Source organism: Sander lucioperca, chromosome 22, assembly GCF_008315115.2.
Source record: "Sander lucioperca isolate FBNREF2018 chromosome 22, SLUC_FBN_1.2, whole genome shotgun sequence".
Taxonomy (NCBI): domain Eukaryota; kingdom Metazoa; phylum Chordata; class Actinopteri; order Perciformes; family Percidae; genus Sander; species Sander lucioperca.
In genome coordinates, this window is record NC_050194.1 from 6464727 (window position 1) to 6594883 (window position 130157).

The 130157-nt window shown below is 41.0% G+C and overlaps 8 protein-coding genes and 1 non-coding gene across 19 annotated transcripts in view; 4 read left to right on the forward strand and 5 right to left on the reverse strand.

The window, feature by feature from the left end:
• Positions 1 to 11001: 11001 nt before the first annotated feature.
• On the forward strand, positions 11002 to 23774 carry cdc42ep1a (CDC42 effector protein (Rho GTPase binding) 1a). 2 transcript variants are annotated; one of them, XM_035997221.1, is made up of 4 exons: positions 11002 to 11188; positions 16855 to 16965; positions 19172 to 20178; positions 21640 to 23774. In XM_035997221.1, the coding sequence occupies exons 3-4, from the start codon at positions 19698 to 19700 to the stop codon at positions 22359 to 22361; spliced, it is 1203 nt and encodes a 400-aa protein (XP_035853114.1). In that variant the 5' UTR covers positions 11002 to 11188; positions 16855 to 16965; positions 19172 to 19697; the 3' UTR covers positions 22362 to 23774. The 2 variants fall into 2 exon arrangements, with proteins under 2 accessions (XP_035853114.1, XP_035853115.1); XM_035997222.1 differs by having other exon boundaries at positions 11021 to 11188; positions 19172 to 20169.
• Positions 23775 to 24347: 573 nt separating this feature from the next.
• sh3bp1 (SH3-domain binding protein 1) lies at positions 24348 to 40276 on the reverse strand. Its single transcript, XM_031297947.2, has 18 exons — positions 39793 to 40276; positions 35628 to 35670; positions 35034 to 35138; positions 34867 to 34943; positions 34249 to 34360; positions 33293 to 33369; positions 33091 to 33178; positions 32886 to 32954; positions 32499 to 32589; positions 32267 to 32403; positions 31277 to 31388; positions 30828 to 30909; positions 30661 to 30741; positions 29255 to 29368; positions 28697 to 28794; positions 27323 to 27485; positions 26750 to 27099; positions 24348 to 24613 (listed from the first exon to the last, which is right to left on the reverse strand). The coding sequence occupies exons 1-18, from the start codon at positions 39840 to 39842 to the stop codon at positions 24348 to 24350; spliced, it is 2115 nt and encodes a 704-aa protein (XP_031153807.1). The 5' UTR covers positions 39843 to 40276.
• Positions 40277 to 43776: 3500 nt separating this feature from the next.
• pdap1a (pdgfa associated protein 1a) lies at positions 43777 to 51493 on the reverse strand. Its single transcript, XM_031297963.2, has 6 exons — positions 51274 to 51493; positions 50041 to 50123; positions 47518 to 47592; positions 47063 to 47184; positions 46760 to 46911; positions 43777 to 45059 (listed from the first exon to the last, which is right to left on the reverse strand). Exons 1-6 carry the CDS (start codon positions 51284 to 51286, stop codon positions 45031 to 45033), a joined length of 474 nt encoding a protein of 157 aa, XP_031153823.1. The 5' UTR covers positions 51287 to 51493; the 3' UTR covers positions 43777 to 45030.
• A 1064-nt stretch (positions 51494 to 52557) lies between these two features.
• cby1 (chibby homolog 1 (Drosophila)) lies at positions 52558 to 57336 on the reverse strand. 3 transcript variants are annotated; one of them, XM_031297964.2, is made up of 5 exons: positions 57169 to 57336; positions 55992 to 56090; positions 55611 to 55716; positions 55402 to 55514; positions 52558 to 53248 (listed from the first exon to the last, which is right to left on the reverse strand). In XM_031297964.2, exons 1-5 carry the CDS (start codon positions 57199 to 57201, stop codon positions 53168 to 53170), a joined length of 432 nt encoding a protein of 143 aa, XP_031153824.1. In that variant the 5' UTR covers positions 57202 to 57336; the 3' UTR covers positions 52558 to 53167. The 3 variants fall into 3 exon arrangements, with proteins under 3 accessions (XP_031153824.1, XP_031153825.1, XP_031153826.1); XM_031297965.2 differs by lacking the exon at positions 57169 to 57336 and adding an exon at positions 56343 to 56460; XM_031297966.2 differs by lacking the exon at positions 57169 to 57336 and adding an exon at positions 56257 to 56457.
• On the forward strand, positions 56888 to 56960 carry trnar-ccu. Its single transcript has one exon. It is a non-coding gene; the product is annotated as a tRNA-Arg (tRNA).
• On the forward strand, positions 56906 to 68239 carry LOC116048743 (phospholipase B-like 1). Of its 2 annotated transcripts, none has more exons than XR_004104728.2 (11): positions 56906 to 57169; positions 57700 to 57922; positions 58393 to 58476; positions 58943 to 59084; positions 59212 to 59358; positions 59825 to 59969; positions 61516 to 61716; positions 66198 to 66338; positions 66456 to 66645; positions 66748 to 66854; positions 67620 to 68239. XR_004104728.2 is itself a non-coding variant. In XM_031297948.2 (11 exons), exons 1-11 carry the CDS (start codon positions 57103 to 57105, stop codon positions 67791 to 67793), a joined length of 1617 nt encoding a protein of 538 aa, XP_031153808.1. In that variant the 5' UTR covers positions 56906 to 57102; the 3' UTR covers positions 67794 to 68239. The 2 variants fall into 2 exon arrangements, 1 of the variants encoding a protein (XP_031153808.1); XM_031297948.2 differs by having other exon boundaries at positions 66456 to 66641.
• Positions 68240 to 72191: 3952 nt separating this feature from the next.
• On the forward strand, positions 72192 to 91109 carry kctd17 (potassium channel tetramerization domain containing 17). 7 transcript variants are annotated; one of them, XM_031297954.2, is made up of 7 exons: positions 72192 to 72628; positions 85130 to 85238; positions 86017 to 86108; positions 86787 to 86930; positions 88510 to 88635; positions 89178 to 89313; positions 90922 to 91109. In XM_031297954.2, exons 1-6 carry the CDS (start codon positions 72284 to 72286, stop codon positions 89271 to 89273), a joined length of 912 nt encoding a protein of 303 aa, XP_031153814.1. In that variant the 5' UTR covers positions 72192 to 72283; the 3' UTR covers positions 89274 to 89313; positions 90922 to 91109. The 7 variants fall into 7 exon arrangements, with proteins under 7 accessions (XP_031153814.1, XP_031153813.1, XP_031153817.1 ...); XM_031297953.2 differs by having other exon boundaries at positions 72193 to 72628; positions 86784 to 86930; XM_031297956.2 differs by having other exon boundaries at positions 72194 to 72628; positions 86787 to 86882.
• A 5458-nt stretch (positions 91110 to 96567) lies between these two features.
• si:ch73-139e5.4 (heat-stable enterotoxin receptor) lies at positions 96568 to 121519 on the reverse strand. The gene is made up of 27 exons (XM_031297945.2): positions 121009 to 121519; positions 115885 to 115997; positions 115509 to 115576; positions 114626 to 114841; positions 114315 to 114436; positions 113767 to 113869; positions 112499 to 112613; positions 112132 to 112273; positions 110990 to 111072; positions 110693 to 110807; positions 108768 to 108849; positions 108192 to 108294; positions 104655 to 104714; positions 104481 to 104552; positions 104261 to 104365; positions 104000 to 104086; positions 101204 to 101336; positions 100810 to 100947; positions 100486 to 100562; positions 100301 to 100392; positions 99981 to 100139; positions 98713 to 98905; positions 98444 to 98618; positions 98069 to 98167; positions 97770 to 97864; positions 97517 to 97593; positions 96568 to 96965 (listed from the first exon to the last, which is right to left on the reverse strand). Exons 1-27 carry the CDS (start codon positions 121226 to 121228, stop codon positions 96752 to 96754), a joined length of 3258 nt encoding a protein of 1085 aa, XP_031153805.1. The 5' UTR covers positions 121229 to 121519; the 3' UTR covers positions 96568 to 96751.
• A 4083-nt stretch (positions 121520 to 125602) lies between these two features.
• csdc2a (cold shock domain containing C2, RNA binding a) overlaps positions 125603 to 130157 on the reverse strand; it is a 6464-nt gene continuing 1909 nt past the window's right edge. The window contains exons 2-4 of the mRNA XM_031297959.2: positions 128298 to 128660; positions 128011 to 128133; positions 125603 to 127660 (exon numbers count right to left, since the gene is read on the reverse strand). Of these exons, the coding sequence (XP_031153819.1) occupies positions 127498 to 127660; positions 128011 to 128133; positions 128298 to 128491 (480 nt within the window). The 5' untranslated portion in view covers positions 128492 to 128660 and the 3' untranslated portion in view covers positions 125603 to 127497. The remainder of the gene's footprint in view (positions 127661 to 128010; positions 128134 to 128297; positions 128661 to 130157) is intronic.

Genomic DNA, 130157 nt, shown 5'->3' on the forward strand with positions numbered 1-130157 from the left:
TGTCTGCCTCAGTGTCCAAAACTCACACAAAGGACACTGGGCCACTTAAAAGCACTGTTGGATTTTTTTAAACTTTTTTTTTCTACCTTAATATTGAGAAGAAATCATGGCTGCCTTTGTTTTTTATGTCTCAGCATGCATATTTTTCATGGTATGCTGAATGCTATTTTAGCATAAGTCATGCATGTTTATGAAGTAGCGGCAACATAATAAAACACAACTATTCCTGTAAGTACGCACATTATAACAGCACATAACTCTCTAATGTTGCTGCACAATTTGAGAGGGAGACTTTCCCCTCACACCATTACTTACAATTTCAGAGGGCTGTTGTTGATTACCTGAAACTGTCTCTGGTCTCAAATGAAAATACATTACAGTTTACTGACTGGCTCAGCAATCATTTTCTTTGAAAATTACTTTGGTAATTGGTTGAGTTTCTTGGGCTTGTGCTGCTGGAAATGGTTTCAGCGTATCTGGCAGGCGTTTGCACTGTGTGAAAGTCGTTTCCTGGAAAGACATCCCCACGTTCTGTCTGTGAAATATTCATCCTGTTTTAGCACACCACCTCACTCCCTTCACACTTTCCTCCTCTTCTCCTCAGGCCTCCCTCATCCTCTCTGCTTTTCTGCAGCCCAACTTCCTCTCCTTCCCCCCTTTTCCTCCTCCATCCCTTTGTCAACTTTTGAGATCTCACTTTGACATAAGATGCTTTCTATCTATCTATCTATCTATCTATCATCAGCTTACATGTAATTTGCTAGCTAGCTACAGCTGATAAAATCTGCAAATTCAGCCAACCAAATCGACGATAGTCGACTAGAAATGAGGCGTTTTGTATACTTCTGTCTGAAAACAATAAAGACCCATTGTTTCAAAAATAACCACGAATTACAAGCAGTTAATGTGCCACTGTTATTATTGCAAACTGCATGAGAGAACGGAAATGTGCCATGAGAGAACAAAAAGTGTGAGAGAAGTAAATAGACAGACAGACAAATTTAGACAAATAGATGGCTGGCTTTTCAATGTTTCCAGCACATCTGATAGCTAGATATTGTTCTAAAAGCGCATAGAAGAAGACATAATAAAGAAACAGCATTGTACTGGTACTGCAGTAGAGCTAGTTAGTCCTTATGATACGGATCCTACTCTTATCAGACTGTTATTTCATTCTAACATAACCCTGTTTGGCTGCAGACAGGGGTTATTTGTGTCTTTTTGTCCATATGTTCAAACTGTATTTTCTACATTTATCATTACAAGAGAAAATGCTTTTAGGATGAGGGTTAACCAATGTGGTGTTGGGCTATTTTGGCTGGGATTGCTAAAGTGTTAAACTTCCCCAAATCCAATAAAGAGAAGAACATGGCATCCTGGAACGGCTTCCACGCAGTGGGGAAATACTCAACCATGCATGTGCTAGTTGGGAACTGGCCTATTTTTAAAGGGCACCTGTAACTCCACAAAATAACATGGTATGAAATGCTCCTTGGCCTATCACTGAGTTGGATTATTACTGAAGCTAGTAAGCTAATTAGCTGGACATGCTAACGTCCAGCTAATCAGCTTCTTACACTTTTTGGTTTTGAAAGGTGATTTAAAAAAAAGACACAATCCTCCACTACAGCACTTCATAATCGTAAATCCAAAGCTTGACTGGCCTGCTGTTCCTGGTTACGGTTGCCAAGCTATGATCGGACAATCATTGTTCAGGGGAGGAGTTTAACAAACTGCATATTTCATAAATATCCATGAGTAACAATTCTGCTTTCATTGCTCAAAGTATAAAAGGAAGAAAAAAAATCCCCTTGTTTCTGAGGAAACTGCTGTGATTCATGCCGGTAGATGCATCACACAACATTATTTGCATATTCCAGCTGACAAAGATTATAGTTAAATCTACTCTCTTCCAGACACCACTAGGAAGGACTCACCGAGGCAACAAGCCGCAGACAAATTGGTTGAGGCCAGAGAAGTAGCTTTGACACTCTCAGACACAAAGTAAATCACAGTGAGGGGTCAACAAGCCCGTCCGACTATGACACATCGTCACACACCTACTCATCAATGTGTTTTTTACCATCATCACTACTACTGGTGGCCACAGGGAAAGGATTTAACACTGAAAACAGCCTGCGGGTCAGTGTGTCAGTGCTCTTACACCCCCCTCTTCTCTCTCTCTCTCTCTCTCTCTCTCTCTCTCTCTCTCTCTCTCTCTCTCTCTCTCTCTCTCTCTCTCTCTCTCTCTCCTCTCTCTCTCTCTCTCTCTCTCTCTCTCTCTCTCTCTCTCTCTCTCTCTCTCTCTCTCTCTCTCTCTCTCTCTCTCTCTCTCTCTCTCTCTCTTTCCCTCTGGTTAGATATAATTACCCCTTCATCATGCTCCAGAAAGCAAAACAGTGATCTGTATCTCCATATAGGAATGGTGGCCTAGTCTATACACAGATGCTGTATTGTGTATTTATGTGTGTGCGTGTGTGTGTGTTTGTGTGTTTGTGTGTGTTTAACTATATTTGTGGGGTCCAAAAACTGGGAGTCGGGTATACTTGTGGGGTCCCGACAGCTTTGTAGGGCCAAAATGCTGGACCCCACAAGTTTAAAGGGCTGTTTGAGGGTTAAGACTTGGTTGTGGGATTAGGGTTAGAATTACGTTAAGGTTAGGGTAAGGGGCTAGGGAATGCATTATGTCAATGACAGGTCCCCACAAAGATAGTGCCACAAACCTGTGTGTGTGTGTGTGTGTGTGTGTGTGTGTGTGTGTGTGTGTGTGTGTGTGTGTGTGTGTGTGTGTGTGTGTGTGTGTGTGTGTGTGTGTGTGTGTGTGTGTGCGCGCATTGGGATATAAAAAGAAGCATTTATCACCAGCAGGTTGCACATAGAAGTGGGTGTCTTTTTTTTCCGTGTGTGTTTTCACGAAATAAACAACAATTATTAATAACAATTATTTTGCTGGCAGACAAACACGCAACACAACTGCAAGTCTGCAGATGACACAAGGAAAAGCGTGTGAACCAAAAAACCAAGGAGTATTTTGGATGTCTTATGATGTTTATCTCACCACAGAACACAACATTCTGGACTCCCATTACACAAACACACACACGCATCTTTGTCATCAGAAAAATGTCAGGTCATCTCACTGAAAAAAAGCTTTTCCAAACAACTCAGCGATAAGCAAATGCCAAATTGAGTATGTTTTGCCACAGAGTCACTGGAGTGTATGTTGCATGTGACTCTCAAAGGGACTTAACACAGGCTGCTCAGACACACAAGAACTGGTTTTCGGTTCTCCCCTCGTGTGTTAATCAGAGAAGAGTGATGAAAGTTCGTGACAGAAAATAAACAGCATAATCAAATGTTTGAGGGGAATTTAAAGACTCTATATGGTCAAACTGGTTGTACTAGCAGGGACATAAGGTCAAACATAAAGGTGAGAGGGCGTCAAAACTCACATATCTGGGAATCACCAAGTTTCACGTGAGAGATGTAGAAGTCGTGAGAGAGTTGGGAGGGAAAAAAAGAGCAGCGTAGAGAAAGAAAAATGAAAAACAGAGGGAGAGATCGTGAAAAAGCACTAAATTTGTAATCTTGCCTCCCTTCGGAGACCCAGCTCTGAACGGCATCCAAAAACTTGCGAGCTTTTTTGAACAAATAGCTGACATGCCTCAGAACAGAGGTTGTTTATCTTGGGATGGAGAGAAGGGGTGAGAGAAGAGGGATGCAAGGAAAGCCTGGGAGAGAGAGGAGGGGGAAAAACAGGAACATTGAGATGGATAGGAGGATTTGAGATTGTGCAAAAGGAATAAAAGGGAGGCATAAGAAAGACGAATGAAAAACAAATGACAGTTTCGGCAGAAATAATATGTTTCACAGTAAAAAAGACGTGAGCAGCCTAAAAATCAAAAAAACCCACAGGGACAAACAGAGATTGAATGTAAGAATAAATCAACTGGCGTGTGAAGTCAAGACACGTCAAACATACGAGTCACAGAGATTAGATTTAGTTTTGGTTTAGAAAGATGTGAGAGGAATGGACGACACCGAGGAGTCTGCAGGATAAATTAATTACATGATGCTAAAGTATCAGCCTCCCCGCAAGTCTACAATTGTACAAAACGCTATTTTTTACTTGTAAAATCTTCAAATGGTTTGCAGGCTGAAGTGCTGAAATGAATGTTGATAGCACATCAGCTACGATAACAGCGTTCAAAAGGCATGAAGAACAACAGACATATTTCAACAAAAGAAAATATACGCCAGTGTAACAACAGGACTGTGCACCATTTGCTAGAGAAACACTTTAAATATAGACCTATAACCAAGGCAACCTTAAAAGCAACGTTTAAAAGTTATGAATCAGGCATTGTGACATTTTTAGAGCACAAAGTTAGATTGAGTCCATCAGTGAACCAAGGCCAAAAAAAGCACAAGAAAGGAAAACAATATCTCTATGTCTTTGCAAGTTGCAGAAAGGAAAACAAAATCTAAATCTATCTATCTGGAAGTTGCACTTGACATCTACATGAAGGAAGTAAATGAAAAAGGTGGAACTTTTCAGACTGATTTCAATAAGTGGCGTATGTATTACACGCCAATTCGTATGCCATTTTGGCGTGTTATCAAGACGCATAATCGCTTTTTAACGTGTTTATCAACGCTGTTTGGCCTCCATTGACTTACATTACCTTGCGATCGCGTGTCAATTTACGCCAAGTTCTCCCGAGAAAAGAACAGTAGCGAGTAGTATGAAAGCCCGAAAATCCACATAAGGAGGTTGGTCGGGGTGGTGGATGGGTCAGACAACACAGGACTTTCACCCAGGAGACCGGAGACCAGGGATTCTTGTCCCGCGTGTCATGTTTCCTAAACCCAACTGTTCTATTGTTCGTTTCCTAAACCCAACCGTGCCGTTGTTGTCCCGCATCCCTTTGTTGTTTTCCTAAACCCAACCGTCCCGTTCTTCTTCTCCTAAACCCAACCTGCCCACTGAATACGCCATAGACATACACGCCCGCTGTATCCAGCATAGACATACACGCGGATAGCTCAAAATGCGTACAGATAGCATGCCACTTGGCTTTAGAAAGTGGCGTGTATGTTTACGCGAAGTCATGATGTCACGATGAACTTTTAGATACTGTAGCTTAAACCTTGTGGCCACTTGGGTATACAGCACAACTAGATACAAACACTTCAACAAAATTCCACCTTGTAAAGTTGTTATGGCTTGCATGTAAGCAAACAGTTGGAAATGATTATCCCTATGGGACAATAAAGAATCAATCTATCTATCTATCTATCTATCTATCTATCTATCTATCTATCTATCTATTCAAATAGAGTTGTGTTTTTGGCCACCTGATGAATGTAAGTTCAATATTAACTTGGCTTTAGGCTCTATTTTGGTCTTCACCAACTCCTGAAGGAAGTATCTGGCTTTTTAGCTGCTAAATGTTCCACTTTTCTCACCAGCTTTTTTTTTTTTTTTGCTGAAAACAGCTGCCTGTTGCTAGAAAAGGGCACTGATGAGAGTGGTGAGACTGAACCAAATCAGTAAAATTGCGGGCCACAAAACCAAACAATCCCAGTGTGTGTGGGATTGAATTAAAATAGGAACAGTATCCATGTTTATGGTATTGAAGGAACATGTCACACCGACAGTACAACGGTGTGGCTGATCAATGTGTTTCTAATAGTTTTTGGACAACAATGGAGGTTTTCCAATCGTTAAGGGGAATACTGTACGATATACCAGAAGGAGGGTCTGGCTAGTCCACACAGCATTCCGAGATAGGAGAAAAACGTGCTCTGGTTTATTGGCATTTCTTTAAACCGATCACAATCGTCTTGGGCGGCGCTAAGCACCGGATGGAGCCGCGGTGCTGCTACAAAATAGCCTCGGGAAGGAACTTGATTTGGTGGAACGTGTACGTTCAAAAGTTGTTTTAGTTGTGCAACAGAAAACTCAGATTGGACAGATAGTCTAGCTAGCTGTCTGGATTTACCCTGCAGAGATCTGAGGAGCAGTTAACCATAGTCCTCATAAATCCACCAGAGTTTAAAATGCTTAAAAAGAAAGGTAACGGATATACGGTCTAAATGAGTGAAATCCGGCGGAATTTCTGTCGGCAACGGAGAAATCCCGGAAGTGGAACGTCGTGGATATAGACTAAGCAAGAAATAATGTAAATCAGTACATGAATGTGATTTTTTTTGTAAGAAAAAGAGCTTGTTGATTCTGACTGGAAACTGGATGGCAACTGTTTTTGGCCACCTGAACCAAAATGGCAGGAAATTAGGTCAGCAAATGCAAAATGAATGTCACCTAGTGAATCTGCTGAAAGCACGGTGAAGCCTGGCTGCTGGCGGTGTTAAATGAATGTCTGTTGGAGCTGCAGTGAAGGCGGAGCGGGCGTGCCAGCCCTTCATGCCCGATAAGTGTGGGCATAGGTGGCAGCTGGAGACAAGACAGAGCAAATACAGACATGCTGCTTGACACACATGGGCATGGAATGCACACACACACACACACACACACACACACACACACACACACACACACACACACACACACACACACACACACACACACACATTTTGTTACCATATCAAACACACACGTTTCAAATGACTTAATTCAGTTTGAACCAGTTACACACTGCTGTTGCTAACCTAAAACACTTTTAGCAATTCTACTTCTTAGTGATTAGAGTACTGTAAATGAAGTACACAGAGAAAGTGCAAATATACAATAAGCTCACCAAACACTACACAAGACCAATGCTGCAGACTGAGGAAAATACAATTAATTTCTCTCCATATACCCAAATCAGTCAACATGTCAACATGGAGAATCCCAACAACAACATGTCCCAGTGTTCATGATACAGTACTACAGTAGTGTGTATAACACTGTTAGCTCAGCAAACAACAGACAAACATAAAATACTGTATCCAGTACAGGTTACAATTACAGTAAAACAACAAACAAACAAAACAAAAGATCTGAAAAAAACTGAAAATACAGTACAGAAAATACTAGACTTACCTGCTGCATTTTTATAGTGCTTACAGTTTTTTCCAATTGCTAAAACACAATTTTGCAAACTAGGCTGGTTTTAACAAAATACTTAACACAATTCACAAAACCACACACCCAAACAAAATACAAAATACCTCATATATCCTACAAAAGGAAGCACTGCAACCAAACCTACATATAGCATTATCAAAATCTAACTTTTGCACCAAATGGCACACACTTCATTCATATTGCCAGATTTTTGTCTAACCAACTACACACTGTTGGGCATAATGAAAGGCACTTCATCTTTAGTATTCTTTGCCATAATACTAAAATAGTTCAAATTGTAGAAAATTCTTCAGATTGTTCACATGCACAGAAATATTTGCAGATACACACAATGCTGTTGAAACATGTTTGAAACACATGTTTTTTTTCACCAAACAAGTCAGTGCAACATATGCACAGCAGATATATTTACATTGGACTGAACAAAAATATGCTCACAAAAAACAGTAAACTGATAAAGAAAATGTGTAGAAAAAATGTGCAGAAAAAATACATAGAAAAAAAAAGAAAGGTGCTCACCTGTGGTCTTTTCATAGTGCTTACCTCCTGATTGAAGTGGTAACAATTAACCATTCAGGTGTTTGGCCAGGTGGCACATGTAGGTATTGGCCAATTAGCTCATGTAGTGTCATTTTGAATGGCAGTGTTTTGAAATGGCAAACATGTGACTTTATGTCAGATTGTTGTGTCTTATGCAGAGAACCGTGTTCAGTGCATTTAAAACGTGCCATTTTGCCATATTGCAAAATGTGTGTAAAGCAGAAAATGTGTTTAAACTTTTGGAGACTTGAGAAGAGGTTTTGCTCTCTGTGTGTCAGTTTAAATAATTGTACCATGCATGTCATTTTGGTGTGTTAGCAATTGGAAAAAACTGTAAACCTGATTGGTGTGTCTACGATTACTGTAAACAATCATGTATTTGGTCACCTGATGGCTGTGTTTCACAGATCGGCTCATAGTTGTGGTAATTTGACAGTCAGTGCTTTGGAATTGCAAGGAAGTGACATCATGATATACTTCTGTGTCTAATGTATACAAGTGTGTTTAGTGTTTTGCAAAAAGTGTGAGGCTGACATTGTGCTTATAGTGGTGCACATCTGGGCCAACATTTTGCTCCTTGAGTGTAAGGTTTTGATAATTGTGTAATACTTTTGATTTCGGTGTGTAAGCAATCGGCAAAAAACTGTAAACATCCAAGGACATCCAATCTAACAAACTACAAATCACCTGATGCTCTAATGATAAGGTTGATTGAATAATTAATTTAGTAATACTGAATACAACAAGTAAACACGTTTCACTTGTTTTTGTCCAATCATAGCCATTTTGTAAATGCTAAAACAGACAAACAACACGGATAATTCCCCCAAAGTTTCATCAAAGTGCAATCAGTGTGAGAAGGAATGAACAGATGGACAATGTGGAGACCGGGAGGTACACCTACTGATTGAACATGTTCTGGTTCAAATTTAGTAATACATACGTGCTCTGAGCCAATCAGAAAGAAGAATAGTGGATTTAGTCTCAAACTTCCTGTACAAAGACTGTGGATATTTAAAAAATGCAACAACTACAAACTGAACCACTCAAACAGTAAACGTAAAACAGTAAACAAAGGACAAAGTATGGTGAGGTAAGGAAGGGTGTTGTCTGAAACTGAACGATGGCCGCTTTCAGGATTGTGTGTGATTGTGTTTGCTTCCGCCTGCCTGCCTACGTGTGAGCTCATAAGTGTGTGTTTGTGTGTGTGGTATACCAGGGGTGTGGGGGGGGAAGTAGTAGCACTATGAGGTGGCATGTGGCTGTGGTGTTATGGGTGGTGGTGTACGCTGGCAGACTTACAGGCCACCTCGGAGCTTTAACGACAGACAGACCGACCTGTTAGAAGCCTTTGAGGGCAGCGTGAGGATGCTTCTGTTCCTGTTGATAAGGCACTGTTTCCTGTTGGACAGGTCAGCGTGGGACTGCTCACATGTGCACTTTATGGGACTACAACTTGGACGGCTGTTGTTCTCTGAGTGTTGGATGAAGCTTCACAGCAGTCAGTTAATTTAACTGAAGTTTAAAGCTGAACCTGCCGAGATATTAAAAGTAAAACTCTACTTACTTGATCATCATAAACCTCAGAGTGAGTCTGCAATTGATGAAAATCAACATATCCCTGTAATGGCAATGCTATAGCCTACTGTAGATTTACTGTTTGCTTAAATGAAATGTAGTCTGAATACATGATATCTGAATTATTTAGATACCCTGTGGACACTTAAGAGCAAAATACAAAGTGGATCATAAACAGCAGTTTATGAGCCATTGGTCCAGTGACTCACTAGAGTCACCTTTAGTTGAATTTTCACGAACATGAGCCAACTGTCATTTTTTTAATTTTTTTTTTTACAGGATTTCAGTTTTCAAACAGTTAGGCTACATGTAGTCTCGCTTTGCCAGACCCTCCTCCAAAGCGCGCTGAAGGAGGTTCTGGCTACTCCACATAGCATTCTGGGATGGGAGGAAAACATGCTCTGGTTTAGTGGCATTTCTTTAAACCAATCAGAATCCTCATGGGCGGCGCTAAACTCCGCAAAGAGCCGCTGCTAAATAGTCGTGCGAGAGAAAACTCAGATTGGACAGATAGTCTAGCTAGCTGTCTCAATTTACCCTGCAGAGATCTGAGGAGCAGTCAACAATAGTCCTCATAAATCCACCGAATTTAAAATTCCAACACAAAGAAAGCGGAAGGAAACTGAAAATACATGCATCCGGCGGAATTTCCTTCAGCACCGGAGCAATCCCGGAAGTGGAACGTCAAGGATATAGACTAGGCTACATGAAACATTGACAACATATAAATCTGCCCATAGTGCAGTTTTAGCTTCCACTGTGAGGTTTTCAAATCACAAAAGCTAGGCTACATAACCACTACCATATTGGTAGCTATAATTTTATACGTGAGATTAAAATAATATACATTTTGGGAAATAATTATTTGTTTTTCTTGCAGAGAGGCGATGGAGAAGAACGATACTACTTTCATATCTGTCCATTAAAAATTAAGCTGAAACCAGGCGATGATAAGCTTAGCTTTAGCATAGCATAAAGACAGGAGGAAACAGCTAACTTGGCTCTGTTTGAAGGTAAACAAATCTACTGACCATCACCTCTTAAGAAATATTACAGCAGAGGCTATTCCCCTTCAGTTTTTGTACAGATTAAACAAACGACATTAACATCATTAGTTAGTTTTAGAAGTGCTTAAAGGCAGACCCAGGCTAGCTGTTTCCTTGTTTCCAGTTAAGCTAACTGTCTCCTGGCTGTAGTTTCATAACTGTACAAAGATGAGAGTGATACCAATCTTTTTGTGTAACTCTTGGCAAGAAAGAGACAAAGTGCATTTCCCAATTCGTCAAACTATTCCTCTAAAAAGTAGCCTAGGTACAACTGCTCATATTACTACCGTTGTTTATCTTAAAAGCTACTGTTCCCTTTGCGTTAGTTTAAGGCACATAAGCTCTAAGTAAAAGACAGTCATTGTTAGATTTAAATTATGTCACATTGACATGTGGTTATTGGATATTAAGGCAAGCTGAGTCATCATGAAACAATTTCATAATTATGTTTCCCTCTAGCTAGAAGTCAGCTGATTAAGTCTGATGATGAGCACTTGAAGAGTTGGTTGGCTCACTCTCTTGTTAAAAGTGTATTCTCATCCTCCTCGTCTTTTTAAGGAACCTAAAAAAAAGTGCACATTTGATTAAGAGGTAAAAAGCACTGCTTAATTTGTTTACTTATTGCTTCAAATCGTGTTGACAAGCCAATTGGCATGTTTTAGAGAGACATCAAATTGAAGTGTCAACCTTGATGAGGCAGTGTGGGCGCTCCCGGTGTGGCTCTCTGATGGTTTCATTGGCAGGCTATTTGATCCACAGCCCGCCCCTTTCCTCCGCGCTGCGCCGCTCAGCACACCCGGCGCACCAGCGGGACAGTCCGGCTGCACCACCGGCTCCCTCGGACCACACCAACCGAAAATACATTTGTAATGGAAAGATAATTAAACCGGAGTTAAGCAGTCTCCTGTTCCTCGTGTCGCAGTTTCCTTGGGTGAGTTTATATTCAATTTTGACGTAAAATCACTCCATAAAGTTCTCAGATAGACACTCAATGAGTCTGTAATAGGCTAGGCTACTCAGTAATAAGTCAATGGTGACTTTTATAGGCGCTATTTTAAGTTATATTGTATATCATATTCATTTAGAGACTTTGAGTGAGCTTGCAGCAAGTACACTAAATCTGTAGTGACCTTTCGGTGCATACTGAGAAGTGTAAGTAATTTCATCAATGTGGGTAAATATCCTATAATATTCCTATAACATTTGTATAACATTCCTACCAGTTTTTTTCACCTGTGATATTTGTATTATATCCTCGGCTACTTACCATTGTTTGGAGAGGAAATAACTGACTCAATTGTCTGTTGATATAGCCTGATTGTTTGCTGCATATTTTGGGATTAATTATTAGCCATGTCGTTTTTTTCTATTACTGAATAGATGAATCAATAGGTCCCCTGGGAGAGAAAAAAAATGCCTCCTGCTGAGCAGAGAAAAAAGGCAAACATATTAGGTTTAGTTTTCAGATAAGGTAACATTAGGACTTGTAAAAATGTTGACTGAAACCAAGCTGTTATCAGACCATGTCAGTGGTCACACTGTACTGTCGGTGTGTAAGTTGTTTTAGTGTTGCAAGTGTCTCATATGTCTGACATGAAACTCAATCCGCCCTGTAACTTGTTTATACTCAGTCAGCCGCAGTATATTCTTGGTCAGAATAAACTCTGCCTGCCAGTGCTTCAATGTGTTTTTATCACTCTGCCTTGTAATTACAGCAGTTACATGACACAACTCATTAATTCTCATACATGTCACTGAAATGACAGAGATATACTACTACTCTGATTTAACGGAACATGATGGGGTGAAGTTGGTGGCATTGAGGTGTTTTAGTTATGGAGACAAACAGGCAGCGCAGTGTTGGATTATTACAAGTTGGGGGCAGTGGCCTTCTGACCCCTACAACCTGCCGGCAAGCCATGACGGAGGACACCATGTGAAATAGCACACACACACACACACACACACACACACACACACAGCCATTGATTGAAGAGCTTGTTGGCCCGCTAAAGCCCGCCAATAATGATCATACACAGTGGTGATCAATCAAAAGCCAGCCTGCTTCAGTGATAACAACACAGAATCCAATAAACAACAAGCACTGATGAACTCAGTCCACTTGGACACTGTGTAACTTTTTCATGGCTCTGTAAATCCCCTCAGGCTCTCCAGCACAGGCATACACAGTATATCTTCCTTAAGTACATGCTTTGATATTTCCATGTCGGCCTTCTGTATGCACTCAGCTCAGCCAGCAGCAGATGATTAACACATGTATGTAGTATGTTTCCTGTACATCCCCCTCATATGATTTACACTAATGATACGCTACTTGATGAAGTAAATGAGTGCAGACATTCCCTGTGGTTTTCCTTTTTTCTCTATTTTTTTTAATTTATTTTTTTATACCTGAGTTCAACATTCCTCTGAGGGGGGACCCTTTGTGAACTTTGGGTGTCATTGACGCAACCTACCAGGAAGGGGTTAGTTGCAGAGGTGCGAACTCAGAATCTGGCTGCTGTGTTTGTTTTCACACTGCAGGGTTCCCTTGATTTTTCTTTTTCTTTTGCCACACATGACAATGTTGGGAAAACGGCTCCATCATGGTCTGCTGTCACCAAATGGTTACAACATCTAACCACGGGATCCAAACCCCCGAGTAAAAGGATTCACCACGTTTTTTTTATAAACTGATACGTCAACAGCCAACTGGTCACTGCTGTCAGCTGCACGGAGGGAAATGTGGGCAAACTCTTCCAAATGTCAGTAAACAAAGTTAGTTATCATAGTTTAAAAATACTATTTAGCAACTCACTTTAGATATTTTAGGATGGAGGAACAGATTTTAGTGGACTGCGTGGGTGAAAAAAGAGGATATTTTTGACCGAGCCACCATGACGATTTAGTTTGAAAAACAGGGATAGGTACAGGTCTGTTTGTTGATTGGCTGCAGTCCAAAATGGAACTGCATGTGAACTTTTCAGAGTATGATCGATGTGGATGGTTGTAAAGTTTCCCCAGCGCTGGCTATCTGTTCTCCCTGAAACATATGAAACTTACCACACAATATTACAATATTTTGTGCTGTCAGCGAAGAACATCGACAACAAAATCAGTGGGCTCGAGGCTTCATGTTGAGAAATAGTAGCATTATGTTGCTCTTGCAACATTTCTGAGGCCAATATCGATACTGATATCAATATTTAAGAGTAAAGAAATATCAGCTGATATCCCTTTTTTTTTAACAGAAACACGTATCACTCTCATGTCTGTTTGGTAAATATGAAGCTACACGCCAGGAGATGGTTAGCTTAGCCCAAAGAATAGAAACGGGGAAACAGTTAGCCTGACTCTGTTCAAAACTAACAAAATCTGTCTAAAGAAAAAAAAAATAGCACATATTGTCCTGCAAGCACATCTTAAGCTCACTAATTAACCCATTATATGTTGTTTCCAATTGTTTCCAGCCTTTGTGCTAAGCTAACCAGCTGCTGGCTCTCGTCATATTTATTATAGAGACATGAGAGTAGCATCTATTTTCTCAATAACTCTTTGCAATCAAAAGCAACTGAGCGTATTTTATAAAATGTAAAAATAGTCCAGACTTGTGACCATGATACAGACCAAGAAAAAAATAAACTTGCCAGTGCTCTCTGGTGGACAAACTATGTAATGGTGACACTGTTTCTAAATGCTCTTAAACATATCGTTGACATTCTGTAAAATAATATCAATATACTGTACTGTATTGTACGTGATAAGATAAAATGGGCCGATTCTATCAGTCATGTACAATGTCTGCAGTGTCTCTGTGCTCTCATCACTTAACAGGTAAACTGACCCTTTTAAAACTTTCTTTAAAGACCTGTAAAATCCAAAGAAGAGAGAGGGAATGTGGGTGTTTGAGTAGAAGAAAGGGAGGAGGAAAGAATAAAGTTTCAGTACGAGCACGGAAGAGATATAAACTGAAAGAGAGAGGCAACAAAGAGGGAAAATTGGGACTGCCAGTTCCAGCAGATGCAGGAAGCAGAGAGCCTCGGAGAGTATGGATATTTGTTGAAGCATGAAAAAGTTTTCTTGGCCGAGGAGGAAGTGTAGCCGTGTTTTGCTTGGATTCAGACTGAGCATGGACGGCGAAAATAGGAACATAATTGAAAGTCAAAGAGTGAGCCTTAGAAATGTGGCCTTATCTTGTATGTTTGTTCACCTGGTTAGCGGGGTTAGTGAGTGAAGGTCATGAGAAGCCAGGCAGAGAGAAGGGAGGGGAAACACATCACAAATCCATCGCTGATTTTAAGTTTTAAGACAAACTATAGCAGAGTAAACATTTTTGAGTTAAAATCATCAAAAAAAGAGATTGTTTGTGTGTGTGTGTGTGTGTGTGTGTGTGGGCCCAACAGCTGTTTCAGACTCCCTAAGTCAGTCAAGACCCTCAAAGAGAGGCAGAACAGAAGAAAAGAGGAATTGAAGAAAAAGAAATAGGAAGGAGCAGAGGAAAGAGGAGGAATCTGGGACCAGAGAAAAATAAGAGGAAGGAGTGTAAAGTGAGTAGAAAAGGAAGGAAAGAGAAGACAAAAGAAGGAGAGACAATTAAAGAGAAGACAAAGGACATAGAAGGCAAGAATGGAAAAGAAATGAGAGGGAACGATCTGAGAGAAGCAAAAAGAGAAAGAAAAAGGGAGGAAAGAGGAGATGAGAGAGTGAAAAGAGGGGAAAAAAATGATGATTCAGACCGAAATGTGGTTTCAATCAGCGCCGAGGTTGAGAAGAAGGATGTTTGATGGTCGTAATCGAGAGAGAGAGACTTCACCGACCGATGCTCTGCTCAGGAACGTGTTCGTACGTGCACACACCATACAACACACACGGCTCCTATTAGACTGTGGTTACTCTGGTTTATATCCAGCAAAGCCACCTCAAGCAAATACTGTACATAGTGACATGGAAATATTTTATGGGCCCGTCTGTTATGTATGAACGCACCGAAATCCCCTGTATGGTGAGTTGCCCAAAGAAAGCAACTCAAAGCTGCAGCAGAAGGTTTCATGTAAAAAATGCCTTTTATCACAAAGTGGGGCTGTAACAGAACGTTTTCCCATCAACAGTGATTAAGTCTGGTCTACTGATGTCTTGTTGCAAAGATTTCTGGGTAATTCCGTTTTTCTCTCACAACCTTTGAAGATACCTTTTCAGATTTGTCTGTGAAAACGCCTCAGGCTCTTGTTTTTGGGTTAAAAACATGAAAACATTTAAAATGTCTTGGTGAAACGTGAAACCATGCAGTGGTTGATATAAGCATTAAAGACCCCAAACAAGATATATTTTGACCAGTGTGAAAAGTCACAAGAGTACAAGACCAAAGGCATGATAACCAGAGACGATTCTATATCGACACTTTTCATTTACAGTATAGTTCTTGTGCCGCCGGAGGTTCCGCCGGATGTCCCTCATTTTCAGCCGGATGTCCCTCACCTGCCGCTTTTTTTGTGTTGGCATTTTAAACTCTGGTGGATTCGGGAAACATCCTCTGATCTAGAACCGACAATCAAATTATATTTATCTTTTAATTCCAGAGCTTGCCTCCCTACGTGCACCAAAACAAGTTCCTTCCCCGAGGCTATTTTGCAGAGGCACCGTTGCTCTGCCTGGCGCTTAGTGCCGCCCAAGACGATTGTGATTGGTTTAAAGAAATGCCAATAAACCAGAGCACGTTTCTCTCCTATACTGGAATGCTGTGTGGACTAGCCAGACCCTCCTCCACAGCGCTGTGGAGGAAGGTCTTGCAATGTGAGACTAACCGGAGACTTAAGCCAGCTAGCAGCTTTATGCGGTGCTTTGAGTGAGCGCAATGCTAATGGAAGCATGCTAACATGCTCACAATGTCATTGGATCTGATGATGGTGCTAGAGAAAAAACAAACGATCAGGATAATTACTACCATTCATCCTGTGGTTAAAATGAATGTGAACCGAATTTCATGGCAATCCATCCAATAGTTGTCGAGACATTTGAGTGAAAACAACAAATGTCAACGTCATAGTGGCGCTACAGGAGAAGTCAGGAGATCACCAAAAAAAGCAACTAAAGTTATACATTATTTAAATTATAAGGAAAAGAAACAGAGATCAGATGGGTGTCAGTGGTCATCAGTGATGCTTATTAGTGATGCTAATATCAAAGATGACCAATCTGATTATACTGTATGTGTTCCTACACTGATCAGATCCATTCTCTGAAATCTTACTGGCTCTTTTATATCTTGGACTTTATTTGTCTTCCTCAGCATGTTTCTTTTCTCTTCTCTCACGTTCCTCTATTGTTCTTTCCTCCTCCACTTACATCTCAATCCCCTCGTTTCCTCTCCTCATCTGACCTTTTCTCTTCTTCTCAATTCTCTCAGCATCCATTACTGTCATCTCTATTTCTGCCCCGTTTTGCCATCCTCCCCCTTCACTCCTTTTTGTGAAAATGGAACTTTAAATCTTTTTTTCATCCCCTGCTTCCTTCCATCACTTCTCACCCCGCCTCGCTTCAGTTTGAATAGACTCTCTCCCTGCCTCAAACTCATTCTGTATTTTATTTCCTTTCTGGCAGGAATCAGAACCAACGGAGTAGCCGGCCAGGGTGGTAGCAGCCAGGACTTGCCCAAAAGAGGCGCCCTGTTGGGGGTAACGGCGGAGATGAAGGATTAGAGGATAATCCAGGGTACGTCCAAGTCCCTCCTGTCGAGAGGTCCCTTATTCTTTTCTGATATCTAAGACGCAGGCAGGCAGGCAGGCAGGCAGGCAGGCTGCTATTGGGATTAAAGCGTTAAACTTATTACCTTTTTAAAGAATCAAAATATTGGGGGTTTTCTGTCCTTATGGTGGTTTTCAAGCCATTTCATCTGAGGCCTGAGGGCGCTGACTGCTGTATTTGTATAACTCAGAAAACAGAGGAGCAAGTGCAAAGAAGGATCAGTTAGAGGAGGGAAGGGGAGTTCAGCAGGATAGAAGCATACGTGAAGATAAAATGAGCTTTGCCCGGAGGATCCAGATACATAAAAAGGAGTTAGAGGGAGCGACCCCCCCGCCCCTCGAGCTGTGGTCAAAGGTCTTTAACAAGATTACAGGCAAAGACAAAACACCATGGTTTTCCGTAAGCACACAGCCAAAGTAATTAATGGCCCCATGTGTATTCTTGTAATACTGTAGGTTATCAATTAGACTGAGGTTTTTCTTGTTTAACCTTATAAGAAGACAAACCATTTACTTGGAAGAGCATAGAGCCATTGTGTCTGTGGCCGCTGTCACTTGGGAGTTGGCCTGTTGCTTTAGCGCCGTTCATGGGAACATGCACAAGGTCCCTGCAGGCTCACACCATCTTAGATTGAACATCACACCTCGGTACTGTGGTCCCTGGCGTCCCTTTGTGAGCCTTGATATGGCTCTGCTCAGTGCTGGTATGTGCCGTGTTTCCTCCCTCTCCGCTCCCAGATGCCCCTCTTAAAACGCCAGCCAGGGGAAGTGGAGCGGATGGCCTGGGACTGCGGTCAGCAGCAAATTAGAAGGGCTGCCTTGGACCTGACGCAATCCCCATCTCTTGAACCATAGCAGCTCATTAATGAAGCCAGACGGGGCTGTGCATGCGTGGGAGGCCCGCCGACATTTAGCTGCTGCAGTGGAAAGCTTTTAAAGAGAACCAGAGGTCCTTTTCAGGGCTGCCTTATGCTATCAAAATATTTTAGAATTGGATATCCATTACTCTGCTGGCAAAGAACAACACATGAGAAAAAGCCAATTTTTGTCTGCCTTCATTACAGACTTACAGACTGACGGAGGTAGGAGCTCCAAAAACTGACAAAAGGCAGTCAAAGGCTGCCAATCAAGTACAAAATAACTGAATGCATCAATTAGTAATAATATTAGTCAAATAATTCAGTGTACCAAGAAATATAAAGCTTTAACCTCTAATCAGTTGGTAAAAAATATAGAAGGTGCAATGATGCAGCATATAATAATATTATGGAGACAGAAATATGGTGTCTGAGAGTGCTAATTTACGCTAGCCAGCCTACGTTGTTAGCGTTAGCTTGTTGGCCAAAATGCTTTATCTATTGTTACGAGAGTTTATACATTAATGCTACAGAAGTATATATGGCTTATTAACATTACCCGCACAAAGGTTAGCTTCAGCTAAGTAGTTAGCTGAAAAGGCTGGTGCTCATTGTATTTCACTCATAGCTTTCAGTTAAGCTAGCTAGCCACACAGATCTATCCTAAACACACACAGACAATTAAAAAAAATGTTAATAGAAATAGTTGGATGAGGAAAATAGAGAATAGATAAATGACCAAAATATAGGAAAAATAAAAAGTTAAAAGAGTAAAATACTCTGTAGACAGGCAGTCTAGCAGTATAGCCAAGTAGCAGCAGAGATGTTCTTATCAGGACATTTTCATTATCTCTTCCTTCCTCGCTAAGCATACTTTGCCTGTTTATAAACAAATCTAAGCCCATTGAATGAGGGCTGCTGTTCGGCTTTTGAAAAGCATGATAAGACTTTTCAGCGAAATGTAAAATGAACTTTGTGTAACCTTCAGTCAGACAAAATGGAAGCAGGAATTCCCTGAAAGTCCACCCATTTTATGGACAAAAGGCAGACTTCGTGTTTGTTGCACAGAGGAGTGACTGTGGTCTAAAATTAGATGGTTCCAGACCAGTGGACCTTTGGAATCCTAAAAACCTGCAGAAAGCCAGATCTAGTGTACATACAGTATTCAGAATAGGAAAGCACAGTGGTCTCAGAATCTCATCCAACGCAGAATAAACTGCAAAAGTCATATGTTTCTCTCAACATCCCTCTAAATCAAATACATCCCTGTCTACATTTTAAAGATAGATGTTTTCCCCCTGTTTTTACTCTCCATAGATGGTTCCGTGGTGCAACCACACAACCATTTGCAGCTGGACTCCGACCTATTTCTGAGCTGATGTCGACAAAGCCAAAGCCCAAGGCAAGCGGGGGAAACCAGGCGACCTGACCACACTCCAACTGGCCCGGCAGCTTCCAGGAACACAACTGCGCAGTGTTCTTCTCAATTTATGACCGTTTAATTCACCCAGCTATGCATAACAACGAGCTACAAAGAGTGGGACAGAGTTTGGCCTGCACATGATAAACAGAGATAATATTCCAGTGAAGTATTTGGCGCTGCAGGCCGGTAGTCCAACTTTTCAGAAATTACACGGTTTCAAGATCTTGGAATAACCTTTCAGATGACTTTTTAGGTCCGTACTTTGGACAGCTCAACTGTAACTGATTCTGGCATAAATCTAAGAAGAGAAACATTGAACTTTGCCTCCTCAGTTTTGCCATTCAGTGGGATTAAAGGCAATTCCAGACATTGTTTAAGATTGATTTTCAAGAAATATTAAGCCGTTCACCTCTTGTGACCATGAATCTTCAGGAAAAGCTGTCAGGCCTCAAAGGTCTGGTCTCACACTCCCACAGCAAGCGTCGCTTTAAAGGCGACCTCACGCTGGACATGATCAGCCCTCCTCTGGGTGACTTTCGCCACACCATGCACGTGGGCCGTGGCGGCGATGTGTTCGGGGACACCTCCTTCCTTAGCAACCATGGCGGCACAGCCAATGGGAACAACTGGGAAACGGATTCTATCTCCTCCCCTGACAACAAAATCGGAGCGTTCTTCTCCAGGACGATCCGTCAAATCCGAAGGGGGTCTGACAACCGACCCACAGGAGGACCCAAGGATCTGTCGCCGCCGCCTCCCGTCGTTTCACCCATCATCAAGAACGCCATCTCCCTCCCCAGGCTGGATGTGGATATGCCTAATGGGAGTCCCACTGCTAAAGTGCTCTTCCCCAGTTCTCAAAGCACACCAGAGGAGAAGAAAAGCTCCTATGGTGATTATGGTGATTTTCTTTTTTTTATTAAAGCTGCTTTGATCAATACTTTTACATAAACAATGGAATAAACAGGGGTAATAAAAGGGGTAGTAAAGGGGGTCGTTAAAGTGACGAAACCACAGATAATTATTACCCAAACTTTCCCTCAGGTCTTGACAGTTTTTTTTCCAGCATCTTTAAGTTGGATGCAGCGGGCAGCTGTTTTCAGCAAAAAATGCTCAAATAAACCCACTGTAAGCTACCTGCACATACGAGCGGGAAAATAACATTACTGTTGTTACACAAGATGCAGTGGTCTACTGAGGCTTCTGTTTATGCGAAAATGTGTCGTTTACAATGAATTTCTAGTGTTAAAATTGATTGGGTTGAAAGAAGCTGTTGCTCTTTAATTCTGAGGGACTAACACCAACAGTGTCTTGGATCGCTGAAAAAGTCCAATATATCTTTACTGGAAATTTCTTGACATGATGTCATGTCATCAATTTTTTTGCTCAGTCTTTCGAGGATTAAGAAAAATGCACCATCAAATCCCCCAAAAATGGCCCCTAAGATTAAACGTAGATGTTTCTTTTAAATGATATGGTCCTGTTGCTGAGCTAGGTGAAACACAAAGGTCAAACGAGTTAATCGGTGTGAACTGAAAACTGCAGAGAAGTGGTAACCATCTGAAGAGCTGCAGTGAAACTCATCCATCAGTTCTACCCAGTAATCGAGACAGATTTTCCCCAGATGTCCTTATGAATCACCTTGGCTCATAATCAGCACAGCTCGCACTGATAACACACAGAGATCCAGACAGAGCTGGCAACAAGCTGTCTGAGAGGCTCACATTAACACCACACTCATGGCTCATACTGTCTCACCTCCCCTGTGTGTGTGTCTGTGTGTGTGGATTTACAAGTTTGTGTGCGCTGACATTTTTATCTAAAATCTTCAACAAAAAACCACAATTCACAGCGTACTTTCGTAGTGATATCTGGAGCTACTTTACTCTCCAGGAATTATGCATTATGACACATGGATGGTAGAGTGTGCAGGTTTTCACCCAACCAAATCCTCCATGAGCTGGTTTCACCGATTACTCCTTTCTTGCTCTCTGGTTAAAGGGTGTTAATCTGTGAAATCAGACGCTGTTTTCTTTGGTTGGTATAAACCTCCAGACTCTCAGGCCCTTTGCGGCTGGCATTAAGAGGTGCGGTGGTAATTTTAGCCGTTTGGGTCATGAAGGCGGCAGTGTGCGAGCGTGTGACTCGTTAAGTGATCTGGCAGTGTAGGGCAGATGATTCACTGTTTACACAGCAGAACAACTCAGCACTTTTTGCAGGCCGGGGTTTACTGGCTTGTCATCGTCAGGCAGGATGTTCTCCGATGGGTTTACATCGCCCCCTGTTGGATGATAAACCATGTGAAGCGTGTGACTGGATTATACAAAATACCTCATGCTGAATTTCGTTGTCTTCTCCTCAGGTCTGGAGTCTGGTTTCGTCACTCTGCCTCGTCTCTCTCGCTCTGAGCGCCAGCAGCCTTCCATCTCCCTCCCCACGTCCTGCTCCCCTAACATCCACCGCGGCTCTCTGACCGACCCTACCGACGCCATCTTATCCACCTGCTCCGCCTCCATTGTGACCTCTGACCCCAAACCTACCTACACCGCCTACTCTGACTCCCTTCCCTCCCTCACCTCCTTGGACACCTTTACCTTTGACCTCGGGCCCTCCCTCATGAGCGAGGTGTTCGGCCTGATCGATGGCCACCCGGAGGAGCATGGCAACGCCTGGGAGGGAGAGGAGGCGGGGTCAGCGTGTGGGTTGACCAATGAGGGATCAGAGATGGACTCGGCTACTATCTCATACGTGGATTCCCTGCTGAGGGAGGACTGCGGGGGCAGGAAGAGCCCGCATGGGGCCGAATGGGAGGAGGAGGAAGGGATGGAGGTGAACGGAGTCGGGCTTTCTGTTAAAGTAGCTGATGTGGTGATGGGGTCTCCTGAACGAGTGCGCTTTGGGATGGGGATGGAGAGTGAGCGGTTCCAGAGTGCTACAGATGTGCTCGCACGCCACTACGGCGTCAGCCACTTAAAGGGACAGAGCAGGATGGAGGTTGCCGATTCAATGATGATGATCATCAGCCAGCCCAAGAACAAAATGTCCTACAGTTACATGGATGACGAGGATGAAATTAAAGTCTGAGCTGAGATGTTTTGACTCTCTGATGTATGATTTATCTCTAATTTCCAATCAAATCAATCATCTGAAAAAAAAAAAAAAGAATTGTGATCAACGAGGCCGGCTCTTTTGACAGGATGACCATGAAAACTACAATCTGTTATCCCCGTTATTTGATTCTTTACTTTTATACAATCATGCTTCAAGGATATACAGTTTTGATGCCAAAAAACTGTTGCTGAATGTATCTAAAGGGAGTGAAAGACTTGACGCTGCACGTTTCCAAGCCCTACACAGAGAAGAAGTGTTTGTTTTTTTTTTCAAAATGTCAGGACTTAAAAGGGACTGAAAAAAAGAGGGGGTGTGGCAAGAGAGGATGTGCCAGAGAATGTAGTTAAGATCGTCTCAAAGGAAACACAGACATGACACAATGTAGACACTACAAAGCCTGTCATTCACTTTATACTTTTCACACTTCCTCACATTCTAGGGTGGAAAGATTCGCTGTGCTAGTCCCTTCGGTCACTAATGAGAGAGGAAGGGGGATTAGAAAAATTGGATTTAATCTTATTACAACCATTGGGCCTCCCTACAATCTCCTGTCAACTCATTTCACTCAGGAATACACTACCAGAACACCAAAGGAAGGGAAATAAGAAATCTAGAATCTCAGGCCTCATTAGATAAACCACATAAACACAAACATCTCAGTTATTAAACTACATGGACTGAAGGAAAATGACAAGTCATACTGGTATTTGCTAGTCGCAACTAAACCTGACCCATATAATTGCTCACTGTATGCTGCAGATCTTCTATATAGAGACTCCGTGCACCTTTTGTGATTATGAAGTCCGACTCCTGTATTGCTTTTCAATTGTCATTTATATGTTCTTTTATACAACTGTACATGAAGATATTAACTGACCTCCTATAAATATGTTCTTAGAGTATGAGCACCTGCAGTACATAGTGCAATTCACTTCCATATGCTGCAGTCAATACCAATGATATATTATGATGATATAAATTGACAATAAAGATGTTTCTAATTAGGTTGAATATGCATTTATTTACATAGTTTAATGATTAAAGTTGGATTAAAGAAATATTCCACACACAAAAATCTGAATGTAGACCTGAAAAGTGGTTATAAAACATTTTACATTAAACCTCAGTTCATAATCAAAGTTCATAAAATAATGTTCCCCATACTTAAATGGCTCACATGAATACTATTATTTTGTATATTTATGGGAAAATCCATCCTAAAAACACCACAAAAAGTAGGATTCAGTTATTATTATTAGCTATTATTTTGACCAGAAAGACTTTAATTTTTAGAATTACTTTGCATTCTGGGAAATATAGGACATTACACATCAGTAACTGAAGAATAAATAAATGAAGCTGGTTACAAAAACGTTGTTAGACCAAAAAAAAAAAAAAAGAAGTGAATTAAGCTGCAACACTTGAAAGGAAGATATCGGACAGCACAGATTGACATTATCTAGTAAACGAGGCAGGTGTGAAAGCGCCCTTAGTTGTGCAACAGAAAACTTGGACAGATAGTCTAGCTAGCTGTCTGGATTTACCCTGCAGAGATCTGAGGAGCAGTTAACCATAGTCCACCGGAGTTTAGAATTACAACACAAAGAAAGCAAAGGTAACGGACATCCGGCCGAAAACAGTGACATCCGGTGTAATTTCTGGCGGTACCGGAGCAATCCCGGAGGTGGAACGTCGTGGATATAGACTAGACAATGTCAAAAACCGTGCATGTTTAAATAGGAACTTAACAGCAGGCTGAAAAGCAGTGTTTTTGCTGCCCTCTCTGGTTGAACGATTCAAGCCTGTTTGACCTCTCACCACAGCCAGCGTCAGTGATAGGTGTGGTTGGGTGTGGTCATTTGTTGCACCTATAACCACACCCAACAAAAGGTAAAAAGTGAAACCACTGGAGGTCGGCAAAAGCAAGATTTTCAGCTGTGTTAAGTTTTCTCACTGTGCTTAAGAAGGAATCTCTTTTGCCTGTGATGGTGGAGGAAGCGGTGGAGGGCACTTTGGGGCTCTGAGTCCAGGCTTTTTCAGAGGAGGCTTTTTGAGGCCGGCCAACTGAGCTCGGGGCGCGGGTGTCGGCTGGATCGGTGTGTCCACAGCTGCCGGGGTGGATGTAGGAGGAGCCTGGAGCTTGGGAGGTGGTGGGGGTTTGGAGTACTGAACTGTCAACTGCTCGTTAGCTTGGCCAGCTTTGGTCAGGTTGAAAGATCTTTTGGCTGTAGCATGAGAAAAGGAAGACAGTGGGATTATAAGGAAGGCGCCTTGAGAGCGATCAGATAAAAAAAAAAGGGTTGTGATGCAAGATGGTCATCTATAATACATGTTATCTGTGAAACTGAGGAGGAAGATGCACCCCTAAAAAGACAAAAGATATTTTAAAAAAGAAAAATTTCACTGCTGTCCACTGCCCGGTACTGATGCTGTAAATGTTCAATATTAAATCACTGCATTATTAGTAGAGATGTTCCGATACTGCCTAAAACGCTGGTATCGGTATCGGGAAGTACTGGAGTTCATGCACCGATCCGATACCACGTAAGAAAGCCCTAAAGAAAATCTACATTAAAGTAGTTTATTTATGTTCTTTTTCCGTTATAACGGATTGTCAAACTGGATAATAACAGAAAGTTCTGTGGCATTCATTGTTTGTGTTTTTTCATGTTTCATAAAGAGTTTAACCTGAGCCAGGCCGACAACAAAGATATAGAAATCATATCACATCCATACAGGGATAGTAGTATACAGTTGTTAAAACATAATAAAATATATGACACACTGGTATCGGATCGGTACTCGGTATTGGCCAATACGCAAGTTCAGGTATCGGAATCCGTATCGGGAAGCAAAAAATGGTATCGGGCCATCTCTAATTATTAGATGCTTGTAGTTAAAGTTGGACTATGCAGCTTTTGACCAAATAAATAACATTAGTTTTCTCTCAAAAAACAACAACATTGAGTTCATAAGCAATTAAAGACCCCCTCACTTAATTGTACTGTATATACTCAGGGATTTTGCTGCTGTAGCCTAACTTGGTCTGGTATGACTATAACTATTGCTGTGTAACTTGACATAGTTTGCTGACTCATCGACTCGTCTTGACGTTTTAGCATTGCATTATTTTAGTGTGATTATCCCCGTACTTGTCACACGTGGCCTCAGGTGCAGCTGTTTATGGGGCTTACATAATTTCACTTTAGACTAACGTGATGAAACAATATGCAACTATTAGATGCAGCCCATTTGACATAAAACTCAAAATACCTCAACAACGAAAAAAATAATTCAATTAATTCAAATGAATTGGATCTTGGATTGCCAGTTTTAGGTGCTTATCAGTGTTTAGACAAACCGCTATGCTGTTTTCAAGTTCAAGGAAGGAAGTCTTAACATTTGTCTGACTGGCTGCTGCTAAAGAGTGCTGATTTCAAATTCTACTTTGTTTTGAAAAAAAATCAATCCTGGAAGAAAACTATACTCAAATTTGAAGAACGTGACGTTTTGTAGTCAGACATATAACATATAATAATAACATATTATTATTATATAACATAAAAAAGTATTTCAGCCTCCACCACTAAGTGAAGCACATACAAATGTGAGAAATTATGCATTACCCTAGAGGTTTATAGTTTGGTCAGTGGTGTCAGACTTCCTTTTTCCTGTATACTTACTGGTTGTTACAACAAGAGCAGTACATTTTTTTTCTTTCTCTGTCAGCTTGACCTAACTAGCCCTCACTTTGAGTTAGTGAGAGGAAAGTGATAGCGGTAAACAATCTGCACAGGACGTTAAAAAAGGAAAACAGACATAAACTATGAGACATGCTTGTGCCCTCAGCCCAAAAACAACTGAATGAATGAATGAAGGGGCTGCTGCTTCTGTAGGGAAATATGTTTTAGGCCATCTAACCAATTCGACACATACTTCCCAACCTGTGAAAACAGTTGAAATGTCTTCTGTGGCTCTGAAAGGAGCTTTCTAAAATCTGAGAAAATAACCCTGATTATGTCATAGTGATGTCATCAGGGTTATGTCAGCTTGGGTTTAAGACTTTTAACTTTTAACAGAAAGCCTGTGATGTGAGTTTGAGGTGTTAAGTTAAGAGGATTAACAAAAGACACTCTTGATTTGCATTATGGGAAATGTAGGATCCAGTGATTTTGGAGCTTGACCCCGTACTAGGAACTAAAATTTTTAACATCTCAGCTTCTGTTGTTTTAATTTGGACCATTCTTTTACAAATATGTCTCTTCTTAGTAACGGAAGATCAATGCTAAAAACGCCAGGAGTACTTTGTGTGACCGAACAAGTCAACATCTAAGGTTAGCCATTGGGCACATTGGACTTACGTTTATAAGGTGATGTGATCTTCACCAAAGCTCTCGGAGAGTCTGGAGGAGCCTCCAAAATTGGCTCCAGCAGGCCTTGATCCGAGCACTGCTTCTGGGTGGGACTCCTGATCTGACCTGGGGTTGGCGCCAATCCCGTTGCTTTAGGAAGTGCTGAGGAGCTACAGGCAGCGGAAGAGTTGGAGACCACGGTGGGGCTGGGACCGAGGGAGAATGAGCTGCTGGATGTTGCGCTTTGATGGGTTGGTGCCGCTGTGTCAGCTACCGGGCTGGCCCATGTGGAGGTGCCACTGCGACTCACAGAGCCAGATTTCACCAGGAAGAAGCCACCACTGTCCTGAGAGGTTGTGCTGATGGAAAGAAACACCCAAATGTTCACGTTTTGTTTGTAAAAAAAAAAAAATAATAATAATACAGAAAGGCGCTCTAACTATTTGAAACCATTACCTCTTGCTGCCATTTGGAGCCACTAGTGTGCGAACCTAGAGCAGCTTGTCATAATGTCATTACCTAGGTGCGTTATGATTGTGCTGTCATCACAATGACGATTTGATGCTGCACCGTTGGTGATACCTGTTTGTCTTTGAGAGAGGGAGGTGATGAGAGGAGCAGGAGGAGGCTGTGGATGAAGAGGAGACTGTTCTGCTCACTTTCTCCTTTTCTGAGATCAGAGACTGGGCAACTGGCTGCGACACATCCGCGACCTCTGGATGGTCTGGGATCTCAAAGGATACAGCTAAACCAAAACAAAACAAAGTCAAATGTATGAGTGCTACAGCAAATAGACAACATTTTTATTTAAAGAACAATTAGGCCATTTGTTTCCTTTTGGCCATCTTTCTCATTGGTAATAATATCATAATTGCACTCAGTTAGGTTATTGCCGAGATCTGACAACACTAACCTAGACGTCCACGCGAGAGAAATGGGAAGCGGTCAAACGGCCAGGCAGGTTCGAAACAAACCCACATGTAAGCTAAATGTATTTGGAAAAGTAAAATTACAATCCAACATGCCTGTTATAAACATTTATCAGAGTTTACAGACAGACTTCTTGGTTCAACTATGTCTTGTTGTGCAATGAGTGTGCTAATTTTCCGTTGCACCTCCTAATACTATACAATAATAATTGTTCAGATTAGCAGTTTCCAGAGAGGGTGCATGCAGCCCCCTGGGGTGAGTTGAGGACATGCCAAGGGTGTCGCAAGATTTGTTCTTTTTTTATTTTTTTATTTTTATTGTATATTGTAGTAATGTTTCACAACATAAAACAATGAGGCAACATTTACATTACATTAATATTATGTTTTTAAACATGGAATATTAGTTCTTTCTTTTTTTAAGATGTTTTTTGGCATTCTTAGGCCTTTATTTGACAGGACAGCTTAGACTTGAAAGGGGAGAGAGAGGGGGGAATGACAAGCAGCAAAGGGTCGCAGGTCGGAATTGAACCCGCCGCCGCTGCGGCGAGGACCGAGCCTCTGTACATGATGCGCTTGCTCTACCACGTGAGCTACCCAGGCGCCCCATGGAATATTACTTCTATTCCTTGTGCTTGTATGGTACTTACTCCTAAATAAATATGGGTTTAAATAAGGTACCATGAAGTAATTACCATGAACCGAGGCCCTCTTTAAGGTTAATCCGGCCCTGTTGTTTACAAATTGTTGGATCGTCTAACTTGATCTTAGATCTTAGCGATGACTTGGACTCCGACCTGCGGTCCTTTGCTGCATGTCATTCCCCTCTTTCTCTCCCCTTTCATGTCTTCAGCTGTCCTATCAAAATAAAGGCTGAAAATGCCCAAAAAAATAATCTTAAAAAAAAGAAAGTACAATGTTTTAAAAAAAAAAAAAAAAGGCCAAAACTACCAAAATAAAATTCAAGTTGTAATAAACCATAATCACACTTTAAAGACTAAATGCTCACACATCAGTGTTTGTATACCTTCGGGGAAGAGGCTGGAGCTGTACTGAATAAGAGGCTCAATGACCATCACCACTTGGACTGAAGAAGCTGCCGCCATGTCAAACAGAGCCGCTTCCCTACAGAGGCAGAGAGGTAGAGAGGAAAGGCTCAGACTGCAGAATATGGCGACACTAACTTTTTCTTTACGGTTAGAGAAAAAAGTTATTTTAATTCAACCATGGTGTCATTCAAGTAAAAAAAAAAATTCCATTGAGGTCTAACCACTGAGAGCATTTTGACCGCCAGACTGATGTAGGCCTACTTCATGCTATTAATACACACCATAAAAAAAATCATCACTGCAATGACAGTATTAGCCAATCATCTGTCGTGTTTTATTTGTTAACAGGGCGCTGCTGTTCCGTTTTATGCCACCAGCAAGTCTTGTTGATGTTGAAATATGTCACCGATGCTCATCTCTTCATATTAAGACACAAAGATGATGAAAGAGGAAGAGCAGGAAATATGGGCTGAACATGTGTGAATGGAGTACTGTAATAGTACATGCAGGGTAAAGACAAACAGGTCACTACGCACCCTTCAGCTCGTGGCCAGAGCAGGTTGGGCCCCAGGACGATGGCAATGTTACTGGGTGTCATTTTGTTTACAGCCTGCTGCTCAGACAGCAGAGACAAGAACTGGACCAGGTACCTGACAGGGAGAGAGAGGGAAAAAACAAGTAGTAAAGGGAAGAAATCAAAGAGCAGTATAAAGCTGGTTAAAAATGATTTGAAAAGGTTGTAGTCCAGTGGGTTAAACAGTGTTACAGTAACACTTATGGTGCCCTATGGTGCACAGAATGAAACTTAAATGACAAATGAATGCAATCAGGTGAGAACTAAAAATATCCAAATATGCTTTTCAGGTTTTAACCTCTAGTATACCGCCATACTTGCAGCTCTGTGAGGCTGTACTTAGGGACTCTGTACACATTTTCATAATGAGTTTATGGTCTCAATTGTTAGATATGAGTCTTCTGTTACAGAATGACTTTCATTTTGTAAAATCCTTGTCTCATTTCGAGTAAAATAGACAATAAAGCAGGGTATTGACAAGTCGCTATGCGGCAAAGTGTCAATCCGAATAGAGGCTTAGCAATCCATGGCACGGTGTACATTTAAACAGAGACTGTTCAGAAAGATATATACAGTATGTGATAGATAAGATATATATGTCATAGAGCATATTGATTTAAATTGCTGTGAACTTGTTTTTGGATGTAGTCTGTGTTTTCATCTTTGAACTGTGATTCTTTCACGATGCGTTTTCAGTTAATGAAAGCTAATTGTAACAATTTGGTCGCCTAAAAATATCTTGTTCAGCGTAAGAGGTCAGCTGTTCATTTATTCCAGTAAGTACATTTAGTTTTTCTAGCCAAAATAGCATCCCAATTACTATTACGGCTGCACCTTGCTAACCATACTAGCTAACTAGCGCAAGCGTTAGCTGGTAATTTAGCGTTCAGCTTAAAGCTTCTCCACAGCTCCACCCTTTCATCCAAATATGGTCACTTCTGGCTCCACAAAACCAAGATGGCGACAGCCAAAATGGCAAATTCAAGGCTTCAAAACGGTGGTCCACAAACCAATGGGCGACGTTACGGTGGCTAAGTCCACTCATTTTATACAGTTTAAGCTTTACCGTGTTCTAAGTGTAGTGTGTTAGCATGCTTGCATTAGCTAATTACAGTTGACGGTAAGCTTCATTCTCTGAGAGTCCACAAATGTTGAAATATTTAAGTCTGGACCAAAAGGTCGAACGACCGGCAGAGCGACATTATTATCCATAAAAATGCATAAAGTTTAAGTTGAATATAAGGATGGTCCTTCTTTGTTTCTGAAATGCTGACCCTTTCAGATACATATTGCCCAACAGCAGTGACATGCAAATGTATGACTGCCAGAGATACACAGAGACATTTGATCATGTGGTTCTGTACACACCTGAGGTTGTTGTAGTTCTCAGGCGGCAGTTTCCTCAGTAGTACTCGGAACTGCTCCAGCTTCTCTGTCAGCTCTTTTTCCCTGTGAAGAAAGAGATCCAACTCAAGAAACAGACTTGAAACCAGAGTAGAAGTAAAAAAAATATATAGTGTAGATATTATACACACCCTGCTGCTTTAAACCAGTCATTGTAGAGTTCAAAGGTCATTAGAGGTTCGGGAAGTTCTCGCAGGTAACTCTTCAAAGCTCCTGTCACATTCAGAGATAAATCATCACACTTGCATTGAAACAAGCTGAGATAATATGCTAACTTAATTACCGCCCACTTTTTGTGGTGATATAATAGTAGATATAATATATATATAGTCATGATGATATTATGATGATGTTTTCTCTCACTGTTCTCTCGCTGTCATGAAAGCTTTTATAATACTGTTCTAAAAATTCTCTAGCACTCAGGAAATTATGTATTTTACATTACTGGAAGCCGCAACAGGGGCTGTATTTGGACTAAACAGAAGAGGAAATGGGCACTTAGAATGAGCGGCGAAAGTCACGTTGGCAAGGAAGAGTGCTCTCCACAGAAACTCTAACTGGAAAGCGGACACATCCTTACCAGCTACAGCATGAGGGTCCATGCTGAAATCACTATGGTCGACCGCTTCTTGATCCAAACAAGACTTCAACCTCTTTACCACTGAGGCAGCGGCCGCCAGACGAAACAGACCCTGAGGGGCGAGGAGGAAGAGAAACAAGTTGTTGTTACATGTGAGCGCTGAAGATAGGAGCAGGGCTGCAGTCAAGACCAGCCATGCCCAGAGCAGTGCTTGTCACAAACATTTAACAGCCCCTTAACGGCCTGCAAAAGATTACATTTGCTACATAGAGAAATACACATGAATATAAATGTAATATAAAATATCTGCACATCCTTCATATTCTTGAAACAGAGATGCTACATGGGCCATTTCCTCCACTGATTATATAACAAATGACTCAAGACAACTTGATTAAAGAGGTTCTAGTGTTTATTAAACTCAATCTTCTATGAGTAGCTCAGTCCGTGGGGACTTTGCTTGTGAAGTAGAAGGTCGCAGGTTCAAGTCCCCTGCATGGACCAAGTAGAGAAAGTGGATTGGTAGCTGAAGAGGTCCCAGTGTGCCTCTGGGCTCCTGGTCATTGGGATCATGTTCACATGATTGAGTTAGCATTTACTTCAAAGCACCAAGGTGTCAGTACAGCTTCACTGAGGTGCTAGCACAGGCCTTTAATCTTGTTTTCACACAAGAAATTACAATGTAATTACAATGTAATTACAATGTAACGATAACGCCCAGTCCCATACATTTAAATGTGTGTTTATATATAAACGTTTAAGGATCATAAACCTGCTGCTTTCTACAGCTGAAAACAGTTTACAGTGCCAAGGAGAAAATAAATTGAGCATCAACAAAACTACACATTTCTAAAGGGAATAAGTCATCAGCATCCAGCAGTACCTGAGAATGAGAACAGTCTAATTCAAAATACACAAAGAAACAAAACATGCATGCTGGGATGATGCTTAGGTGCATAGCTTTGTGAGGAATTGAACTAAAAGCCCTACCTCCTCAGTCATGCCCGTTTTCAACAGCATGTGAATACACTCCTCGATGGGCGCAGCGATTTCTCTGTTGCTTCGAGACAGATGAGAGAGCAGAGGCTCCCCGTAGACCTTCTGTTTAGAGAGGTTTAGCGGAGGCCCTGCGGAATCAGATAAGCACCAGAGGAAATAAGAACACACGTAGAAATATCGCAGTGACAGTGTTGCAAATAAGCTAGTGCAAACAAACTTTCACCTTTTTGACTGTGATTCTCTTTGAGCTCGCTGATGTTTTTGTCCAGGAATTCGTGGGAATGTTTGTGATATTCTGCTTGCAGCTCGAGAAGCTATGGTCGGAGAAACAGGAGAGGTGCCATTTTAAAGATTAAAGAGGATTTTTGGGGGGCATTTTAGGCCTTTAATTCACAGGACAGATGAAGACATGAAAGGGGAGAGAGAAGGGAAACGACATGCAGCAAAGGGCCGCAGGTCGGAGTTGAACCCACTGCCTCTGCGTCGATGAGTAAACCTCTATATATGCGCACTTGCTCTACCAACTGAGCTAACCCGGCCATGGGAGAGGTGTACTTTTGATTACACACCTTAGACAAAGAAAGAACAAGCCATGACAACCGCAACTCACACGGATGAAGTAGTTAGCGTAGTCATCTTCTTTAGTTGCAAAGTGATACAGATCTGCAGAGTACTGGTCCTACAGAGACAAGAGAAACAAAGAGGTCAGAGGTCGAGACTACTGTGCTGATTCCACAGAGTTGGCGGAGGAGCACACTGCAGCAGGGGTGCATGCTTGCTGCGGCCCAGGTGGTTGTAAGAGAAAACACTGGTACCTTGATACTCTCCAACCTCCTCCAAGCTTCTTCCAGTTCCTCCCTGAGCCCATCCTGCTTAGCCTGGGGACCAGTGCTGGCTTGGCTCCTGACCCCCCCCCCCCACACACACACACACACACACACACACACACACACACAAATGAGTTGTCGGTGGATAAACTGTAACACACATAGCCCTGACTGTGGCTGTGTAACTCACCTGGTTCTTGCGTTGTTCCAGTCTGTAGTGAGCTTTGCAAACTGTTTCTTGTTCTTGAGAATCTCTGGTAAATCATCCTAGAAGGGGAAAAAAAACATTTGAAAGAGCTATTGAATATCATTTCTTTCATATTTTGCTATTTTATTTTCATTCAGCTGCAGGTAGTTTGTCCTTTCATTTATTATGGCAATATAAAAAATGAACATCGTAATAAGACACGTGCATACAGTATATACACTTCTAGATGAATACATACTGAGGATGGACAAAATAACACAAACACCCAACAATACAATGTTATGCAATACAAAAGCATCTTAAAAAAAAAGGTCCCATAGTATGCTCATTTTCAGGTTCATACTTGTATTTGGGGTTTCTACTACATGTTTACATGCTTTCATGTTCAAAAACACTTTATTTTTCTCATACTGTCTGTCTGAGGATACCTGTATTTATCCTCTGTCTGAAACGCTCCGCTCTGCCTGTTTAACCCTCCCTCCCAAAAAGCCCAGTCTGCTCTGAATGGCTTGCAAGAAAACTTGCAAAAAAAGTTCTCAAGCTGTGTGTGGAGATACTAAGATTGGGGTTGGTATATAACGAGCCTGCATGTGACATAGGGAAGGGGAGCCAAGTCTGAATGGCTTGTTAAATACCATGTTTTCTGATCTAGGCAGCCCACAAAAAAGAGACTGGGTTGTCTTCTTTCACTCTTTGTAAATAGTAGGCACTCCAGATACCCAGATGTACATGTGCACAAGTACTGAAAAAGTGAGTTTCCCATAATATGTCTGCTTTAAACATTTCTCTATTCCCAAATCCCTCAGTTTATGTTCTGGCATGTATTTACAGCTGTGGTCAAACCTGCATGTACACACAGGCTGGCTCACATGAAGCACGCCAATCAGAAGTATTCTTTTAGTTTCTGTTCAACGACACGCAGAACAAGCCATTCTCACCTCACTGAGCTTGTTGAGTGGCTCCAGAACGTCTTTCTCCACTTTCATTTCAAAGTCTGCCAGCATGCTGGCCAGCATCTTCTCCATGAAACAGCACATCTCCAATACCCTCCTGTCGCACACACACACACACACACACACACACACACACACACACGCACGGTCAACTCTTGTCTTGCAATTTATAATTTTTTTCAGATGGATGTCAGAACTAAAAACTATGTTATGTGAGAGATCTGTGTTTAATATCTCTCAAATATGAGGGGAAAAAACAGTAAACACAAAGAGAGAGAAGAGCTTGCAACAAGAACTACATATTCTGAACCAGAATGGATCTCCCTCAGGACTAAAAAAAAAAAACAACTGAAACATTATCATACAGAGTAAGTGACATGTAACTCACATAGCTACTCTTATCAGAGCCTAAAAACTATAAATAAAAAACATGAATAGAATTCCAGTCACAAGCTGTAGACTGTGTGGGATCCTCTTTCTTTTTCATCCAGAACTGAAAACCACCATACTAAAGTCATGAGGTTTTCACATGACAGCAGTCAACGCGGCTATCAGTCAAGAGTTCAGGTAAAGAGCATGGAGGGAGGGGTGGATAATGGTCACCTGATAGAGGACTCTGCATCAAAGTCTTTGAGGCTCTCTGCCATGCTGACGGACAGCAGCATCAAGGGGAGCTTTTTCTGTGGACACAGAAGCAGACTAACACCTCAGCAACCAGTCAAATGTTTACAGACCTGTCCTCATGGATGCAATAGTTTTACCAGTTGTACCATTCGTTTTTCAGCGTCCAGGCCTGTCTGACTCTGCATGCAGCCCAGCAGCTTCTTGTGAAGGACCTGAGCCGCCTTCTTGGCCGGTTCCACCCGCTGCTCCACCTTCATTCAGTCAGACACGCACACGCACACGCACACGCACACACACACACACACACACACACACACACACACACACACACACACACACACACACACACACACACAGTAACGCTTTGTGCTGTGTTAACCTGCAGCAAAGCTTGTGAACGTGTTAGCGTCTGATGTTTCCTGTCCTTTTTCGACACAAACTTGTGTTTCAAAAAATGCATGTGGTGGTGATTAGTCATATGTGTTTAATGTGTGTGTTTTAAGTTGGTATGGGGCTCAGTGGCCCTGGTGATCATGACTTAGCAAAAAAAAACAGTAATAATGATTGATGTCTGAAAACAAGTTCAACTGAGTTCAGGTGGGTGCTTATTCTAAAGTTTGAATTAAAACAGTATACAGCTAAAGCTATAAAGTAATCATGTGTTGATAAGAAGTAATTCGTAGTAGAATTATAAAGTAGGGATGCTGTAGGGATGAAACGGAATTTTCTCTTTTCCTCACCAAAACCAGGTCCTCGTGTAGAAGTTCAGTGGCATCTTGTGACCTGCAGAAGTGCATGTTGTGTTGGTTAGTGAATATGCAGGCAAACAACCCTGTTGTCAAAACCAGTGGCAAAAACAACTTTGATACGTGAATATCCTTTTACTTCCCGGAAAGAAAGTGAATAAGCATATCTCCCACAATGTCAAACTATTTGTTTAATCTCTATCATGACTGTTAAAAGTCATTTATGAAGCAAAAATGCCAACCGTTTGCTGCTTCTCAAATGTGAGGATTTGCAGTAACACTTTAAGGTGTCTACATAAGAGTGACATGACACTGTCGTGACACTGTCATGACACATGAGCCCTAACCCTGACTTGTCATGACAAAAACCGAATGACACTTAATGACAGAAGCGTTACGTCATAAACGTTTATGACTTGTTTATAATGTTTATGACACGTTCATGACAGTGTCATGTCACTCTTACGTAGAGACCTTCAAGTTAAGTGTAACCGGATTAGCTGCTTTTGCTCTCTCTTATAGCGTTGTGAATTACATATCTTTGGTTTTTGGACTGTTGGACAAAACACATTTGAGGATGCCATCTTAGAATCGCAAACTTCACTAATAGAGTGTTTCTTAAAGGGACAGTTCACCCCAAAATCAAAAATACATACTTATATCCTCTTACCTGTAGTGCTATTTATCAGTCTAGATTGTTTTGGTGTGAGTAGCCCAGTGTTGGAGGTATCAGCTGTAGAGGTGTCTGCCTTCTCTCCAATATAATAGAACTAGAGGGCACTTGGCTTGTGGTGACCCGGTTACTCAAGATAATCCACAGACCTGGCTGTGAGCAGTTTCATGTAGGAACTATTTTTCTACTTACAACAGCCGCCAGAAAGAAGTGTACTCATGGACGAGAGGCTCTTGGTCCAACATTGCTAGCTTGTGGAGATTAGTTTATAGATAACCGATACTGGTAGCTCACCTGAGCTAGCTAACACTACAGCTGAGCCGAGGAAGACGGGTATAATGTTTTCATCTTGCGCTGAAGATGATAAGGAGACATTGCTTCTGTGTCTCAAATGTATTTGGCATTTTGAGCACCACAAGCCGAGCGCCCTCTAGTTCCATTATATTGGAGGCAGACATCTCTATGGCCAATATCTCCAACACTGGGCTACTCACACCAAAACAATCTAGATTGATAAATAGCACTACAGGTAAGAGGAAAAATATGTATTTGTGATTTTGGGGCGCTGTGTGAATTGTTCCTTTAAGGAGTCACAGAAGTTTTAAGACAGAACGGTGTGATTTGAAGCTTTCTCTGATGATAATGAGAACACTTTGACTCATGATCATATTTAAAATTAACTTAAAGGTGCAGTAGCCTTATAAAACTAACTTTCTGTCATAATTATTTGCTGAAACTGATCCTATGTTCCAGTTGAACTACATGAAGCAGGTCATATAAAAAAAATCTGGCTCCTCTGGTACCACCTACAGCCTGTAGTGAGATTTGCAAAAATCCACCGCTCCCTGTTCAGATGCACCAATCAGGGCCAGGGGGGGGTGTCTAACTGCGTGTCAATCACTGCTCATGCACGCGCATTCATTCTCCCTTGTGGGGGGAGGGGCTTAGGAGACCGTTTTGGGCTTTAGCAGAAAGGGGGGGAGAGGGACTGAGAAGTTGTCAATGTTCAAATTCTTTGGCTAAGTCCTGGATCTTCACAATCCTACCTACAGCACCTTTAAAACGGAATGCACAAAGAAATAAAGTGATAAAAAAGTTGCAAGTGTAAATTAGCTTTTAAAGAATAACAACTATATATTTCACACTAAGTGTGAATGGTTTCTATGTTATACGTTTTACTTGAAACACAATTAAATGAATGTGCTGCACTCATGTGTTGGAGGAAGAGTCTGAGATACAGGAAGTACGCCTCTTCTCCTCTGAGCTCTCAATATATCTGCCGGCTGACAAGTTAGAAAATGTTTAGACCTGACAGACAAATCCATGATCACATGAATCCAGCGATCTAAACCTGGAGCGTAAAGGGCTGCTGCTGGGGCTTTAGTTCAGTACCAGCTCTGTGCAGAGGGAGGAGCAGACACACCGTTTCTGCTGCGACACCCAGACGTTTAAAAAAAGGAGGGAAGGAGATGGACAGAGAGGTGAAACAAGCCTTCTCTGCAGATTTGAGAACACAAATCTTGTGTGTATCACACCCAAAAGGAAATCCAACCCAGTTCGCAAAGAGGTCAGATGAGCTTCACGCACCTCCACGGTGTTGTTTCTTATTTCCTCCAGCAAACACCTCACATTTCAAAACACAAAGAGGAGAATTCCCCAATGTGTTTGAACCACACACGCCAGTTCCTTTTTTTGCTTTTTCATCTCTCGCTCTCATTTCAACTTTTCCTTTTGGGGCTGAAAAAAAAACATGTAACTATACACACAGAGTAAAATTACATCAGAGCACGTGAGCAGACGTGTATGTATGCTTAAAGAAAAAAGAACGTTTGTGTCTGTGTGGAGGTGTGTATGTCTACACCAAGAGTTGTTCACTGCTGATATCATGGCGGTTATACTCCCTGACCAAAGTGACATTAAGAATTATTTGTATCGGAACCTATATATTGTTACACTTTGGGGTATTCAACTTAAACAAAACTGCTCTATTCGTACATAATGTATTCTTATAGTTACTGTACATGTAAATACTTTAGTGTGTGCATGTGTTTTATTTTTGTGCATGTGTTTATCTCATCAAAGGTCACAGCGTCAGTAGAACTGGAGGAAGCGCTGCTGTGGTAGGTGAAGCCCACGTTGCTCTGCTGCAGATGCACGCGGTGTAGGTTTATTATTAAGTGCGCCAGAGGCAGAGGCAGCACGGTCACACACGCACACACACACACACACACACACACACACACACACCCCTTTACCCCTGCTGCATGCATGTTTGTACCAAGAAAACCAGACAGGGTGTAGCTCAGTCAGTCACTCACACGCACAGATAGAAACTCTCTAGAGGAGAGGTATTTAGCACATGAAAACAAAGTGACACCTACTTGATGGTGGGATTGCTGAAATGTAAAAAAAAAAAATAAGTTGCAAGAAAGAATTTTTTATTGTGTCAAAGTTTTGTTTCTTCCCAGTGAGATGCCACAATGGCATAAACATCACCAACTGCTTTTTGGTAGACCACTGCCTTCAGGATGTCTTGCCAACATATACCGCCAACTCGACTCAGTTTGTCCCTCTGTCTATAACGCCTGAAAGGACCTGTGTGTGTGTGTGTGTGTGTGTGGGTGGGTGGTGGGGGGGGGGTGGTTTCCCTCAAACCCCAAACAGCATGATTCACTTTCAAGAGGAACCAGCAACTGTGTCATTCCAGTTTTACACACTTTTTCAACACTGGGTTCGCAACAAAACGAGAACATGGAAACCAAAGGAGAATTCAACATTTCCTCAAAGCAGACTATTACGCTGAAATGAAAACCTTTCTAGTATGACGGCAGGTATAACAGGGGCTCCCACGGGCTTTGTGAAAGTCCTTAAAAGTTCATGGATATGCGGAAAAATTAAATGAAACGTAAAAGTTCTTTATATCTGAAATGATCCATCCTAAGATTCACATTTAGAATCCTGACAAGGTGTAGATTCACAGCAGCAGCAGCAGCTTTAAAGTGAAACAATGAGCCAGCAAGTGACAGTTATGGGAAGAGGGTAAATGATAAGAAAGTCTAACTGTTGTATAAGTGGAGAAGAGTGAAGGCAGTCAAACGGTCGGTTTTACAGCAATATCTTTCTAAAGTCTGATGACATGAGTCACTGTAATAAGCTACTGGTCATTCCAGACCAAGTGTTCTGCCTTGAACAAGGGTGCATTTTACTGCTTATAAATTCAACTTTTTCATGTATAAGACGAAGATTGTGTTTCTTTCTTCATTAAAAGGTTACACGGTGATGCTTTAAAACACAAAGAGAAATTGCAATCAATCAAACCATGATTTCAAAATCCTATCCTACACCAAAACATGCAACTTTAGGGATCTTAAAAGCTCGAGTTCTGTGTACATGCGAGTGTGAGAGCCTTGATGTCCATCATACAGTTTCAATCCAACATATTCCACACGACTCAGAAGAGAGATATATTAGATTTAAAGCACTTACTTGGCCGCAGAGCCAAACTGCATGAGGATGCTCAGGGACTGGCGCAGCATGCTGGCAGTGGAGTCTGACCAGCTTCTCTACCCGACCTTCTCAGTCCTGCTCAGCCCCGCGAGGTATCCTGCTCCAGTCGTCCAGCTGCGCTACTTCATCAGGGGAAAGAAGGTACACGCAGGTCGCCTCTTTGGTTGTTTGTTGTTTTAGTGCGTTTATGTGTGTGTGTGTTTTGGCAGTTTTCGTTCTCCTTTCAGGAGTGTGCTCTAAAGCTACATCGAACACAAGTCAGTGAATGAGGAAGTTGCACTGAAGTGTCAGCTGTGAGGGGGAAGAGAGATTTTCTTTCAGATTTGACTGTCACACTATGATTTTAAACTCAGCCAATACAGACATTCCACTGCGATGCATTCACACGGGAGAATAAGTGATTTGTGTTTACGGTGTTAACCCTGAGATTATAAAAGGCATAATGGCAGAACATTGGTTTTCATTCAGTTTTTCAGCCAAAAAAGTACTTTATCCTCCAACTTTGTGAGGGTAGGGTAAATCTATATGTCGTATTTCTGGATGGAAATAAAACATTTGCAGATTTGCATCCCATTAGAATGATGCTTACACTTCCTCAGGCTGTCCTCAGGCTGTGGTTAGTATGTACTTCTGTAACTGCTATCTATAAGTGCTAGAGTTAAACGGATGTAAAAAGGCCAAAAAGAGGAAACTATTATTGCTGCTGCTGGCGGTAGCAATACATAATGTTTTTTTATTATGTTTATTTAAATGTGGCTCTTCCCAAGCCTTTTTGTTGAACTTAGGCCTATATATATATATGATTTGAGCTATGTGACATGGCGCTTTATCTAGTCTCGCATTGCCAGACCTTCCTCCACCACGGCACTGCTGAGGAGGGTCTGGCTAGTCCACACAGCATTCCGGGATGGGAGAAATACGTGCTCTGGTTTATTGGCATTTCTTTAAACCAATTACAATCGTCATGGGCGGTGCTAAGCGCCGGATGGAGCAACGGTGCCTCTGCAAAATAGCCTTGGGAAGGAACTTGTTTTGGTTGAATATGTGTACGTTAAAAGGTTGTTTTAGTCCTGCAACAGAAAACTCAGATTGGCCAGTCCTCAAAAATCGACCGGAGTTTAAAATTACAACACAAAGAAAGCGGAAGGTAACGGACATCCAGGCGAAAAGAGTGACATCCGGTGGAATTTCCGGCAGAACGAGAGCAATCCTGAAAGTGGAACGTGGTGGATATAGACTACGCTTTATCCTGCTGGAAGCAGCCATTAGAAGATGGGATGGACATGGTCAACAATAATATTTAGGTAGGCTGTGGCGTTTTAAACTATGCTCAATTGGTACTGAGGGGCCATGCTCTCATGTTGTTTACGCCAAATTCTGAGCCTAACGTGAATGTTGCAGTACAAATCGAGACTCATCAGACCAGTAAATGTTTGTCCAATCCGTTCAGAGATGCTCTAGTGAGTACCCTGGTTGTAACGAGTGGTTACTTGAGTTACTGTTGCCTTTCTATCCGCTCAAACCACTCTGGCCATTCTGCTCTGCAAACTCAACAAGGTATTTTTGACAAGAGAACTGCCATCACTGGATATTTTTTTTTTTTTTTTTTAGACCATTCTCTGTAAACCCAAGAGATGGTTGTGTTAGGCACCAACAACCATGCCACATTCAGTCACTTCAATCACTTTTCTTCTCCATTCTGATGCTATTTGAAGTTCAGCAGATCATCTTGACCATAGATGCCTCTCATGTCACTTAAATTGCCTGCTCGACTCCTCCACTTGCCTCCCTTCCTCACGTCTTAGTCCCTCCCACCGAGGAGGCACGGGAAAGATGCAAGAAAATGATCGGAGAGAGGAAACAAGCAAATGTGTTTTAGAGAGATGAGACGTCCTTTTTCCTCTGAAGCGTCACATGAATACGTCAGTTGTTTGGGCGGAGTTAGCAGCTCCTTCAGCTGCACGGCTTCCGGTAAGGCTGCTCTTGTGTATCCTCGCCTATAGCTCCTCGATGATCCCACCTCGATGCTCGCTCCTCGGGGCAGAAATAAGAGCTTTGAGACGGCCTTCACAGAGGAGGGACAGAAGAACAACTTCCGGTTCAGCCGAGGAGCTATCAAATGACATGAGATGCAGCTCATGTCTACATGTCTAAATGCATTGAGCAGCTGCCACGTGATTGGCTAATTACATAGCGTTAACGAGCAGTTTAACAAGTGGAACTTAGTGTCCAGTGAGTATTTGATACATACTTTGATTTGCCAGATCTGTACAGATTCATTTTGACAAAAAGCCTTGTTAAATGTTCAAGTTTCGGTGTATAATAAAGTTAAACAAACAGGATGTGATATAACTGCAATTTCAACCCTAAAACATTTTAGTGAACAGTACAGCCCGAGTCATGGCTCTGCAGATGTATGAGCTATTAATCTTTACGAGTGCTTCTGCGGCTAGTTGGATTGTGGTAAAATGGCATCCAAATGTAATTCTATTGCATTGCTGAACATGGCAGTGCATCAAGAGCTGCACACAGATGTTCGGGTGGAGGTTGTAACCCTGGTGAGATGCTGCAGTCTAGTGGTTGCAACAGCAAAATGCACCGAGCTAACAACAATGGCCTGCCCTGTCTGGCGTCTTTAAGTTGTTTTTGGATCTGACAGTGTCCAGGGTTCAACGTTAAGGTTTTTATTTTTATTTTTCTCAATTGCAGTCAATTTTAATTGGTACAACACAATTTTTTCATTTTTCACTAGTGTTTATCAAATAATTCTGAAGACGTTCCTTTGAAAAATGATCCACTTTTCTCTGCCTTCGACTCAAAACGTCGCAAACCATTGTAGTTGTTTTATCGACATCTTCTACTGCCACCAAAGAAATTTCCTTCCAGGACACTTGAAACACTCTTTCGCTTTAGCTCGTACGCATCCATCATCATCTTATTTTTCAACAAGACAGCCACCAGTCGCACACCAATAGCATCAATTTAATCTCACATTGCCAGACCTTCCTCCACAGCGTTGCGCAGGAGGGTCTGGCTAATCCACACAGCATTCCTGGATGGGAGAAAAACGTGCTCCGATTTATTGAAATTTCTTTAAACCAATCACAATTGTCTTGGGGCGGTGCTAAGCGCCGGACGGAGCCGCTGCAAAATAGCCTCAGGGAAGGAACTTGTTTTGGTGGAACGTGTACCTTACCTAGCTGTCTGGATTTACCCTGCAGAGATCTGAGGAGCAGTTAACCATAGTCCTCAGAAATCCACCGGAGATTAAAATGCCAACACAAAGAAAGAGGAAGGTAACGGTCATCCGGACAAAATGAGGGACAGCCGGCGAAATTTCCGGCGGCACCTGAACAATCCCGGAAATAAAACATTGTCGATATAGACTAGCGTCAACTCAATTCTTGATTGGCCACCGGGACATTCAGATCAAATCGTTCAACAAGCATTCTACGACGTGGGCAAGGGGAGGGGAGAACGATAGCGTAATTTATGATATGATTATGATGGAACGGGCAAGTGGGTTGTTGCGTTTACTTGACCCTGGGAATCCTTACTGTTGGACCCTGGTGTCAAACAACTCTGGAGGTTAAAAATACACAACAGAATGAATCAGAAGAACTACACATTCTGGCTGCTTCAAGCAAATAACTAAAAAAAACATTTGAATATACAAACACAACAGTCACTTATTAATGAATTTATTTTTAAAAATGACTTCAAATACATGATGGAAAAAAAACCTGAATATAATTTTACGCTGTGGCTACACTTCTCACACCTTGGGGTTTCAATGGTTTGTTCTTTAATCTAGCTATAGGGATCACTGTTTTCCTGATCAAGGCATTTCCAAACCCCCCCCACATACAGAGTTACCAGTTCATCATGTAGACCTGTGCAGTCTAAACAATACAAAAGCCCTACAAGTAAATCCTCTTTGTAAAGTGTATATAATGTGTTTTATGTTTACGCTGTCAGAGATAAGCTGTCTGTGGTCAGTTTGGAGACCGTTATTAGTGGTGCCTATGTAAAGGACTGCATTAGCTTTTAAGTGTACCTAATAAACAACTCAACGTAGGTTCGTTGTAGGCCTTTTATTACAGGAGGAAGACAGTGAACTGGTCTTGTGTAAACTTTGTAAAAGGCAACAAAAGACACAATCCGTCCTATAGAACCACAGAGGACCCCATCAGAAACAGGGCAAGGCCACAGTTACTGAGGCAGGTTTGAGACAATGCTTTCCAGCACTGATGTCCAACAACTTAAAAATGCTTATTCTAGGCAACTCAAGTAATATTCCAGGTGCTTTGAGCAAAGGATTACAAAACGCATTCTGAAACACTTTTGAACTGACAGCAATAAGAGGATTCAAGTGAGCAACGTGTCAATTTAGGGGGGAAAAGATCCATGAAAAAGCAAAAGAAACTAAAGATGTTGTACTTTCTAGACGTTTTGAGGGCAGCTAATTCTTCCCACGGTGAATTTCCTATTGAAAAAAAAAAAAAAAAAAGGAGGTCAAAACATGGCAAAACCAACACCGGAACAAAAAGAAGCTGGCCGAGAATGCAGAATAGTCATGTTTGGATGATGGAAGTGGGGGGGGGTGGAACTCATATCTTTAGAAAATTATACCAATGTCTTGTGCAACATATCCACAAATACTATAACTACATTGTATAATTCCTATATATCAGTTTATCCTCTGAAGTGTTCTTTTTCTCCATCTGTCACTGATTTGCCTTCTTACAAAAAAAAACAGGCGAGATGGAAGGAAAAGCCCCATGCACGCTCACTGTAATTCCTGTTCAGTCGTTAAGTAAACTTGTATTAGGTGACCTTGTAAAAATGTGTGAATCAAACGGAATGGAAATAACTTCAGCAGCTTCAGAATTAAAACCCTGGTGGGCGGGGAGGAGTAAAGAGGCAGTGAAGCACTTGGTAAACCTGCGATTGTCTCCTCGCGAGGAAGAAAACTAGAGGCATCCCAAATGTTGCATTCCTTTTTATCTCACTTTGATCCACCCGTTTTCCCCCGTCCTGACCACCTGTTAAGGAGGACCCACGCCCCTCTGATTTGAAATGAGGGACAGGAGTTCAGGAGCACTCCTGATCCGACGCCGTTGGTATTGGTCCCACTCCCCGTTCTCCACCTCCAGATCTCCTGCTCTCTCCATCCCTCCGAGACTGAAGTGCGTGTTGAAGCCTTCAGGTGGAGGACTAACGCTTTGCTTTGGAGTCTTCAGCATCTTTAAAATAAAAAATAAAAAAATCAGATGGAAAAAAATAAGAAGCAACATAGAGAATTGTGTAAAGCTGCGTTCCAAATCACATACCTTTTCTTTGTGCTCTTAGTGCGTACTGCAGCTGCCCTTATAAAGTACGTACTGTTGCATGCAGTAAGCGTACAATTGGGACATGCTACTTTGATATACACAGGGTTCATACCCATTTTAACCAATACTTTTCCATGGCGTTTTGGCAAATTTCCGTGACTATGTATTCCTGAAAATGTCAGTCGACATTATACAATAAGAATAAAAATCTGTGTTAAAGTTTACTCTCAGAGGTTTAACAATAAAATGAATGATTTATGAATTTATGTGGTTCATAGCAGGATTTGTAATATCGCGCCCCGAATAGAACGTTGAGGTTAGGACGACGTGAAATACATTTATGAATCACATATTATGCTGCGTTAAAAAAAAAATTCCATGACTTTTCCAAAACTTTCTGGGTCTTTTTATGTTTCCAAAACCTTTCCAGGTCTGGAATTTGCATTTTTTAAATTCCATAACTTTTCCAGGTTTTTTCAAAACGTATGAACCCTGTATACAACACTGAGTACGTTTACATGCACACCAAAATTCCACTATTATTCCGAATGTGACAATATTCCGAATTTGATACAGGTCATGTGAACAGCACATTCTGGTTGGATATTCCGAATAAGGCCTTTTTCCAAATATAGCATTTTCCGATTAAGACGTGGGATATTCCGGTATTATTCGGGTTTTAGAGGCATTCTTTGCACATGTATACAGCGCATTTGGAATATGCATCTCAATCTGAGTTTTTAACTGCCTGTTTACGGCTACGGTCAGCTGTGTGCGTTGCTATGGTTTCTGTAAACAAACCAACCAGCCAACGGTTTGCAAGACTGCAGACCCGATAAGGAGAAACACAGCTACTTTTATAAACATTATCAAAGACCTGGACATCAACAGGTTTTTGGATATTCGTACACATCGCTACGCCGACCTTTTCGAGGAGCTGGTTGAAGGAATGAAAGAGGGACGCTGTGGTCGCACGGTCCAACAAGTCCTCCACCGCTGCTAAACTTTGAACAAATTGTATTTTGCACGGCTATATGTAAACGTGAACGTTAGTGGCATATTCACTTTCATCAGCCATGTAAACAGCTCAGTCGGAATATCGTCTTTTTCAGAATAAGGGCAAAAAATTGAATATTATGTGCATGTAAACGTAGTCAGTGTGCCTTGAACTTTGACCCTCTTGCTCATATATGCTACGCAGACGATTGTGTGTCAGAATAACCAGAAAAGCATGCTGGCTTGCATACAGCAAGCGACCAGATGCTGTAGGACATCCTGGATTTTTTGGCACACTACATTTGACAAAATGTATTGGGACTTAACTAAAAACACATTTAACTAAACACTAAACTAAATTAATGTGCATGTTCTGGCCTGGGGACCTGACTGTGTGTACACAGTAGATGTATGAACAAATCTTACAAATCCCCAAGCTGAACTGAGAATAAGAAATCATTAGTCAGACGTGATTATTGCCGATGTGTGTACAGATGAGTTCTGAGCTTAAATGCAAATGTTTAAACCGAACTGAGGGAAAATCTGCTTAATTTCCACCTCTAGCACACAAAGGCTGTAGCTTTACAGAACTGTTGTAAATTGTTGTGTCCTCTCACCTTTCCTGAGTTCGTCTCTCTTCTTGGCAGCATCCTCCCTCTGTTTCTTGATGATGGCCAGTCTGGCCAGGTCGGCCCTGGCCTGGTCAGTCTTCCCCTCAAGATGGAGCTTCATGTAGCGCTCCTTTGATTTCTGCTTCTCGATCTCCTCTCTGGGAAAAAGAACAGGAGGGCACACACATACGCTTAAGGAATACTCAACCAAACTAAAAAGCCTGGTGCCAGCAACAAATATATCATTTCAGGAGCTAAACAAAACACAATAGCACAAATACAAACATTCCTTTCCTGAGTGACACCTACCTCTCCCGGCGAGACAGCTCTCTGGGAGCACTGACGTCTAATTCAGTCACCTTCTTGCTCTTCTGAGACACACGGTTGGGATTCTCAATCTCTATAAGGCCCTCCACCCCACTCCTCTTCCTCTGTGTGCAAAAACAAAAAAAAATTGTAAGATCAGTGAGGCGTGTAAACGTGTTTGTCTACAGTGGCAACTAACACTCAACCATTGTTTGGGTGCAGTTTTGTCCTTCAAAAAACACATTTCCAGACACATTTGATCGTTCACGGTGTACTTTCTAATTCCCTCTGATGCCAAAAGTCAACAGTGTTACATAAGGATACTGGAAGCAAGTTACAAATGAGTTAAGCTGAATACATTTCAGCAAGGCCAAACACTAAACATTAGGTGTGGTATCAGTCCTTCAACCCCACCAAGTTCTAGGCCAAGCCAACATTATAACCCCGCTCTCACTCACCTCGGTATCGTCGTCACTGCTGCTCTCTTCCTCAGAATCGGCAGAGTCCACCTTCTCTGCACCAGGATTTTCGTCCTGTAAACATACACATTTAATCAAGCCAGACCTGGGGGCTGTTTCACAAAAGCAGAATTTATAAATCCAGGATAACCGATAAAGCGAGACTTGACCTGGTCTAATCTGTGCAGCGACCAGGTCGAGCCAGGCGGAGGAGGAGCGACCAGGTCGAGCCAGGCGGCGGTAATTCGGATAGATGCGCGTTCACGGCTTTCCTTAAAGCAGCCATATTATGCTCATTTTCAGGTTCATAATTGTATTTTAAGGTTGTACCAGAATAGGTTTACATGGTTTAATTTTCAAAAAAACATATTTTTGTTGTATTGCAGTGCTCTCTCTCACTGCTGCAGATCCTCTTTTCAGCTGGTCTCTGTTTTAGCTACAGAGTGAGACCTCTTTTCTTCTTCTTCTGTACTATCTTTGATTACACTGCACATGCCCAGTAGCTCAGATGTAGATCATGTCAGCTAGCTAGCTCCATAGACAGTAAAAGAAAGGCTGTTTCTACAACTTCGGTCAGTTACAAGGCAGGATTAGCTGGGAGACTTCTAAATGAGGGCGCACATGTAAGTAGTTCTTTTGTAGATTATGGTGAACTTGTGTGTGTTGTAGCAGTGCTTTGCTATTGAGAACGAGGTAGCATGCTAGCGTTAGCATTAGCATGCTAACGAGCTAATGGTTGCGGTTAGCCTGCTCGTTTCGGCTTGTGACGTCACAAGCCGTGCCGATTTTGAACAGCTCACCCAGAGACTGAAGGCAGGACACATTCAGAAACTGTATCTCACTCTAAACAGCATGGATGGATTTTTTTCAAAGTTTGTATGTGTGTGGAAGCACCAGAGACACAAAAGAACACCCCAAATCCCAGAAAAAGTGATTTTTTCATAATATGGGCACTTTAACAGGCCGCGAGGTCGATCAGATTTACTGATGCTACAATAGAGAATACGCATTGTACATACTTTACACAGAGTGAGCAGCAGCTTCTTGTGGAAGTATGATAACGTGAAACACTATTTGTAAAAAAAAGAAACACGGGCGCTGTAATGAAACAGCAAGAAAAAGAGTGGCAGACGACCGCGGACCGACTGAATGCGTAAGTAGCCTAAATACATACATTAGCTGACCACTGCTCTGAACTGAAACCGTCATAATCATACCATTCAAGGAGTTAGGCTACTAATCATTTGCACAAATTAACAGTTGTACTCTTTGCCTTCAAAGTGAGCAGAAGATAATGTTACTCAGGAAATTTACCATGAAGATCAATTACAACAACGCTAGAATATGATGCGCAAATATCTCTTTCACTCTGTTTCTCCCTCTCTCTCATGGGCTAAAATATAAATTACCCAAGTCATATTAACTTCCACTGCTCGCTTTTAATTGCAAATGACAAGTGACTCATTGAATGGTTTCAGTTAAGAGCAGTAGTTCATAAATGTATATTTTTAGACTATCATCTACCATGCTTTTCACGTTTTTTTTTTTTTTGTTGTTGTTGTTTTTTTTTATAGAGGACGAGTTTCCTTCTTTACATATTATATGCTTTGCTCCCTCGTATATATGGAGATAGAAAAGAAAGACACTGAAGAAATTGGACTCTAAGATCTAGAAACTATAAATATAATTAAGTGATGAATATAATGCACACTGATGAATACACTATGTTGTAGTCATGTTTACAGTTATTTCCCCCCAGCAAAATATTAAGTCAAAAACCACTGGGGTGTCCTCTCCCTGTTACATGAATGTAGCCTACACTATATAGTTACTGGTCCAGTGAACTAAGACTATAATTAAGGAGGATTGTACAATTAGGATAGGTTTTTATAATTGTACAATCCTCTCAAATTATAGTCCCAGTTTACTGGACAACACAAATTGTGTGCTAAGAATGCCAATTTATTGAATCCTTTGTTAAATACAAAAAAAAAATATCAACCAAAAATAATTTAAGCTCCACTATAGAAACACACATGTAGAGCCATTTATATATTGCCCTTAGTAACTGACTTCATTTAAAAACACAAATATAATATATGCACCAAACTTCTAACAATATGAACAGCAGTCTTCATACAGAAATATAACCGTTAACAATGACTGTCACATGAATAATTATGGTCACAACTTTAAATAATAACAGTACTTAAATGAACAGCAATATACACATGTATTTTCATGCAGGCTGATAACAATACGGTAATACCACTGCTGAGTGAACAGAAAAGGCTCCAGGATGAATAAATCCTGGCTGTTAGCCTGGTCGGGAGCAGGCTAACTGTAAAGAATACATCTCCATGGTAACTTAGATGCCTCTGCTTTTGTGAAACCGAGTCGAGGCTAAAAGTGAGCCAGGATAACTGGGAAATCCCGGCTTAATCCCTTATCTTTTTGTTTTGTGAAATTTAGCCCTCTGGTTTGAAAGGAACTCCATGTCTGCCACAAAGATCTTTCACTTACCAACTCTTTCTGTGCCTTCATCTGTCGGTCTATCTCCTCAGGGTTGCTGAACTGCTTCCCCCTGCCCTTGTGGCCTCTTTTCCCTGTAACACAGTTGTAAGAGTTGTTACTGCCAAATCAACTGTATCCAACTGTTTTTGAAGTTTGTCCGTTCTACAAGTTGTCAACAGTGGTCAATCACAAAGAGGATGGAATCGTTTTCAGTACAGGGACATATTTGCATTCACGTTACATCCACTCAACAACAGTAACAACTTTACAAAGTAATGCTTTCCCCCAGGCGCTGTATACATTATGTGTCCACTGCTCCTAATGCTTAGAATGGGTTAAATGAAAAGATCGAATTTCACGACATTGTACTGTTAGTTGTGTGTGACGATTAAGAATAACGGGTTTTTGTTTTTAACGTGATTAAATATGTGAGTAGTGAATGAATACTGTGTTGGTGACGCTGTTTGTGGATAGTGAGAGGACCGGACTAGACACTATGACCATTTCGTCATTCAAGACTTTGCGATGGTGCAATATTAGCTAGATCATGTGGCGCAGCAGGTGTTGCTGTTTTTATGTACACCCGTTACTAACCAGGTCTGGATGATAAGATCCCGATACAGTTTAGACCTGTTATTAGAATTCTACATTGAAGTTCTAATGCTTTTTGCAAAGTGTGAATAGGGACAGCGACAGTGTGTCTGTGTGGTGCGAGAGCAGTCACACATGACGTACACCGAGGGCCAGCTACCTTCACGGAAAATGGCATGGCTAGTTGAGTGTTATGACGACATGACAGCAAAAACAGCCAGATACATAGCTAGTGAATACTTTAACAAAATACTTATGAACGAACCTGATGATAGTGATAACAGCTATCTACCAGGAATTCAAATAAATGTTTACGTAAAGCGGTCTAACGTTAACGTTCCTGTTGTGCACATGGTGCTGACGGTTAAAGTTGAACAAAAATGGCCAGATATCGAACCATTCAAACCGTTCAGATTCTGAAATTACCAACAGGTGTTCGTGTGAAGGTATTAATTATTCACTATTGGTACATTGTGTATCTTTCCTGAATCGCTCATACCCGCAAATACACTGTGCTAACCGGTTAGCATGCTAAAAGCTAAGCATGTGAGAGTTCAACGGGAATTTACACTACTGTAGCTAACAATTCGCTAGCTAGAATTAGCTTGCTAAACATTAGCATGTTACATTTATTTGAATATTAACACTTACCGCCCCGTGGCATTATTAAAAGTGATGTGTATATAGATCAAGTCCGCTACTATATCGCGAAATAATCTGACAGTAGTACAAACAAAGCCGGCGGTTTAAAGTGCTGAAAAAAAGCACAGAAACTACTTCGTCTCTCCCGCTGTCGGAAGCACAACCGCAAACGCTGCAATAACTCACGATATCATGCGCCTGCGCAGTTAGGACCATTCAACCAATCGCTGCACTGCGCATTTGACTGACATGTATATCCACCAATTACCTTCTTCTTCTTATTCCATCAATTTCTTCATTTTGTTTCAACTATCCAGATTAAGTCGAGTGCTAGATTAACACCAATTAAAAGAGAGTAAAACTAATTTATAAAAGGCCGTACCTTTCATTGACATGAACCCATTTTAGATTTTGAATACACAATATTATCAATTCTCAGTTCTACTCTAAAATAAATTCTAATATAAATACATGTTTACACAAAGAAATTGAAATTCCAAAGTACATTTCACAAGGGACAGAGATATGATAATTACATCATAGTATACTCAGCAAAAAAAGAAACGTCCTCTCACTTTCAACTGCTTTCATTTTCAGCCAACTTAACATTGCACTGCAGTACTTAATGCAGCTGGTGGCCACACCAGATACTGACTGTGACTTTTGATTTTGACCATCTTTTGTTCAGGGACACATTTTTCCATTTCTGTTAGTCACATGTCTGTGAAATGTTGTTCAGTTTAGTTCTTAGTAGTTGAATTTTTTTATGTTCATACAAAGTTTTACGCATGTTAAGTTGGCTGAAAATAAAAGCAGTTAAAAGTGAGAGGACATTTATTTATTTTTTTGCTGAGTTTATATTACGTGTAGTACAAATATTACTAGTGTTGCAGAAGATCAACACACCAGATTTTCTATTCTGGTTGGTATGAAATTAATACTAAGTAGATACATTACGTGATCATGATCTCGTAATGATGATCTAGGATTTTAACCATTAACAGAAAAACTTTGCTCAAGGGCCACTTACTGAGTTGCAAGTAAAAGCTCTGCAAAAGCTAGTAAGTCGACCTTGAGATAAGATTTTTGTCAAACTCCTGTTCCCAAAGTCAAGAATAAATTTAGAACTAGAATTACTAGGATTATTTATGGCAACGTTACTGCACACAGTCTGCGGAACTCAGATTTATCCTTGTCTTCTTTTGAATGTGTCAGTAGTTATGGCTCAACAAAGTAGCAGTCCGATTAGTGGTTACAGTAATATTCTAAATAATGTGAATAAAAAAAAATGCACACTCTGTGATTAATTTAATTTGAAACTGAATAGAAAATACACTAAATACAAAAAATCTTGAAAATGTCAGCCAACACTTGCCAGATTTACAGATGTAAAAGATGTAGAAATGATGCTGTGTATTGAACAAAGACGTCCACGGTTGTTTCAGATTTACAGTTACAAATGCAGGACAGAACAAATAAAAGTAGTCACTAAATCAGATCAAGGGGTACCTGGGGCACGTTCAAACCTGACAATACATAGCAAAACATTTATTTAAACTGAAATGGTGGTGCGTTTGACACCCTGCCGCGTGCACAAGTGCACTGCATTTTTATTACCACAAGTTTACATACACGTCTCTGCTGATTGGGAAACACCCACCAAACGAGAGAAAACATACCTCAGAGCTTGGTGTGCACCGTTGCAAGGAAACGGTGCACCGGATTAAACGTGCCCCTGCTTTTCCAAATAAACAAGCAGGGCCGAGACCCTATGTTTTTTAATTATGTGAAAACTTACTTATGAGCAAAAAAAAACAACTAAAAACAAAGTACCACTTTTTTTATATCAACAAACTTCAAACTGAGAATGAAGAAGATTTCCTATGATGAAGGCATCAGATTGTCATTTCTTCCTTCGATGTTGACTCTTTATATCCTCCACTTCTTTCTCTATCATGTGGTACTCTACGGTAGTCTCTGTCAACTAGAAGGGAAAGATTAAATATCAGTTATTTAACAGATTTGGTAAGAAACTAAATAACCATTGAACTGGTAATTAAGTGCACAATTCAAATGTATGAAGCAAGCTTTTATAACAAATACAAGCAGTGTTTAGACCTGTGCTTAACCTATGTTGCAAGCATGGTGATGGAGCCTAACGCCGCCTTCACACTGGCAGTTGAAATCAGCTCCGTAATACGCAATACGCCCCCAGCGGACGTCGTACTACACCGTTGAAAAGCTTCGGAAGCGACTCACAAAAATGGCAGAGAGACTAGAACGACTTATAAGTGTCTGAATGTACGATTCTCTATGACCTCTCTTATACAGATATAAATAGAAAGGCTGCTGCGTGGAGAAAAGTTGCCCAGGACGTTGACATGTCACGTCGGTTAAATGTGATATAGCAGTATAATGTCAATAGTTAAATGTGATATAGCGGTATAATGTCAATAGTTCGATGTCTGATGCTAGCTAACTAATTAGCATTAGCAGGTTTGTTTATCAGTACTATAGCAACGCTGGAATTGTCGGATAGGAACCGTCCGTAGCCTTTCGCAAGAGTTCAATTTTTTGAACGCATCCAGATGACCAACTGACACAATTTTTTTCGCACCGCACTCGTTCGGACCCATTCGCATGCAGTCTGCGAAATGAATGACTTCCGGTCGTTTCGAAGCCGTATCGGAGCTGATTTCAACTGCCAGTGTGAAGGCAGCGTAAGGGTGATAATAGGCATTTTCGGAACAGTTCTGGGGACTGCCTAAAAGGAACTGCCCACTGTGGAGGTTTACCGAGAACGACATACCTTCAAGGGTTTATTTTCGGTTTTGCATTCCCTTCCAGCAATAGGAACGCTAAAGTGAAGTAAGCAGGCCAAGTTGGTCCGCCTCACTCCACGCCACTGGCAGACAGTTAGCTAGCTAGCTTGTCCGTCTGCGGAGCTGGCTAGTTAGCTATAGATACCGTCTGCTGCCCTACCGGCAAAGTAAGCGGCGGGAAGTGAGGCGGAGCGACCGACTACTGCTGGCCATTAGCCTGCTGTTTGGCTTATTTTCAGTAACTTGGGTAACAAGAAAGTATCAAAATCAGAATCAGAAAAGGGTTTATTGCCACAGTAAGTTACACCTACGTGGAATTTGTCTTGGTGAATGGTGCATACCTACACAAACATATTAAACACAAATAAGAAATAAACAAACACAGAAACAAATAGCAAAATAGCTGTTTACCATAGCTGAATGGGTTAAGTGCAGAATGCAAAAATATATATAGTATGTGCAATGGGCAGATGTACAGTATAGTCCAGGATGAAGGTTAGTGCACTAGGGATGGGGGTAGTAGAGTCAATGTCGGTGGGGGTCCGGGGGCCTTGTTGATGAGGCTGACTGCAGAGGGGAAGAAACTGTTTTTATGGCGTGAGGTTTTGGTCCTGATGGACCGCAGGGGAGGGGTTCAAACAGTTTGTGTCCGGGTTGAGAGGGATCAGCTACAATTTTTCCCGCCTCAGCGTCCTGGGAGACGTACAGGTCCTTAGTATGGTGGAATTAGCAGGCTAGCAAGCTAACTAGCTGACTGCTGGCTAGTTAGCTAACGCTAGCTAATTCCGTCATACTTGCTACACTATGTTGTGACAAGAGTGTGTAGATCAAGCATTAAGTTGTTAAATTGTAATCTTTTAGCAGCTGGCTATTTAGCTAGTGGTTAAAATGGCTGTTGCCTGGTGCTGCATCGGCTCATGTGATCAATCAATCATCGACGTACACTCATGTCTGAACCAATAACTATACAAATTTCCTCTTGTGCTGGGAGAAATCCTGCTTTGAAGTAGGAGCTAAAAAAGGCCCTCAAAACAGCTTTCTAAGAACAACAATCATTTGTAGTTCAAGCGGTGCGGACACAATAAAAAGGGGGGGGTATTAGAATACATTGAGATTCTGGTCGTTGTGAAACGTTCCTCTGGTCCGAAAATGCCCAATATCATTTGTCCATTTATACATGAAAAACATAGGTTTATCCAAAGTCACTGCATCTGTCTAAAAGAGATTTGAGGATGAGGCAAAAATAAACTTTCATTTTGCATCTTTAATGCAATTGAGAATGTAAGGGCATTATCAAAGCTACTAGAGTTCTTACCATGTCCAGAAGGACTTCAATCTTAAGTTTCAGGAGATTGTTCTCTTCCTCCAGCTGTACATTTCTTTTCTTAAGCCGCTGCAATTCCCTACCAGACGCATTCCCACCAGATTCTGGTTCAACAAAGACAGAGAAATATGTTTTGGCCATTCAGAGACCAACAGTGATTGATCACCATGGGAAGGTTCTCAGTAGTTCAAACTCATTACCTGATATCCACTGTCCATCTTCAAATTTCCAACTCTGACCGCCAAGGTTCATTGCAGGAGGTCCATACTCAAGACCTAGCTCAATTTCTCTTGTTGAACGATCCAACTAAAAGAGATTCAGGGGTAAAAAAGGAAAAAGAAAACAATAGATCAGTCTGCATGCACACCAAATAAACAGTAACTCACACAATGTTGAGCTGCAGCCCCTTTTTCACAACTACACCTCAGCTGTCTCAAAATAATTTGCTTTTGTTTATCTCTCTTTGTATATCCTCTTTAAGTGACCAGTATAGATAAAATAAGGAATCCATGAGAGATACGGGTGTTGGCTTGACCTTTAGCAATGATGTTGCCAAATAAAAGTAAGTTCTCTAAACTCACCGTGTGAAGGCTGGACAGAGATGCAGATTTGCGAGGTGGAATCTTCTTCGGACTAAATGTGTTCCCAAAGAGCGGCATCTTGAGTGATTTCTTAAGGTCCTTTATAAAAGATGGTACACCAATGGGAGCATTAGTATTTTATAGGTAGCAGTATCACGTAGCCACAGTAACTGTGTTTAGCGTTGCTCATAGCTATATATAAGATCGTAGCTAATGGTACATTACCGAGCTAATGCTAGGTGGCTAACACGCTAGCTACTCATACCTGACATTTTATTGAAACGTGTCAACTGCCTCACAGGTGGGTTAGTAGATGTTTTGTCACCAACAATGTGAATCTTATATATTTACCTCCATACAGACTATCTATTTAAATTCTTAATGTGGTGGTTTAAACTATTTCTCTCCAAACAAAGCCATACTTGCTGCTGCTACTGCGCAAGTATGAAGGTTCCATTTGGGTAAAATAGACAACACTCTGAAATATTGCATACGGCTTTAATATAAAGCAATTGGAAGGGATATGCCAACACCAGCAAGTTTACGACATATAAAATGTAACTCGGCGCTTGAATCTTGTACGTTGGACCTTGTATGTATATTTGAAAAGTCAAAGTCGCATAAGAATAACCTAATATACCCCTATTTGTAGGAGATAATGGAACCATCCGCGAGACGTAAGCGCATCACCATGGTGATCGCGTCACCCGGCCTTTCCAATAATTTTGTATACTTGTGCACAGTTTGTGTATTTAGAGAAAGCAATGAAAAAATATTGTTTCAGAAACTTAGCTTGTCAAAGCTGAGGTTTTAAACGATACAAATACACCACAATTAAAACCGAATTGCATGCATTGCTGATACAAATAACTGTGACCCCGCCCTTCTTTCATACTGCCCCAGTGGCCTAATGGATAAGGCACTGGCCTCCTAAGCCAGGGATTGTGGGTTCGAGTCCCATCTGGGGTGATTGCTTTTGCTTTTAATAAATACTTTTGCTTTTGATGAATAACTATTACGAGAATGAGGAAAAATGTTTCAAGCAATTAAAATTACCAGCATCCGAAAAACAGCGCTTCATCGGCTCTTGAGATAAAATCAGCTGACAGACATGGAGAAACAGAGCATCAAACTGTGCGTATTGCTGAGCACTTTGGCTGCATCAGTGCAAACTTACCGTAAGTAACGTTTCCGCAGCGTATTCAAACATAAAGGAAACTTATTTTAAATCCGATATAACTAAATTAAACCTACTATTGAAAAAAGGCTGTTTGTTTATGTAGAAATCGCGTATGACAAACGGATACAGTTCATGCTGGCACCCAATGTTATATAATGCAACCTTAGTTATATTCTGCTTGTCACTATACCATTCTAATTGACATATTATTATTTAAATTGTAGTTGTTTTTTATGAATGTATATATCTTATTTCATACATTCTATGTTTACTGGGAGAAAACCTTGTACAAACTTAACTATACAATAAATTGGATTTAGTTTCAAATACAAATAGTAGGCTACATTATTATCTAACCCTTGTGGTAGTCTTTAAAGAGCAACATATAATAATATGTACTATTTTTAGATTATTTATAAGCTGTATTTTCCTAATGGTTCATTCTATTGGTGTCATGACATTATGTTACATAATGTGTGTTATCTAACCTCAACCCCTGTAACCCTGTCCACCCTCCTATAATGGTAGAGCTCCAAGAGGCCACTGTGTACTGGGATGCTGCCCAGAAAAGTGTGATCCTAAAGGAGGGGGTGATGGAGACAGAGGGGGGAGCCTATGGTTACTTCAATGACACTCTGCTCCTCTCTGGATGGGGCGTCTTGGAGATCTGCGCAGGTCATGGAGGAATCACACAGGAAGATGAGACCACCTTCTTCCTAGCTGGGTACCTGGAAGGTTATCTCACTGCTGGGTGAGTGTTGCAGGTCTTGTAGTGAACTGCAAATACACATAATTTGTATGAAATATGTAGTTTTCTATCAATGGACAAAATCACCTAAATACATTGTCAATTCAAGCCTGTGCTCTAGATATTGAATCAGAATCAGAAAATTCAACAAAATATATTCTTTTCAAGGGCATGCTCATAGATAAACATGTCATAAACATGTCATCCCCCATAATGATGAAGCATCATTTCAGTGATCAGTCTCCATAGGTTAATGCCTGTGGGCATCTCAGATGTTGAATATGTGTAAATATTAGAAAAATACTCATAATCAAAAAAACAAACGAAAAAGAAGGCCTGTAAAAAATATAGTAGCTGTTGTACATTTTCATAAAATGTAACACAAATGCCAATTGTATGTATAAAGCTGAAATATGTTTACTGCACATTGTTTTACATCATTGGATTACATCCCCTGAATTCTTTCTCTGCAGACAGATGTTCAGTCATTACTCCAACATGTACCCTCAACTCCTAAAGGATGAGACGGTTTTGAATCCCCTGAAAAGGTTTTTAAGGTACAGTCTCATCTGTTCACGTTCAGAGCTTACACTGCGATTAAACCAGAAATTGGTCTAATAATGGCTTTATCATGTCTTTATCATGTCTACTCTTACTGCTCCAGAGGTTCCTCTCTTTAGCTACAGAGAAACAATAAAACCTGCAAGCAAGGAGAGTTTAATTATTCTGAGTTTTCATGAAGAGCTATCATGTCTAATGCTTTTTCAGAGGCCTTTTCGCCTGACTAAATAGGTTTCTTGGTTGGCAAGATATTGATTGATGAAATATTGTCAGATTCACCAGTATTGCCAAAACACTAGTCTATGCTAAATGCAAAAATGACATTTGTGCATGCAGTGCTTGTCGTAATTAAGAATTTAGATGCACAGCAAAATCAGGCAGCAGATTTGAGAAGCAGCCAAATGCACTAATTAGTGAAAGAAACAGCCCAAAGTGGCTCTCAGCTTTCTGAATGTTCCACAGCCAGCAGGACCAGTGGGCCAGAGAGCAGGTGAGACTGAGGAGATACAGCGAGCCCTTGTGGCAGCATCTGGGACTGATCCTGGCCCAGATGGACGGACTCCACGCTGGAGCTGCACAGTGGGCCAAAAGCAAACGCAGAGAGGTGTGTCAATGTGTGTGTGTGTGTGTGTGTGTGTGTGTGTGTGTGTGTGTGTGTGTGTTGGCGAGATGGTGAGAGAGTTGTCACAGTATCATCTCATTCATCTCTGCCACTTCCAATTTCCTCCCAGCCTCTCTCAGCATTCGCCTTGCAGTTTCTGAATGGTGTTGGCGACCTCCTGGACCTCGTCCCAGCTCTGACGCCCCGCTCCAACTCCTCCACAGGGGCCGGCACTTTCAGGATGCCAGGAATGGGCCACTGCACTGCTCTCATCAAGGTAAGGCCAAGCTCATTTGGCTTGAGCTGAAAGGAGAAAATTTGGGAAGCCTCAACGCCTAATTCGATTTATTGTGGGTCCTTGTGCATGGGGTTTTCTCTTCTGGAGTGTGTGAGTGCGAAAGGCCATTGGGAGGAGGATATTTTCTCTTTCACTCACGCTCATTTCGGCAAAACAAAGTGCAAATGGAATGAGGACACTGAGTGAGTGCTGTCAGAAATACTATATCATTTGGTTTGAATTAATAAGATATCATTTCTTCTTATCTCATTTGATTACAGGGACCTTAATGTTGTTATTATGTTAACATTTTCTAATTAGCACTAAACACAAAGTACAGCTGATGGGAATGTCATTCGTTCGGCAGGTATTTGGTCATAAACCAAAGTATTGGACAAATTAATTTAAGAGTGACCTAACCAGTCCATTGTTTTAACCCTCTCTGTCTCCCTCCTCTGTATCCAAGGTGCTGCCAGGCTTTGAGAACCTGCTTTTTGGCCACTCTAGCTGGTATACGTATGCAGCCACCATGCGTATCTATAAACACTGGGACTTCAGGGTGTCTGACACACACACCGCCACTGGAAAGATGTCGTTCAGCAGTTACCCTGGTACACACACACACTCGCACAAAGTACGGTATCACACAACTGCACAGGACTACATATATTGTAATAGATCATCAGACGACATGGCATAAGTTAAGTGTTTTCTGAGTACATGACCTGCATTTTGAACAGTAGAGTTTGTCAACCAACAGTGCAGCAAAGCAGTTATCTTGTAAAAGCTCTGAATTGTGCTTGTACACTGACATCAAGGACTTTATACCAAATCCTCAATGTACATTCTCTACTGAAAGTAATTCTTCTGCTAAGCACACAGCTTAGTCAGTGACATCCACCTGCAGTGTGTGTACAAAACAGAGCCGTGATGAAATCTATCCCTTCATTGTCGAGTCAGAGGAGGTGGAATAATTTTGTGGGCAAAGATTTGCCAAGTGGTCCAGGCCATAAAAATCCTCTTACAGGCTCCATTGCTATCAGAACACAAGTGGTTTTAATGCACTATTTTTAGAGGCCGGCAGGCCAAGGATATCATTTCACCATGTTAAAACGAGGAGATGAAATACACCCCTACCACTGGAGGTGATGTGTGACCCTTGCAGCCTTCCTAAACTGCTTTCTCTCTGACAATGTGAAACACTTAGCACACACAGCAGGACAGGGCCAACGGAACAAGAACAGATGCAATACAAATACTTTATGTAGAGGTGGAAGTGAGGGTAGTGGAAATATTCCTCTGCCTATGATTTACATTATTGATAACAGCAGCAGTACTGTAAATGTATTATTAAAGGTCCTATGTTATGCTCATATTCAGGTTCATACTTGTATTTTGGATTTCTATAACATGTTTAAATGCTTTTAGTGTAAAAAAACCACATTATTTTTCTAATACTGTCTGTCTGAATATATCTGTATTCACCTTCTGTCGGAAGTGCTCCGTTTTAGTGCCTGTTTCTATAAGAACCTCTCCAGAAAAAGCCCAGTCTGCTCTGATTGGTCAGCGTTTTCCGGGTCATCTGCGCTCTGGGAGTCTCCGCACCGTCATTGCAAGCGGGGAATGACTGTAACGGCACTGTAGCAGCACTTTTTATATATATTATATATTTGTGACATCACAACTGTACGGAAGTCCTGACGGCTCGTTTAAAGGCACCGTCTCTGAGTACTCTGTGGATTGAGCGTTTTGATTCACAGTATTTATATAGCACCTCGACCTGCTTTATAATCTAAAAAGAAATCTCACTTTTTACAATATAGGACCTTTAATAGTACCAGCATCAGAATTAGTACTAATAGAAGTAGTAGTAATGGTAATATAATGGTAGTAGCATGAATATTAAAAGAAGTATTTATTCTTCCTGTATGTAGTAAAAGTAATATACAGTAAATATACACTTGTTAGCGGTAAACTGCTAGCCTGGCTAAAACTTTTTAAATTTTAAGTTGCTGGTAGACACCTACATGCAAGCTGTACGTTGTAGCTGAGGATAATAAGTGATCTCAGACATTCCATCTCTATTATTATATTATTTGTCCTAAAACATTGTCCCCTCACTTCCTCTACCCTTCGTCCTCCTACCCCCTCTTCCAGGCTTCCTGATGTCTCTGGATGACTTCTACCTGCTTGGCAGCGGCCTGCTGATGACTCAGACCTCCATCGGTGTCTTCAACGTCTCTCTGTTCTCCCAGCTGGATCCTCACAGCCTGCTGGCCTGGCAGAGAGTCCGCCTGGCCAACAGCCTGGCGCACAGCGGAGAGGAGTGGGCGCACATCTTCTCCAAATACAACTCAGGTGAATTCCTGTTGATGTGAGGCAAGGGGGTTTGTTTAAAACCAGAGTAGGCGAACCAGAGTGAGAACAGTTGGTACATACTTTTCAAACACATAGAAGGATTTTGTTTCTTCAATTGAACAGAATCTATTTTAAACCTTTAAATCCTTCCAGATATTAAAATGTCGACTCCATCACACACTCTTAAAACCAAAGAAATGCCTGACAAACTACTGATGCATGACTACTGAGTGCTAGCTGACAGTAGCCTACCAGGTGTCAATACATAGAAGCTGCATACAGACTATACACAAGTGCAATTTAAATAAACAATCCAAATATATCCAAGAACAAAAAGTCGGGGAATCACCAACGTTATTACAATTAATTCTGAGGGGGACATAAATGTCTGTACCAAATATTATGACAATCTGTCCAACAGAGACATTTCAGGAACTAAACCACTGGCTATGTCATGTTTCCTTAGATATTTAACAGACTCGCAAACAGACCATCCTTCTCATTACACTAAACTTGTGTTCATTAACCAGCTGCTATGATCTTTCACGTCATGTTGCTATGGGAGAGGCATAGGAGAAAAGGACAAAGTGTTCTTGAGACCTGCAGTCCTGTCATCTCCCAGCAGCTCTGCTCTCATACTCCCCCCGTCCTGCCAAACTGTTGTGATGGCCTGCAGACAGTTAAAACGAGAGCCTTTACCTTTGCCTGTTTTTTCCTTTTATGTGGGGTTTATATGGGGGGGGGGGGGGGGTATATATATGGGGTTAGGATTTAGTGCTCTGTGCAATTCGGTAACTCCAGAGCCAGAAGTTTGTCGTGTTTCTTCCTCTCGTATCAGATCCCTCAGGCACATGCAAGACTGTGCATGTTGTTTTTCCTGTGCCCATCATATACTAATAGCAATGCAACTAGATAATTGGTCTTTTATTAGATAAAGTCACCCTTGTGTTGTGGTGGTTTTGATTGTGTTGGCCCAGATCATGTATGTTTTATGTTCATCATACTTTAAGTACATTTTAAGATTGATTTCCTTCCCTCTAGAAAGTCGGAACTTCAAGTCAATACAGTATTAGGTTTAAGTAATCCATCATATATATATATATATATATATATATATATATACAGTGCTGCTCATAAGTATTCATACCCATGGTCAAGTTGACTAAAAAGAGGAATAAAAAAATCATCTTTTGGAAACTGATCTTAATGCCTTAATTTAAAAAATGAGGAAAAACCAATTTTTTTTGTGAATGAATAATGTATTGTAAATAAATAAATGTTCTTCCTTAAAATACAGGGGCCATAATTATACATACCCCTATGTTAAATTCCCATAGAGGAAGGCAGATTTTTATTTTTAAAGGCCAGTTATTTCATGAATCCAGGATACTATGCATCCTAATAAAGATCCCTTGGCCTTTGGAATTAAAATAGCCCCACATCATCACATACCCTTCACCATACCTAGAGATTGGCATGGTTTTATTTCAGTTAGCCTAATAGCTGGTTTGATTTGCATTGAGAGATGATTTTATGGAAGGTACCCCATGCCAATGGGGTACCCGAAAGTCCTGTTTGTTTGACCCATTCACCACCCCAACCTGCCGCCTTACGAGGAAATTTGGTGGCTCTTATATGTCACTTTACTTCCTGCTTTGCTCCCGTCATAACTACTATGGCCACTAGAGGGCACGGTCACTATAAATGGTAATATAGGTTGTAATTGCTGCTTGAACAAACAACCATTGGGAGCGTTTCTCGGGGGAAGATAGTCTCTTTAATATTAATCATCTCTCTGTGTTGAAGGTAGTAACGTGACACAAAGTGCAGTTGCCTGTAATGTTTTTCTGTATATGTTAAGGGGTGTAATACTTTAATAATTTCCACTGAGCAGCATGCAGTCTTAAAAAATTTAAAGTGATACTTTTTTAAAAATTTTTTAGTTAGTTTGAAAATTCACAAGTTGAAATGATGTTGGAAATTTGCATCGCAAGTCCTGAAATTCGCAATTTCAAATCGATATTGAAAATTCCTCATACCAATGAAACCACATTGATTCATCACAAACATTTCCTGTGTGGTGTACCTTAAGCAGGCTTCAAACCCACGTCCCTTAGTGGCGTCCTTCTCCACTGGACTATCTCCAGTGTTTAAAAACTAGGTTTACACACAGTTTGTCTTTTTCTTCTGCCCCTTAAAGCCTCTTACAGTTTTTTCCAACTGCTTCCACACAAAATCTTTTCATGTCACAGGAGTTTTGAAACCTCTCACTCAAAGTGCAAAACTACACACCAAATCTCCAAAACCATAAGCTATTTCTCAGCCTTTCACTCAGTTTTCTATTTTCAAAACACTACACACAATTCTCTACCTAAGACACAAAAATCTAACATGAAGTGACTTGCTTTACTTTTCGAAACACAACCAATCAAAATGCTACACTTATTTACCAGGGCACATACGCACTCCTCACATGTGCAAACACATTATGCTAACTGAACACTAACCAATCACTGCTTTAGTATAGGCCTATACATAGGTCAAAGGTCACATTACCTGTTTTGAACAATTGATGCCAAAAATAGACAGAGAGCAAGGGGAGGAGGAGGGAGAGACAGGGGACGACAACGAGGAGGAGGAGGAGGAGGAGGAGGAGGAGGAGGAGGAGGAGGAGGAGGGAAGAAGAGGAAGAAGGAGAGCCATCTCTAATGAGATCAGGGCCACACTTATTCATAATGTGATCAACCACGGATTGACCAATGAGAGAAGCCCATCTTGAGTAGCTTTACAGTGGCATCCATACTGCATGCAACTGTCTAATGACTATTTCAGCATTACAAATCAATCAGACTTTGTTTTGGACAAAGTGCATACAATCCCCCCCTCCCCTGCCCTGACACACAAACACACAAACACACACACACACACACACACACACACACACACACACACACACACACACACACACACACACACACACACACACACACATTCTTTATTCTAAAAATGATACCTTTGGTTTTCTTGTTTCATGCTACTGTATACAACGCTGTGCTACTCTTACAAACGTAATGTTTTGTCCAATAAATATTTTCTGTTTACTGTTACATTACATTGTTGTTTACAGTGCACTTTTCAACCCCTCTCAGCAAATTACTTTCCCTCTACATTGTAAATGTAGATATAAGCCTATGAAAGACAAAAGACCTTTAGATTTAGAACTCTAACTCTAAACTCTAAAAATGTACTATTATGAAAAAAGTGTTGTTGATGCAAATGCTTAATTTCGAGATGTGTTTATGGCATTTTGAATGTAGTGTTTGATTTTGAAGGAAATGTGAGGCATTTTGCATTTTGTGTGTGCAATTTTGGGAATTGTGTGTAGAGTTTTGAAAAAAGTAGACATAGCTTTGAAAACATGTGTAAGCAGTTGGAAAAAACTGTAATACCCTGGTGTTGTGGTGGATTGGCTTGTTTTGGCCCAAGTCATGTATGTTTTATGTTCATGCATAGTTTAAAGTAAGTTTTAGGATTGATTTCCTTCCTTCTAGAAAGTCAGGATAAAGTCAATACAGTATTAGGTTTAAGTAATCCATCATACTGGACATTACATTGTAGAAATGCAGACAGTCTAATTTTACCTGATGGTGTGTTCAAGGATGTCTTGACATCTGATATTCGGCAGCCAGCTTTAGGAACTTTTAGCCAGACTAGCAGCACAGCTCTAGGAATGACAAAGTCGGTCCATCACTTTGGTACAGACTAAAATATTTCTCAACAACTATTGGATATGGATACAGTATATGGATTTCAGTGACACTGTATGCAGACATTCATAGTCCCCATAGGATGAAGACTACTGACTTTGGTAATCCTGTGACATTTTTAGTGCCACCAGCAGGTCAAATCTTTTTAATTCATCCAATACTTGACGTAACATTTTAGCTCAAAGCACAGAAGGTTACAAAGCAGCCGCCTAGCGCTGCTAGCGTGGCTGTAGACTCTTCTTTCTTCTGTATTTCTATTCCAACAACATAGCTCCTTTTTAGCAACTTCACATCTCAGCTCAACTGTCAGAGTATCCTAGAAAGTGGCGGCACAGGCAGTTCTGAAGATTATCCCTGCTTGCAACTGTAGTACCACACAGTCATGTACTGTGACCAATAATAATAATAATAATAATAATAATAATAATAATAATAATAATAATAAAGAGAGCAAATTGTTCACTGTGATGGTTGACCTATTTATAAAAAGTCTCTCCAAGCTGATTTTAGTGCAACCACTGCCTGCCCTAGAAAACTAACTTTGCTTTGGGAAGTGGCAAGCAGATATGTAAAGTATGTGTAAATCATGTGTGTGGTTAAAACATGCAAAACTGTTTAGAAAAGTCCTTTTAGTATGAAGTGATACTGACCCATGTTGAGTCTCTGTGTCTGTAAGGCAGGAACCCGAGCATGTCCCCCTCCTCTGTATTTTAGGTACATATAACAGCCAGTACATGGTGGTGGACCTGAGCAGGGTTTCTCTGGGTCACAGTATCACGGATGGAGCTCTGACTGTGGTGGAGCAGATTCCCGGGAAGGTGATGCACTCTGATCAGACTCGAGCTTTATGCAAAGGTGAGAAACAAACACCTATCTATATACTGTAGATTGTTCTTGTTTTTATCCAGGATGGCTTTTTTAGGTGGTAATGTGTCTGGACAACCTCCACCTTCAGTGTGCTACATTTGGCAGGTTATTGGCCATCCTACAACATACCATTTCATGTTGAAATCTACAACCTGAGTGGGTACGGTGTGATGTGGAAGAGATACGGACAGGACTTCTCTTACGACCTCTGTCCCCGAGCCAAAATCCTCCGCAGGGACCAGGCCAAGGTGTCTGACCTTGGCTCCCTCAAATTCATCATGAGATACAACAGTAGGTGAAGCAATAACTCTTGCATTAATCATATTTTCTATCTTTTCCTGAACTCAAAGGGCTTTAGAGATGTGACACAAAACACACATAAAAAAATCTGTTACAGACTACAAGAGAGACCCCTACTCCAAGGGCCATCCATGTAAAACCATCTGTTGCCGTAACGACCTGAGACTAAGGAGACCACATCCAGGAGGTTGCTATGACACTAAGGTAAGAGGCCATCAAAACATTAGTGCCAGGATTAAGTTTACAATATGCACTGTAAAAAGTAGAAAGTAGAACATGCTATTACAAAAGTATTGTGCTGAATTCATAGCTGCATGTACAGTATGTGTTTTTGTCTAGGAATAATATGGCCTTTTGTTCGATATTAGTTATTGGCTATAGCCACCACATTTGTGTTTCCAAATTCCTTTTCCCAATTAAAAAATTATCTTTTTTTTAGCTGTTTAATAATTTTGTTATATTTTTTGTTTAACAGGACTCAGGAAGCCTCTACAGCCATGCTAGCTATCGGCAGCTAAATGCTATCGTCAGCATGCTTACATGCTCACAATGACAATGCTAACTTAATGTTTAAATTAATGTAAAAAGTAGGCCTACTAACTTTTTTTCAATCCAAGATGCCAGAGGATATGTACACTGGGTTACCCTGCCTGAAAGAGCTGCTATGGACATAACTTTGTTAGTCTGTAGCTTTTCTTCATACTTTGCTGTTCCACTCTTCACTTTTCATTTCTGGCTTTTAAAAGGTCAGATTTAATTTCACCAGGAGTTTTAAAATGTCATACCACATTAGTTCAACCCAAACTTTACAAGTGACGTGCAGGTTTTGAATGACTAACTTCCATTAATGGCAACAGAAATGCCTTCATGGATGTCTATTTAATATTTGAACCATATTAAATGACTTCCCTTTTCTTCCTTCCTTCCCTCCTTTGTGCCCTTCTCACCCATATCTATCTCATGGTACAGGTGACGGACTACAAGATGGCTGTCCAGCTGGCCGCAGAGGCAATAAACGGCCCCACGACGCAGGGCCTGCGTCCGTTCTCATGGCAATCCTTCAATCTCACGACTCATCAGGGTCTCCCACACACCTATAATTTTCCCTTCCTCACTATGAGACCCACACTGCATCGGCCCTGAGAGCACAGAGACAAAAAAAAAAAATCCATCTAGGTAGAACAGGTCATACTTTCCTGTTCAAATCAAGAACAAATGTACTGAACACCTGAGTCCTGGTGTGATTACTGGGCACAATGTAGAAGCTTGGCAAAATATGATAAAAAACAAATCCCTTTAATTTGGTCCTATAAATTATATAATTGAAATATAAGTACAGTTTAAATTCTTAGACAGTGCATCATCACAACTACGAATAGGTTGTTAAAGGGTTAAATACAGACACGGGACCATTTTCCATTGTCAATATGCAATCCATTTGAATTTAGTGAAACTGTCATTTATTTTAAAGCTGATGAATGCCAGTCTGAGTTAGAAGGACACCGGCTTGATTATTTGTTATAAAACTATTTACTAATCCATTAATACATAATGCTAAAATGCATTTTGAAATCAATTTTGCAGATTTGTCCTTGGATGTCCTTATCTCACTCATCACTGTATATAATTCCCTCGAAGCACTGTTGAAAACAAATTATACATTATTATAATATAATTGCAACAATTACACTGTATAATGTATAATGCACTTAATTGGCCATCTCTAAGTAGCAGAAGACACCCTCACTGGCTTCAACTTATATTTAAATGTATTTATTTCAATTCCATCCATCCATCCATCTTCCGCCGCTTATCCGGGGTCAGGTCGCGGGGGTAGCAGCTCCAGCAGGGGACCCCAAACTTCCCTTTCCCGAGCCACATTAACCAGCTCCGACTGGGGGATCCCAAGGCGGTCCCAGACCAGGTTGGAGATATAATCCCTCCACCTAGTCCTGGGTCTTCCCCGAGGCCTCCTCCCAGCTGGACGTGCCTGGAACACCTCCCTAGGGAGGCGCCCAGGGGGCATCCTTACCAGATGCCCGAACCACCTCAACTGGCTCCTTTCAGCGAAGGAGCAGCAGCTCTACTCCGAGCTCCTCACGGATGACTGAGCTTCTCACCCTATCTCTAAGGGAGACGCCAGCCACCCTCCTGAGGAAACCCATTTCGGCCGGTTGTACCCTGGAGCTCGTTCTTTCGGTCATGACCCAGCCTTCATGACCATAGGTGAGGGTAGGAACGAAAACTGACCGGTAGATCGAGAGCTTTGTCTTCTGGCTCAGCTCTCTTTTCGTCACAACGGTGCGATAAATTGAATGTAATACCGCACCCGCTGCGCCGATTCTCCGACCAATCTCCCGCTCCATTGTCCCCTCACTCGCGAACAAGACCTCAAGGTATTTGAACTCCTTCACTTGGGGTAAGGACTCATTCCCTACCTGGAGAAGGCACTCCATCGGTTTCCTACTGAGAACCATGGCCTCCGATTTAGAGGTGCTGATCCTCATCCCAGCCGCGAACCGATCCAGTGAGTGCTGAAGGTCACAGGCTGATGATGCCATCAGGACAACATCATCTGCAAAAAGCAGCGATGAGATCCCCAGCCCACCAAACTGCAACCCCTCCCCACCTCGACTACGCCTCGATATCCTGTCCATAAATACTACAAACAGGATTGGTGACAAAACGCAGCCCTGGCGGAGGCCAACCCTCACCTGAAACGAGTCCGACTTACTGCCGAGAACCCGGACACAGCTCTCACTTTGGTCGTACAGAGATTGGATGGCCCTGAGAAGGGACCCCCTCACCCCATACTCCCGCAGCACCTCCCACAGTATCTCCCGGGGGACCCGGTCATACGCCTTCTCCAAATCCACGAAACACACGTAGACCGGTTGGGCACACTCCCAGGCTCCCTCCAGGATCCTTGCGAGAGTGAAGATCTGGTCCGTTGTTCCACGACCAGGACGGAATCCACATTGTTCCTCTTCAACCTGAGGTTCAATTATCCTCCTTATTTAAAACAGTATCTTGTACGTTATACCTCAAACTATGAAGTTTGCCACTCAACTCTACTTCTCTGTCCCGCGAGTTAAAAAAATCTATTGGCAAAAGAGCTTTTAAGTTTAGGCTCCAGCAGATTGGAATAATCTATCTGTGGAAATAAGATCAATTTCTTTACTTGGTTTGTTTAAACATGCCCTGTCTGCTCACTTTAAGATAAACTGCCTTTGTTATTAAATATGCAGACAATCCTTAAACCTACTGTCCATACCTAATGTTTATATTTGACTGTAGTTGAAATTCACTCACACTCTACTGTTTACTTATTTACTTATTATTGGCCATCTTGGCCATTTGGTGGTTGTAATGTATTGATGAACATATGCATGTGTTGTTGTTGTTCTTCTTCTTTTTGTTTGTTTGGTTTTTGTTTACTTCTCTGTTGTTATGTAATGATTGTGTTATATGTTGGGACCCCCTTGAAAATGAGATGATACATCTCAGGGGTTTATCCTAATAATAAACAAATTTTGAACTTCTCACTTCTCAGTATCCATCCAGGAGTGGCAGCATTAGGACTTTATGACTCTAAATTAACGTGAGCATTATGGATTTATTAACAGGGTTTTCACAGCCTACGTAAAAGTTAGTTCCACCAAGTTTTGGATTTCAGACATCAGGGAAATGTTATTAATTCTTTTTTTAAATTTTGAAATCAATTTATTTGTTTGTTTTTTGGTTTTGTTTTAAGTTCTATGCAATGTTTCCTCAGGTTTATACAGTGTGGAACAAAATGATCCAACTAAATATTAACGATAATAAAGTATTCATGTATTGTAAACTGTGGTGCATTTCACCTTTATTTAGTATTCAAAATAGTTTTACAATTACTACAAGACCCTGTATTTTTGGTCTTTGTCAAGTTTGTCTAAAAGAACTAGACCAGAACTGAAAATCAGGCAACTTTCAAAATAAAACATTTAAATGAATATAACGTTAGACAAAATGTGATTGTATGACAAATCAAGAGACTCTCTACATTTCCTTCTGAAATATATTTAACTTTGGTTCTTTGTAGAAATACACTGCACACTCTTTTTGTTTTTACCAGTAGGCTGGTATACATGTTAACCAATATGGTAAACTGGCCTAAATAGCTGCTAATCAGGGATGTGCACATACATTTGAAGGGGCAATTGCTATACCACTTTTGTTTAACTTTAGTTATGATTTGGCACCATAAATATTTATGTATATATATATATTAGGGCTGTCAAAATTAATGTAATAACAAGTTCATGCAAATTCTTTTCAATGACACTCGTTTTTTTGACGCTTGATTAACGAATGCACTTTTGAGGATTCGGGACTCAAACCCCACTCTCCCGGGTGAAAGTCCTGCGTTTGTTTGATCTATCCACCATCCCCAACCTGCCCCCTGATGAAGATATAGCTCAACCAGTCCTCCAAACCACAGGACAGTCTCTTTAATACTAATCGTCTCTCTTTTTGTGTTGAAGGTCACATGACACAAAGTGCAGTTACCTGTGATGTTAGTCTGTACATGTGTTACACTTTAAAATACTTTAATACTTTAATAATTTCCACTGAGCAGCATGCAGACTTAAACCAATTTAAAGTGATATGTAAATATATATATTTTTTTTAAATTTAGAAATTCGCAAGTTGAAATCGATGTTGGAAATTTGCAAGTTGATAGTGACTCATACAAATGAAACCACATCCATTCATCACAAATATTTCCTGTGTGGTGTACCTTAGGCGTAGCCTGACGTCGTCATAGGTTGATTACGTTACTGTTGATCATCTGTCCATCATCATATAAAGCCCGCCCTGACAATTTGATTGGTCCGAACAGCTCTGGTTCGAGCATAGTTGCTCCACAACTCAAGTCCAGACCGAACTTCCCGACCTCAAATGTTGTGGGTGGGGCTAAGTTCGGCTGGCATCCAGGCTACCTTAGGGGGGCTTGCTTCGAACCAAGTCCCCTGGTCCCCAGTCAGCATCCTTCACCACTGGACCATCTCCTGGGTTTACGCACAGTTTGTCTTTTCCTTCTGTTGCCCCTTAAAAACCTCTTAATACCCTCTTAAAACACCTTAAACACTTAACACCTAACCTAACCCTAACCAAAACCCTTTGATATATTGTAAAACATTAGCAAGATGGTTTCCTTTTTTCTAGGTTAAATCAATAGCCCCTCCAAATGGGTATGTCCCTGCCTGTGCACCTCCCTGCTGCTAATAGAAACACAACGTTGTGGTAAGTATTTGTGCAAAGGATATATCACGCAAGTAACATTGGCATCATTTAATAATTTTCTGAAACTATTGTAGATTTCTTAAGTTGCATACTTTATCAGAAGATACGTTTGCTGCACACACACCCCACAGAACAAATGTACAGTAAAGCCTGCTTAAATATGAAACTATTATTTTGAAAGTAATTATCGGATGTACTATGACTCACTTACTGTACCTTAACGCGACTTGACGCTATGATTTTGTGCGGTTTGGGGGCGGGGAGACAAAAAGCCGAGGCTCAGGCAACAGTGGACACGGACGGACTCGCTCGTCTTCATCTCGTGTCTAGCGGCTTTTTTTTCCTAAATGGCAACGACAGCGGACGAGCAGCGGGAACCGGAGGACGTTGTTGCGCTGTCGACGCACCACGGCTGCCACCACAACAGCAACAACAACAACAATAACAACAACAACAAAGACAGCGAGGCGGGTGAGAGCGCGACGTCCGCCAGCACGACTCCATCAGGCGGGACGGTGTCGCAGAGCATGTGTAACGGCTCGGTCATCAACCCCAACGGGGGGAACAACGGGAAGTGGGTACGGCTGAACGTCGGTGGCACGGTGTTCCTCACAACGCGGCAGACCCTCCTAAAAGAGCAAACTTCGTTCCTTTACCGGCTGTGCCAACAGCAGGACCTGCACTCAGACACGGTGAGTCCAGACAGGACATTGACCACGGTGAACGAAAAACAATTATTACATTGTTATAACAGTAGCCTATGTAATGTGGCCTTTAGTAATAAGCTATCCATGGCCTTCTTCTACATATTGTGTGTCTCAGTTAGCCAACATTTAACGTTAATATCCCTTATACATACAGGAATATTCAAGAATGAGGTATTGGCCTAACGTGAAATGCCTAATGTGTAACCCAACAGTCTGTTAACAATATGGTAACACTTTACTTGAAGGTACATAAGAGTGACTTGACACTGTCATGAACACATGTCACTGTCATGACACAGTCATGACACATGACCCCTAACTCTAACCATAACCATAACCATAACTTGTCATGACAAAAACCGAATGACAAAGAAGCGTTATGTTATAAACGTTTATTACTTGTTTATAATGTTTATGACACGTTCATGACAGTGTCATGTCACTCTTATGTAGCTAGATACCTTGAAGTAAAGTGTAACCAACATTTTATCAGCATTCCTAATTAGTGACTCATATGTGCTCCCAGAAGTGGATTTAGATTAGACATTGGTGTGTTTTTCACCCCTATTATGCCCTAGACAGTGGTTAAAGTTTTGCATGGATTTATCCCCATGATTTATTTTGAAAGGTGGATTTTCTCTAGCCTGATTTAAGAGATTGGCAAAAAATCTGTGTGTAGGTCTTGGCATGAAATAAAGCCAGTGTTGGTCTTGGTGATAGAACAATCTATCCAATAGAGACTGAAGAATAAAACAGTAATTACTGAATTGTGCACCTTTTATATATCCTAAGGTATCACAGTAGCCCTAAAGGAACCAACTATATCTGTGTGTAATTCCCAAACCCTATTACTACAACTCTGTTCTGTACCGGAAATGCACGCCTGCAGCTCCACAGCAGGCTAGAGTTGTCTAATAACCAGCTGATACACTGTATATGTGCACAGTTTGAAGCTCTCTCCCTCGCTCCTCTATGTGTGTGTGTGTGTGTGTGTGTGTGTGTCTCAGCATCATTTTTGGTGTGAATGTAGCTTGGGTCAGATGGATGAACACGTGCCTCCCCTTCTGCAGGGAGCTGCATAGGCAGTAGCTGTACAGCTGGCATCTTATAGAGAGAGAGAGAGAGAGAGAGAGATTACGTGTCTCCCAGTCACATTTAGACTGAACACACTACTGGCAAGACTCATGAATGATGCATATTTCTATCATGCTTTGCTTTGCGGCCTTTGATGTGCATGCGTATGACAGAGAGAGAGAAAGGGGAATGTCTTCCTTGCAGCCTGGTGTCTACTGTAAGTTGACATTTTGTTGCTGTCAGGTGAAAAGCTCTTATCTCACAAATGTCACCTTTTTTAGTAACTGTAAGAAAATTAGCCATAGGAGGGAACAATATGGATAAAATGTCTAGTCACGGTGTAGTTTAATGCGGCAGTACCAATATATGTGGATTGTTTTGGCCATTGTACCGTATGCCTTTATTAGATAGAATAGTAGAGAGCCCACTGTAATAGAGAGAAGTCATTTTCAACTAACAATAGCAACAATAAAACATCTGAAGAAGTTACTGTGGGCTCTGGGAACTTGTGATGGGCATTTTTCACTATTTGCTGACAATGTATTGTTTAAACTTTAAAAAGCGTAATTGAGAAATTCATCCCTGGAGTAATCGATACTGAAAAAAATATTTAATTCCAGCCCTGGTAAGGTTTTTTTTTTTTTTTTTTTTTAAATCAATAGAATAATTGTTTATGGATAAAATAACATAATAATGGCAGTTAAATTAAAATGAAATATCAGAAATCCATTATTGCTGCAGACCAGTCCTGCTCATTGATGTACAGCTTCACCCATAATGGTGTAATACACCCAGAGATACTAAACCACAGTAAATACCCATGGCAGGATACCTGACAGTTGACACATTTATATCATCTTACAGCATTCATCGTCATATTGCCCAATCCTAATCATCTTATATTTAGCATCACTACTATGTGCTTTAGATGTGCAGAAGAAAAATAAGCCAAAAAATAAAAATAAAAAATTGAAGTTAGGAGATTTTTACCCGACAGCAGCGATGACTGTTCCCCTGCTGCACCACTCCACTCTGTGGAAAGAGTATTCTCATGCGACCTTAGGCGCAACCTGACAGGAGCTCCCTCTGCACTGCCTGAAGACACACACACACACACACACACACACACACACATCTACATCTGGTTCTTCTTTCCTTCACTATCGTCCTGTCCTCTCCTCATCCTCGCTCTCAGCAGCGGACTCACTGTGATAAGCGTTCATCACACGTTTATTTCTGCTCTTAATCACAAGAATCTGGAGAGGGACACAGAGAGACTTTAGTTTTTTCTTTTTTTTTTGCTCCATCATATTGATGTCATCCTAAAAGCAGGAAGTGAGCTGCAGCTCTGAATCCTCTGTGAGTTGTGACCTGTGGACATTTTTTAAACAAATTAAAGTCTTAAATGAATTCCAGGCTACATCTCTTGGTTATATCACTGGTATGTGACCGAGATAAGGTAGTAACACAAGTACACAGCCTATGAAGTACATACCTTTTTATTATCATAAAATTGTGATTTTTGTTTGGGTTAGTTTGTAATGAATGTGTATAGGGTCAAGTGCCAACAACTAGCATAGCTTTAGCTCAACAGTCCGACCAATAATCACTTATATAATTACAATTTGGCATATCCAAACAGTCAACAATTACCATCAACAGTCATACCTTAGGACCTTAGCTAATGTTAGCAACTAATTGCAGTTAAACAAAGAAGCCACGATTATGTAAAAAATACTAACAATTAGACAATTATGAAGTAAATGTTACAGGCCTAATGCAAGTATTCTCCTAGCCGAGAGAGACATTGTATTATATTATTATAAGGGGTTTGCCAATTGATCTGTTGCCTGTTCTTAGGTGCTGCTGTCCCTTTGTAATGTGCGCCTGTGTGTACTTCTGTCATCATGTAAGTTGTTAATGCTCCCCCACCACAGACACAAGGACAAGTTCCTAGACGTATGTGGCTTAAGTCGTCAGATGTATTCAGAGCAGCAATCAGGAGCCAAAGGAAAAATGTACTTTGGTTAGATAATTGCCATGCTGCTAATTTATTCTGTAGAAATATGAAATCGGGAGATTTTTTCTTTTAATTGTTTTATTCAGCTGTTTTACCCTCAGTAGCATCATGATGAATGTTTCTTTCAATCAGTAATATCCGCTGATCTTAACAGCTGTGAATGCACACAAGCAATGACGATACAACAGATTGAGTGTTACACAGTTACTGAAAAGACAGAAATCGGTCTCATCATGAATTTAGCGTTTTCCAAAAGGCAACCCAGATGCAACTTTATGTCTTCTTAGAGGAAGCGTTCAACAGCAAGTGCAGTTTATTCCGCTCAGCTTGTCAAACTAGCAAAGTCGTGTAAACACATGAAAGTTAATTTTAGAGAGCAACCGGTACAAGCTGCCTGCTAAAATTGAGCCATATCATAACACTATCTGACTGCACACGTCACACCAATACAGATGGCTACACAACAATAATCATGTGGCAGATCAGTGTTGCGTGGCATCATGTTGCCAAACTCTAGATGCTCCACTAAAATCATACAAAGTGAATACACTTTAATGAAAGAAAACATTAACTTTAGGGGGAGGGGGGGGGGGGGGAGCTTCTCACCTCTGCCTTTCCAGAGGAAACCCTGTCATTGACTTCCTGCAATGTTCCTTGTTCTATTAGCGAAACAATAAATTGAACACACTGCAAGATCCTGTCCCGAAATGAGGTCTGAAAAAAGTATGACGTGTCTTTGAAGGGGCTCATTGTGCTAGCATACTGTCTTTCCCAGCAGACATCAGGCTGAATCCAGCCTCTGCTCGAGATGTTTAGTGCCCAGAACAATCTGAAGCTGAATAACACAGAGAGGAGCAGTTCAGCCTGTGTGGTTTCTTCTCCCACTCAGGAGGGAAGCTGATTTTATCTGCGCTGGAGTCGCCACTAATACGCTGGCGTTAGAGTGTTTCTGCTCAGGGGTTTTGGCTGTTTTTAAACCCACACATACACACAGACTGTCTGGCTGTGTGTGACCGTTTTAATGAGATTACCAGCACCTCAGCTTCCCTTCCCCCTCACAGAACCAAACCCAGGGCTATCTGCTGTTAATGCTACACAAGCTGACCTTGCGCCGTCCCACGCCAATTACATTATGTAGCCAAGTTTCAGCTTTGATGATGCTAAATGATGTTAGCTGAACAGGTGTTACAGGGCGGCCAGTTGCGGATTATAACCACATAATCGCATTACCACAGATTTGGGATTATTAGTGGCTTAATTCATATGAAATACCAGAGGGATCACACAGGTGAGTTTTTGATAGCCTGATGCTGTAATGTGGATTATCTGTCCCATCTCGCAGTCTCGGGCATAGGATACAACGATATGCCAAGACTCGCTTTCTCATCTTTTCTGCGCGATGTCTAATATGAGGAGAGAGAGGGGAACCTAACTCCAGGTCAATCAGAAAGAGAGGTAACTTAACCTCAGAGTCAGTTACTATGGTAACTGAGTCTATGAACCTAACCTGGTCGGGAGCAGGTTTCCTTTAATAAACCTTGAGTTTCTCTCAGTCTCCTCCCTCTGACAGCGCGCTTTCATTTCCTCATTCATTCATTCATTCATTCATTCAGTCTGTATCAGGCGCATTTAGCGCAGTTTGTTATCTGCGTGAATAAAAAAACGTATTGCTTTATGGCAGATTATAAAACGTTTTTTTACTCAAACATTGCATGTCCTTTTATCGACGATCCTGTTGATGGAAAAGCTGTATTACTTCACAGAGAGTTTACGTCAGGAGATGATATTGAGTCCCGACTAGATGTATTTTCATTTCCACAAAGCCGATTTGAGAGGTATTTTCTTCACAGTCGATCAGATATATAACTTATCCGTCCTCATATCACTAACATCCACCATCGTGGACATGCTTTTACATCCCAGCAGATTCTTTGTGTCGCATTACGTTTTTTGCAAACGGTAGTTTTCTTTACAACATTGGTGATGCGGATCATAGTAGTAAAGCTATGCAGAGCCGTCAGAAGAACGTGACTCGCTCTGAAACGTTTTTTTAAACGTTTTTGTAGTGTTCCCTGGACACAAACCAGTGAGAGCCATTAAAAAAAATTAAATTATTATAAATTATATTTCTGTTAATGATCATGGTGCTGCAGGCTCAGAATGGGATTAGTTTAATTTTTCGCCTGCAGGATTGCACCTAAATGAAATTATAGGTGTAATACCATTCCAGTTTTCACCAGTAATGTTATAGGTTACCTGTGATTAAATATGAAATTAATACACTGTCAATGCTTACGCATTGACTTGAGCAGCAATTTTCTCCCACACCAATTCACTCTCTTTTGCAGCAGCCGCTAAGTTGCTTTTTTTTAACGAAATACATGTTCAAACTCGCTGTATGTGCGCATGAGTATTTCCGCCGACCAGTTTGTTTGTGGTTGTTACCATGGTGAATCGTAGTATCATTGCTCCATTCATGCTGCCTTTTTATGGTGCACGCGCTTAGCTCTGAGTCAACCTACTCCGAGTTGATTGAACCAACTCATATCAGCTGTTCTGGAACCAAAAACTCAGAGTTTCCCATCTCAGGGTAAATCAACTCAGACATCAGGGTTAGACTCAGTTTGTTAAACCACCTTCCTGAAACAGACCCCAGTAATGATGAACACGATGCTAGAGCAGGTTTACCTTTGAATAAACAGTACAGAGTTATCCCCTTTCTACCATCAGGGTACAGGCATTTGGTTTTGGGCCACACAATAAGACCTTGTATTTAGTTAGAATCCAGGCTGAAATCCACAAGCCTTTGTTAGGAAGAAACATAAAAAAGGTCATTTATCACCACAGTTCTTAATTATCTTCTTAACTGCTTTGCTGTTTGTTTACTTACTTTAATAAATACAGATACAAGTAATATAGGTGGCAGCCAAGGGAAAGAAGTCCATTTTAAATGGTTATAAACGGGGTTGCCATTTAGGAAAAACTTGCACTCCCCCGAACATATTTTCACGAGAGATTAAACTCATCTAGATAAACTTTGGAGTGTTAGTTACAAGCCCTTTTAAGAGCTCACTAAAAGTTTTGCTTAGGCAACGTAACTTCTTTTTTTTTTTTTTTGTTTAAAATCCACAAAGCTGTTTTATTCACCCAGCCAGGAACAGTTTGTGTTTATCTGTGTGGAGCTGCTGTGATGCCTGCTACAACAAAAGGTCACCATCTGTAGTGCTGGGGATAATAAGTTAAGCTGATCCCTAATTAGAAATCATGTCCAGAAGTTTTTTCACAACTCTGCCCCTTTTGGATCAGGCCAAATATGTATAAGGCTGAGCAGGCTCACCATCAATGTATGCATATTGAAAAAAACTCTTTTTAAGTGCTGATGGTGTTGGTTCACTGACCATCATTTAAACACAGGATCCAGTACTGTTCCATGGTTTTATTGTTGTCAATGCAGGGAAAAGGGTTACACTGGTTGCAGGTGAATAATGGATGATGGAGGGATGGATGGATGGTTTTGTCTAAACAAATAAATATATAAAGAAAATGTAACAGATGTCTAAATAGCCTTGAACAATCAATCATAACAAATTAGGTTGGATTCAGCTTGACTTACATCAGTAATGCATCCACAGTCTGCACTGCATCCACAATCTGTACATGGTTTTTCTCTTAACTTTAAACAGGATTTCACTCTGCAATCTAACAAAAACCAAACAATATACATCAAACTTTCAGGCATAATGTTCAGTGTGACCAAATGTAAGTGTTATACAGCGAAAAAGTCCATTAGACTCACATTACTCCTCTCTTTGTTCTGCCTGCTTTGTTTGGAGGGAAAAAGAGTGTTACCGACCTGAATGGCGGAGTTATATAAGCTTGGAAAGGGGCGTGGTTTCAGTGGTGATTGAAAGTCCATGAATGAGGCAGGTCAGGTGGAAACTTGATATTTAACACATATGTTATAAACTTAGCACAAAAAGTAAGGACATTTGTGTTTGGTAGATTATTTCTCTGTGGTAACAATGCTTTTTGGCAATAAATGTTATACCGTTGGAAAGCCTGTTTAGTACTTTCAAATGGTGCCCCATTTGTAAGGAACATGCATTTGTGGGATGAGCAGCAGTGCTGAGTATGTGGGTTGCGCCCATGAAAAATTTGCCAAATCTTCTCAGGACTGCTGGCAGGCCATTCCATCCTCTCCACTCCCACATTCTGGAGCTAGTCTCTGATAAACTTCCCCCCCCCCCCCCTGTGGGGGTGAGCGTTGTCATCTTGGAGGATAGAGTTCGGTCCCAGACTGTGGAGATATGGGATTGCCACTGGTTGCAGAATCTCATCTCTATATCTCTCTGCATTGAGATTGCCTCCAATGATGACAAGCCTCATTTTTCCAGTGAGGGAGATGCCGCCCCACACCATTACACTGCCTCCACCAAAAGGTGTTACTCTATCGGTGCAGCAATCAGCGTAGCGTTCTCCGCGTCTTCTCCACACTTTGACCCTACGATCCAACTGCCGTAGGCAGAATCTGGACTCCTCACTGAACATAACGTTCCTCCACATGTTCAGGTTCCAGTGCACGTGTTGCCGACACCAGCGCAAACGGGCCTGACGGTGAAGGGCAATAGCAGAGAAGATATGGCAAATTTTTCATGGGCGCAACCCACATACTCAGCGCTGCTGCTCATCCCACAAATGCACGTTCCTTACAAATGGGGCTCCATATGAAAGGGAACTAAACAGGCTTTCCAACAATATAAGATTTATTGCCAAAAAGCATTGTTACCACAGAGAAATAATCTACCAAACACAAATTTCCTTACTTTTTGTGCTAAATGTAGTAACAATGCAAAGGCTACAACGTAATATGTCAAGTTAAAGCCACCGTGGTACTCTATAGAAGCCATTTATAGACAATTAAATGTGACAAAGTTCATTATTTCATGGCTTATTGTAAAGGTAAACCATTCAGTCCATCTGGTGAATAAGTTAATGACCCCAGATTTAAAGCAACTATGTGTTGACATTTATTTTAGTATCAAAAACACTGTGGCAGAGGCAGGGATCGTGGAAATGCTACAGAGAAGTAATTGACTGTAGTTTCCCACCTTTAATAACAATTGGCACCGCTTCAGGCTTTCTAAATATTTATAACTAAATCCTCGACACTAGGAATACCGTCCTGAAGTTACAAGTGGCATACACATAAGTAAAGTTTATAGAATGCCACAATGGATAATGCAAAAAAAAATGTTGTTGTAGTATCATTCAGTCCTAATGTTTACACATGCTCATGCAAGCAGCAGAATGCAGGCAGGCGTGTGTGTGTGTGTGTGTGTGTGTGTGTGTGTGTTTTGAGAAGTGAACAGAGCTTTTGTTTGGCTATTGGTGATAGCCCGTGGGATGTACTTACCTCTGCAGGGAGATGTTGTGGAGTCACATCTTATTCCCCTGAACAAATGCTCTGTAAACCAATAACACACCAACTATTGTCCCTGTCAACAACTGAAAATATCATCCTGTGAGAAAGTGAATGTACTGCGGCTGCAAACGGGTCTGTCGTATTGAATAACAAAACTAATTCTGTATGTGTGAGAGAGAGAGAGAGAGAGAGAGAGAGAGAGACTGGGCTCTGACACATTCAGAAAGCTTTTCCCCAGTGTTGTCATGCCCGTACTGTCAAGTCAAGTCACGTTGATGAGGCGTCGGCCTGTCCTCCACTGCAGCTCCACTCATTTAGGAGGTGTGTGCGTGCATCTACATGCTCTATGAGTGCTGCTGTGTCTATAAAAGCTTGGTCTTCATATCCCATCCCTCCATCATGTCTGTCTCCATCCTCTCTTGTGTGTCTCGTTGTCACACACACAAACACAGAAACCTTGTGTGTGTTCATCCTCCGTCTCCGTCTCTGTCTCTGTCTCTCTATGCGTCTTTGTCTTAAGCGTTTGCAAGTGTGACTACTCGTCATTTCTGATGGGAGGTTATTTGTCATACGGGTTTTCCCCAACATCCTCTGTTTATTTCATTATTTCTCCCCGTTTGTCTTTTTCTCCACTAATCCATCCCTCATCAAACCGCATCACACATCTTACGGACTGCTTTACAGTCTGAGTCCACAGCCCATGGGTGTATGTCCTCGTTCATTGCATTCGTTTCATGTCTCACATTGGGAGCGGCTCATCAGAAGTAGGGCTGAACGATTAATTGCATTTGCGATAATATCGCGATATGTTAAAACGCGATTTCCTAATCGCAAAGGCTGCGATTTGGTCACATGACTCGCGGGAGCAAATCAGTCTGCACTCCGCAGAGAAAGCATCAACTTAGCATGCTAACGCTACACTGTACCTTGAGCTGATTTCTGTCATTCAAACAACTCTGAGTTGTAGTTTAAAACTTTTACAGCCATTTTAATAAAATGAAGGGTTTTATTCTGGTTCGAGTCCATACGTGCAGTTATGGATACAGACACGCAGAACTGAAGGCTCAGTTGGCAACTAGCTCTGATTAGCGGTTAGCTCCGGTTAGCGGTTAGCTCCGTTATAAAGATATGGAGTGGAGGAGCTGCCACTGAGAGGGGTAACAACCAGACTCTGATAAATGACGTTCGGGGAGCTTTCACAGCAGCGTGGCTGCGGTGTTTCAACGGTTTTATTAGTACAGTTAATCCCATGGCAAGAACACCAGCAACTAGCTAACGCAACGATAGCCTCTCTGAGCAAGTGCACACGGCAGCACGCAACTTCACGAGGGGGAGGGGCTGGAGGCAGCTCCTCTCTGTGCACTGTAAAAAAAAAAATACACTGTTGTGTGTGTGTGTGTGTGTGTATATACTATATTTTTACTTTTTTAACTGTCTAGTGTGTAATTGTGTGTTGTTCATACTATAAAATGATTTATTGTTTGTCTTTGTTGAATAATACAGAAGACAAAGAGCTTAAAAAAATAATCGAATCGAAATCGCAATATTTGGGAAAAAAATTAGATTATATTCAAAAATCGTTCAGCCCTAATCAGAAGCTCCTGTCACGATACGCCAGAAAAGATTGGCTGGACTGGAAGAAATGGGGTGACAGGGAAACAGAGATACTCTTATAAATTGGGTTGACAACACACCATTTATCATTCAAAAATATCCATTCCTATTCTCAAGATTCTGTCTGTCTGACTGTGAGTTTTCTTTTGGGATTACTTCTCTTACTAGTCTGTCACACTGGAGACGATGTGTTAGAGCTCATTATAATAGACACAGATGTAGAGGATGATGCTTTACTGGCATGCAGAATCTGGAACCACTAGCTAGTTTCAAACACATGATTTACTAAATGGGGTTACACCATTAAAACCGGAATGTCTTAGCCAGTAAAAACCCAGAAATATCTGTTGCTGTCCAATCAAAAGAACAGGAAGTCACTTGACCATAACAAGCAACACAAGATGATAAACTTTCAATCTTTTTTTTTTCAATCTAGGCATTACTCAATTTTATTTATATATGATGGATAGAGAGTATGTTTCAGAGTTAGTCATTTTTATGTAGTTAAGAATAAGTAGACATTATAGGTCATTTAGCAAAACGATTTGTATTTTCAGGTATGTTGTGTGTATATTTGCGAAATGTAATTTATAACGTTCTCAGTCTAGGCTATTTATAATCAGCATTTTATGAAGTGTGAGTTCATATGTGTCGACCGTATTCCTCTTATATTACCTCTTTTACACTAACGGTCATATATTGGCAAGCTAATGTTTTTGTCAGTTAAGTCAGCTACGCAACAGTTACACGTGGCAACTAATCTCTACATAAGAAGTTGTTAAATTTAGTGATGGATAAATCTCCACTTAGTTAACACTAAAGTAATAAGTAAGCTAAGTTTAAACCTACAAAGAGCTGGCCCTGGCCTGAGTGACCTGAAAGCCTAGGATAGTAGGACGGAGAAGCCTGGCCTCATGTTCTCATAACTGAACAGCAAATTGGCTGTATGCCAGCTCCTTTGTTTACAGTCCAGTTGGACAACTGGACTGTTAACCTGGAACAAACCGAAGGTAGGAGCTGATAGCATTGCAGAACAGCTAGGGCGAGTGGTACTGTGTGAATGAGTAAAGACTCGCTAATAAAAGCGATGAAATGCCTCTGTGCAAGATGCTACTGGAGGCTAAGGTTGTCCATTTCCACTTCAGCAAACCATAAAAAGAATCAGTCGTGAATAGAGCAGGTCTACTTTATCAAGCTTCTTCTTCTCATTTTCCACCTTTCTTTAACCATTATTTTTTAAGTCCTGCTCTATTTTAAACGTAGAGTTGGTATGATGTGGTGAAAGGGGTTTGTGAATTCTGGAGTTTTTCAGTTTTTAACTTGGGAACCAAAATACATGTGTGGTTGTCTAAGCCTCTGTCCTCCTGCCTGTCCTGTATGCTTCTACAGATTCCATTGAGCCATATGTTTAATGACACATGATCAGCAGATGTGACTGATGTTATTTAACTTCCTCTTCAATACACTATCCAACAATTCCTCTTATTTCTACCCTCTTTATCCCTCTGCTTGAATCTCCTAAAGGCCTGCATGTTTTTGTATGGATTTATCTCGCAGTGGCTCTTTTGTGAATTCAACTCAAATTCAAAGAGGGCTCTGCTTCAAGCGATCATCACGAGAAAGAGTGTGAGTGTGTGTGTGTGTGTGTGTGTGTGTGTGTGTGTGTGTGTGTGTGTGTGTGTGTGTGTGTGTGTGTGTGAGTGTGTGTTGGAGGGGCAGGCAGGCATGGCAGAAGTAGCCTGGAAGTGGGAGAAAAGCGATCCTGTCGACACGTGTGTTAAGAAAGTCAGCAACCACTTTTGAGAGGTCAAAAAGCAATGTTGTATTTTGCAACAGGGTTTAATGGAATATTATGGAATACTAGAACTTTTGATTATCAGTGCTGAAAAGTTACATTTGTATCTGACTACCAATAGTTTCATTGCCTTTTGTACACAGCAATATTGCAAAAATGCATTATACATTTGTACATCCACTTACTGGTTCTGGACAGCCTGTACTGCCTCCTAATTATAAAAATAGCCTTAGTTATTCTCCAGCTAGTGAGCTTTTGGGTCTAAAAATACTCAATAAATTACAGAAGAGGCCCATTAATGGTCTGAAAATAGTCACATCCTATGTTTACACGTTGCGCATGACTACAGAAAGGTTGTCTTGGTTACTGTAACAAGTTTCAATATGCACAGCTTATAATAGAATAACATGATTGTACTGAGTACCACCCTAGTTCAGGTCAATAAAAACTCTCCATGGTTCATGTATATAAATACAAGAAAAGAGCCAGTAATATAAATACATGCAGATGTGATGTTGGTTTAATAGAAAGTGTTTTTTTTTTTCTGTTGGTCTCTCTCAGGATGACTCGGGAGCCTATGTGATTGACAGAGACCCTACCTACTTCGGTCCCATCCTCAACTACTTGCGGCATGGCAAACTGGTCTACAACAAGGAGCTGGCTGAAGAAGGTCTTTAATATGCTTTGACTATGCTCAGGCTCCTGGGTGCATGAGTTGGTTTAATTTCTTTTTGGGCAGGTTGAAATAAGGAAATGCCTAGAAAATACTGTGTGCCTCAATAGTTAGCTAAAAGTACTGGATAAACAGTTGAAATAGTTAGTAGTAGATACAAAATAGTTCCATTGTGTGAAAAAATTACATCCACTTGTATATCATTAATATTTAGATAATATCTTGTTTAAAATATGTCAAATGAAGACGTATGTAACATGTTTGATAGTTTTGATGAAGGGGATCTTGAGTAGGGTTGGGTATCGTTTGGATTTTTACGATTCCGATGCCAAACCGCTACTTTTAAAACGATTCCGATTCCTAAACCGATTCTTGAAAAACTGAAAAATGACATCAAAGATGTAATATGTTTACTAGCGATCACGCGCAGTGAATGGTTAATATGCTTTTACGTCCGTTTTGGTGAGCCCAGAGGGAAAATATGGCATTTTAAAAGTAGCCTACATTTACGGTAGCTAGCTAACGGTAGAACTACAGAGAAAGGGTGATATTTTTATGTCTGTTTCGGAGCAACAGAGGGAAAATATTTCAGTCAACACATTAAATGGAACCGAAATGAGGAACCGAAATTTGCATTCTAAACCGGTCCGATTCCTACTGTTTGCGTAGGAACCGGTTCCATAGTGGAACCGGGTTTCGGTCCAAAAAAAGGTTGGGAGTCACTTTGCTTCTGTATGCACCCAGGAGCTGAGTCGTGTGTTTCTTTTGTTCCAAGGTGTCCTGGAGGAGGCGGAGTTTTACAACATCACCCCACTGATCAAACTGGTCAAGGAGAGGATCGTGGAGAGGGACTCCAAGGCCACACAGGTATATACAGAACTTGTTAAAGTGTTTTTATGATGGAGCGGTTTGCTTCACTCTAATCTAAGGGCATTAAAAATTCAACACAAATCGCCTCAGTCGCTGCATTCATTTTTAATGAAACTAATCCAGTATATCATGTGTATATATTGTGAAAGATACCGTGTAACACAACAGTTGTATTAATATTCTTAGACCAGAATGGATTTCTTTGCATCTAGCAGTTATATGTTCTGTACTGCATATTTCAAAACTCAGCTGTTTGCATGGCACACCATTCTGGTGGTGGTGTAAGTGCAATTTTCTCTTTGTTAGAGTGATTTCACCCTTCGGTGCTTCTTTAAAGAGAGCTCTGCTGTACATCAGGCTTCTTTTCATTTCTCAGGATCGTTGCACTTACTCTTACATAATCCCACTGCCCTCTCAAACATACACCCACCTTCCCCGTGTTCTACTGTACTTTACTGGACTCACTGCTAGTGGCTTGGCTGGAGTTAAATATGGTGCCAATATATGAAAATAGAAGTGCTGGTTTTGTAGCTAGCCCACGACTACATCATGTTTCTTTCTTTTTCTTTTTCACTGCCTCCATGTTATGGTGCAGAGGTTTGGTCAAGGCACATGAATATGATTGCGAGGAGTGATCCTGTCTTCTCAACCCCCTCTTCTCTTTCCCCCTAGCAGGTGCCTCCGAAGCATGTCTACCGAGTGTTGCAGTGCCAGGAGGAGGAGCTCACCCAGATGGTCTCCACGATGTCGGACGGCTGGAAGTTTGAGCAGGTCAGCGTGCGCGCCTGCAGAAAGCCCCGCACCGGACTGCTCTGGACTGTGGGTTGGACTCACGCTGCTGCTGACCCTTCAATCTTGACCCTTGGCCCTGACCTGAGCCCTGTTGTCTGCACTCCCAAAATAAGTTTAGGACTCCCAGATTGCAGTAGTTTGCATAGTCTAGATCGATTTATTGACTTTTAAGTAGGAGTTCATGTATGCTGACATTTCTTTCACGGATAGACCCAACAAGTCAAATTTTAAAAATTCTCCATTGCACTTCTGCTTACATAAAGACATCATACCACGTGCCACAGGCACAGCACCCAATCTGCAGTATATTTTACCTTCAGAACCCAGATAAGGCCCATATCCTGCAGTGGTACTGGAGTAGTACCGGGTCACTGTCTTTGTTAAAGAGGTGTGCCTACAGCTGTTAGATTTACTTCTTGTTTATCAAAATCCTGGACAACCAAATGCCCTCTATGTGTTAATTAAGTCTATATATATATATATATATATATATATATATATATATATTACAGGATTTAAACACCTTTATTAACAAAGTGTGTTCACATTGTGAGCTACAAAATCAAATACATCTCATACTAATTAGTTAGTTTTATGCTTCTGTTGTGGACGTATGGAACTTTTTTTGCATGGCAGAGCTAATGCCCATGCATTGATATAGCACAACCAGCAGGGGAGTAAGACCACTACATACATTTTGAGAAATGTACATTTTTGCTGTGACACTTTTCTCTTGTTTTCGTTTCCTATGTTTGGACTTTCTTGGCTTTCATTGACAGAAAATGAATTTATTACAATTTTTATAAATCATAAAGTGATTCGAACTCAATTTTGCTGTTTTGTTGGTCGTCTGAACTAGGTAAACAAAATAAGCAATTTTAATATGTCGACATGGGCTTTGGAAAATTGTGATGGGTATTTTTTTTTATATTTTCAGACCGAATGATGGTGATAATCAATTAATTAAAAATAAAATAATCATGAGTTGCTGCCTACTCTTAAGAGTTAAAATTTTGAAGTGCCTAATAACATCTGTTAGAGTAGAGCAACTCGCTGCTCACAGTGTGAACACACAGAAAAAAACAGGCACAATTATATTGATCTTTTGAGTCAGTGTAATATCAGAAATAGAGGAAAGTCGGTCAGTGTTAAGTTTGTTATTTTAGGGTGGTCTCTTAAGGTGAGAGGCTGTAGTTCAGGCCAGCCTATCCACACTGTAGCCTAAACATCACATGTAGAATTCCCCCCCCCCCACCTTCCCACTTTTTTTTTTGGCACTAAGCTCCACTACACGCTACACAGCTATGATTTGCACATCATTCCTTGCAGAAGCTGACCCACACTTGTTTGTGCTGTTCCCACAAGTAAAAAAGATGCTTCTTGTTGAGTCCACTGCTGAGTGTGTAGCAGCAGGCTGTCCGCTCTTTGCCCCCCCTCCCCCCATGCATGAGCACAAGAACTCTTTCCTCACTTTAGTCTGGGATCTCAGCTCTCTCCGTTACTTTCTTTCTCTTGCTTTTTGTTTTCTCTGCTGACACTCACTGTCTCTGTGTCTCCTTCTCTCCTCTGCACGTCTCTCTGTATCTGTGTCCCCGTCTTTTTCTAGATGGTGAACATCGGCTCGTCATACAGCTATGGAACAGAGGACCAGGCGGAGTTTCTGTGCGTCGTGTCCAAGGAGCTTCACACTCCGGGATCGGGACTGGCTACTGAACAGAGCCACAAAACCAAGGTGAGTCTCTGTCCATTTTCGTCATCTCAAAAACACACAAATATATGTTTAAAGACTTGCTGTATGATCAAACTGCAAGGCTGTGTGTCCATGTGTGGGGTCCTGTCCATGTTTTTTATGTGTGTCTTTCTAAATTTGTTGTGGTGTGTGTGTGTGTGAAAGAGAAGGGGGTGTTATCTACTCTCATTGAAGAGGAAGCGAGTGTGCTTTGATCCTGCGCTCTCCACTCAAAGCTCCAAATGTCACTCGCCTCAAAATGTCATTCACAAACACATTCACACAGCTCTCCCTCTCTCTCCTGCTATTATCGATCTCAAACTTTGTCTTCCTGTCTATCTCTGCCACTGCATCAATCTGTTTTCTCTCTCCTTCATATGGATATATACATATATATATCTGCCTTTCTCTATATTTACCTCTATCACTATCCACTCACTGACACTCATCAGCGTGTTCATTTTTTTTGTCGTTTTCTGTCTTTTTTTTTTTTTTGTGTGTGTGTGTGTATGTGTTTTCCCCGCCGTCGTTCATGCTGAATGAAGCCGGCAGAGATGCAGGAGGAGGAAGCCGCAAAGGAGGAGGAGGAGGAGGAGGAGGGAGGGAGAGATACCACACCAAATGAGTGGCTTAGAGAATGAGGGAGTCATGTTTCTTTGTTCCAAAGAGAGGCGGGAATGGGTGAGGAACTGTGCGATAGATGTGCTAGTGGGTAGACCTAGTAGATTTTAGTGTGTGTATACAGTATGTGTGTGTGTGTGTGATGTCTACAGAGATCCGGGGTGTTTCATGGCGCTGCGTTGAGTATGACCTCTAAGCTGTCCCTCAGTAGACCCAGTGCTTACTGTAAACAGTGTATATAACATATACCTAACAGACAAATGCAGTGGACACCCTAAGACTGTACACAGAACTTTTCTGCAGCTCAAATGAGCCTCTAACACAGCTTGTATTTAAAATAATCATTATGAACAAATGCATTAGCTAGCCAAGGCAAGTGTACAGGTGTTAGCTTAAAAAGGGACTTAATTCATTCATGACAGCAACATTCTCAGGCAATAGAACACACATCTTTAGCTTAAACATCGGCATCAACATGGAACATTACTACACGACGGTAAAGATGTTTTACTAGCTGCTTTCTGGCCCAATCACACAGGACACTGTTTGAAGGATTGGCAAGTACATTGGCAGTACCCTGCGACGCAGTATTCTGCTTTTATTTTGAGAAGCCTACACACAGGTAGAGCCTGCGCCTTTATTTATATATATATATATATATATATATATAAGTCCAACTTTTCAGTGGGGTAACAGACATTTGTGACAGAATCTCCGAGACACAATAGAGATTGTTTAACATTTCTCCTCATAGATCTAATTTTCAGAGAGATTTTAGTTTAGTTTATCTCTTTGATGTAGAGCATAAGAAATGTGAACCATACTATCTTTATACTATCTAGTAACAGTTGTACAGAGAGACGAGTAACAGAAATGTTGAATTAGCGCTCAGCCGTGCTGATGACAAAGGCAAATCGTTATTTACGTCCCAGCCCTCCAGCGCGGATGCTGTGTACTGATGAACTCTGCCAATGAACCGGGCTGACCTGCAACAACCACCACCATCTCTTCCTCCGTTGGCCTTTTTTACAACAGGAATTACAAACGGAAGACCCCACATCTATTAGAAAAAAAGCTGCTGTGACACAGCCTATCTTTTGCTAGGAATAGAACATTTTTCAACATTTCCACACGCCGATAATTTCTCTAAGTACTGTTACTTCCACCGCTGAAAATGTTTCCTTCTGCATATGTGCGTAAACACAGACATGCTCAGTCTGGTCCATCTGTGGCTCGACAGCATTATACTAAGTAGATATTGACTGAGCAGTGTCTCTATGGGCTCCCATTACCAATGCTGCGACATGAAATATCCCTGAGCTTTCGGTGCAGCAGTAGTGTTAGATGTCCTTTCCAGTCTCTGTAAATACTGTGTCTCACTGTAGAGCCACACACAGTCACACCAACCACATATAAAGACCTTTCAACATACAAAATCAAGTAAATGTTAAAGGGGCACACATTTTAAAAGATGTGGTTAAGACATGGCTGTGTTTGTTTTTGTCAGTCAAGTAATTTGCTGTCATTCTATCACTATTTTCCTCATCATCATCATTATCAGCATCATCACAGCCAAAGCATAGCATAGATTGTATAAAATGTTTATAGATTAGATTGTTGTGGATCTACAATCCCTAATGTCTGTTTTTGTTTCTCTTTACTTTACAGCTCTTCCAGATCCATGGGTCCCGGATGTAGAAATCACAAGAATTTAAGTTATTTTTTTTTCTAGGCTTAATATGACATGTTGTTGTTATATGTGTGCGTCAGACAGTCATCAAAACAGATTTGTAGCATTGTCATCAGTTCATTGACAAAATGCCACTTAGAAAGATTACCAAATGACCAAAAAGGAAGAAAAAAAAAACTAAATCTTAAATCTCACAGTCGGGCACAACAATATCTTCCAAAACTATTTTTCAGTGAAACTAATTTGTTAGTAGAAATAATCATGTGTTGGTGTGTGCAAGCGTTCTATTGCCATGGGCTGTAGTGGAGCTTAGTAAATTCTAACCAAAGATCCAGTTTAAAGCTGGCTGAACCAGGGTGCTGAACCAAAGTCTGCGTCACTAGGATCTGACAGACGATGAATGGTGCGAAAGGATCGGATTACATCTGTGTTGTTGCATCTTCGGATTATTACATTACCTAATGTCATCACAAGCCCATTGTTCCCATAATCTTCTCCTTTATTTTGCACGTGAGGCAGAAGTTTCGAGAACAAAAACAAAACCACAACGGTCCGGGAAACAAAACCGCCACAGTGATCCCACCAGCTGTTGACTGCAAACATTTCAGCCAGGACCAACTTTACTTGGTCATTAAGCTTGTAGGAAATAATGATGGTCATGTTATTTATTTGTTGCTGTCAGTGTGAAAATGGCTGAACGCTCCACAGCCCGTGTAGTCAGGGCGAGAGCAGATCTTGGCAGTGTGCATTGCATACAAAAGCTTGTTTTCGTATTTTAGAGATGGCTCATACGCGAGTCAGCGCGCCTACGGTTCTGAGTTGCGTCCGCTGCATTGACCCAGATCTACCAGCTTGCAGGTCTACTTATTTGCTCTCAGTGTGATCCTGGGTTAACGCTGGTTTGATCTCATGGTCTTAGCTGTTAGCTTAGCCATTTCTTGATTCAATTGGCTTTGAATTGACAGATGGAAACAGTGCAGCTGGAGACAGACGAGAACATTTGTTGCCGTGGGATATGTACTGTATCACCGCTGCATTATTTACTGGTCTCCTTACAAAGGTTTCATCTGGCTACAGACTGTCAGACAGTGAAACAGTCATTGTCCAACAGAGCTCAAAGTAAAAGCAGAGAGCGCACACACCCTGCACCGACAAAAACACACTGCTCTACATTTTCCCCTGCACCAACACCCTGTTGTGCACTGGCACACACCTGCAGCACCTCATGCCGGTGCTTGCTCAGCTGCAGCAGCGTGGTCTCAGTCTGCCGCCCTGGCTGGGATCCAGAGCCAGAGAGATGTTGGCATGAGGCTGGAACAGAGAAGGTTTAGACGGAGGGAGGGGGGAGGGGGTGGGGGTGGGGGGGGGGGGATCATACTGAGGAGGAGAGGGTGGGATAGGAGGATGAGGTGTATCTTTGTTTTGTAATAGTGATAGTCACACAATGTCCTCTGTCATCATCTTTGTTAGTAAAAAAAATAAGAAGGAACAGCGGATCTGCCGCAGCGCAGGTGTATGAATCAGGTAGTTAGATCATACGTGATTTTTAACAACCTCTATTGTTAACTTGTAGGAACTGCACCACAGATCAAATTTGTATAATGCTGTGTATTGAAATGAATTCATTTTGAATATTCATCATCATTATAACATCATAATCATTCAGCAAATACACCCACCACAAGGTTTTAGCTGGAGGCGTAGTTGTTGAATGTTGGAAAATAAACTTAAAATTACAGGGTGTTCCGTTTTTATCAGCAGGTAATAAAATGTGTAAATACGCACATAGCCCAGAAGACATCTACAATAACCCAGTGTCATGTCGTAGCTAATGGAAGTTGGGCTGGACTCCGGGTCCCTTTCGATTTTTCGGGTCCCTTTTGAATTTTCATACCTAAAATCCAGAGTTCATCTGCAATGGTAGGGTCCAAACAACATTAAAACATTACAACACAAAAGGGAAAAGAAGAAAGGATAACCCATAGAAATAGAAGGATAGTAGAACAGACATTTCCATTCAAATCAACATAGCAGGATGATCAGAGCGGCAGCCATTATTTATGTGTAGCGTTGCCATTGCAAAGAGCTGTGACCGTTGAAGCGGGCTAACTCATTCTATTTTTTATGGCCAATGCACAGTGCTGAGTGCCATTTTCTTTTGAACTAGTCAAATGACCATTATACTCTCATTCAATTTCATGTAGTAACTATACTTAGTTATCCAGGTCAGCTAGTTAATCCAGTTGACATTCCAATTTTAAGTTAGCCATACTAGCTAAATTAGTTATACTAGCCAACAGCTGTTTAGATAAGATGTCCAACAGCACTCCAACATCCTCTTACGGCATGATGAAGAAATCCCTAGAACAGCTGGGCACTGTAGTTTTTTTAGCCAACATTACTCCAACGGGTAAATATAGCATTTGTTCAGGTTTAATTTCAGCCACAGATTAAAACACATTTGGTTGATAAATTCATAGTTGTTCATTTTTATGGAATTTGTTGACTAGAACAAAAAAAAATACAAAATAAAACACCATGAGATTTGTGTTTTTACGATTTGTCATTCTAGCTGTCCTGCACTGACCCTAAAAAACTACAATTCTTTGGCTCGGCTGCTGAGGCTGAGGTTTACCTCAAGCAGAGAGATTATTTCTGCCTCTGAAGATTTCTGCAGCCATATTGAGCTTTGGCTGTCAGCAGCTTATGTCTGCACCCACCCCCTGCTGTTTAGCTCCTGTGTAACACTGACTGAAAGGCAACATGCAGTAGGAAACGCACTAACACTGGCTGTTTTATAAAAGGCAATAAGCAGTTAGAGTGAGACAATCAAGAATTAAGATCGTGCTTGGTGACTTTTTTTGATAACATTTTGATAATTAAATCTGAAAAAAAAAAACAGGCTGCAAATACAATATTGTGTGTTTTTCTGGGCGTCCATAAGATAAATTGTCCTGTCAAATTGAAGTGTAAAATAGACACCGTTATCTTTGACCTTTAAGATTCCTTGCAATACATTATTAGCTGGATTAGCAGAATACATGTTAAAATAGTGATGTTATTCATCACGCTTATGCTAATCATAATCGTGATTTCAGCAGGAGGGAGAAGACTGTTTATCGTTTTGTCACTTCAGCTTTCTCTTGTGGCTCTTTTAACTCGGATCATTCGGTGCCTTGAGTTCAAGCAGCAAATCTGACACGTCAAAATGATCATAGGTTATTATTACATGCCTTTTTCTAATTTTTTTTTTTTTTTTTAAATGGCTGTTATATTTTAGTCAACTGTTGAATGGGTAGTTTACAATTTCACTGAGAATCCAGGTTTGGTATTTATGAACATTTCTTCCAGTGCATGTTTGTTCTGAGATTTTTATTTTTCATAAGGTGTTCCAAGAAGATAAAGGAAATACATGCAGCTGTGTGTATGAGGTGAAGCTGTTTTAATGCAACTCTTGCAGAGGGCCACTGTTTTGTATAAAATGTCATGCCTTTTTATTATTTTGTACGTTCGGTTGTCTAATTTATTCTCGCCGTTTCTTTTTGAATGTTACCGATGACATTTTTTAGTAGGGGGGTAGAGGGTTTACGGTCAGCCTCGGGTGACTTGCTTTTCTTTCCATTTTTTACTTTTGACTAATATGATGATCTTCAACAGTATATAGAAATATATTCATCAGTTTTTCTAAATATGCTAGTTTTTAGTTTTAGTTCACATAAATGCTGTCATTTCCCCAAGACCAGAGTTTGTCCCTCCAATGAAAATGTGTTACCATTAGGTCACTTTTATAAACCTCCATTTGTATGTCCTTGTTTGGTTTGCTGGACCCACACTTCATTTTCTTATTTGTACACTATGTGTTGAACTGTTTCTGCTGTACAGTAGATTGTGTTTTCACATAGCACTCAATGTGTAAAAGTCTACTTAGCAGTGGTCTTTTCATTATTTGGTGCAAAAAAGAAACATCTGCCAGGCAGCTGTGGATAGAAATAACTATTTTATTCTGATGCTGGAGGTTTATTTATTTTTTCTTCTGCTGTCCATAGAGCCTCAGTGTCTGTATACATAAAACAATGTGACACATGCATTGTAGCGCCTCAAATCACCCTGTACAGGCTTTAAGAAACGCTGTGTGTGTGTTTTGACTTTATTTAACTGTATTTCACCTGAACAACATACAACATTTTCAACAATGTGACAGGAAGTGATTATTTTTTATTTAATGTAAATGAATGTCACCATTCTCAACAAAATAAATCTTTTTTTCATTTGGTTTAAAATACAGGTTTGAAAATCTCGTTTGTAGGCAGACGTTACAACCATGACGTGACGAGCCCACATGTTGATGGTATAACAAAACTGGTTTTACAGCCAACAGTAGCATACAGCATGTGCACTAGTTCCATCCTAAACCATCTCACGTTAATCTCAGTGGTTGTGATGTACAGCCAGTGCCTCATTAGAGATGTGGACAAAAGCAGTGGTCTTCATAATATTAACTTTTTAAAATTAAAATATATCTGGGTAAAATGTCAGGATGTTTTAAAGAATGAACAATACAGCAGATATAGGTTAAATCCTTAGATCCTCAAAGCATACATATGATTAATCATGTAATAGGAGAAGCGCTCTTAGATGTTACTCCTGTACTTTGATGTTAGTCTCTTTAGTTAGCATTAAGTGTACTTTTTGTTTGATAAATAAAAAGGCCTGGATCTGTAGACTTGAACCCAATCTAATGCTTGTTAATGAAGTCAGGTTACCAAGTCACTACTTCATACTTTCACTGCCATTGTGTTGAGTTCTGTTGCATCTTGTCACTTGTGGCACAATGTAGTTACATCTACATCTTTGCTCTTTATTTTTATTCTACTAATTCCCTCATATTGTCCTGTTGATAAACAGGGACGCACACACTAGTTCCTTTCAAATATGTGAAAGACACATTTAAGGAATATTGGCACTATCGTGTCTGTCATTTTCCCCAGTATACTTTTTTGCTCCTTATTACCTTACTTTAGACCAAGCAGTAAGTAAATTGCACATTTAAACAATCAATGAACCTGAGAAGAATATGCAGGAGAAAGGTCCATATGTACAAGAACAGTACTTGGACTTAGTCGGGACATTAAAGGACAATTCCGGCGCAAACCTAGGGGTTAATAACACGTGTACCGAGTCGACCGTTCTCTGGGATCTGTTTTCATGCTAATCGAATGCGTCTCTAGCTTTAAACAAGCTACCGCAAACCGGTGGTTAGCTGCTAGCGCTAGCTTTCAGGGCAGAGGGTAAATCGCTATTTTATACCACTAACAAGGCTCAAAATAGCACCACACTTCCATAGCATAATGAGGGTCCCTACATGTAAACCAAAGCATTGAAAACTTTGTAAGTGTACAGTTTATTAAAAAGATAGATTATAAAGACAATAGCGTTCATGTTTACATGCGGGCGCCATCTTGGAAAACAGTCATGAGCAGTCGAATCACAAACACTGTGTTTGAGCTATGTTACTGGTTACTGGTTGCACGGCGTTCACATCGTCCTACACATGTTATTAACTCCTAGGTTCATTTTGTGCCGAAATTGTCCTTTAATGCTCCTCATTGCGTCAGTTTAGCCTCAAATGGATGGAACTGATCAGTTCAGCTTCACATCTCTGCTTGCTGCTGTTCTTCTAACCAGTGCTACAGTCCTTAGTTCCCTCTCTGCCTCCTGCTGGTTACCTTCCCAGTCTCACTGAATAGTGTAATAACCATAGAAATAAAAGTAATAACATACAGTGACGTACTCAACAGTAGGTGTGTACTACAGGAAGGTACTGAGGGTGTTGTCCACAGTGGCCAGATGCAGGTACTCAGGAAGGTCGCCCTCAGACTCCACCCCTGATTCCCCGTCCTTGTCGTCCTCCTTGCTCTGACTCGAGAGCGTCTTCTTCCTCCGGATGGAGCCTCGAGAGCGCCGCTCCAGACACGCCACGATCCTGTGGGCGAGGTCCTGCTGGAGCCGCTGGAAGTTCTCCCTGGAAACGCAGGAACCAGTACATGAACAGAGAAACAGGTTTAAACCAGTCTAGGTGGCCTGTCACGCTACAGGAAATGGGCAGTGGAATACCATATACATGTTTTCGAGTCACATCTTCAGTTTAGTATCTACAACACTAAAACAAATAAGATAACGTGTTAATTAGTGAGCTTTAGAGGCGCTGGTAGGCAGATTTAGTTTCCTTCGGACACAGCCAGGCTAGCTGCTTCCGCGTCCTTCCAGTCTTTATGCTAAGCTAAGCTAACCGGCTGCTGCCTGTAGCAGCATTAGCATTAGCATCTTTCCCATATTTTACAGACTGTAATGTTTGCAAAATGATCATGCCTGATGCAGATTTAAAGAAAACATCAGGCATTGTTGAGAGTGGGTATTTAAATCTCAGAAAAAGAACAAGAAAATTGTAACCTGCTGACCTCATCAGTCTCACAAAAGCAGCTCACAAAGCTTCATGAACTAAGGTTTGTAGTGAAAGTAGTACAGACAGATATTTGTGAGGAGCACATTTCAGCGGGTGGAGGGTTTGCTTACGTTGTGGGTGGAGCTGGGAGGTCGTAGTCTTTGCCCGTCTCGCCTGTCAGCCAGTAGGTTGTCTCCGTGCCTTTACCCTTGGAAAACAAACACCTTTACATACATTTTGCATCCACGTGTGGCAGTGAAGTCTGCAGACATCCACACTTCGTTTGGCGCTTTCTGCAGAATTGAATGTTTCTAGTTCTTCTATTTCAAAATGGTTCACTTGTCTGACATGTTTAGTAAAGTGAAAGAAGAGGCCCATCTTTACCTTGAGATATGTTTCTCCTCTGATCTCATACTCAAACTTGTAGTCTGTCCTCTGCAGGATATTTATAGTAGGCTGACTGACGTGGATGCGCAGGGCTGGAGGATATAAAAAGATAAAACAACAGGCATCCGTTTTTTTTACCAAAGCTTAGCTGTGGTAAATTGATTTTTGTTAGGTTGATTGGTAGCTTCTGTGATTGCACAAAAGTAATACACAGAACTGCACCATACTAGTTGGCAGCACTAACATTTTGCTCATTAAATGTCTCTTGGTATGCATGTTTTTATTCCTCTACTCACGGTGTCCTGTAGACTCCATACGAGACGCCGTGTTAACCGTGTCTCCAAATAAGCAATATCTGGGCATCTTTAGCCCCACGACACCCGCTGCACAGGGACCTGGACACGCAAATAGTCAGTTTTCCATCATTGCAACCGTTTACAAGATACGTGAAGATGAATCAGCTGCGCAAAGGTTTTAGAAATTATTGGGGAAAGAATGCACTTGGCTATGAAGGACCTTTAAAACAATTCAAACGTTGGGGCTTCACACTGCATTTAAAGATCTTGTCATCTTAGCTCTTGAGCGTTCAGTTCCATTTACCAATGGGTCATTGTTATTGGAAGATTGAGAAATAAGCTAATGAGCACAGCCCAGAGTTTAGTGCCATCTACCAGAGTGAACGCCGATGCGTATCCACACAGGGATACCGGGCAGGTGTCGGAGCTGGAAGGTTCCCATGAACGCCAAGATGTCCAGCGCCATGCGGCAGATATCCACCGCGTGCCTGTTCCCATTTCGCTTCGGAAGCCCAGAGGCCACCATGTAGGCGTCCCCAATCGTCTCCACCTGAGGGGTAGATGGAAGAAATGGTGATGTCTGTGGTCGGTCTACCTGTCAGTTAAGTGTGTCTCTCTGTTGAATTTCACCCCCGTGTGTATACCTTGTATACGTCGTGGTGGTCGACGATGCTGTCAAAGCCCTTGTAGATGTCGTTGAGCATGTCCACAACTTCCATCGGTGTGCTGTACTGGCACAGAGTTGTGAAACCGACGATGTCGCTGAAGTATATCGTCACTTCTTCGTGCAGCTCTGGTTTCACCACACCAGTCTCCTTCAGGCTTTTCACCACCGGGCTGCACAGAGAGAAACAACAACAGATGAAACAGGAGGATCCACCTGTGCTTTCATTACAATTTAATCAGCTAAACCTGTGGCTTTTTTATCAGATTTACCCCCACAAGGTGTTGCCAGATCGAGAGGTTTTTGCTAGAGCCCGACTGATATATCGGCGGGCCGATATTAGGTATTTTCCAAACTATTGGTATCGGCATCTATTATGGCCGATAAATGAATACTTAAAGGGGTGATAGAATGATTACATAGGGTATTTCACACTGTTCCTTAAGGTCTCCTAATAGGGTATGTAACATTGGTTGGGCTGAAAATTGCTCGAATGCTATTTTATTAGGCCCTTAACTACCCTGTGAATATGGCTCTATTTGGAACAAGAGCTTTTCTTCCAAATATGGTATGCTCATGAATATTTAGATGAATATGCGCGCTGATTGGTTTGAGCGAACCACATAGAAACGCATTGAGACGAGACAGACTTTAGTTTCATATCTTAAGTTTGTATTTTTATACATTTTATTTATCAGGACTTTAATATATTTTGATGTTTCTCTGTTCTGTTGTGACAATAAAACAAGTTTATTTTTAAACTGCATTATCATATTATTTTAGTAAGGACTCAAATAACTACAAATAACTAATGTTAGGGAAATCTGTTTGTTTTGTTACACGTTTCTAGATTTAAAAAAAATGTATTTATTGGTCGATAGATCGGAAAATATCGGATTTTTAAATCACCAAATATTTGTTATCGACAACGGCCTTAAAAACACTTTATTGGGGGCGCCCGGATAGCTCAGTTGGTAGAGCGGGCACCCATATATAGAGGTTTACACCTCGACGCAGCGGGCCTGGGTTCGACTCAGACCTGCGGCCTTTTGCTGCATGTCATTCCCCCCTCTCTCTCTCCCCTATCATGTCTTCAGCTGTCCTGTCGAATAAAGGCCTAAAACATGCCCAAAAAATAATCATTTTTGCCCATGTGGGCTATTTTTCAGGTAAACGTGTATTTAGCATTATATTATCTGTGTTCTTAGGCCAGTGTCTTAAAAGGGCGTTTCTCAAGTGTAAACAGACCGAGGAAGCAGCATAAAGTTGAGGCAGTCTGCTCTGTCCCTCTCAGCTTTGTAGAGGGCCGTTCTCTCCTCCACCAGGTGCTCCAGGTTTCTGGAATACATCTGCAGCCGCCTGATCATGTTATCCATGTAGCTCTCATTGTCCTGGTTATGAATTTTACTAAAGGACAATGGAAGGGGAGGAGACAGAAAGGAAGGTGAGAAAACACAAACATTCACTAAAACCAACTGCAAATATGTAATCACTTTATTAGAGCTTCCATAGGCAAAAACGGCAACGGCAACAACAACCCAATTTAAGTAAACACAGCGATTACCTACCTGATGATTTTTCCCAGACAGTTTTCCACCTTCTTAAAGTCAGGTCTTTTTTCTGGATCCTCATCCCAGCAGCTTTTTATCAACATGTACACCTGCAAGACGGAGGACACAAAGCTTTAAAGACCCAGCGGACACACAATATACACCTAATCATAGATAAAGGCATGCAACCGGCATTAACTCACCTCTAATTCTTTCTCTGAAGCGGTATCAAAGTGAAGATCAGGTCTGAAGTAGGACATGATGACCCTGGCAAGCTTTTCTGTTAGGAGACATTAATTCCCCACAAAGTTATTCACAATATTACTGAGTGTGTATTACAGCAAACCACAGACAAATCCCACTGCCCTCCAGTGAGATTTCCATACAGTCCCTTAAGAATACTAATCATGTTCTTCACTCTTTTGATTTTTCCAGGGCTCAGCGTGTGAGTGTGTGTGTGTGTGTGTGTGTGTGTGTGGGGGGGGGGGATGATTCATTTTGGACGGTGGTTTTGTAAGAGGTCACACCTGCTCTGTCGGAGCAGCTCTTGGTGTAGAAGGTGCTCTTTCTGAGAACAATCTCCTGAGCGATGATGGCAAAGCTGTAGACGTCTCCTTTCTGAGAGGTGCCCTGTTTCCTCAGATGCTCCGGAGCAGTCCACAAGTCTGAAAGGAGAGGAGAGGGTTTTCAAAGTCCCTTCATTGGACCAATTTCAAAGAAGAAACACAATCACAAAAATTAAAAACAAGTCAAGAAAAGAAAATCCTAAATAAAATTTAAAAAAAAAGCACACACAACAAAACCTGTCAAAAAAAACAGTACTTTCTTAATCAAAAGAAAGGAGAATGTAAGACAGTGAAGGAATAAACAAACTCAGTGAGGGAGGACTTAGTGTGAGACACACCGCGGCTGTTGTTTTACCTCTGCCGGGCCTAAGAAAGCTGTTGCAGCCAAAGTCTGTGATCTTCACCACCATGCGATTGTCCACCACACAGTTGGTGGACTTGAGGCGACCATGCACCTGGATGTGACTGGCATGGAGATAGGACATGCCCTGCACAGAGGATTAAAACACCACAGGGTTACTTACGATAAGGCATCTGAGATCTTTACTGGCCTCTACTGGCTGCCAGGGAGAACTGCAAAATCAATTCCTTCCAAACATTCGGCTTGGTTTGAACCTTATAAGCCCTCTTACATACAGTATAACATAATCACATTACATTCACTGAAGAAGTGACAATGTTGCTGTGTTACATACCATGTACAGTTTCAGAAGCACTACTGCATGATGCTCCTTAACATGTCTGTTAGGTCCATATTTCTGAATACTGTACATCAATGTTTACGTCAAAATGCACAGTAGGAAATACAAAGGTAACAAAATTCAAAAAAGGAAAGGAAACAACTGGTAATAATTGATTACAAGTTGGAGTTTTAAAGGGCCAAATTTGTGCTCATTTTCAGGTTCAAACTTGTATTTTGGGTTTCTACTAGAGCACAGTTTACATGCTTTAATTAAAAGAATTTAAAAAAAGCACAAAATTTCTCATACTGTCTGTCTGAATATACAGTGAGGAAAATAAATATTTGAACACCCTGCTATTTTGCAAGTTCTCCCATTCAGAAATCATGGAGGGGTCTGAAATTGTCATCGTAGGTGCATGTCCACTGTGAGAGACATAATCTAAAAAAAAAAAAAAAAAAAAAAAATCCAGAAATCACAATGTATGATTTTTTTAACTATTTATTTGTATGATACAGCTGCAAATAAGTATTTGAACACCTGAGAAAATCAATGTTAATATTTGGTACAGTAGCCTTTGTTTGCAATTACAGAGGTCAAACGTTTCCTGTAGTTTTTCACCAGGTTTGCACACACTGCAGGAGGGATTTTGGCCCACTCCTCCACACAGATCTTCTCTAGATCAGTCAGGTTTCTGGGCTGTCGCTGAGAAACACAGAGTTTGAGCTCCCTCCAAAGATTCTCTATTGGGTTTAGGTCTGGAGACTGGCTAGGCCACGCCAGAACCTTGATATGCTTCTTACAGAGCCACTCCTTGGTTATCCTGGCTGTGTGCTTCGGGTCATTGTCATGTTGGAAGACCCAGCCTCGACCCATCTTCAATGCTCTAACTGAGGGAAGGAGGTTGTTCTCCAAAATCTCGCAATACATGGCCCCGGTCATCCTCTCCTTAATACAGTGCAGTCGCCCTGTCCCTTGTGCAGAAAAACACCCCCAAAGCATGATGCTACCACCCCCATGCTTCAGAATAGGGATGGTGTTCTTGGGATGGTACTCATCATTCTTCTTCCTCCAAACACGGTTAGTGGAATTATGACCAAAAAGTTCTATTTTGGTCTCATCTGACCACATGACTTTCTCCCATGACTCCTCTGGATCATCCAAATGGTCATTGGCAAACTTAAGACGGGCCTTGACATGTGCTGGTTTAAGCAGGGGAACCTTCCGTGCCATGCATGATTTCAAACCATGACGTCTTAGTGTATTACCAACAGTAACCTTGGAAACGGTGGTCCCAGCTCTTTTCAGGTCATTGACCAGCTCCTCCCGTGTAGTTCTGGGCTGATTTCTCACCTTTCTTAGGATCATTGAGACCCCACGAGGTGAGATCTTGCATGGAGCCCCAGTCCGAGGGAGATTGACAGTCATGTTTAGCTTCTTCCATTTTCTAATGATTGCTCCAACAGTGGACCTTTTTTCACCAAGCTGCTTGGCAATTTCCCCGTAGCCCTTTCCAGCCTTGTGGAGGTGTACAATTTTGTCTCTAGTGTCTTTGGACAGCTCTTTGGTCTTGGCCATGTTAGTAGTTGGATTCTTACTGATTGTATGGGGTGGACAGGTGTCTTTATGCAGCTAACGACCTCAAACAGGTGCATCGAATTTAGGATAATAAATGGAGTGGAGGTGGACATTTTAAAGGCAGACTAACAGGTCTTTGAGGGTCAGAATTCTAGCTGATAGACAGGTGTTCAAATACTTATTTGCAGCTGTATCATACAAATAAATAGTTAAAAAATCATATATTGTGATTTCTGGATTTTTTTTTAGATTATGTCTCTCACAGTGGACATGCACCTACGATGACAATTTCAGACCCCTCCATGATTTCTAAGTGGGAGAACTTGCAAAATAGCAGGGTGTTCAAATACTTATTTTCCTCACTGTACCTGTATTCACCCTCTGTCTGAAACGCTCCGTTTTAGTGCCTGTCCCTTTAAGCCTCCCTCCCAAAAAAGCCCAGTCTTTTCTGATTGGTCAGCTTTTCTGGGTCTTCCACATCTATGCTCTTGGCTTCTCTGCATCGTCACTGCAGCTGGGGAATGACTGTAACGGCACTGTAGTGGCACTTTCTACCTATATATAGTATAGTTGTGACATCACAACCGTACAAAAGTCCTGACGGCTCATTTAAAGGCACCATTTCTGAATACGGGCTTTGAGCATTTCTTGAGTACTATAGTTTATTAGAGGAACATAATACAAAATTGAGTATGTCTTGCATATTGTGAGTCTGAGTACCGTGTGATCTCATAAAATGTTTATGTGCGTTTGTGTCAAGGTGACCATATGGTGCCTACTTTTCATTCATTCATAAAGCTCCATAAAATATCATGTGTCATAAGTCAAATACAATATAGCACTTCAGAGTTACGTGACTCGTCATCAGAAGAGCCCAGATAGTTCTGTCTCACCTTGGCAATGTCGTACATGACGGAGATCTTGAACTCCCAGTCTGTGAAGGTCTCCTCTGGGTAAGAAACCTTATCGCTCAGCACATACTGGAAGAAGAAAGGGACATGAAATCTGGTAGAATTATTGTATTATGAATGGACATTTGATCTCTTCTTGCTGGTTCTGTACTGAGTTACTGATAGCATTGACTTCTTATGTGCAAACTGATTCATTCAAACCTGAATGGACTTGAATGGCACGTGAGCAATCTCCATACGTACCCTGAGTGACCCCCTCTCTCCATACTCAAACACTCCAAACACGCCCTCATCAAACTTCACTGTGCCATAAAACTTTGTGAGGTTGCAGTAGTCGATTTGCATGAGCTGCAGAGAAAAGAAGAAACAGTGGCAGTCTTTCAATGGCACAGAGGCTAGCTTGGAAAAACAAACGCAATAGGACAGGCGCACACACAGGACTGGAAGCGTCAAGACATCTTACATCATTAAGTTCTATCATCTGGGTCTCGTTAAAGTTCCCATCCGAGTGCTCCAGCTCCTTTAGAATCACAATCTAAAAACAAATTGCAGCAGCATCAGTCACACTAGAAATCAAAATCTACATGTTCAGAAAAGCATGTTGATAGATTTGAAAACTACTGTTGTGTCCAGCTACCTTCTTATCGTAGAGTGCACGGCGGATCTGGATTTTCATGTTTTTGCTCTCGTCTTCAATCTGATGGGGGCAGATGGAGGACATTTTAACAGGACATTTTTTATGTGTGCTCTAGTGCAGTGATCTTCAACAGGCGGTCCGGGGCCCCTAGGGGGTCCTCAGATTTTCTGAAGGGGGGGCCTCCAAATTATTGTTAATTTAAAAAAAAGTTTTTTCAAAAATGTAAATGTCTTAACATGAATCCAACATATTAGTAGCAAATATAAATCAGCCTATTATTAGCCTATAGGTAAGGAAATCTCTAAGGTAGCCATCCACAGATGCAGTTAATCCTGAGGATTTACTGTGCCACATGTACTGTGTTTTTTAACATTAAAACATGATTCATTAATCATTCCAACAATTATTGTTTTAATAGCTTAGTATTCTATGTACTAAAAAGGAATGTGTACAGGCTTTAGGCCGCCCACATGATATTGTAGGCCCAGCTTAATAGGCAACTTAATATGTAGTAGGGCGTCTCTGTCTGGAAATGAAAACTCACCTGGAAGAAAAGATGAATGCTTTTAATCCTATTTAGAACATGGAGTAGTGGTGCACTTCAGCCTCTTGTGGCTAAAATGAGTAATACAACAACAAACACTACCCCTATTTTCACAGAAAAAAAAGTAACTTAGAAAAATGATCCTGGCAAAACAAAATGTTCACACCTGGCAAAACCTTTTTTCCAGTCGTTTCACAGTAAAAAATAAATTTAACTTGGAGAGATTGTCCTGGCAAAACCTTTTTTTCATGTGTTTTTACAAACCCCAATTCCAATGAAGTTTGGACGTTGTGTAAAACGTAAATAAAAACAGAATACAATGATTTTGCAAATCCTTTTCAACCTATATTCAATTGAATACACTACAAAGACAAGGTATTTAATGTTCAAACTGATCTTTTAACTTGGTTTTTTTTTGTGCAAATATTCACTCATTTTGAATTTGATGGCCAAAAACCAACATTGAATGCCCGTGACCTTCGTTCCCACAGGCAGCACTGCATTAAAACCTGACATCATTATGTAAAGGATATTACCATGTGGGCTCAGGAACACTTTGGAAAAACATTGTCAGTGAATACAGTTTGTCCCTACATCTACAAGTGAAAGTTAAAACTCTACCGTGCAAAGCGAAAGCCATAAATCAACCACACCCAGAAACGCTGTCGGCTTCTCTGGGCCCTAGCTCATCTGAGATGGACTGACGCAAAGTGGAAAAGTGTGCTGTGGTCTGACGAGTCCACATTTCAAATTGTTTTTGGAAATCATGGACGTCATGTCCTCCGGGCCAAAGAGGAAAAAGACCATCTTACTGTTATTGTCATCAGCGCAAAGTTCAAAAGCCAGCATCCGTGATGGTATGGGGGTGTGTTAGTGCCCATGGCATGGGTAACTTGCACATCTGTGAAGTAGAGGTGTTGAAATTAATCACATAATCGATGCATCGGGATGCAGACATGGACGATGCTGCATCGATGCAGTGGCCGACCATAATCAATTATAACGCAATGATGTCGCGGCATAAACATTCAAATGAAAAATAACATTCTCAGTAGCCTAACCCGTTTTTCACACACACACACACACACACACACACAGACAGGCAGGCAGGCAGACATGCACACAGACAGACAGACACACAAACACACAAACAAAACACACACACAAACAAAACGGCTGAGTGGAGACACGAGGAGGAGAGTGGAGAGAATTGCAAATCGAGAAGAGGAAATAAAACACTGAGAAACATGGAGAGAGACTAGTTAGCTTGGAGAAGATCTAGGTGGAATAACGAAGCTGAAGAGGTGTACACTACGGCACTTCTCTTGTCTAACAGCAGTCGTTTAGAACAAACGTGCTAGTGTGCCTGGCTAAAGTTGGAGCTAACGGCGGAGAGTTGCTCATTCGGAGGAAGAGGACGACAGCGTGTTTCCCTGCTGAAGAGGACTTTGCTGCAGCTGGTGACTGGTTTTAGTTTTCGTGTTTGAGCTGCGTTTCTTGGACTAACGGCTAACTGTAACTTGGATTTCTGTGTGTTTGCTTCACTGAAGATAACGGCATTGCACACGAGCTACCATCAAGCCTTTGGCGTGCGTGCATGCGTGTGGTAAAACAGTGGTTTAATAGGGTTTGAGTAAGTTTTACATTGAAACTGCTGTAAGGAGGAATCATTTTGTGTAGCTGGAGATTTTTAAGTGGAAACTGATAGAGAAACGGGTAAAGGGGTAGTTGTGTTTAATATAATTTGAAGAAATATTGCAGTTAGCATATTTGAAGGGTGTGATTTGTGTTTTTTTTGTTATTCAATCTAACGGCTAAATATTATTTGTACATTTAAGTTATCGTTCAGTAAACAATACCTTTTTTGTTAAAGAGTTGTCTGGGGTCAGTTATTCCAATACAGCACAATAGATTTGCAGGTTAAAAGTAGGGTGGTATACGACTAATCCAAAATAGGTAAACCTTCGCGGTAGCTACCTTAAAGAAACAAACCCAAACACCTCATCATTCCAGTCTAAAGCTACTTATTGCAGCTTGGGCATTGCATTTGACAATGCAAACTTGTCAAGTCAAATATCTAATATGGCTTTAATAGAAAAATGTTTTTTGACGCATCGTGATGCATCGAGGTATCGAATCGAAGACATGATAATCGTAATCGAATCGGGAGATCATTGAAGATTCACACCTCTACTGTGAAGGCACCATTAATGCTGAAAGGTGCATACAGGTTTTGGAGCAACATATGCTGCCATCCAAGCAACGTCTTTTTCAGGGACGTCACTGCTTATTTCAGCAAGACAATGCCAAGCCACATCCTGCTGGTGTTACAACAGAGTGTAGTGTAGTGCTGTGTAGTAAAAGAGTGCAGGTACTAGACTGGCCTGCCTGCAGTCTAGACCTGTCTCCCATTAAAATGTGTGGCCAGTATGAAGCGCAAAATATGACGACGGAGACCCTGGACTGTTGAGTTACTGAAGTCATACATCAAGGAAGAATGGGAAAGAATTCCACCAACAAAGCTTCAACAATTAGTGTCCTCAGTTCCCAAACACTTATTGAGTGTTGTTAAAAAGAAAGGTGATGTAACACAGTGGTAAACATGCCCATGTCCCAGCTTTTTTGGAACGTGTTGCAGGCATCAAATTCAAAATGAGTGAATATTTGCACAAAAACAATAAAGTTTTAACATTAAATATCTTGTCTTTGTAGCGTATTCAATTGAATATAGGTTGAAAAGGATTTGCAAATAATTCTGTTCTGTTTTTATTTACGTTTTACACAACGTCCAGACTTCATTGGAACTGGGTTTTGTGAGTCATAAACACACGAAAGGAAACAATTTAGATCAGACTTAAAAAATGGATCACCAGAAATCTTTTTTTCTCTCACTAGCTCTCAGGGCTTCCGTATACTGTCCTGTTCGGGTCAATAAGTAAGAGAGTGCTGAAGAAGAGCCTCCATGCCGACTGAGAGGTTTACACTTTATTTACCTTAAGAGAGATGACATTGAGTTGGTTGTTCTCCAGTGGTGTGATAAGATCAGAGGCGATATGGGACCAGCGCTTCCTGACCCGGCGCTCTCTCCTGCTCTGTCTACACAGGAAAAAATACCATCATGAAATACAAAATGCAACACACTATAGTACAGAGATCCTCATCCATGGGCACCCGAGACGTGCACCTTCAATATCTACACGCCCCTATTTAGCTTCCAATTTTGAACATTTTACACAAAATCTGGCTCTGAAATCAAGACACAGAAATCATTTGACTTGAAATTCTTCAAGTCGGTCAGGAAATAGAGATCCAGAAAACTGCCACTTTATTTCTGTTAGGATTTTAAACAACCCCAATACTCATGCATTGCAACTGCATTTTATTTACATCTATCTATAGAACAGTTAGAAGTAGATACATATAAAAGTTATCAAAAATCATATTTCACATTATGTTCTATGAGATAAAAAAGCATCCATAAATATCTCAAATACTGAGCCTGCATAGTGACAGTTACTTGTTTTGTGGTTCAATAATGATAAATGCACTAAAGTTGATTAATCACTCACCGGTAGAAAATGAAGGCCATGGTGGCCACTACAACCACTGTCACCGCCAACACACTGACAATGATGTCATTATTTGCTGCGGCTGAAAGAGAGAAAGAGCACAAAAAAGAAAAACTCTTACAATTTCAAGTTTAGGGATTTTTCTCTAGTAAACCCTGACTCATCCAGGGCACTGTACACAGATGCACACAGTGGGTTTTAAGGCCCTGACACACCAACCCGATAATCGGCCATCGGACAGTCTGGCGAGGTCGGTGACTCCAGTCTGTTCGATGTGTTCCGTGCCGTCGTTCGTCGGAGGAGCCGTCGGCCTTCATTTTGGCCGACCTGACTTGCTGGGTCGGAGGGCGGGCAGTCGGACTCAATGACCAATCTGATTGGTGGAGTGCTAACCCGGAAATGACGAGCGGGATGAGCGTGACTAAGCCTCTCAAAATCTGACGAAAATCTTTTTAACTGACCTTTGTCGATTTGAAATGAAGACAGATTCAGCAACTGCATGGCCTATTTCTGCCGCCTGCTGTTATGGAGACGTATTACGTCTCGCGCACAGAGCGTACCCTCAAGTCGCCGTCGCTTCGGTGTGTTCCGAGGCACTTTCTGCCAACGGTCGGCCGTCGGGTTGGTGTATCAGGGGCTTAAAAGAACACTCCACAGTGACCTCTAACCTGGGTTCAACCAGTGTTTAAATGTGTGGAAATGCTTCTAAGCTGCTAAACCTTTGAACTTTACTTGATTGTATTGTAACAAATGCAACATGATTTTAACCCGGAGACAAACTGCCCAACTAAGACTTCTCAGAAGCATGAATATACACTTAATTGTAGTTCAATTCTGTCAGTTTTAATCTGGTTCTAGTTTCTATCTGTTGTAGCGGTTGTGTGGTAGAAAAGCATATTTAACAGTATTTAGAACTTGAAACAGACAAACTCCAAACTACAATATATGTATGTATGTATGTATGTATGTATGTATGTGTATCTATTGTTATGGTTTTAGGTTATTTCTGTTACCTGTTTGTTCATTTCTGTTGTCTTTATTGTTTATTTGTGCATGTTTCCTGTGTTTGTATATTCTGTATATTTCTGTTTAGTTATCTCCTCGTTTATTGTGTATTGTGTGGTTTATTCCTGTGTTCTGTGTTCTGTGTGGTTAAGTTTCTGTGTTTAGTTGATTTCTGGTTTTTGTCAGTGGTTCCTGTTTCCTGTTTTATTTTGATAGTCTGTTTTCTGTCCTGTCATGTCTAGTTTTACTTTTTGCCTTTGTTGATTGTCCTGCCCCACCCTGATGTGTTTCACCTGTCGTGTCACCTGTCCCTCATTTGTTCATTACCTCTTGTATTTAACCCCTGTGTTCCCTTTGTCTTGTGTCAGATCGTTTTGTATCTCCCCCTGGTCAGTTTGTGTGTTCCTGTGCCTGTCTCGGCTCCCTGGATTCCCTGTTCTTGTTTTTTTTGTACTTTGGACCTTTTTGCCTGTTGCCTTCAGGACTTCCTTTGTTGTTTGCTCCCCTCATTGTTGTCCAATAAATCTTTGAATTTCAACGCTGCTCCTGCCTCCTCCCTCTCTCTGCGTTTGGGTCCACCATTCCTCACTATCACGACATCTATCTATCTATCTATCTATCTATCTGGGACATTTCCCACTTCTCCTTCGAGACAGTAAAACCTTTAGTAAAAATATAAAGTTTTACCCTTTAATAGTAACACATCTGGAGTTCAGTCACAGAACACTCCACTGCAGACTGATAGCTCATCTTATTGACCGCAATAAACAGCCGATGGTCAATTAACACTTTAACAGGTGTGCTATGTGTCTGTTTATGGGTGTGAAAGTGAGCAGAAAGACGGTTTATGACTAAAGGTTGTGACAGCCATCTGACACGATCATTAGTCGTGTGTGTGTGTGTGTGTGTGTGTGTGTTACCTGGACCTAGGTCTGGTGTGAAATCAGGAAGTGTTTTTCCCCAGATAAACGACGGGTGTGTCTCAACCACTTTGGTTTCTTCCTTCTCAGTGTTGAATGTGAATAAAACTTGGTACTGAGAAACACACGAGGAGAAAAGTACACATTTCAGAATAAAACACTATATAAAAGCAAGATCACATGGGGTTTTATTTCTAAAGACCTTTTTGAGACATTGCTAACACAAAGAATAAGAGATCCGGGTTTATTCCATTCCCTGCTAAATTGCATAATAATTAACACAGGAGAACAATGTACCTTGTCATCAGTAGTGGTGTAAATGATTGAGAGATTCACGTCTCGGTCTCCATGCTCGTCCAGCTTGTAGTTCCCAGCACTTCCTGAGCACAATCGTAGAAACGTTTTTATACAAAAAAATATGGCAGACACTTTGTTCACCACAACGTCGCCAGAAATCAGCCTCTGGTGTTTGTTTACCGTTTACTAGTTCCTGTTGGGACTACTGTAAACTAGTAAGGGTGTAAGAAAAAAAAAAAAAAAAAAAAAAAATCGATACACTTGCAATACTGTTGATTTTCAAAAACAAATTTTGACACAAAAAAATTGTACTCTAACAATGTAGCTATGGCTAAACTTTGGCCTACTTTAGCATATAACAATTTGCTCACTAAGAACCTGTGAACCACAATCCCAAACTGGCAGTTTGATTTTGTGTACTGAATTGTTTACCTAAAGTAAACGTCTTTGACTTTTATGAACATCATGTCTTTTTTTAAATATTAGTTTTTCTAAAATTATACTATATAAAATTATAAAAAAAATCCCAATATATCGCCTTACGCACAGTATCAAAATATATTGCGATATATTGAATCGTGACCCATGTATCGTGATACACATCGTATCGCCAGATTCTTGCCAATACACAGCTCTAGTAACTAGTGTACTGTGTAGTGTTAACTCATTTAATTTTGTATTGTTTTTTTTTTCCTGAAAAAACACACAGAGCCTGACAGGAGAAACGGTTCTCTCAATCACACACAAGCTACTTACAGCTGCTGCCTGCAGGCTTTAACACTTCATATCACTTCATATTTATCACTTCATTTTGTCAGTGAAAATACAAATCAGTGACCGCAGTTGACAGCTTCCGTCTGTCGGGCGTCACACAAAACAGTAAGCAATGTGGGGCTGAGGGCTGCGGTCTGGGCCGTTGAGGTCATGTCATCAGTCATCACTTTGTTGGTTTCTCCACCTCATACATCTCTTTCACTCTTTTTTTTTTTTCCTCTTGGATTTTTTTTTCTATTATCAAAGTGTCTCATCCCAGCAACTGATCTAAAATGTTTCATTCAGCATAACGGCCCTACTGACCGCTGACATGAATGTGCATTAGAGTTCCATTCCCTCTCTCCCACTCGCTCTTCCTCCTTCCTTACCATTAAAGGAGATGTTTCTGAAGTAATTCGCATTGACAAACTCCATCTGCTGAATCTCCGACTCATTTTCTTTAGCAATATACCTCATCACCTGGCCTATTAGCAGCACAGAATCATGGTACGCCGCCATGTAATCATTCATCTGAGAGAGAGAGAGAGAGAGAGAGAGAGAGAGAGAGAGAGAGAGAGAGAGAGAAATTGATGTAACTACTTTATTCAGTTCCAATAAGAACTCTAGATTATTAATTTATTACTGCAACTCTCAGCAAAAAAAGCAATGAAATTGTATTGCCCATAATGTCAAAACTATTCCGAGGAAGCAGTCCGAGAAACAAGGATGTTGAGTAATTTGGAAATGTGTCCTCACTGTGTTCTTGTCTTTCAGGTCTGTGTTGATAGTGTAGCTTCTGGTGTTGGGCATAGTCAGCACCAACACGTTCCTCATGGATGGCAGTGACGATGTGTTAATGTAGTATTGATCGCTGTGGAGAGGAGGCAGTAGAGGCGTTCTTATAAGTGCTGGATCTGAAGCTGGCAGATTCAGGCAAATCTTTTGAATCAATAATTTCATTTTGTACATTTTTTATTACAGCAAAATTTCTAGAGATAAAGAAAAAATAATGGTGGATATGCAACAATATGAATTATCAACGAAAAATGTGAAATGTTAGCATGAAGTTGGAGGGAAAAGTTACAAATGTGTTGCTGTGTAGTGTATACCACTGGTTCTAGGGTTGCATAATTAATCGCAATTTTATCGAAATCGCAATATCAACTAGTGCAATATTCAAATTGCAGAGGGGCGCAATATTTGCTAAAGGCAAAATATGCGTCAAACCAAACCATTCTAAAATAAAGTATTGTGGTGCTGCAGAGACGTCCCGGCCTACAGATCCTATCCTGCAGACTAAAGAAAAAATTTTTGTTTGGTACAGATCCTCGCAAAAATCACACTATAATCATTTTAATTTTTTAAGATTTAATATTAGTCAATGAAGATTAGAATAATGATACAAATATGATCATTCCCTTCAATATCGTGAATCATATCGGAATCGCAATATCAGTCAAAATAATCACAATTAGAGATTTTCCTCATATCGTGCAGCCCTAACTGGTTCCCAACCCGTTTTGTCAGACATACCCCCACCACAGCTGTCAGATGAACTCTTAAGTACTCCTTCATCAACACCTAGCATGGTCAAATGTGTTTGAATTGGCTTTATCTGGACATTATTTCACTTTTAAATGACAAAAGAGTATATGGGTTTTTTTGGTTTACTTTTAGCTAACTATTTCAACCGTTTATCCATAGCTAACTACCTCTCTGCTCGCTTGCCATCTATTTTCATTAACTCTTATGTGGGCATATTTTCGTAATCAAATCAAAATGTTATTTTATTATTACAAATTATATTATATTTATTATTTTATTACTTGAAGTACTCCACATTTTTTTCCAGGTTCGCCCTGGCCCCTGGGATACAAGCATAGACTGTAAAGGATACAAGCAAGGCTTGTTGGGAAATCACTGCTGTGTACTATATATGTCAAAGTGTTTACATGTCTACAGGACAGACACTACCAAGATTAGAAAAACTGAAAAAAGACATTCAATGAACAAAGAGCACTGACTTGTAAAGATCAATAAGGATAAAGATAATATCACTGCTGTCTGCCTCTATGGAGCCACTTTTCACCTCCTCTACATCCATTGGTGATCCACACATGATGAACACTGCAAAAACAGAAGCTGTATGTAACACCAGACAAGTAGTGCAGTTTTAGCATATACTGTAGTATAGTAGCATTGGGGAGAGTCCAACCCTCCATTCAACCCTCTGCAAATGTTAATAGTTCTATTAAGCTAATTTGTCCTATGCCCCTTTGTGGTTATATAGTTCAAAATGGGAAACTTTTCATTATCAACCTCTGAAAATCAAGTGCTTTTAAAAGTGCAGTCTGAATACACTGCATGCCTTTATACTCTTGTACAAGTAATACTTTACTGTAATACTGCTGTCATGTCCACTTGATGCCATGTTGTAAACTGGGCATCAAAAGTCTGTGTGAGCTGATTCCCTGACAGTTTGTAAAAACTTCATCATCAATACTAAATCATACAATAATTAAATGCACTTCATTCATGTGTTGTGTGTTTTTTTTTCAAAGAAAATACTTACAGTTGCTTGTCCTGTTTTGGGTTGATGATAGTACTTTTTCCAGGTCTCCTGGATTGCGTAGCACCGTTCTCTGAATATTGTCCACAAACTTGCTTGAGTCTGCATCAAGTGCATTTATATACCTGTAAAAGAACATCACTTAGAATTCAAGTAAAAAAACAAGATTTATTTAGCCACTGAAGAAAAAGACAGTCATATACACACACACACACACACACACACACACACACAGGGGTCCCGGCATATTCTCTATCTTGTAAGAGGTCCTTGGCTGAAAAAAACATTAAGAACCTCTGTCCTAGGTTACTCACCAAAAGCAATCCTCAGTGTTGCTCTGTTTCTTGTAAACATAGGCAGTCTCCCACTTAGATTTAATCTGGTTGGTGTCTTTCCAGAAATGAATAAAAAAGTCAGAGATCTTGCGTGCCGGCGGCAGGAGGCGCTGCAGATTTAGCGTGTAGTCGCAGGAGAGACCGAAGCTTCCTGCCGAGAGGATTGGCGTACTGAGCTTCAGACCTTTTTCCACACTGACAAAGAAGTGGAAAAGGGGTGGAAAGAGAGAGAGAGAAATACATAAGCATGACATAAAAATGGATGGAATAAAATGGTAAGATGGATCGTAGAGACATGTAGCTATAGACCTTTTTCACAGCAGACATGTTGACATGTCATTGAAGGAAAAGCACAGGTGTATTCAAAACTATTAATGATGGCTGCATTCCACTTAGGAGAGGTCCTGGTATTGTGCATGCTGACTCACTGAAATAGCTTACTGGGACACTAGATGGAATTGAGCCATCGTTAAGGTTATCAATTTCAGCTGTGCTTTTCCTACTATGACAAGACAAAAATGTCTGCCGTGAAAAAGGTCTATAGACGCATCCACACAACCTAAAGTTAGGAAGCTTATTTAGGACATTTAGGATTTACCCGATCTGTACCAGAAACCTGATCCGCTCAGGCCCCATCCCCTGACCAATGGGCTATCCTTTCCTAATTATTCGAGTACAATGCCTAAATTCAACCGTCTCCACACGTGTAGAACAACTCGAGTTTCCGGTAGGCTACAGATTGGGCAGCCACAGATCCCACATGCACCATTTCCACATTTATGTCAACCCCTGTTTGAATTCTGTATGTGAACAATGTTTTGTTTTTTTAAATGTGTCTACACAGGTGTAGGTATGCACTTACTCAACCACTTGGAAAGTAGCGTAGGTGCAGGTGGGCCCAAGCACTGCACATCCCAGGGTTTTTGAATCCTGAGAGAGAATACAAATGAGTGTGAGTTCTTGTCTGTCTGTCACTGTGGCTATTTGGCTAAGTTTAGGAGTGCTGAAGGTGCAATGAAGTGAGCAACAGACTTGAAACAAACAATAAAATTAACACTGTAGCAAAATCAGAATGATGCAGCACTGATCTGCTCCCTAGTGGATATAGCTTTTTATTTTCAAGGTACACGCCATAGACTGTACACACACACTAAGGCTAAGCACACAGGCAAGTGTATGCCTACATGTTATTAAAAAAGTATATCATGAGTCTGAGGTGGATGTAAAACTGTACTTACCATTAGCATCCTTAGCTCCTCCACTCCCTCACACGTGCTACTCTGGCAGCCTTTACGTTCATAAAAGGTTGTGTTGAACCCACTATAGTTAGCCGTGAGATTAAACCTTGCACCTTTTTGTGGTTTGAAAAAAGAATGAAAAGGCAGAAAAACATTTCATTAATTAAAAAAAAAAAAAAAAAAAAGGTCTTCTGTAAGGGTGTACGTGCAATCAGTCCGCTATGCCAGCTGCCGAATGGGTGCCATTTCCTTTCATTTTTCTTTTCTTTCTCATGTGTCATTTGAAAAGCATGTTTAAAAGCATATGCCACTATTTCCTTTGTTATCCCCACAAGCAACTGTTTATTTTAAAGAAATGGTTGGTTACATGTTCAAATAATTGATATTTGTGACTACAAAAAACACTATATATGCACACTGCTGTTATTGTTACTCAGTCAGCATGTTACTCTTTATTGATAACAGGACTGAAAGTAAAGACACATACACTTGGCAAATACATGAAATATAGCCACATGGCATCCATGCTAATAGCATGTGGACACTTAGTGATTTACCAAAAATGTAAAGAAAAATGATTTAGGTAACAGGACAGAACATTGAGATTGACCTGCTCAGTCATAGTTACAAAAGCATGATAATAGGGGGGGATGTGTTAGGGTACAAGGGCCACGTTCTGCCCCGAAAACATACTTAACACGTTTTTTTAAACTGAAACAGCCGTGCTAAGTATAGAGGAGCTTTGGTTGAACCATAGGGTGAACACACTGTTATGTGTGCAAGCCATGGATGTATTAAGAGAGCAAGCGCTCTGCCTTTTTATTACCACGAGTTTACATACACGTCTCTGCTGATTGGGTATCACCTGTGACACAGCCAATAAACGAGAGACACACCCACCAAACGAGAGAAAACACAACTTAAAGCACATCGCCAAAACGGTGCACAACGTTTTGAGATTGAACGCGCCTCTGAACTGAGTGAAAACCTGGGGACTTGCCTAAAATGTGTATTTTAACTAACATATCATGGACTTTTATGGGGTTTTTTTTAAAAACAGTTATTTAAAGCATAGATGGAATATGGAGTCACACAACAATGCAAAAAAAAGGGACATGTATCAAATGCCATTTTTCAGTGTTCCTCGGTAGTTTTAAATTATATATCTTAAATTTGCTATAAGATCAGTGTGCAGGACACTTTGCTTAATAATAAAATGTATATTGCCATTGCCGTCACAGCTTCGGCAGAATGGCAAATCAGCAGGTTTGTCAAGCTTTGGATTATTTGTATGTTCAATTTGTATCTGTGTCAATGAGGCTGTACTAGTAACGTAATAATCTGTATTATAAATTTTGGATGGTGGTTTCCTTTTTTATGCTTTCCAAAACCAAAAATTCAAGACAGTGCATTTGTCTGCTCTAACACAAGCTGCAAATGTTAGCATGTTCAGCTAACTTGCTTCATACCTCCAGTAGTAGTCATTCTGTGGGGTTAAAGGTCAAGTCATAACTAGCACGACCACTGTGTAGCATTTTCCCAGTGTGGGAGCCAGTCTGGATGCTCTGTTGAGTTTTACTTTTCGCCAAACACAGTTGTTCATCCTCATCCTAAAAGCTGTTTATCGTTAAAAGTGAAACGAACTGTTATAAGAACGATGCTGTTACTTTTTTCTTTTATATGATCAACCTTTACTGGGTTCTCCTTTGAGGAGGAAGAGTCATCTTGAAACACTAATAAATCAGTTGAAGACAGCGTTAAACCAACAAACTATAAGCTAACGTAGCAGTGGATGAAATCTACAAACCAATGTTATTTGAGCAGGCAAAATCCCCGGGTAGAACTTAGAAACTGCTTTTGTCTGCCTCGGTCTGAAATCAAGCACCCGTTGTTTCAAAACTAACTAACTAACTAAGTGTTTTGGGGCCACAAATAGCTTGATTTTCATTGTGAGTCCATTGGTTTGGGGTAATTTGGTTAACTGCAAATCTGTTTGGGATAATGCACAATATCAAGAGTCGATACATGTTCTACAGGTTTGTAGAGGGGACCTCTTTCAAGATTTACATAGTCCATATTGCTAAATAAATTAGTGTTTAACCAAATTATCACAAACAAAGGGGTCCCACAACTCTATTTTGTCCTGGGGCCCTAAGCAGGGGCACGTTCAATCTTACGATTTCCTGGTTGAACGCCATGTTTCCTAGGAATAGTGTGAAACGGTGTGTAACAGGCTTGCCCCAGGATAATATCTAGCCACGTCTCTGTGAATCAAAACTTAAAGCTCCATTGTGTAATTATTTAAGTTGATTCTTAGCAAAAAACCCTTTGTTCTTTCACAAATATGTGCTCATTCATGTGTAATTACTTCCACCAACTAATGAAAGTATTCTCGTATGCGTAGAATCTGCCATTCAGAATCATTCAGAATGTGTCGGTACACGATCCGTTCTGCCTGCACGATCCGTTCTGCACATGCGCAAAATGTTCGCGCATGCGCGGTTGTACGAGGATTTACGACACTGCACGATCTGTTCCACGCTTCCGGTCGACAGCCAAGCTAACGTTAGTTTAGCTAACAGCTAATTCGGCTAACTGCTAGCTGAGACAGCATGTAATAACTTTAAAAGACCCTCAAAATAAAATTTGAAAATAAACGTTGACATATATAACAAACACCTAACATATATAACAGCTGTTACGTCAGTTCTACTTTACTTGTGCTCATTTAAAATACAATCACTCAATACTTGTCTTTATTGTTATTACTGTGAAGTCTTAATTTAGCTGTAGCCTGCTTTTCCCATTACGTTTGAGTTAACGTTATTTTAGACTGAATCTAGCTGTCAGCTAGCGGTTAGCCGAATTAGCTGTTAGCTAAACTAACGTTAGCTTCCCGGTGGAGGCTAGCCATAGGCTAGCGTGGAACAGATCGTGCAGGTCGTATGGATACGTAAAACAGTATTATCTTGCGCATGTGCAGAACGGATCGTGCAGGCAGAACGGATCGTGTACCGACAGAATGCATTCTACCAAAGAATTTCTAATATGGGAAGAAGTTCCACTCTCTCGTTACTTCCGGCTTCTGAACTGGTTGCAGTTCCACCAGAGTTCCAAATAGGGGGCGCTCACAGGCCAGTGCAGAATGAATGGGACTCTATGGAGCTATACCCCTCAAAATCCACTTTTCTCAGGATATAATTTTTTGTCTAGTAATTTGAATGTTGCATTTGAAAGGTGAGGCTAAGAAAATACACACTGCTGGGTGTTAGATTTTTTTAAAGTGGCTTTTTTGTTCTAAAAAGCCTTTTAAAATGTCAATGACGTCATACACATATACGGCCAGAGATTCTACTTTACGGCAAGCTTTGAGTCGCTTCCTTTTTTCTCTCGAGGCATCGACAACACGGCTGACACGTTAGACTCTCCCTGTCAATACACGTGCTAGAAAGAGGTTTGCTAATGTTTTAAAGACCACGCCGAAGTATTCACTCTGACATTCTGGTTCTGCTTTGGATGCCGTCAAGCGGGATCTCCGATCGTAATCAGTCCTTCACTGACCAATCAGCATTCATTAGCAGAATGCTAGCGTGTTATGGGCAACAACGACTCAACCTGTAACAAATCGAAAGGGCATAAGTACTCGTTCATTCAACTTTCGACCTATAATCCATGTTGAACTTGCAAAAACTACAATCAAATCTGAGATTTCTCATCGACAATCGGGCGAAAGAGACAAATTTAGCCGTCTAGCTCCATAGGGTCCCATTCATTTAGCACTGGACCGTGATCACCCCCAGTGGAACTCTGGTGGAACTGCAACCAAAGTAGGTACAATGGGGCTTAATAGGGAGTGGAACGGCTTTCCGTAGACGGGCTTTGATTCTACCATGTTGCGCCTCCATCTTTAAAATACGTTAGCCAAAGAGGGACATACCTTTGCGTTTCGCGCTTTGTGACGGACGCCAGGGAGGGGGAGAAGATTACTCCACGACTGCCGGCAGATTTGAAAGCCGGTTGAAGATGGAGCGCCTATCTAGGACATGTAATGGAGGCGCCAAGGAAGTTAAAAAAAGAATTAAAACGACAACGCGACAGGCAAAGCACCAAGACCAAAGTTAATGTTGGAGTGGCTTTTCCAAGATGGAAAGAGCTCATAAGGAGCAAGGATTTTAAAAAGGGACACCGAAGTTGCCTGCTTTCTTCTCGACAGGTAATTCAGCCTATTTGTGTAAATTCAAAGTTTTATAGTTGCTTGGTTGCATGGTTGTGCATAACGCTAGAACGACGTCTATGATGAAAAAGGATTGTCTACCTTGTAACATAAACGTAATCATATGTGTCGTGATCTTCCTGGCAGACAACTCACGTCATGTGCAGTTATAACACAGACTAGCTACTAGAACAGCTGCATGTAAACGATGGAGATACTAGAGCTAATTTCGGTTTCATTGACATTGTTCATACTGCTCAAAGAAATATATTAAACACACAAACCTCTGTTGCTTCTCTCCTATGCTGTAAACATTGCCTTACACTATTAATCTCGTACAATACACAGAATAACGATAGCACTGATACTTTACTAACATTAGCTTGCGTATGTTTGGGAACCTGATAGCTGATGTTGAATGAAATGGTACCAAAATAACTATAATAAACTATATAAACTGTCATATATATAAAACTATTATTACACTGGAAGGAACTCTCACAGACAAAGTCGTACTTCTTGATGACTTCTTGAGATTAACAGACAGATAACTACTGGCCGGCCACCTAACCCACTAACATCAACATCAACATCCGCCTGTTATCAATTGGCTGGAATAGTGTTTTGTGGCTCTTGCAATCCTTTCTGTTCCTTTCACAGCCAGGGCTGTGTATTAATACACATTTTTTCAGCGCACACAAAAAATAGAGAGCTAGGTGACCGTGAGGAGATATTCGCTGAATTTGACAAAAAAGTGTATCTGATTAACATCACTTACTATACCTTTAAAGTGTCCCGAATTTCTACTGCAGAATCAACAGTACCAATAATAATAATTTTGAGCCCATAATGTAACATAATTTTGTGTACCCATGCAGATGTCTTTATGTTGTAATTTTGTACTTTATTACCTTCTGCAGCATTAATGGTTGCGTCTGTCTCTAAGGCCTTCTCTATTTGTCCTTCCACAAAATTCAGACTCCAGGGAGACTCTTCATCTTGCAGCAGGATCACATTGATTGTAACCCCATCCAGACACTGTCTGATGCCCCGACACGGGGCAGCAAGAATCCCCAAGACACACAACCACCACCACCCTGGTCCCATTTTCAGCTTGAAGGTTGCGAGCATTTATATTTTTGAGCTTTTTTTTGATTCCATGATCTGGTAAAGGCTTTCAGTGTTTGGTTTTGTCAATACTCCTGCTCCAGAGTCCAGTGCGTCTATGGTGCAGTAAAGTCACCAAACACTCCAAGAACGTCCTCTTAATTGTTGTTGTAAATTCCAGAAATTAAATAGTGTCCACTCCAGAACCTAAAGATTATTTACAAGAGCAACATCCAGTACCCTTGTCTGTGGTCTTCATTGAGTCGTTTGCTTCTCACATTCACACTCCCTCTGTTCCTCTAAGTGGCAGCTTTCCTGTCCTTTCCTCATCAAGTTGTTAATATACAACCTTTAAAGACCCATAGGCGGGTCATATAAGCTTCTCACTATTGATGTGCAGAGGTCTGCGTAATTTACAAGCTTCAAACACATAAACACACAGAGCACAGATTGTAGCTGGTTGTGAACTTGTTGGGAATATACATATATATTTTACAAAGGCTGGTCATTTTAAAGCAAAAACCACCTATAATGATCTTATTCTTCAGAGCAGTTCAGCTCGTGAAAGATAAAGTAACTGGATATTTGAGGTCAGTGTAATGTAAAATAAGCTGCACTGACCTTCAACAGCAGGGGTCACCTCTGGAAATGTATCTGGAACTAGTCCTGTGGTATACTGTGTGCTTATGGACCTGAAACTCACATTGGCAGCAAACATGAAGGAAACATGATTGCCAAGTGTGTTAGCTGTGAACTGAGAACATGGTAAGACCTAAGGTGCAGAGCACACCTGAACACGCCTGTCACTAAAGCTTATTAAATTAATGCTGTTCCTTGGTGAACACAGAAGGATTTCACAACATAGACTGTATAGACCTTTTCAGTGGAATTCCATTTCTAGGCAACAGCCTGGCCCCTTGTTAACTTCATTGTTTTATATCTATGGTTGACTTCCTGTCAGTTGATGTCATTCACATAACACTGCAACAGGAAATCAACTTGGGGCCATTTAGGCTGTTTATGTTCACAATTGTAAAATGGTCTGAATGGTAAAGAAGGAATACGCGTCTCCACCATGGATATATAATAAGAACTGGATACAGTATTGGAGGCGGAGCTCTGTTCATTCCTATGAAAGTTGCTTAGTGATGCTTGAAGCCAGAAAAGTTCACCTTCTACATATAAAATGACCCCGATGACTGGCGCTGCTTCCGCATTACGGGGCCCATAGAGCAGGGGCACTAGAGACCTCCGCCGGCCGAGCCGGCTACTTTTGGTTTAGCGTTCTGGCTAACTTGAATGTGGATTAAATGATTAAATTGTGCAGCTCTTCTAGACTTCCCAAATGTTATCTGGCCAAATGGATCAGATTCTGACAGTCAAACGGGTCATTTCACGGGAGTTGTGATGCTGGAAAAACATATTATCCACTGATTTACAGACGTGTCTAAAGGAAAAAGTCTTTTGGGGCCCCATGGCAACACATGCGGTTATGGAAGTTGTGATTCCACCGTTTGGCCACTACTGACATTTCGGTAAATTTACTTGTTCCTTACCAGGACCTAGCTATATATCTGTATACATTTTGTTTCTGCGCACTTAGCATGGAGGTAACTCTGCAATGTTTAGCTTAAAGGGACAGTTTCCCCAAAAATCTAAAATATTTTTTTTTCTCTGAGAAAAATCTGAGTCCATCCTACGAGACGGAGCATCTGTGTATGTGTGTTTGTGTGAGTGTCTTCACTGTATGTGTCAGAGACAGGCAGACAGCAAACACAGACACACACAGCTTGTAAATTTCTGGAAGACAGCCTAGGGAAAGTAGAGCAAGGAGAGAAAAGAGAAGTGCAAAGGTTGATCGGGCCAATAAACTCATCACAGATAAGTTCAGAGGCTCTCTGTATACTGTTTATCTGTACCACATACGTACATCCACACCCTGTAATTCAGTCACTGGGAAAGACTAAAGAAAGTGAATTCAACCCAAACCAAATGATTTTTCAACTGAGTGCCCTCACTCAATTAATGCAATCTCTTCAGTGCATGAGCAGGTTGCACACAGTCAGCTAACTATGGTGCCTGATGTTCTGGGCAGTGGTGTGACCCACTACATCCACATGCACACACACATATACACACATACACACACACACAATTTAATGACAGGAATTAATTATCAGTTTATTACATGCAACAATTTAAGGTGATTGATGCCAGTAATAAGCTGATAATGAATTCCTGTGAGAGTTACAGTAATAAATGAATACATTCTAGAGTTCTTATGCAGCAGGGACTCAAAGTAGTTAGAATGATGAGTTTCTCTCTGTCTCTGCTCTGTCTCTCTGTCTCTCTCTCTCTCTCTGTGTGTGTGTGTGTGTGTGTGTGTGTGTGTGTGTGTGTGTGTGTGTGTGTGTGTGTGTGTGTGTGTGTGTGTGTGTGTGTGTGTGTGTTCCTGACTTTGGCCACATTTCAGACATAAGTCCAGTTATGCTGTAGTGTGTGATTAAATCTGTTAAAAAACATGTCAGACTCTTAGCTCCTGTGACGTATGGCTGCAGTTTTTAGGTTTAAAAGATATGGGTCGATCGAACAAACAGGCTGAATCGGACCAAAGTCCTATCTTTTCTGCCTCACTATGCTTAGCGTTGTGCTTGCTTTCTTCGTTTGTTTTATATCATTGTCTGTCGTATTGATTTCTCTTTATTACACCTGAAACGTGCTCATCATTAGGGTGTGTCAGGATTTGTTTCCTTGTTAATTCCCATATTCAATTTATTCTTTTTTTTTCTACATTGACACATAATACATAGAAAATAACTTTTGTTTGCTGTTCGAATATCAAAACAAAACGGGGAGGTCCTATCTATGAAAGTTACATGTGACGCATCATTAGAGACACCTGTTTCTCCCTCATCAGAGATTCAGTGGCAGTTGGAACACTGACACCTTGTGGCCATCAGAGTGATGCTGACTTAATAAAAAGGCAAAATTTAAAAAAAGAAATTCTTTTCTACAATAATGCCCTGTAGTTTTCTTGCATTGCAATGAAGTGTCCTCTAACCATCTCTAAAGGCTCCATTATCACTGTAGTAGCTACATTTACCCAAGTTATGTGCCTAAGTACAAATGTGAGGTACTTATACTTGAGTATTTCCCTTTTGTGCCACTTTATACTTCTTCTCCGCAACATTTATTAAAGAGCTATAGTAATGTTACCAACTATATAGTATAAATTATAGTAGCAATAGTAAAACACCCACAGGGGGCATTTTTTAAGAGTACTCTAATTTCTATTACCTAAAGTACGTTTAACTCCTTATACTTAGCTATTTTAACTTAAAAATCCAGTGTGTAACGTGTTTAGTTGTTCATTATCAAAATCTGTGTTGCCCGTTCACAAACTTGTCCTTTTTCATGAATATTTACCACCACCATCAATTCCAAGTATTCCTATTGGCTTGAAATGTTACATTTGCAGTCGCTTGAACTGGGGTAGACGCTCCATATACGTTAGCCGGTAAGGGACATACAGGACATACTGCTCCGTCTTACGCGTTTTTTGCTGTCACATGATAAACTCACAGGTGCTGCTAATGCTGCTAATGGGTATCGTAGCTTCCCGGCCCTGGCAAGTTTGAAGAAGGAAACATGGAGGACCACACGTATTCAAAATCCAAATTTCGGGAACAGGAGTCTTCTTCTTCGCCCAGAAAAAGAAAAAGGATATTGCAAAGAGCAAGAGACTGGCTTTTTGAAGCGTGAAGGCTACCGTAGCTGTAATACGTACTTTGAACTGCGTGGCGCGAGAGAGTTGATTGCGATACATGATCTCAACGCTAGATGGGAGAAATTCCTACACATTGGACCTTTAATTAACATTTTCCCATGAAGGACTCACTTGTAATGGTAATGGTGTAGTATTGCTGCTTTTACTAAATGTTCTGAATACTTCCTTCACCACTGCCCTTCATAGAAGTTAATCCAGTCTGTGTGGGTTGCCAGGTCAGGGGACAATTGTTTCTTCTCAAGGAGTTTACAGTAAACTTGAATAATTGTAAATTTGCATGTATGTGTATGTGGCACTTTTTTTTTGTCTATTGACCCATGTGTTTTAGGTCTACCATGGATAGTTATGTAATGAACTGGAAGATGATTTGTGCTGGGGTGCCCTCTAATGGATTCCAGTGAGACAAAAAAAACATAGTCTGTGCCAAAGCAAAAACCCAGATGAACATTTTCTGAGACACTGAGGCAAAGTTCACAGCAAAAGAGGGCACTCAAAATAACCGCCCCAGTTATTCCACTTTGTACCGACACCAATGAAGACTAGACTAAACTCCAAAAGAGCACAGAACAGTCTTTGCACTACTTTATCAAAATAATATTTCCACACAGGTCAGTGATACCGTAAGTAAGTTTTTATTCCAACTTTACCTTGATGAGAAAAGACAGTGTCACAGTGATTTGACAAAAATAAAAGTGCAAATCAAACGTGTTTCTCTCCCGGTAAAGAAAGCAAACAGATGCAGTGTGTTACTGATGATGCCTCTCTGAAGTCCAGTTACAGCATGATGAACCATAATCAACACATCGACACAATGAACTGCTTGTTATTTTTGAACATCACATAATTATTAAAAAAAAAAAAAAAATAGACAAGGATTATGTGGAAATTAGAAACTTGTGTTCGGAAAGGTTTTTCGATGATGACATCACAGTTAGCAAAGGGATATTAACAGGGTAGTATCATTAGAGTGAGGTGTGCAGTGTATTCAAATAGGCTTACATTTGCACAAGTACTTATAAATGCAGCTTTAAATGTCCAAACACCTGATGGTCTCATAGTTACAAATGAAAATAAATAAGTCAATAAATAAATAGTCTTTTTAGGAAGCTTTTGCTGCTCTGTTGTTTATATATATATATATTTGTTTTATTTTCACAGTCGTTTGCCGTGACGTATGAAACTTACAGGACTCCCCAATGTTCAAACCTTCCAGCTAAAAATCAGCAGTTCATCTTCCTCAGCTTGACCCCTTTCCTTTATCGGCTTATTTTGACCGCTGACTTTAAACATGGTCTTCCTGATCACACGTGCTTTGTAACATTTCAAATCAAGCCGCTCAAGTACATCTACAGATAATCACTCCGTCCTCTGCCCGTTCTTCCCTGACCTTCCTCCCTCTCCAGCTTCCTTCCCCAACCAAAAACCCTCTGGCCTGGTTTCTCAATGGCAGACCCACACACGACATCCAGCTATTGTCTTACCACCAAGACCTAAGACCGTCATAGGAGCTGGCTACAATAATACTGGATTTCTACACTTGCTAAGTACACAAAGTACAGTAGCGCCAAATTAAGAAGGAAAACAATTCCTTATTTATAGAGCTTATCGCAGCTTTTGAGGCCGAAACGCATTAAGAGCTATTTGGATCTTTGTCAAAGATGTTTTCCAGTGCAAGTGCATTTGGCAGCCATGCACTTGCAGGGTTGTGTTGTACCTTAAACCACCTTAAAATGTTTCTGTTTTCTGAAGGCAGTGAGATGAAGACAGATCTGAGCAGCTGTTGCTTCCTGATCATAAACAACCGAGAGCGTTGTTACAAATGCCATTTTATTTCCTTTTGATTCTGCTGTCAGGCAACCACCTCCATCTGTCTTTGTAAACACAGACACAACATGGCTAAACTGTACATTTTTCACACGACTTTTGGCAGTTGGTGGAATGTAATTTGCATCAGTTGGTGGCTTAGTTGTAAAAAGAAGGAAAATAAAAGCAGGATTGAAACTCTGAACTCCATTGACTCCTGTCTGTAGTGTGTAAATGGAGCGTCAATATAGCTGAACTGGGTCAAATGTGCTCAAAATGTGATTCGGCCTCTTCAGCATCCTGACTCGTTGGAGACTTTGCTTCCCCTAACAAACACTGATTTTCCAACTTAAATATATTCCTTAGATCAAAGTAACAGTTCAGTCACCAAGCCCTGAACCCTAACTTTCAAACCCCAAACCAAAACATTCAAACCCAAATGATGACCGTCAAAGAAAAACATTCACACATATACTGTACATTCAAAGCTTAATTTCAAGCCCTAACCTCAAACTCAAACGTTTACCAACACCATTTCGTATCCGGGCCACCTCAGGCCGAAATTCAGCCACACACCCAGCTTTGATCCCTTTTCCCTTGACCTGGTCCTAAACCTGACTGCCTGAAAAACAATAAACATAAAACCAAATCCAAATCCAAATCCCCCTTTGCCATTGCAGCCTTTGCAACCTGGAGTGCAGCTCTAGGAGCTGATGATCTGACCTGACCAGGTCTCGTGCTTGGTGCCTGGATACAGGTGGGTGAGCACCACCTCGACAGCCTGGATCTTCTGGTTCTTGGGAGGGATGGGGCACACCTTGTACGTGACCTCGTCCCCTTCCATAGGCACGTACTCTCCATCAATGCTGCCCAGGAAACACAAAACTCATTTTAACTCATTCATGGGCAATGGCTTAGTTTTTAAATGTAAAGTCTGAGTTGGCACTGCCTCAGCTACAGGTACAGAAATGTAGTGCAGCACTTCCATGAAGGTGGGGGACCTGCTAGAGACAGATGATCAAAATCAATGCAGCTGTCTTTAATAGCGTCAATTCTCACATCCCTGGAAGTGGTGGCACAAATGTCTTTTATGTTAAATACACTGTTCAATGAGTTAAAGGTTCAAGTATTGCATTCTACATAGTCCAAACAATATACTACGAACCTGCACAGCAGATCAACTTCCACAAAACCATTCAATGTCATGAAAACTCACTCAGAGATGTGGACGAAAATGTCCTCTCCGCCGTGAGAGGGTCGTATGAATCCATGACCCTGAGACCTGGAGAAGTTTTTACACACTCCTTTATATACTGGACCTGATTTGGCTCGCACTGTCCTGCAGAGAAAGAGAGACACATAGAGAAAACAGAGGGAGAGAGATAGTGCATCAGACATTATTTAAAAGTATAGTTTTTAAGCTTTTGTATCTCCTTAATGGAACAATGACATGACATTTCTTGATTCTGGTTGTGTGGCATTTCTTAACCATAAATTACTCACGCTGAGTATGTGCGGGTGCGTTTGGTGGGCAGTGGGCTAGGCAGCTCTCCAGGCTGTGGCGGTTTCCTCTCCCTCTCCCTCTCCCAAACCCGACTGCCCTCCCTCAGGAAGGGAAAGGAGAGCTGCAGGGGGGTCCGGGGGGAGGTGAGCGGCAGCGGGTGGTCTGCTGGCGAGGAGGCATCGGGGTCTGACATCTTGACTGGTTACAGGTTGGGATTCTGTTATTTTTCCTTTCTGTTTTAGGTCTCCTCTGATGGTGCACAAGAAAGAAGAGGAAGGAGGGTTACACCTCCTGCATGGCAAGAGTGTGTGTGTGATGGTGGGGAGACGTTCAGAGAGGAGGAGGAGTGGAGCAATAATACCCTGCAAAAAGGAAGGAGAGGGAGAGAGAGAGAGAGAGAGAGAGAGAGAGAGAGAGAGAGAGAGAGAGAAAGGTTGACAAGGACATCCACAAACTGCAGGTGTACATGTTGTGGTCAGTGATACAGTTGAACTGTGTGCTTGGTGCAGCTGCAGATGCCTAAAAACATAACAAATGTTATTAACTAGTACCTTTCCTGACTTATTATCTCACACTACCCTGTTTCCAAATGCCTGCAGAAATTTAAAGAGGTAAGTAAACCACTATACTGGAAATGTACAACAATTCATGATATTTTCAATTATCTTGATAAACCAGCTGGTGGATCCTTAGAGCTTTCCTATAACATGCCGACTATCACACTGAAGCTTTAGTAAATATAACAGATGAAACCGGCTCCCTCCGATTATCACGAAAGGTTTTAGAAATGCACACTGAGTTGGATATCGCCTTTTTCTCCCAACATAGGCAAGCACATTTATGGTGACTGCTCACTGAAATCTCCAAATATGGTGACTTTGAACATTCCAGATAAACAGGATGAAATGCTCCTTTAAGAGTTCAGACAAATCTCGTACTTCTTGGAATAAATAAACCATTTAAAAAAAACATAATCCAACAATGCATTGCAATAAAGGTAGCAAACTTGTGCACTTATAATTAAAAAACAATATATATTGTTAGACAGGGATGACACATTTTGAAGAACTTATTGTCCAGTACTGATAAGGTGACGGATATATTGTGGACCTTTAACTGATAGTCTAACTCAAAATACAGCATGTCCTCTGACTGCTTTGCATTCTGGTCCTTTGAGGCACTTGTCCTCAGTGCGGTCTTACACAATGGATTTTTTTCACCGTATAAATGTTGTGTTAAATAGTGAGTCTGGAAAGGCACCCATGCTCTTTGATTTTGCATTACTGACACCAAAACTGCTTTTGAATGTAAAGGCTTCCAGACAGACTCCATTGTAGCTTTGTGTGCGGGGAAAATATATGAAGTTGTCACATTATAAGAACAATTAACCACAAACAAGACTCAAGACATTGGCTCTGAGAATAACCAATAGCTGATTTCCAGCAGTGTAAAAGTATTTCAGATTGGATTTTTTTTTTTTTGGTTATAGAAATAAAAAAACAGGAGTACAACAGCTGGAAGCTGCTGTCAGAAAAATGAGACTAAGAAAGCTTTTGATTTGATATCCGAGCACCAGACTGTGATCTTGCTGGCTTTGAAAAGGTCCCAAGATGTTCTAAATAACAACCCTGCCCCGGGGGGAGCCTCAGCTCGGTTCGGCTCATCACGCTTTATTATATTAAAATCCCCACTCGCACAAGACTGACAGGATTGCTCTTCACAGTGTGTATTCAAACAACGAGCTATGTCATTTTCAGGACGAATGAGCTCCGTCACCGTGCCATGACACCAACCCAATGATCATGTTGTAAGTGGGAGTTGTGATGTGTGTATCATTAGCTGGCTCTTCGTTTTGACAG

Bases quoted from the DNA above. Each gene is read 5' to 3' on its own strand.
- cdc42ep1a (XM_035997221.1), top strand. From the start codon at position 19,698: ATGAATCTTCAGGAAAAGCTGTCAGGCCTCAAAGGTCTGGTCTCACAC. The intron at 20,179-21,639 runs GTGATTTTCTTT...TCTTCTCCTCAG, and splicing joins AAGCTCCTATGGTGATTATG to GTCTGGAGTCTGGTTTCGTC.
- sh3bp1 (XM_031297947.2), bottom strand. From the start codon at position 39,842: ATGCTGCGCCAGTCCCTGAGCATCCTCATGCAGTTTGGCTCTGCGGCC. The intron at 34,361-34,866 runs GTGACCATTATC...TGTGTGCGACAG, and splicing joins GATGCAGAGTCCTCTATCAG to GAGGGTATTGGAGATGTGCT. The intron at 30,910-31,276 runs GTAAGGATGTGT...TGAATGTGACAG, and splicing joins GGACCCTCATGCTGTAGCTG to GAGCTTTGAAGAGTTACCTG.
- pdap1a (XM_031297963.2), bottom strand. The intron at 47,593-50,040 runs GTAAGTGAAAGA...GTATGTTTACAG, and splicing joins TGAAGGCACAGAAAGAGTTG to GACGAAAATCCTGGTGCAGA. The intron at 46,912-47,062 runs GTAGGTGTCACT...TCTTTTTCCCAG, and splicing joins GAGCTGTCTCGCCGGGAGAG to AGAGGAGATCGAGAAGCAGA.
- LOC116048743 (XM_031297948.2), top strand. From the start codon at position 57,103: ATGGAGAAACAGAGCATCAAACTGTGCGTATTGCTGAGCACTTTGGCT. The intron at 57,170-57,699 runs GTAAGTAACGTT...CTATAATGGTAG, and splicing joins TGCATCAGTGCAAACTTACC to AGCTCCAAGAGGCCACTGTG. The intron at 57,923-58,392 runs GTGAGTGTTGCA...CTTTCTCTGCAG, and splicing joins GAAGGTTATCTCACTGCTGG to ACAGATGTTCAGTCATTACT.
- cby1 (XM_031297964.2), bottom strand. From the start codon at position 57,201: ATGTTTGAATACGCTGCGGAAACGTTACTTACG. The intron at 55,515-55,610 runs GTAATGAGTTTG...TTGTTGAACCAG, and splicing joins AGATGGACAGTGGATATCAG to AATCTGGTGGGAATGCGTCT. The intron at 53,249-55,401 runs GTAAGAACTCTA...TTTCCCTTCTAG, and splicing joins TTGAAGTCCTTCTGGACATG to TTGACAGAGACTACCGTAGA.
- kctd17 (XM_031297953.2), top strand. From the start codon at position 72,284: ATGGCAACGACAGCGGACGAGCAGCGGGAACCGGAGGACGTTGTTGCG. The intron at 72,629-85,129 runs GTGAGTCCAGAC...GGTCTCTCTCAG, and splicing joins AGGACCTGCACTCAGACACG to GATGACTCGGGAGCCTATGT. The intron at 86,109-86,783 runs GTATATACAGAA...CTTTCCCCCTAG, and splicing joins GGGACTCCAAGGCCACACAG to CAGGTGCCTCCGAAGCATGT.
- si:ch73-139e5.4 (XM_031297945.2), bottom strand. From the start codon at position 121,228: ATGCTCGCAACCTTCAAGCTGAAAATGGGACCAGGGTGGTGGTGGTTG. The intron at 115,998-121,008 runs GTAATAAAGTAC...AACCACAAAAAG, and splicing joins AACCATTAATGCTGCAGAAG to GTGCAAGGTTTAATCTCACG. The intron at 100,140-100,300 runs GTAGGTAATCGC...ATTGTCCTTTAG, and splicing joins TGTCTGGGAAAAATCATCAG to TAAAATTCATAACCAGGACA.